Source organism: Haliotis rufescens, unplaced genomic scaffold (assembly GCF_023055435.1).
Source record: "Haliotis rufescens isolate VD_foot unplaced genomic scaffold, xgHalRufe1.0.p SCAF_75, whole genome shotgun sequence".
NCBI classification, from domain to species: domain Eukaryota; kingdom Metazoa; phylum Mollusca; class Gastropoda; order Lepetellida; family Haliotidae; genus Haliotis; species Haliotis rufescens.
The window spans coordinates 1,140,614-1,277,622 of NW_025964367.1; the positions used below are offsets into that span (position 1 = coordinate 1,140,614).

The window sequence follows — 137,009 nt, forward strand, 5'->3', positions numbered from 1 at the left end:
AAAGCCAAAACACACTGATTTCTTGTCAACCCATTTCAGGTATTTGACCAGAAAAACTAATCGTTTGTTTGTTGTTTAACACCACACTCAGCAATATTCCAGCTATATGATGGCGGTCTGAAAATAATCGAGTGTGTACCAGACAATTTAATCCAGTGATTGACATTATGAGCATTGATCTACGCAATTGGGACACGATGACATACATCAATCAAAGTCAGCAAGCCTGACCAACGAATCCTGTTAGTCGCCTCTTATGACAACGATAGTCGCCTTTCACAGCAAGCATGGGTTGCTGATGACCTAATCCAAATCGGATCTTCACGGGATGACACGCCTATCGAGGTAAATAATCTTTAAGTTTTCATCGTTTTGGTTTTTTTGTAATATTTCAGCATTTGTACAAACTCCTGTATATCCCCTCATCCATTCATCTTTGGGAAGTGCTACTCCTAGGGTTTAGGGACGTGGCTCTAACTGAAATTGTGCACTACTCGTCTTTCAGTTAGCGTGAACGACGTCTATATGTACCTACTTCAGCACGTTAAATAAAGTTCTCCTGCGATGAGGCCCTGACTTATAGTAAATTATACTGTATAAACATTTCTAACAGCCTTACCATGTTATTTTTTGTAGTTTGTTTTTGTTTTTCCAACTTCTTTTCCGGTCTTTGGTATAGTTGTATGTCTTATTTCTGCTCTGTTTTCGTATTTTCGTCATGGTTCTGTCACAGAGTATTTCTTCAAGCAAAACATCAACACGTGCTCAAGGACGCGACTATGGGTATGACAAAATATGGAATGACTTCCGAAACAGATAAACACACTAAGTGTTTTATTGAGGCTAAACAAATTACGACTGTTACATCATACTGCTTACATTTTAACAAGGATAGCGCTATCTAACTGTAACATACTTTTATTCTCAAAAGAAATATATCCATAACAATCAAATACCGCTATGATCCCTTTTACTATTTTCCAACCGGATGTTTCCGATGATCTTACAATATCAAAATGTGAGATCAGTACAGCGGTGGAAACAAATGTAATACTTGATGGTATAAACATTGGTGTATGTTTATTACACTTTGAATCAATTTTTGTCCAAAAATACCATAAAGCAATGTCACAATGCTATCGCAAGCCGATAGATGCCGGTTTTGTGAAATCATAACTGGATAACTTTCGGATCCTTATTCCTGTGCAGCTTCTTTGTATTCTAAAATGGCGACCTCTACAGAGTCTGAGATAGAACAGAAGCCTCCACCTCAAGAATATGCATATTTACCACCACCAAGAGAAGAACTTGGCTATTACCAAGAGGGTTTGAAAGAGAAGTTTATCAGGAAAACGAAGGACAATCCATTTGTTCCTATAGGTACATTGCATTAGTGGGCACTACCATTCAAAGCGTACAGTTGCTGTGTCCACTTCACTCTACACGGTGTCGTGTATCATTTCGTATCCCGTTTGATTCGTATCTCGGCACTTCCCTCGCCTCTAGTTCCTTTTGTATCCCTTCAGTTTCATATCCGCATTATACAGGACACCTATCCGCTATTTGTCTTGATGCTACTAATAAAGCCGCACGCGACAGCATCACTATTTGATATATTTAGAGCTATAAAGCTCAAAATAAGCATAATAAAATGACCCAACTTGCATTTGTATGGTATAATTGAATATCACATCAATGTCCAAACGTTAAAAATTGGACATCAACATTGAAAAAGTAATCGAGAATAGAAGTTCCATAATTACGTGCGACAATCTCATCAGTGACATCCATCCGGTTGAGCCACATTTCAGCGAACACATATTTTGTATCTACTTTGGTAATTCAACATTACATTTACACCGAAACAGTTAAATTAAAGCCATTTTGTCGGGGGCAGGTCCCCCCCAAATCCCCAGTTATTCTAGCGAGGCGACAAAAATGGCATCTGAAAAACGTAGAAAACGTGACTAAGGAATAAGCTTATGCACATCCCTTACCAAAATGACAGAAGGTGTCCGGTATACTGCATTCTTGCCTCAAATCCCTTCATCAGTGTTGTACCCTGTTATATGTTTGAGTAATTGTTATACAAACACAAATTCACTTGTCAATTAAACCATCATTCACTTTGTGACACCAATGATTAAGGAAGACATGCTGATAGTTGACAAAGTTCAGTATGTAAGATAAAGTTTAATATGTAAATGCCTGCAGTGTTTTGCTTCAGTAAGTCTTTTTACAATATGTGCTGGTGATATTTCCTCCTCTGAGCCTTTGTTGGATTGCCCCCTCCTGTGACATCCAATCCATGTGAAACGAGGGTCATCGCCTCTACCATGGCCCTGCACAGCAATTGTACTCTGTTCACCATTATGGAGGGTGTTTTTTTTAAGTCTGATACTGTCTTTGCTTCCCACTTTCTACATGGGTTGTAGCGAAAACGGCACTGGGCGAAAATGGCACCGGGCGAAAACGGCACCTCGACTCGAGCGAAAACGGCACCTTATTTATTTTTACCTTGGTCAAATAAATGATTTTAAACTTACATTGTAACTTGCAAAGGCCAATAATTGTGAGATGTTAAAACAAGTTTACATTAGAAATTAGCCTCTGCTCCAACTATAATCCAACTTAGCTTAACTTATTGTGAAAACACTATACGCTTTGAAGTTTTAAGTACCTTTACTCAATTTAAGCTGAAACTGTATTTAAGAGGCCTAACATGGTGCTGTCAGATCACAATTATTCACAATGGCCTTTCAATGTGTTGCATGCGAGAAGAATGTCAGAAAAAATCAACATGCTGTATCCTGTGATAACTGTGACCAGTGGACCCATTGTGTATGTGGAACCGGACTTTCTGTGGCCCGTTAAAGAGAAATTGTGCTGTGTGAAATGCGTTGCTCCCGTCATTGAAGAGGTGATCGGTAACTTTGATGTCAGTTTCCAGTCAGAATATGCTGAAGAAATGAGAGTACCAAACCTATCAGAAATTCACATTACGGCTTCAGATGTACTCTATACATCAAATACCATGTAAATAAACCATAAATATTACCACAAAAATCGTTGTTATCGTTATTAAAAATAGAGGTGCCATTTTTGCCCGACACAGAGTAGCCGTTTTCTCCAAATGCGGTGCCGTTTTCGCCTGCACCCTTCTACATGATGTCTCAAAAACCGATGTTCAGGATCTACACAAGTTCAATCCCTTGGTCCTGGCATCACGGTTGACGGCAGATAGACGATACCTGCAGCCCAGTACTCTGTATTCTGTACATATAGAATAGTCATTTGAATGTCCTTCCTTTGTTTATTGTCATTATTCGGGTTCCCAGACTCAGTACCCAGTAAAGGGTGAAGTAACTCATCTGTAGACATGGTAGAGACTCCGGTCTTCAACATCAAAGTCATCTAAAGGCACAGATGTTTTGATGGTATCTAGACCCTTTTACCTGCACACCACTGCTTTGGGCATGTGCTGCCTGGTATAAGCTTGAAGATCCTCTTGTGGATATTGTCAGTCATTCCTCTTCTCGTCTTAGCCTGATTCAAGCCAACAGGCATGACTGACAGCTTTGATGAAGTGTTAAAAGAGATGCCAAGCTGGCTCACCCTATTGTCTGTGGGAGATAGTGATTTGTTTTTAGAAGCTGGAAACCTTGTTCAAGCATGTTTTCCAAATAGGATGAAAGATGAAGGAAGAAATGCATAGTGTGAGATAGGATAAATATATAAATATACAATTCAATGTCCCAGAAAACAATTGATTTCTCACAAGTCTTTTTAGGGAGATCTATCTTTCAATAGTTATCAAAATCCCCCATAATCATTGCTGATTATGTTAGATATTTTTTATGAATTTGTCATTTTTTGAACAGACATTGTTCATGTTCTTCTAAATCTTTCCATGGTACCAATACTGAGAAAAGCATCTTACATACATCTTGCCAGTTTCTATCTGGAGACATCCCAGCTACGATAATGCCGAGGACACAAAGGCACACATGTTTTAAAGGCCTTGTGACACTCTCATGTCTAAAGTTATATTCATATCAAAAGAATTATATTCATTATATGTATGGAATCAAAATTCATGATTGATATAGGTCCCAATTATCACTTAGGAATGATAGTGCTACCATTGGAGCACAGTTGGCGTTAGCGCTTTTAAAATTCGCTTGGGTTGTCACAAATAAAGACCTCAAAATATGTACTTTTAATTGAGCGCAAGAGTGCAAAGTTTATGTTTTCACAAAATAAATCCTCGACCATCGTATTGTACATCATACTGGCTACATAATGGTGTTAAAAAAGTATTACCATTTTTTATGATACTTGGACATTAACAACACTTGTAGATATTTAATGAAGGCAAATGTTTTCAGGTGTTGCCATGACAACCCTTGCCCTAACATATGGTCTGTGGCAAATGAGGACCGGGAACACACGTCGATCACAGACCATGATGCGAATGAGGATTGGTGCCCAAGGGTTCACTTTGTGTGCCGTGTTGGGCGGGGTTTTCTACAGCGCCATGAAGGCCAAGAAGAAGCCTGCGAACTGATGTACATGATATTCAAGACTGTTCACAGTGTGTAGATGTGCGGTTGTAATCATTGCACCTCTCAAACACATGGAATATTGGCATTGAAGAGGGGCTTGTAATTGTAATTTATAGACTTGGTATTATAACAAGCCATAACTTTGAGAATATATATTACAAAAAGAAAGTGTGTGTTCATGCAGAGAGTGGTGTGTAAGCATGTAAGTAAGGATTAGAAATTATGGATGAACAACTTCCTTATTACAATTAAGAGCGACGTTTCAGTGTAGGTTCTAACACCATTATCAAGCAAGTGATGAAAAACTTCTTTATTACAATTAAGAGCGACATTTCGGTGTAGATTCTAACACTGTTATCAAGCAAGTGATCACTTGCTTGATAACGGTGTTAGAATCTACACCGTTATCAACACCGTGATCACTTGCTTGATAACGGTGTTAGAATCTACACCATTACGTCGCTCTTAATTGTAATAAAGAAGTTGTTCATCCATAAATAATTATCCTTACTTAGTACTCCGGCTTCTAAATGCCTATCAAAGAAGTGTAACTGTGTAAGCATGTAACATTGTGTGAAGGGATCTGACAGCTCTAAACATTATGCTGGATCAGATTAGTTTTGCACTTCTATCATGTTGTCCAGCTCAGAAATAAGAACATTAATTTTTAAACTGTACAACACAATATCTTTTCCAATAATACTGGTACCTATCAAATACTTCACATTGAAGTATGAATCAAATAAAACGAAATATTTTTATGCATTTAACTGTCTTAAATCAGGAAGTCCTGTGATGTGGATTTATTAGGGCTTACACCAGTACTGAACAAATACTTCAAATATTGAAATGTGTTGAATATTGAAATAGTATATTGAGACTTTTGACGGTCCTAAATCAAGAAATGGTGTCATGTTGATTTATTAAAGATACCTCATCATGCTCATGTCTTATGTTTGTGATACCTTTGTTCAGATAACCTTAACAAACACTGTTCCTGTTTTAATACTGTTAATATAGCCTTGTAGTGGTAACATGCTATTACCATGGTTACAGTGGCCTGTCAATATCTCAAAGATTGATTTACCGTAAAGGTCTACGTTTTTGTGTGCCCTGGATATAAGTTCACATTTTGAAATAATGTATATAATTTGGTAGTCCAATCTTTGTAAATAAATTACTGAGTACAAATCTTCAGAAGAGGTACCACATGCTGTTTCATCCTCCACTGATAAACTGTTTCTGCCTCTAGTCCGTGTCAGTAAAATGATAAGGGTAATACATGTATTGATTGTCTTACACAAGTTCAACATGGTATCTACAAGGCACTTTACGGACTAATAGATGAGGGAACAATTTACTGCGTAAGTCAAACCATTGCAACCATGTAGTGTTTTTCAAATGTGTGCTGTGATAGTCAAACATGTATATACATTGTTAAAAAGGGATGTTTTGTTAAACATCATTATGAGAATCATTGTACCAACTGCTCCACGTTGACCTGAATGAAATGTCAGGGCACTGTTGTCTCGAGATGAGAAACTTACCAATCACACCAATATGAAAAGGAAATAGGTCATGGATTACTGTCCTTCTCAGTAAATCATCTATAACAAGTATAACAGTGTGATTGTTTCTGAGTGTGAAGTAATGGTATTTATAACCCAGATAAAGGTTAAATAACTTCGTAACCTGCTGTATTATGTTTACAAAATGTCAATAAACTGTTCAATATCATCTTGTGTTTCCTTGTGACATATACCAATGAATTATTTATTAGTGATTGATAGGGAGAACATAGATAACCTGAGACAAACTGCCCTTGGTTGATTCTGGAGCAGCAAGCCATCTTATCTGGGATAGGCTACCACTGGATGGTAGTGGGAGTGTGTGAGTAGCTTTTTGAGCTTGATTTTATGCCGCTTTGAACAGTATTCCATTTATATCACGGCGTGTCAGCTTTACCTTTACCACTTTGGCGAATCTCAGGTTTTGTGCCGACAAACTTGGAAGTCAGGGTGAACCATGATTCAAGCCCACAATCTTTGGTCTTTGTGAACCCAAGGGACACAACTCTGCACAGCAAATTGCGGGACCTTAGAAATCTAGACCACCCTTGCCCCAGGTGGTTGTGGGATGTGATCCTGGACAGCCTACCGGGGGTGATAGCTGGAGCATCATGCTACGGGCTAAGTGGATGGTTGTGAGAGGCAATCAGTGGTAGACAAGCTGTATAAGGTGTTACAGATCTCTGTGCCATGTGTTGTATCATTCATGCCTGCCACAAATCTATGACCTTGGGTTTGAATCCCAGATTTGCCCTGATTATGTTCCCTGGTTTGTCAGCGACATATTTGTGCTTGTTTGTTTCCCTAAAGTGGTACACATCAAAGTCCTGCATCACTTCTGGCTTTGCTCCCACATCACGCTGACACACCGTGATGTAACTGGAATACTGTTCAAACATCTCAAAGCCACATTAAACCAAACTCACAAACCCCAGACTGTTGGCAAATCTAAGACCAACTTGACCTGCAGTCCTAATATTCCTGTTTGAAAAATATAAATAAACGTAGTAAACTTTCAACAAATATCTTTATTTTCAGCTTATCATCATGCCAGTGATGACGTGTAGACTGCATTAATTGATGCATTTGAGCTTTTCAAATGTTTCTACATAATGGCAATTGGCATATACATTTTCTTAAAACAAATGTTCAAACAATATGTTCCAGATGGGTAAAAGGTTTACTTACAGACAAGGAAACAAACATACACTTATAACAGCAGAACAACGCCGTGATATGACTGGAATACTGGCGTTAGACACAACTCACGAACAGCAGAACAATACTGCAGTAAATCAAAATCATCAAGGTTTTGATAAATATAAAGAAAGTGGTGAACTTACTGACCTTTAACAATGATACCCAAACAAATGCCTATTCATACATGTTGAAATACTATTACATTATATGCTACAAGTCCTAGTGGAGCGACGTCCACCTTTGGACAGAATCACAGTGTAACAAACTGGTGACATTCACAACTGACGCTGATGCAATAACAGTGTATAAACAGGATACATGCTGCTCGTCTAACAAACTGGCATAAACTAGTAACAATGAGGTGGGAAATGGGGTTTAGCGACTCATTCAAGATTATCGCATTTACGGTATAAAGCAACAGCCATACACTTATGTGTATGTGAACCATATTTTAACATCTTTCGGAATGACGAGGCTGGTGATTGAACCACCAACCTACCAGGTACAAGCTTTACCCACAAGGCCATGGATGCGGTAACAACACCATAGGATGATTGTCTGATCATTGATTTTCACAGGACAATGCTTCTGTTGTGTATACAGAATAATTATGTAAGACATAAGGGAACGACAAGCATGTGTTTGACAGAGTGCAAACCTGATACAAATAAGGGTGCGAGGTATTACCGATATATCGGAATATTGAGGTTCACTTTTTCCAAGATACATATCACAATAATATGTTTTAATGCTCGGTATATAGGGTTATTTCACATAGGTCTTATATTGTGAAACACTTCAAACCTCTAATACCCATCTCTCGATACTAATGTTTCACTGTGACTGATATTCACATTACTAACAACTGTAAATCTTTTTCAGTTCTGATGTTCCCTTCTTTCTTTTCTCCTGATAAAGTCAGGAAACACTGTAATACAGTTTGTTAAGTACACAAGCTGACTATGATATGGTTCATATAAAACTGACAAATGTACCTCAACAATGTATTGCCCGGTACTATGGGGAGCGGTTTTGGTATATTTATCGTGGCATAAGGTTTGATCATTTACCACACTCTTGCATACACTTCACAAACACCCAGATCCATCTGCTTCACTTATACTTACACAAACACCACACACAGCAAGATCTGGACCATGTAGATCCCTTGTCCCATTACAAATGGGGGGTGTCTGGACCATGTAGATCCCCTCTATCACTAGATATAGGGAGGGACCTGGACCATGTAGATCCTATCTTTTACTAGATATTGGGAGGGATCTGGACAACATAGGTCCCCTCTTTCACTACATATAGGGAGGATCTGGACCATGTAGATCACCTCTTTCACTAGATATAGGGAGGGATCTGGACCATGTAGATCCCCTCTATCACTAGATATAGGGAGGGACCTGGACCATGTAGATCCCCTCTTTTACTAGATATTGGGAGGGATCTGGACAACATAGGTCCCCTCTTTCACTACATATAGGGAGGATCTGGACCATGTAGATCACCTCTTTCACTAGATATAGGGAGGGATCTGGACCATGTAGATCACCTCTATCACTAGATATAGGGAGGGACCTGGACCATGTAGATCCCCTCTTTCACTAGATATAGGGAGGTACCTGGACCATGTAGATCCCCTCTTTCACTAGATATAGGGAGGGACCTGGACCATGTAGATCCCCTCTTTCACTAGATATAGGGAGGGATCTGGACCATGAAGATCCCCTCTTTCACTAGATATAGGGAGGGATCTGGACCATGTAGATCCCCTCTTTGACTAGATATAGGGAGGGACCTGGACCATGTAGATCACCTCTTTCACTACATATAGGGAGGGATCTGGACAACATAGGTCCCCTCTTTCACTACATATAGGGAGGGACCTGGACCATGTAGATCCCCTCTTTCACTGCATATAGGGAGGGACCTGGACCATGTAGATCCCCTCTTTCACTAGATATAGGGAGGGATCTGGACAACATAGGTCCCCTCTTTCACTGCATATAGGGAGGGACCTGGACCATGTAGATCCCCTCTTTCACTAGATATAGGGAGGGATCTGGACAACATAGGTCCCCTCTTTCACTAGATATAGGGAGGGACCTGGACCATGTAGATCCCCCTTTTCACTAGATATAGGGAGGGACCTGGACCATGTAGATCCCCCTTTTCACTACATATAGGGAGGGACTTGAACCATTTAGATCCCCTCTTCCACTAGATATAGGGAGGGACCTGGACCATGTAGATCACCTCTTTCACTAGATATAGGGAGGGACCTGGACCATGAAGATCCCCTCTTTCAGTAGATATAGGGAAGGATCTGGACCATGTAGATCCCCTCTTTCACTAGATATAGGGAGGGACCTGGACCATGTAGATCACCTCTTTCACTAGATATAGGGAGGGACCTGGACCATGTAGATCACCTCTATCACTAGATATAGGGAGGTACCTGGACCATGTAGATCACCTCTATCACTAGATATAGGGAAGGATCTGGACCATGTAGATCCCCTCTTTCACTAGATATAGGGAGGGACCTGGACCATGTAGATCCCCTCTTTCACTAGATATAGGGAGGGACCTGGACCATGTAGATCCCCTCTTTCACTAGATATAGGGAGGGACCTGGACCATGTAGATCCCCTCTTTCACTACACATGAGGAGGGACCCGGTTTAAGTGCAAATTGTGATTGAACAATTCATGTTCATTTATAATCATGTAATTTTGTTGAAATTATTTCACGAATGAGTTTGTGATAGCATTGTTACATGTTTACATTTTGTACAACCGATCTTTCATAAAATTCCTGAATGTACAAATGTTTAAGTATGCATCACAAGTTGGCGTGAGCACCCCTGAACTTTCTCTCTGGATCTGCAAGAGGTTTTTTCCAACAAAAGGGAATAAAAGGCAAGAAACATAACAAAACATAAAAATAATAAAACACAGCACATGAAATATGTGTAAACAATGTTGTACAACAAATACTGTTTGTAGACTACAGCACTGAGTTTCTGTATGACTGGATAGCAAATATTGACCAGGCTGTATGTGTAAACACACGTTTCAGATGTATGTGTAAACATGTCAAAAGCTCCATGTTATATCACAACCAATATGTAGATTAAAAACATCTTTGAAAATATGATATGTATTCCAATAAATAATTGCTAAATACATTGACGTGACTTGCAGCGGTGCAAAACCATAAATATTGCAAATTATCCACATAAAAGGATTCGTAAATATTTTTGTAAATATTATCTAAAATGTAAAATGTTAATACTATCATAAAGACTGTGTCTTATAAAGATAAACAGGATATAAATTTAAATGTATACTAAACATACTAAATAAAAGCACCATGCTTACAAGACAACAGGAGATAAACTGTTCATGGTGTCAAAGAGCTATGAGATAAACTGTATATGCTTGTTTTTGTCAAAGCGATACGATCAATCTGACTTATGTCTCCGCCTCTTCTGAAGACTCTCAAAGATGCGATATGTTTCCATGAATCCCTTGCGCTGGCCACGGTCTGGTGCTTGGACTGAGACAAGATGGATTGGACGGGTCTTGGCAAAGTTGTCAACTTGCATGTAGCTGTACACCAAGTCGGGCGTGATTGATAGTGGCTTGTCCTGCAACGAGAACAGACTATTGTGAGTCTATGGATGGGGCTTGACACTGAGTGAGTGAGTGAGTGAGTGAGTGAGTGAGTGAGTGAGTGGGATGACACTGAGGTCAACATGAACACAGGTGTGCACCAAGTCTGGCTTGATTGATAGTGGCTTGTCCTGAAAGGAGAACAGACTGTGAGTGAGTGAGTGAGTGAGTGAGTGAGTGAGTGAGTGAGTGAGTGAGTGAGTGAGTGAGTGAGTGAGGCTTCACACTGTAGTCAACATGAACACAGTGAGTGAGTGAGTGGGGCTTCACACCGTAGTCAACATGAACACAGAGTGAGTGAGTGGGGCTTCACATTGTAGTCAACATGAACACAAAGTGAGTGAGATGGGCTTCACACTGTAGTCAACATGAACAGAGTGAGTGAGTGAGTGAGTGAGTGAGTGAGTGGGGCTTCACACTGTAGTCAACATGAACACAGAGTGAGTGAGTGGGGCTTCATACTGTAGTCAACATGAACACAGTGAGTGAGTGGGTGGGGCTTCACACTGTAGTCAACATGAACACAGTGAGTGAGTGAGTGGGGCTTCACACTGTAGTTAACATGAACACAGAGTGAGTGAGTGGGGCTTCACACTGTAGTCAACATGAACACAGTGAGTGAGTGAGTGAGTGGGGCTTCACACTGTAGTCAACATGAACACAGAGTGAGTGGGTGGGGCTTCACACTGTAGTCAACATGAACACAGAGTGAGTGAGTGGGGCTTCATACTGTAGTCAACATGAACACAGAGTGAGTGGGTGGGGCCTCACACTGTAGTCAACATGAACACAGTGAGTGAGTGAGTGAGTGGGGCTTCACACTGTAGTCAACATGAACACAGAGTGAGTTGGTGGGGCTTCACACTGTAGTCAACATGAACACAGCTTTACTGTGTCTTTTCATGTCTGGCCTGACTGACAGTGGCTTGTCCTCACAATCGAAAATACATGTAGCAAGGGAAGTAACCAAGGACCAATTTTGGAACACAGTATCTCATAGATAAGCATGCAAACTTTCATTCATGTAGCGTCAGTGCTTTCTGACAAAACTTGTCCCCATTGCAGACACAAGGCACAAAGTTGAAAAGCATGAAGCAAGGGCCATAACTCTGTAAAAAATAATTACAGGCACCAATTTTCAAACTCAGTCTAAGTATCTCTTAGATAAGCATGGAAAGTATCATTCATGTAACTTCAGAAGTTTCTGAGAAAACTTGTCCCAATTGCAGACACTACACACTTAGTTGAAAAGCATGGAGCAAGGGCTATAACTCTGTAAAAAATTGAACTCATTTAAGATCATGACCAGTAATATCAGTGTGTAAACTTCAATTCTCTAATTTAAATAGTTTTTGAGAAAACTTGTCCCCTTGGACAAGCAGACTGAAGGAAGGATGGATGGACAGAAGGATGTACAGACTAACGGAAGCGTGGACGAACTCCGCAGCTAGAGCTGAAAGGGGATGAGTATAGGCTGCTAGAGCTGAAAAGGGGATGAGTATAGGCTGCTACAGCTGAAAGGGGATGAGTACAGGCTGCTAGAGCTGAAAAGGGGATGAGTAAGGCTGCTAGAGCTGAGAAGGGGATGAGTATAGGCTGCTAGAGCTGAAAGGGGATGAGTATAGGCTGCTAGAGCTGAAAAGGGGATGAGTATAGGCTGCTAGAGCTGAGAAGGGGATGAGTATAGGCTGCTGGAGCTGTGAAGGGGATGAGTATAGGCTGCTAGAGCTGAAAAGGGGATGAGTATAGGCTGCTAGAGCTGAGAAGGGGATGAGTATAGGCTGCTAGAGCTGTGAAGGGGATGAGTATAGGCTGCTGGAGCTGTGAAGGGGATGAGTATAGGCTGCTAGAGCTGAGAAGGGGATGAGTATAGGCTGCTAGAGCTGAGAAGGGGATGAGTATAGGCTGCTAGAGCTGAGAAGGGGATGAGTATAGGCTGCTAGAGCTGAAAAGGGGATGACCATAGGCAGTTGGAGCTGAGAAGGGGATGAATACAGACTGCTAGAACTGTGAAGGGATTAATATCAATCTCATTAAAATCAGATCTTAGTTCTTGCTATCTCTAAACAAAGATCTGAACGACCTTTTATCCGACCAATCAGAGCATCGCTTACCAGATCATGAAAGTGACAGTCGGAATGTGTTTTCTAAGCATGCAACCTCGAAAACGTCAACACTGGGTTTTCCGAACGACAGTTACAACCCGTATGACTGATTCCGTCAAAATTATCGTCTATCTCTGGCTTCAGTGGGATAAACATTTGAAAGGAGTTGAACAGTAAGTGGGAAGCACTGCTATACAATCTCAACCATATATTAGACATTCCAGAATGATCGTTTGTACAGTTTGCAAAATTTTAATCGAGAACTGTGTCAACATATTTTTCAAGCGTAGTCTGTAGGTTGAAACAAGAGCCGTAAAGCTTGAGAAAGCTGCTTTCTAATTGGCTGATGTCGACTTCTTGTTAGTCATTTCAGTGGTCGGTCAAAGTTTGTGAAAGGTCATTCTGACGTGACCCGTAATGGGATGTCCCCAGATCTTTGTTTAGCGGCAGCGAGAACTCAGATCTGATTTTAATGAGATTGGGATTAATATAGGCTGCCTGAACTGAGAAGGGATGAATATAGGCTGCTATGAAAAAGGGATGAGAGTGACATGGGGGTGAATGTTTTATCAAATAAATGGTCTGGGGTCTGTAAGAGAGACCAGGCAATGAACAGAAACACTAAAAGATGTTAAATGTAATCTTGGGTAACTGAAACATAATTTCATTAATTTTAATAAAATCTTATAACATGTGTACTGATGGAAAGAGTTCTTAATGGCCAATATAATCTTTGGTATGAAATTTTAGCAATGTATCAAATACTTCAGATCCCTACCATGATAATATATCAAACTAAGTCACAATTGTTACTTTGAAGCTTTTTTGTGGACACATCACTGAACAAAACTCTACAATAGTTCCATGTGTTCCCTTAAATCATTTCCATCAGTACCAGACTGCACCAGACACCAGCCAGGAGACAACAGAGGAACATGTTCCCTGCTGGTGTGGGAGGAGGACAAACTACCTGTTTGGTGGCCACAATGATGAGTGGGATGTTCTCTGTTCCCTTCTGGGTGAGGAAGCCGTGCAGCTCCCGTCTCGACTCAACTAGCCGGGATGCATCGGACGAGTCCACAACGTAACAGATTCCATCCAAGTCCAGCAGGAACTCCTTCCAGTAGGTCCGGCACATCTCGGAACCTCCCACTGCAACAGGAGAAACCTCAGCATGGCATGATGATTGCACAATAGGGGTGACTATTGGTCTGGAAATCACTATTGCGATAACTATTGATATTGCAATCAACTGTTGCGATAAATTCCGATAGTTTTCAGTGTATCATTTTAGGTGGATTTTCGGCATCCAACACGTTTCTTGTCAAGCTTGTTTTTTTCTTTAACATAGCCAAAAGATTTCCAAACACTTGATTTTCCACCCAAGTTTGCCACAAACTCCACTTGAGTTTCACCCTCCGCCATTTTACTTTAAGAAAGACCGGTTTCTAAGCATCAAGGGCAGTTAACTCTAATCCTCACTCGGCTCAGTCGCGAGCGTGTTTCGGTGACTCAATCGCATGATATGGTAAATACAATCGAAACTATTGATATTCCTAACTGAAATTGATAATATTGATCAGAAACTGATTAAACAATCGATTTATTGACTTTAAGTGCTTACCAATAGCAATATATCAATATTTCGATTTATTGTGACATGCCTATTGCACAACTGTACACTCCATTCTGGATATACACTGTATATCAGTTGTTATGAAACAAAGGCTTATCCCTTAGCTGTATTTATCACTGTTATCATTCATTCAATTCAGGAGATAAAACAAATTGCATTTCCTGAAAGTTGGTGTTGGTTTTATCGATTACTCTCCTACCCAGAGTTCATATCTTACGCAGTCCATTCAAAATATTGAAAAGGTTTTTCATCTGTTTCATTTTTGACATGTCTACACATTCATATACAGATATGCCATGAAATTGAAAATTTTCTAATAATTTGTATATTTATACACTTATTGTATCTCACACAATGCATTTCTTCTTTCTTGTTCGATCCTATGTGGAAACGTGCTTCAACAGTTTCCATCCTCAAAAAAAGATATAGTCGAACACATCCCAGCATCATCATTGCCACCACCCAAACAAATGGGTCATGCACTGTAATCCTGAGTATAGTGACCTACACGATCTGATCACGTGATTACCCCTGCCACATCGTTCTCTTTCGTCAGAGCTAACAGGCTAGAGGAGCTGTGATGCTGGGATGGTGGGAGGGCACTTAACATGAGTTTGTTTGTTTGTTGTTTAACGCCACACTCAGCAATATTCCAGCTATATGACAGCTGTCTGTAAATAATGTCTGGACCAGACAATCTAGTGATTGATATCATGAGTATCGATCCACACATTAGGGATATGACGACATACATCTACCAAGTCAGTAGGCCTGACCACCTGATCCCGTTAGTCGCCTCTGAAGACAGTAACGTGTTGCAACGACAATAACTTGTGAGTGGGAAAACACACAAAAACTGGTGATACAATCCTGATACATTCGTCGGACGTAACCGCATGAAATCAGGAATAACATGAGGAACATGTTTTCACGTGTGACACGGTTACATGAACAACCACATCACTGTAAATGACAATTGATACAGCATACGACTTATAATCAATCCGGAAAGGGTCTCAAGTCAATCGATTTTACAAGACAGGACACAACATTAACTCCCATGGAAAATTAGAGTATGCCTGCCTGCTTGCCATCTCTTTTAATGCTTCATCAAAGCTATCAATCACGCCTGTGATTGAAACATGCCGATCAACAATATCCACAAGAGGCTCTTCAAGCCAGTGCCCGACAACAGATGCAGATGAGCGGAATAATGGGACGGGACACCATCGAGTGAGTGAGTGAGTGAGTGAGTGAGTGAGTATGGTTTTACGCCGCTTTTAGCAATATTCCAGCAATATCATGGCGGGGGACACCAGAAATGGGCTTCACACATTGTACCCATGTCGGGAATCGAACCCGGGTCTTCGGCGTGAAGAGCGAACGCTTTAACCACTAGGCTACCCGACCGCCCCGGGGACACCATCGAAACGGCCGCACCTTGCGGTGACTTCAACGTTGAAGACCTAAGTCTCTACAGAAGACGGAATCCACCCTCCAATTGGGAATTCAGTCTGTGAGTACCCAAGAAAGCTAAAGTTCCAAGATTTATTCTGTATATACATGATGCTTCATAAAGTAGCAGGACTGGGTACATGCATCGGTGTGCCAGAACCAAGGGACCGAACTGATGAAGGCCCTGGATGTTTGTAACACAGATGTCACAGGAAGTGAAGACCTATCTGACTTTCAAAGCACCCTTCCATAAAGGCCAACAGGGTGCAAATGCTGTGAGTGAGAGAGTGCAAATGCTGTGCAAGGCCGTGGAAGAGGCATTGGCTCAAGTCTCCTGAAGATTGGACATGATCGGGGCGCCAATCCAAACCTAGAGAATTTTTGTAATACATTTGTTGAGTGTATACCATTTGGTGGTTTCCCACTTAGTTCTTTTACGTACAGATTTCTGGGTTAACAATAACATATTATTTCAATTTAGGAATCAACACGAAACAGTGATAAAATTCCAGTGAAGGCCAAGAAAAACTTTCCAACTCCCTAACCATTCGATCAAAGGTTGGAGACGCCATCCATTGGTGATGGTCTGTCGAGTCAGAACAGGGAATCGGCTATCACGTTGGTGATCCAGGGAATGTGCCTCTTGTGCATTTGAATGTTGAGGGAGTAAATGAACCAGAAGAAGTTGATCGAGAGCAACAGGAGCAACAACACCGAGAGATTGTCTAACTGTAAGCTGAGGTGTGATGCATGAAGGAGCTCTGACCAATGGGACACCACCAGAATGACTGCCTTGAACTTGAGGTCGACCCCTTGAGTGCCAATCCTGAGAAGGTCGATCTTTAGAGCACTGATCCCGAGAGCAACCAGTCGAATTCAGTTTCGGAAACATCGACGGAGAGAACCTTGTGGACGTCCATAGAAACCGGCAGTGCCAATGTTCACATGGACCAGGGTTCTTTAACAACAGACTGTTGATGAGGCAAAGGAGCGATGTCTTCTGTCTGGAACCTGTCCGAAACACCATCATCAGTCACCAAGAGGGCATGCAGGGAAGATGCCGGAGGCCCTGCCACCTTAACAGTGGAGGGGACAGTCGGCTTGCTGGACTTCTTCAACATGTTGTTAGACGACAACCTGTGCTTGAAGGCGTCCATTAATTTCTTGTTGGAGTCCTCCACCTCACGTTGATGACACATTTGAAGATATACACTGAATGATTTGTCCATAACATGATTACATGAAGAGCACTTCTTGTCAGAACTACACTGGCCACGGCAATCGCAGCATAAACCATGAGATTCCAATATAGAAAAAGTGAGTGAGTGGGGGAGGTTTAACGCCGCTTTTAACATTATTCCAGTTATATCACGGCCTGTCAGCTTAATGTGGGAGGAAAGCCCGAAGTGATGCAGGTCTCAGACGTTTACCACTTCGGTGAAACCCACGAGCACGGGTATGGTGCTGACAAACCTAAAAACATAATCGGGGCGAACCGGGATTTGAACCCACAATCATAGGTTTCTGGCTTGCCCAAGGGACGCAACTCTGCACAGCGAATCGACTGGGCCTCCCGTGCCACAACGACTGGGCCTTCTGGCCCCCATATAGAAAAAGTAATGACTTTGTAAGGTGACATGTATTTCACTGATAACAGGACCAATGTAGAGAAAAATGCTTCGTACTTAGTTTATCATTATAGCATCAAATGCAATGCTAAAACTCAAAGTCAAAATATCTCTGAATATAGGAAAATAAGAAACTAAAAAAATCCCAGTTTTGAACAAATAATAATTTTTCCAAATTTGCCTGCCACAGGCACTGCCGGTAGTTTGCAATCCTCGACAATTCCCTGCATGTTCATTGTAGTGTATTACCCTTGTGAGTAGTGTTAGAGTAAGTAGTATCAGCTGGCTCGCTCTATGACTTAGTTAATGACGTCATCATTGACCATGACTAAGAATAAACGTGTGTAATAAGTCCCAATGTCTTCGTGGTTAAAGATCTATAAGGAGACAGCCCTCAATGTGAGATCACACAGAGAAACATTACATTCATCAAGGTCATAATGACAGTAGTCCAGAGAATCAACAATCGTAGACAAAAGGAAGGTCATAGATAAGCATAACTTTCATATCCAAAATCTGTGCTTTCATATTTGACCTTTCTGATTATGCTAAAAAAAAATAATAGTCTTGGTTCTCAGGCACCGCCCACATGATCATTAAGTTTGCCACATGTTTCGTTTTTATTTCTATTTTTAAAAAAAAAAAAAATATCCTTACATATTCCATGTCCAACGGTAGTCAAATACTGTATTCCAGTATTTTACTCATCAAGGAATACATTTATGTAGGGAGGCCCTCTCCCAGGCTGATTGTACACAATTGTTAATTGATCACACAACTGTTTAATGGTTACATACTAGTTCGAACAACAAACAAAAAAAAGACACCGCCCGCCCGACTTTATTTTAAAAAAACATTGCCTGAGAACCAATTCTTTTATTTTTTAAGCCTTTAATAGTGATAGGAATCCTTTTGTGAGGTCAGCATTGCAAGTTAAATGAAACAGTTGTCTTACCATCCCACATGTTGAGGTAGATTGATCCCAGCATCACAGAGTTGACATAGAAGCCAATCGTGGTCTCCTCTGTTGTGCTGAGGCGCCGCCGGCCCTTACAAAAACATCGAGCAAAGCGGGTTTTGCCTGCTCCATCAAGGCCGATGATCAATACTCGGCGCTCACTTTGGTCTTTCTGGATATAGAAACAGATCAGTCAAAACATGTCTTTGCATCATACTTTCTGTATCGTAGGGACACACTGTCACTGTCAGGAGCTATGGTGACTTAGTCAAGTGCATTTGTTATCACGATGTTCATTGGCCAGATCATATACACATCCAATCATAAACTGTATTGCATTGATTTATTGTTATGGTTCATCCTCCATTTTTGTTGATTTGACTTATTGACATTTGCGATTGACTTATCAAATTTGGGGGGTTTAAGTCATTGACATATATATACAACTTTTTGTATCAAAATCACTGTACACCTAAAGATAAGCTATTTTAAGTATATGATAAGATACACCTTCTAAAATAACTTAAATTTGTCACATATCATACAATTTTACAAAGCTATGATACTTATCATAACTATTAAATTATGTTGAAGACAACGTTGGGTGTTTCCAAATGACATCGCAGGGATTTCCTAGCCGCAGGCAAAAACATGGACAAGAAATCAAAATGCAGGATCTAACATGGAAATTAGTGATCGGCTTATGATTGTCAGCAGGTCAATGTTTAATACGCATCTATTTGACTGACTTTCCACACAATTCTATATAGATCACAATCCAGACCAACAGTAAATTTTAATCATGGCTTACAAAGACAGGGTTAGAAACTAACAGTTTTTGTCAACTAGTCCTTATAATGATAACATATAGCAAAACCCTTAAAATGGGCCAATTTCTAACGCTGCAAAGATCTTGATTCCGGTCAGGTCTGACTAAAAACATCCCTTTGGGTGACAAGTACTTGGATTTCTGGTGTGAATGGACATGAATGTTCAACCTGTCGCTGAAGTGAAGGATTAAAAGTTCAATCAAATGAACTAAAGCTTGGCAGTTCATTCGATAGAGTGAGAAGCAATCCAGTGTATCAAGACAAAGAACTGGTTTTCTTATGACTCAGCGTTAGAAATTGGCACTTGTCCCGTAGTCCTTTCTAACCTGCCCAATAGTTACGGTATCATAAGGACTAGTAGAAATTTGTCATTTTTAAGGGTTTTGCTATATATGTTTTCATAATTAGGACTAGTGGACTAAAAATATTTGTTTCTACTGCTGTGAATCCATCCTTATTAAATATATATGTGACAAAGTATGACACAATCTTGGGAAAAGATTACATAGAAATGTAAACCTATTACGACAGGTATGGATCCTTCTAAGATTTATGCATTTTTACAATATCTTAAGACTACAATAGTTTCAAAGATAGGGAGACTTCCTTAATATGATAGATTTACAATAATCTTAGCTCCAAGATCGTTTTAGAAATCTATAGTCAGATGTATGGATTGTCTCAGACTCTAATTTGTGGCCAAATGTCTGATTCATGAAAGAGATGATGTACAATCCAATTGTCAAATGACATCATACGCAAGATGACAATTAAGCTCGTTCTCATTCCTGCTATGAATTAATCTTAAACCAATAGGAGATGCAACTTCTTTATCGTGTTTCTAACATCCTAACTAAGCATCAGTACAATCTACGATAGAAAGGAAATACATGAAATACATGATGTATGCACAAATCGAGCCCCTTGTAAGCTGCATATTTACATAAAACGTGCAAAATATATCACCATCACTCATTTAATTTTGTGTTTCTTGCATACAAATACCCATGAAGGAACCTGATAGTGATACTCAATAGTATAACAACACTGTGCGTAATTATGCAATGTCGCCTTTCCAGCTCACAAACACGTCTTTACAAATTTAATTTAGACTGGATGCAGGCATCACATACATACATGAACTCTATTGGCGTGAAATAGGCCTAGATGTTCAACATCTCGCTTATCTCAGTATGTAGCCTATGATATTGCTTCTTGTAATGGTTGCTATGCAATTTGACAGTTCTGCAACCGTCAACATCATTTCGTGTCAAATGTACTCACACTCGTGTGTAATTTCTCAAAATATTCATCTTCTTCGCTCATATACAGACATAACTTATAAAGACCATATGCTGCAGCTAGCGTAGCTGTTCCACCAATAACATATGCAGCCGGTTTTGAAGTCAGCGCGCTTTTCAGTACTCCAGCGAACTCCATGTTGACAACTCTAATGTTATAATTAGAACACAAACGGGTCATGTGACTTCACTAACACAATATTCATAAACATTCATTAATACTTAATCCCATTGATTCATTCGATAGTTTATTTCGTTAAGTATCTACATCAATATTTAAGCAAAATATATTTGTTTTAAAATAAATAATGACGCAATATTATAAACTGGTTCAACTGTTTGCTCGCGCCGCAGGTGTAGTAAGCTCCCCACAGCGATACCAACAGTCAAAGCTCCCAACAGGGCTAAGCATAATGCATCTATGCATGGAGTTGAACTCGCAATCAAGCGATGACTGTCGTGAGGCCGAATGCTCTGGTTTGGGGTCGGGTATGAAATTTAAAGACACATGGAATGGCCGCTTGCACACTTGTGACAGCGATGATACCGAAAGTGTACAGCCTTGGTAGACAAGAGCCCAGTCATAATATTGGTTTGTGAAAAACAAACACTAACCTACTATACATTTATATATTATATTTGGGGATCAAACTTTCTAAGTACACTAGATATATACGTCTTCAGTACAGGAGAATAGAGACCATATGCCGATATATGGTCTCTGAGTACAAATTCTATTACTATTTTGGATGGAGTTTCGAACCAACGTTCTAGCTCTTAATCGCCAGCATTTAAATTCAACGACATAACCCACTCTGCTACCGAGGCTTCCACAACATGGAAGTCCGACAACTGGTTGTCAGTTTATTTCAAAACTCAAGTGAACCCGTGTTCCAATGTTAGCCCATGTGTTAACTGAATTACGTCATACTTCGGTTGACCTAAATAAGTTGCCCATACCTACTGAACCCCTAGGGCGCTGTCCTCTGGTGAACAGCTTCCAAGTGTCGTCATCGGTACAGAACTTTAGCTTCATTTATCAGGGATGTGAAATCTCCGCGGAAACGCGGAAAATCGCGTTTTTTAAAACAGTAGTCCTCGGAAAAAATCATCTTCCGCGTAAAATTTTACTAATTTTTTTTAAAAAAAAAACACTCCGAAAAATATGATCGAAAACCGGACAATTTGCGGGGATTGTCCTGTTTTCGATCAAGGCTTTCACCAGCATAGGTTTTCGGACATCATACGTTTTCTGTCAGGAATACTTGCACTATAACGTGGGGTGTGGCGTCACACAGAAATTGTAAATACTCAGAGTCAGCTGATGGCTTGTTTTTAAGATAAAGTTGTCTTTTAGTCTGTAAGTGAATGAGGTGTTTTACAGTTGTTCATGTGATAAGCGAGAAATTTATGAATGTTTCCTCAGCGTCCAAAACCCCATGTCATGGGGATATATGTTGTATTAATGACTTATGTTTGCAATGGAGTTTTGTTTTTTTCATCAAAAGGTAGGTACAAGGTAAGTTTTTTCAGTATGCTTCAACATGGGGAAAGGGTCAGACATTGCACGCTTGTGACAGTTGTCCTTGTGTCTGGGGGATGGGGGTTGAAGTTTATGGCAGTATTGCTCCCAGACCTGGCGGGTAGCCAGGTGCGCGAAAGCTATGCCCGATTTTTTAAAAGTACTGATTAAACTTCGAAATTTTACAGCATCTGCCAACTTGTTTATTTGACTTATTGACTTTTGCCATTGACTTATTACATTTCTTGGAGTGAATGTTGTCCAAACTGCACGAAATTGCTTAAAATGCAATCAAATGTTTTAAAAATTTCTGGGGGGGCGCTACACTCAGCAATATTCAAGCTATATGACGGCAATCTGTAAATAATCGAGTCTGGACCAGACTATCCAGTGATTGAAATCATGAGCATCGAACCACATCATTGGGATCGATGACATGCATCAACCAAGTCAGTGATCCTGACCACCCGATCCCGTTAGTCGCCTCTTACGACAAGCATAGCCGCCTTTTAGGGCAAGCATAGGTTGCTGAAGACCTTTTCTACCCCGGATCTTCACGGGCAGATTCAATCATGAATAAAAGTATTTCGATTGTTGACATAAATACTTTTTTAAATATTAATTTTATCTAAAATAGTGGAAACTGGGCCTTTACAGTCAGTTAACTCGCTTGCCTTGGGAAGATGATATTACTAATTACTAATGCAATTTTGATGATGATTTTGCATGTCGTTTGATGTTATAAGCGTTATTTTTTTTAAGTTACCTGTTTTTTATGCATTAAATAGAAATGGTACGATGGCAGTTTTGTCAAGCAATAAACAACTTGTTAACCTTTCATAGATGTGTGTTACAGCAAATGTTTGTTGTGTTTCTCCGTCTCCTGGTAGCCGTCATTATAGCTAAGATTGCAGTTTATGCTTTTTGTTTCAGATACTGACCAAACTAAGTTATCCTTGATCCTGGTTGCCAGAAATGGTGTAACATACACCATAAAAAAAATCATTTTATGGTGTCTGGTGCCAAATTGGTGATAACCTGGGTTGACTCGGGTCCCTCAAATTATAATCAATACTCGAACGCACGTTATATATATCACACATGCAGAGAACATTGTTCTTCAGCTGGGCCCCGTCTTGACTGGTTTCCGTTCGTTCCTGACCGGAACTTTGCTAGGAAGACAGTAAGCTGGGCCCCGTCTCTCATATCACAATATAGAGCTTGGCGAGAGCTGGGATTCAGCTTATATTACTGTTAGCTTAGACTGGTTCCTTAGACAGACTACTGTTAGTTGGGCCCCGTCACCGCTAGAGACGGAGTCCAGCTTGGTCAATACGCAAACGCTTTTATAGGAAGTCGCAGATGTTTTTCACACTTCAATCCAGTTTATTCCAAGACTGTTCTCATCTTTCTTACGACGGAAGATCCTTGTTCCGTCCAGTCAGCAACACCTTGTATCCGGCATCTTGACTTTTTTGTGTGGTGAGTGTTATGAGAGTTTTCTTGTAGAATCTACAGAGGTAGATCTATCTAGATCTATATATAACGGTATAACAAGAAATAAGGTTCCCGATACGACATGACATCTCAGCTGTTTCTGATATTGTCAGTAGCACTACAAAATTCCTCAGTGTGGCTGAGCAAGCTGTACCCAAATAGGCATATTTTTGTCATGTTTATTTAACCATGTATCCTTCGGCCTCAGGAAACACGAGTTAATAAAAAAATATGTGTATTTGTTTACAGCAGAGACCATATAATAGATCTATTATGTGGTCTCTGTTTACAGCTACTAATTCCTGTGGTCAGAGAAACAAGGAATGTTCCATATTGTCGCCATATTGACATGATGACATACTCTAGGAGCTTAATATATTTATTATAGATCTTAGCTAAATGCAGGAAAAGAAATGTGTTCTTTTTCATGTGTTCCACCAATAGATCTAGTCCCTCCCTCGAAGTTTAAAAAATATCATAACCCCAAGCTACAAGTATTAAAAAAATCCTACTGCATGGCTAGGATTTGTTGATTGTAGCGAAATGGCCTCATGTCAGAACGTCCTCAAAACTCAAAAGTCAAGACGGACACAAAGAAGTCAAAATGGCCACAAACCCATTGTCAAAACGGCCACAAGAAAGTCATAATGGCTACAGTTATGAAGTCGGAATGGCCACGATAAAAGAAATAATAATGTTGACTTTACTGCATTTTAGGGTGATATTATATCTGTACAAAGGCATCATTAAATCCAAACAACAGAAAAACAGTCACCAACATGTTTGGTGGTTTGTTATCTAAAAAAGTAGAGAGGGTTTTCAGCAACCCATGCTTGCCATTAAAGGCAACTATGCTTGTTGTAAGAGGTGTATCAGGTGGTCAGGCACGCTGACTTAGTTGATGCATGTCATAATTGTATCCCATTTGCATGGATTGATGCTCATGATGTCAATCACTGGATTTTCTGGTCCAGAATCGATTATTTACAGACCGCCGTCATTTAGCTGGAATATGGCTAAGTGCGGCGTTAAATAACAAGCTAAAACAAAACAAAAATAGAGCAGTTGCGGCAGTCCCCGGAGAGCGGTAGTAGCCGGACATCACCAGACATGTCTAATATGGGTGATTAGGTGAACTGCTCATACCCAAAATTCACAGTCAAACATAATCTTCCTTCCGCATAGGCCATTTAAAAATATGTCTGCCAGAGATAAGTCTCTAAACAAACTGTAACTCACATACTTTAACACAGACTTATGACAGTCGCAGCGCTACCATCACTGTGGAACTGGGCCCTGGAACCACCTCTCCAACATAACTGCCACGCCCCTACGTTGTCTTACATTATCGCTTAGCAATGTTGTTTCATGTTTTAAGCTTGTGTATTTCACACGACTCAATTTTAACAAACTTTGTGTATGTGACAAAAGTGAATGTAACAGCATTCCATGAAAGATGTTGACTTGAAAAAATAGTAAATATTACTATTGAAGTCTTGTCCAGATACTCCCTCGATAAAAAAAAGTTGTAAGGGAGTATTTGGACAATTGTTATAAAATAATCAATAAAAGATCTCCTTCTCATTTTAACATATAAAGTTTTATTGTACATATCTATATTGAAATTAATATATGAGGGGTGGTCAATAAGTTTTGCAACTTCAATATAAGACCAAGTCGCAGAATATTTTTTGCACTTTTATTTTACAATATAATGTCCATTCACCTCAATACACTTATTCCATTTGTCCTTCAAGCTTTTAATACCACTTTTATAGAAATCCGCAGATTGGCCCTCTAACCACGCCTCTGTGGCAGCCTTTATGTCCTCGTCATCCTGGAAGCGTCTTCCACGTAGGGCAGATTTCTTTTGCCGGAACAGGAAATAGTAACTGGGGGCTCAGTCTGGGCTGTACAGTTAAATCACCCACCCTACAGCCCAGTGACTAATACATATTAGGATCCAGGAAAAATGCAGATACAAAATATTGGTAGTTTCAGTTATAGCTTTTAGGTAGATAGTAGCCTAACGTAACAAGAATGCATCTCTGAGACATACTTTTCAATAAAACAAAAGTTATGCGTAGATAGTTTTATAGATTGCCTTGAACTATTTTATTAAAGTAAATCTGTCATCACCTATATTAGAATAACATTCAGCAAATACTTCAATTTAGACTCATTAAGGTTTAGCCCCACACAAGCTTGTCTATTGTGATATCATTATCTCTTTCCAAGCACCCAGTAAATATGTCAACAAGATTAGTGACAGTCTAACAGGAATATGTATTCCCCTCTGCCTAGCCATTCATTAACCCAAGGGCACACCCATTGTGTATCAACAACTAATGATATTCCTTTTTTTTCTTCTAAATTTTAGTTATATACATAGAGAAGCAAGATGTTAGGCCAGAGGGTTTTGACGCTCAAACCAAGCAGACCTCTCACCCATAGCCAGAGGGTTGTACCGACTCTCTGTGTCACCCTCAGCTATACTTAAGATATTGTTCAGTGTTCTTGTATTAGTAGTAAATAAAATTGTTATTGGTCTCTTGTGACTCCGGCTCTTTGCTGACTAATTCTCCACGAAAACCCGCTCGCCATTTGGAAGGTTTTGAACATCAGACACAGAACCATAATAGAGCTAAGGTGAGCATTAACCTTTGTATGACCTTGAGATACTAAAAAGGGCAGTTGAAGCAGTCACTGCTCGTACAATGTCCATAACAAAAGCTACAGTATGTTATGTTTTTCAGCATGCGTACAACAGAGCTAATTTCCGAAACACAATTACGAGCTAATTTTCTTTCCGAGTCAAGCCTATATTTAGAACCCTTATATGCATCTAAAACATTATTAAAAAAAATGTTAATCTCAAAATGTTTACTCATTTGGGAAAAAACCAATAGAGTGATATTGGTTACCCAATGTAAAATACAATAAACCAATTAAAACAGAAACCGTCAAATAAAAACTCAATTGCTCGAAAAATTTATCTGGATCTCTGCAATATTAAGTAAAAGTGTCCAGCTCGTGGATCGGGAAGAAACACTCGCACAGACTGTTGTGACCCTGATACATGAACAGACGACAACACCTGAAACTCAATTGCTCAAAAAGTTCTCTGGAGCTCCGTGATAAAATAAAACAATGCCGATGGTATATAAAAAAGATGAAGAGGATCAACTAGCCCAGTGGGTTATTTACATTTCAGAGATTGGGTATGTTCGTGCCAAAATAAAAGCATTATGGTGTGTCTATAATTTATAGATAACTGATATAAAATTGCATCTTAGGCTTAAAAAAATTAAAAGAATTGGTTCTCAGGTAATGGTTTTTGAAAATATAGTGCGGGCTGGCGGGCAGTGTCTTTTTTTGGGTGGGGTGGGGTGGGGGGTATTGTTGAATCCCACGACCATTGGTATGGTGCTGACTCCTGGTGGGACGATAAACCTATACATCAGTGGATTGCGATTATTTACTTCTAGATGCAAGAATCAATCACAGTCACACACTAAGTAAAAAGTATCGATTCTTACCTTAAATGAGTGTTCACCAAACACTAATTACTAGTGAAAATGAGTTGTGAAAACGTAAATATTTTCATCCATAGTGTGCCAGGTATTTGGCAATCCTGTCTATGAAAAGGATGGCTTACGCACCACCGATAAGTGCACATGCAAGTATCGCGATACGTATCGGATCTTGAGCAAGGTATCATGGTACATATCGGATCGTACAGTTGGTGTATCGTCACAACCCTAGTGCTGACAAACACAGAAACATAACTGGGGCGAACCGGAATTGGAAACCCACAGTCAAAAGTTTATGGCTTGTTCAAGGGACACAACTCGTCACAGCAAATTGCAACACCTTTGATGACGAGGCCATCCATGCCCTCAATGTTATCAAACATCATACTGTGGTAACATGCAAGGTCTATATGGAACTTTCTCATCACATCAAAATCTATTTGAAGACTTAGAGAATATTACCATGCTTTCAGCAGGGTTTTATCTGTTATTCCAAACAAGTTCTTTTGGCAGGCACATTGGAAAAACAATGATATTTTTTTCAAAATTGGCATTACTTTGAAGTTTCTATTTTCTCAAAATCAGAAATATATTAACATTGTATTCAATACAATTATGTAAAACTAAGTATTAAAGACACTTTCTCCTTGTTGGTCCTGTTATCAATAAACTAGAAGTCACCTCTTCAAAGCTGTAAATATAACATAAGTACTGGAAAATTTCTTATTCACATTATGGAATTTTTACTGATCTCTGCTGACAATCAGCCTCTGAACTGGTCTATATAAATCTCAACTTTAGATAGCAATGACCATGTTCAGCTCATCCTCATTGATGCATGTGTACTTGCTTCTAATATTCTTCTTTTCCTCTTCCTCAATTAGGGTTATGAGACTTGTATCTATAGGGGGGCACAGGTGGCCCAGTCGTCTAAGGCGCCGCGTTTTGCTGTGCAGAGTTGCATCCCTTGGGCAGACCAGAAACCTATAATTGTTAGTTCGAATCCTGGTTAGGTCGGATTATGTTTCTAGGTTTGTCCGTTCCATACCCGTGCTTGTGTGTCTCACCGAAGTGGTTAACGTCTGAGACTCGCATCACTTCGGGCTTTCCTCCCACATTAAGCTGACATGCCGCGATATAACCTGTATACACTCACTCACTCGTATCTTTAGCATTTCTCTATGAAACTTCTTGCCAGGTTTTTCAACGTCATATTTTATTATCTTTTTAAAGTGTAAAGCAACAATTGTGACAATGTTCAGTAACCCTGAGGTCCTTCAGAGGGACATACGCATTCAGGGTTCCCCTTGACTGAGAAAGGCTGGGGTCCAGGGCTCAGTCTGCACTTGGTATTTGTAGTTATCGGAAAACTAAATATGCTGCAAAATAACAGACATTTCCAGCTGTGCATTACAGACTGAATTTATAAATGTAATTCAAGTCTGTTGTAAATTAGTGAAGATTGTTCCAAAGAAACAACAACAAAGACTCTTAACAATGTCAAAGATTCGTTCATCTTCCCTTTACAAGGGCGTTAAATAAGAGTCCACTTTCCACACTTGCTGGAATTTCCAGCCTTGATCGTAGTGGTTATTATGAGTTATGTCCCTTGTATGTCCATCCTTTTGGTCAATCAGATTCCATCTCTCATATCACTTGCATTTGCTTCAAACAAAATTGGTGGCGCCCAGTCAAGAAGATCTATATTGTAATAAAATGGGCCTTACCTTTGCAAAATTCATCAGTTCACTTGAGCACCTTAATTAAAAACATGAAAAGATTTTGAAAATATCTGTCAACGCCCAGTTGACGGTACACATGCTTTGCAAATCCTGCAGTCGACTGAAATCTGCATGTTGAAATCAATGTTTATGAACCGGATGTCTAGTTTGTAACGTGATTTTGATTGGACTATGCATAGTCTCCGATAGACTATGCATGGAATGCCAGAGTAGTTTGGCAAGGGTGGAAAGTGGACTTTTATAGTACGTTAACGTCCTTGCCTCGAGAAGATGTGATTCATTGTTGGTACAATGAATATCATTGTGGTTCCACCAGGATGCATTTATTTTTTCTGCATGCGTGCTGGACGCTCATTTGTGCATCGTGTGAAACAGTTTTCTGTCAGATTCAATTCCGAGGTTTGCATCTTCATAAATCTGATATGTAATCATCTTTTTGCAGAGTTTAGCTCCCCAACTACAGCTACAATCAAGATCAGGCAAATGACAACAAGAATATGCTCAGCAATACATCCAGGCGACTGTAGAGGGATGGGCTCTGGGGAGTACTTGCTCGCAAGGGTCTTATGACGCATGCAGAAATAGTCTGTCACAATGAGTAACAACAGGTGCCTGCCGTCTGGTGACCAATCAACTGGCAGCGTTTTCAACATTTGTCGGGGAGGTGATCGGTACAGCCAGTTCGAGGATGATGATATACTTGCACATTCTCCTCCGCCACACGAATTCCCAGTACCAATCAAGTTTGAGCCAAGAAAAAGCAAATTTCATAGTCTGCAGGAGAAAGAAAAAATAAAAGGTATGTGATAAACGAAAAAGGGATTATATGTTTTCTTGTCAAATAACAGCCTTGTCTCATCGAGTGACCTGACTGAAACTGAACTGTGTCAAGTCACAAAAGGAAATAAATGTGTCATTACCGAGCTACAGATAAGCAGCATATTTGCGTAAAATACCCCTAACAAATATTCAAAACCCAATAACTTTTATTTAACTTGCATACAGAAACGCATGCATTAAATGAAAAACAAATGTATAAAAACAGTACGAGTAAATACCCAATTTAGCTTTTTCAGCATGTATACAAAGGAGCTAATTTCCGAAACACAATTATGAGCTAATTTACTTTCTGAGTCATGTCTATATATATTAGAACAGTTATCATGGTTATGTTCTTCTAAAACATTATTTCATTTTTTTTAAATCTGGGAAATGCCTAATAGAATGATGAATAGATGAGTGAAAAAATATTGGTTACCCAATGAAAAATGTAATAACCCAATCAAAATAGAAGCCCTAGAGTAAAAACTCAATTGCTCAAAAAGTTATCTGGAGCTCTGCATTAAGGCAGCATGACAGTAGTGCTGACTCAGACTTTATGATAAAGTGTTATTTCACTAGAGTGATATATCAATATATTTTGGAAACAAGGATAAATACATATCTGATTACTAAACACATATATAAACCTGTGACTAATAAATAAATACAATTTTTAACTTATCCTATCTCACACTATGCACTGTGCATTTCTCTTTCTTCTTTCTATCCAAAGTGAAAACGTGCTTAAACAAAGGTTTCCAGCTTCTTAAAAAACAATTCACCCAAACACACCTAGCATCACCATGGTCATCTCCCTACAATCTGGGTCATGCATGCTTTTCTCGATGACCTACACGCACTGAATACGTGGTCTCCCCAGCCTACTCATTCTCTTTCTAATGACCATGTTGTGGTGATGTGTTTATACACAAAGGGGATCTGTATGGTTTTTTCCCTTTTTTTCCAATTTTCCCACTTCAATTTGCCAGTTTTCGATTTCTTCTTAGTCGTTTTTCATCATGGATGGACGGTCCTGCGTATCTCTCTTTTAGACAGATATTTTCTCCATTCGACCCACACAATGTTTGTTCAGACTGTTGTGTTCTGACTGTCATAGGTGTTGTGGTACATCGGTGCATTGTGCTCAATGTGATGATTTGCCTAATGAATCCTTCAGTATTTACCTGTGTAAATGTCGGAGCCGAGAGCAGAATATGCTGCTGACTAAACGACAAAAACTAAGAGAACTCTGGTGAAAAAGTAAAAAAGATCTGCAAAATTATCAACATTCTCGACAATTGAGGGTTCGTAGAACCACGCTCTTTCCATATTATCTGTCGATGATGATGTTGTTTCCGATGGTTTTTGACAGAGGACGTTGCCATCTTGACCACTCAACCTAGTTCAAAGAATCTACCTTCGTCAGCTTCGGAGAATCAGCCTATGGGCTTAGATGTACGGAAGGTGCTTTCAGCGAATTTGGATCCGACCGAACCTGTTTTTTCTTCACAGTCAACCACGACCTCTCTTACTGTTACATAGCCTACCGGGGCGGTCGGGTAGCCTAGTGGTTGAAGCGTTCGCTCGTCACGCCGAAGACCCGGGTTCTATTCCCGACATGGATACAATGAGTGAAGCCCATTTCTGGTGTCCCCCGCCGTGATATTGCTGGAATATTGCTAAACCATACTCAGTCAGTTACATAGCCTACCAGATATTGTATTGTTTGTTCGTGACCTTCGTCTTTGGCCACTGAGAATGTCAAGCTTCAACCTGAAGACATCCCCAAGAATGCGACCTTCCAGAACCCTGATTTGTCGCATTCCTGGGGAGTGGTCGTCAAAGGATCCCCGAACAGATTTGTTGGACTGTTCTCTCGACAAAGATTCGCGAAGATCTCACTCTCAAGAGTATTCTCATGTGGATCATTGATCCCCTGATAGGGATCGACTTGTGAAGTCTTGGCATTCGGGGGATTAAGTGGCTTCCACAGGTAGATCGCTCAACTCTAATCCAAGATTGTCTGAGGATCGGCGCTCCTGAGATTGGGACCGACACTCTAGCGTTCGCTGATCAGACTTGACATACATCTAAGGATCAGGACTCCTCCCCAGATGACCATACTTCAAAGGTTCGATCAAACAACCTTCAAGATTCAAGATATGGTCCTAATCTGGATCCCCGATTCATTCACCTCTGCTTTGGGCATGTGTTGTTGGGTTGTGGGTATCATCGATTGTTCCTCTTCTCATCTTAACCTATCAATTCAATCACCGAGACAGTGATTGAGGGTTCCGACGAAGCATTAACAGAGATGCTAAGTTGATTGGTTCTATCGTCCATGAGAGATAGTGATACACCTGTCTTGTAGAATTGATAGGCTGGATACATTCTGAATCGATAATAAGTCAAACATTGTTAAAAATCTTTTGTTTGGCTTTACAATAACACTCACGTACGAATATATTACAGATATTGTTTCGACTTAAGGTGTTGTGCTCTGTTCATGTATCAGGGTCACAACACTCTGTCCGAGTGTTTCTTCCCGATCCACGAGCTGGACAGTGTTACTTAATATTGCAGAGCTCCAGATAAATTTTTCGAGCAATTGAGTTTTTACTCAAGGTTTCTATTTTAATTGTGTTTTTACATTTTTCATTGGGTAACTATATTTTTTCAATCATCTATTCATCACTCTATTGGGTTTTTCCCAAAATGAGTACACATTTTGAGATTTAAAAAAAAATTAAATAATGTTATAGATATATATGATTGTTCTAAATATAGGCTTGACTTGGAAAGTAAATTAGCTCATAATTGTGTTTTGAAAATTAGCTCTGTTGAATGCATGCTGAAAAAGCTTCATTTGGTATTTACGTGTACTGTTTTTATACATTTGAGTTTTTCATTTAATGCATGTGTTTCTGTACGCAAGTTAATTGAATGTTATTGGTTTTTGAATATTCGTTAGGGGTATTTTACGAAAATACCCAGATTATCTGTAGCTCGGATATTATTAGCTCCAGCTTCCTTGTGCATATCCTACGGTTGTTCTCTTTATAGAAAAGGCAGTTGTGCCCCATCTTCCAACCGTGGCATAAATACATATTGTGAGATAGGATAAGTTTGTAAATTTTAAGATTTTACAATAAATTGTAAATTTATCACAGTTATCCGATCTCACACACTATATGCCTGCCTGTCAATCCCCTCATCACAATTCCTCTAGCCTATTGGCTCCAGAAAGAGAATGTGTTGACTGGGGAGACTATGTGTTCAGTGTGTGCGGGTCAACTGGCAAGAAAAGCATGTGTGACCCAGATTGCTGGGAGGTGACCATGGTGATGCACGGTGTCCAGGTGAATTTTTTTTTAAGAAGCTGGAATCCTTTGTGTAAGCATGTTTCCACTTAGGATAGAAAGAAGATTAGTTGATTGGTTGGCAATATTCCAGCTATATGTCGGCGGTCTGTAAATAATCGAGTCTGGACCAGACAATCAAGTGATTGACATCATGAGCATCGATCCACACAATTGGGATCAGGATAGAAAGAAGAAAGAGTGCTTAGTGTGAGATAGGATAAGGCTAAAAATTGTATTTATTTATTATTCACAAGTTTATATATGTGTTTAGTAATCAGATACAGTATTTGTCATTGTTTATCTGAAAATCATAATATTGATATGTCACTCTAGTGAAATAACTGTCTGAGCCTGCACTACTGCCTAAATGTATTATAGATATACAATTTATTAAGGAAGAGAATGTATGGATGTCAACTTCTTTATTATGAGGAACACAACGTTTTGGAGTATATGCTTACTCCTTCATCATGTGAATGTATGCTGTTGTTGTTGTTGTTGCATTAAGTGTTTAAGAAGTCGCCTTCTGCCTAAGCAATTTCGGCTGACCTGTCCCTCTTTGGGACTCGTGTGTGAGTAGGGTACACATATCTATTGTGAATTTGGTATAATTTCTGTTTTTGTATTGATATGATTTCTATTTTTGTATATTGATATAATTTCATTTTTATTCTTGGCTGCTCTGTTTATATACATTCGGGTAGCTGTCCATCTCTCAGAAATAGAGTTAGTTTGGCCTTCGCTATTGCATCTCTTGGCTTTAGGAGATCTATGACAGATAGCGAATCTAACTGCAGTTCTTGTTTTAACCGAGCCCGGGCTGTGGCATGGACTTGACATTCTAGTAACACATGAGCAATGGATTCAGCCTGATTGCAAAGTGCTTTTTGTGACCGAGTCTGAGGCGTGAGATGGCAATTTCAATTTTCCTTTCATTTGACTACAGAGCTCCAGATAACTTTTTGAGCAATTGAGTTTTTACTCTAGGGTTTCTATTCTAATTGGGTTATAACATTTTTCGTTGGGTAACCAATATTATTTCACTCATCCATTTATCACTCTATTGGGTTTTTCCCCAAATTAGTGAACATTTTAAGATTTAAAAAAAATAATATAGTTTTTTAGATGTATATAACTGTTCTAAACATATAGGCTTGACTCAGAAAGTAAATTAGCTCATAATTGTGTTTCGGAAATTAGCTCTGTTGTATGCATGATGCAAAAGCTTCATTGGGTATTTACGCGTGCTGTTTTTATACATTGGAGTTTTTCATTTAATGCAAGTGTTTATGTACACAAGATGATTGAAAGAAATTGAGTTTAGAATATTTTTGGGGAGTATTTTACGCAAATATGCAGCTTATCTGTAGCTCTGGAGTATGAGTTTGGCTTTTGTTGGATCTTGGGTTGAATTTTGTATAGCCATCTGCAGATCTTATACTTGCGTCCCATTGGGCTTGCCATCTTTGGGCTATAGAGGCTTTGATTTTGATTTTATCTGAAGGGAATAGGCTGTATCTCCGCTTTGTCTAGAGCTAGCTTCATCAGTGAGTCTGCTTTTTCATTTCCATGAATGTCTATGTGAGAGGGGATCCAACACAGCCCGACCTGTTGCCCTCGGTCCGATAGTTTTGTATATTCGTATAGAATATTGTTGAGTGTGTTTGGCCTGGAGTTTGAGTTTCTGCCGCTGATGGCTTGAAGTGCACTTAGCGAGTCTGATAGGACTGCTGCCTTTGCTTCTGGAAGTTTTGGTATGAGTTTGAGTGCATGATGAATTGCCTCCAATTCAGCCGTGAATACTGACTGACCATCAGGCAGGCGAACTGAATGTGCTTGGGGTGAATGTATGCTATGAGGCAAGGAGCTTATATATGTACCTGTAAGAACAACAAAAGTATTAAGATAACAAAGGACGGAAACTTAACAAGGGAAGCCAACAGATAATTGGTGCTGATAGGTGATTAGCAATAGACAATGGAAGCCAACACTTTACAGTAATTAGCATGATTAGCACTGATAGTTATGGACAACTGAAAGCCAAGACTTACATTATCACTGATTGTGCTTGCTTCCATTTAAGTGGATTGATTGGTCAGCTCGGTGACTTGTTCAATGCATGTCATCATACCCTGAAAGCATGGATCATTGATCACAATAATGATCACTGGATTGTCTGGTCCACCCTCATATTTACAGGCCGTCTTCATATGGGATGTTGCGGAGTGCCGCGTCGAAATAACAATTTGTTACATGTTGTTGGAGTTAAACTGGGAATCCATGCTGACTGCTAATTAATCAGTGATGCAGATTTCCTAATTCCTATCATCTTGCCTTGGCCATGGTGTCATAAATCCATCTCCCAGACCCCAGAGAATACATTAAAAAATGAATCCAACTGAAGCCTAGACTGATTCAGCAAGTCTAGATAACATCGGCCCCATTGTCTCAGAAACATAGCTTTGTTCTGGGCTCAATTCAGATTTTATTGATACATATTTTTAGGTAGAGATAACTTTATTTCTGGGGCTAAATGTTAGCCAGGGTCGAGATCTACACAGCACATTCACCCAGGCACAAATATTACTTCATTCAGTGAGTTGGGGAGCCATGTAAATAGATTACGCTTGTGACTTGCCAATCAGATTCTCATTACCTCTGAAGCAAGCACAGCTTGACAAGATGTGACATCGCATGATGCAAGTAGGCCTACCTTATGCAACATGGTTGCCTAAAAATTGGCCATGCATGCCTGGGAAGAGGTCAAACCAGTTGCTCAAGGGTTGATCTGTACAAAGAACTAGTGGAAATCAAGAAGTCCACACAAGCTCATTTGGGATGGAGAGAAATTACATTGGACAGTCAGTGATGATCAAGATTCAGATTCATGAGAACAAGTGACTTCATTTGTCTAACTGAAGCGTGATTCCTTGGAGCACAGACAGGAGTGCAGTATTAATGCACATTTACTGAGGTTGGTGTTGAGGAATTGGATATTTACTATTATACCTCGACCTAATATGGCGGGGGATATATAGTTATACTAAGGAATTCCGTCCATCGTCCGTCCTTCCCTGGACATTTTTGTGTGTGACCTATAACTTGAAAACTACTATGTAGATTCTTTTCAAACTTGGTGAACATTTTTATTCTATAGGAGAGGTGCAGTCCAAAGTTTGATTTCAATATTTGTTTGTTTTTCTGAAAAAAATACAGCTATTTTTATCTTTTAACTTAATTTTGTTTTCCTGACACATTTGTGCGACCTATAACTAGACAACTACTTGATGGATTCTTTTCAAATTTAGGGAACTTTTTCCATGCTAACAGAAGAGGTGCAGTGCAAAGTTTAATTACGATGGAATTTTCTGAAAAACGAAAGATTTTTTTCATGTTTTGGACGTAGAATATTTTTTTACTTCAACATTTGTGTGACCTATAACTTCAAAACTACTTTGTGGATTTTTTCGAATGGAGGGTACAGTTTCTTTACCAATAGGAGAGGTGCAGTGCAAAGTTTGATTTTGATAAGTTGATTTTCTGAGAAAATATTGCTTTTTTCATGTTTTAAACTTAGAAATATGTTGGAGTCGAAGTCTGGGGTATTAGTGAGTCCTGCTCACTTTTTGTCTTGTTTCAACATGCGTTATCTCAGTGAGCAAACTACTTTGGGTGCCATGGTTCACATGCCTCAAAATGAGACTGACCAATTAGAGAGCAGAGCTACTGACCCCACATGAGCCCGTATACCGTCAGTTAAAATCCAAGATGGTTGTTACTGACCTAATATGAGACCGTATACCATCAGTAACAGCCATCTTGGATTTTCCAACACCCACCTCACATATTTCACATGAAAATTCTGGTTCCAAAATTTGTTATTTGATACTGTTTTGTGTTTTACTATCATTAATGTGCAAGGACATTAATCTGTTTTTTATTGATAAATATTATAGTTAAAATTGTCAACAAGGTTTGGCCTCTAAGGTTTGAAGAGTAGTCTCCCTTCCACCCTTAACATCAATATTTTTCTGCTAACCTATATTCTGGAAGGTAAGTTAAGGTACCGACGTTTACTACAATATCTGAAAAACTATCGGACCTACTCCAGTCAAAGTTGGTATGAGATTATTAAAAAGTCATACATAACTGGATATTACATTTAAAGACAATCTGTGCATGAAATAAAAAATCTGTCTATTTAGCTATCACTATATTTCATCAACAACCAGACCTGTTAGTCACGGGTGGAACAAGCATTCATTGTAACAGCCATCTGCATAATGCTACCCCTGCGTCACAGGGCCATATGACACAGTTGAACCAATCAACTCAACTCGAAAGGGTGCACGGGAATCACGCACGTAATGAGACGCCCAACGCTAACACCGTATTCGTGTGTACGTGATTCCCGTGCACCCTTTCGGGTTGAGTTGATTGGTTCAACAGATCGGGTTGTTGATGAATATAGTGATAGCTATAGGAAATCAGAAACTTTAAAAAAAAATTCTTTTAGAGGAGAGAAGCGTATTGTGTAATATAAGATTTCATTGACTATATTTTAGTCTAGTCAATCCTGGACAGTCCAGTGATTTTTTTTCCATTCCCACTTTTGGGTAATGTCACATTCTTGAGTTCTTTGGGAAAACAACTAGTCCTGCTAGGTTTTCACTTGTCTCGGACCAACAGTGTAGGGACAGTGTTTAACCATGAACTTTGCATAGGATTTCTCTTGCACATGGATGTTATGTGATTGGACAGCTGTTTTTAGCTTCATTTGAATTGGAATCAGACAAAGCTATTTGAGCAAGTGGGTACAGGGTATTTGCACCAATAGAAGTGAAATATAATACCAGAGAATTATGTAGACTTGCTAAGAGGCTGATGTTCATCCCCAAGCAAATGACAGTAAATATTCCCAATTTAATCTAAACATTTATTTCGCCAGAATTTTCGAAAATATGAACACTTGAAATATCCAATTTGGAACAGAATCACGATTCTTATATCTCAAAGTACTTGCCAAAGACACTTACTTTGAATGCTGGATAAATCCCTGGCTAATTAGGGACGAGCCTGGTAAATCTGCTACAGTTGAAGCCTGGGGTCACGATCTACACAGCTACTTGCAATGCCTCAGATCACTTGGTTGCTCAATATGTGTCTTCATGGTTTTGTGTGTATTTGAAGGTAAAACGTTTGTCTTGCAATACAATCATTTGGTCGTTCAAACCGTAGAACTTTATACGAAATATCTATCCATTCTTGGAAAGAGGATATCTTTGAACGTACACCAGCGGACATTCTTCTGTTTCCCCTTTACTGGACATGATAACCAAAGCATATTCCAGGAATGCAGAATTAGAAATTAGCACTAGTCCTGTAGTCCTTGGCACGGGTCGTCTAAGGCGCCGCGATCCGCTGTGCAGAGTTGCATCCTTTGGGCACGCCAGAAACCTATGATTGTGGGTTCGAATCACGGTTCGCCCCGATTATGTTTCTAGGTTTGTCAGCACCATACCAATGCTCGTGGGTTTCACCGAAGTGGTAAACATCTGAGACCTGCATCACTTCGGGCTTTCCTCCCACATTAAGCTGACACGCCGTGATATAACTGGAATACTGTTAAAAGCGGCATTAAACCCAACTCACTCACTCACTAGAATAACATCTGATGGTCATCTTAAGGCTTAATGGATGGTCAGATTGGGTAACTTGGTTGATAACGCGTCATCGTTCCCAGATCTTTGCTCATGTACAGACACATGTACAGACACATGCACACACATGTACGGACACACATGCACACACACAGACACACATGTACAGACACATGCACACACATGTACAGACACACATGCACACACACAGACAGACACACACACATGTACAGACACATGCACACACAGACAGACAGACACACACTATAGATACACACAGACACGCATGTACAGACACATGCACACACATGTACAGACACACATGCACACACACAGACACAGACAGACACACACACACGTACAGACACATGCACACACAGACAGACACACACACACACACACACACACACACACACACTTGACATTTTTAACCAAGTTATGTCAAATTGCGCTAACTATTGCTATGGTTATATGATAACTATCTTATTGTTTTTCTTTTGTTTCTGAAGATGTTGGCCAACCATCGTATCAGCTGCAGTCGACAGAATGTGGTGCACCAAAAATAATCCTGAGAAAGCCCTGCAAGATCAGGGGCGAGAAACTGAAGCAACAGCTTGCAACATCGACTGATTCCAAGAGAGTTGGTATTGATGGGAGTTCCCCTCATGGGAGCATTGAAGTACACCCCTCGTCTGTAGAAACTGTCCAGCTATTTCAAAAAGCTCATCAAGCTCAGGTGAACAGATACCTGTCTCTGCCAAACGCAAGAATGTTTCGCAGCAGCTCTGAATCATCGCTGTTCCAGTCAGTAGCAAGTGCACTGCAGCTGAAGGGAGATAACTCCGTTGTCGAGCCAAACAACAGTGGTACAATGACCAGGACATCTGCAGAGAAAATGTCTGATCAGATGGGGAAAAAATCTGTGACATTAACAACTGAACATGAGTATGATGAAGGGAATTTGTCCAGAGTTTCAATGACATCGGAATTCAATAAGTGGTTATTTGGTGGCAAAAAAAAAATGGATGTGCAAAATAAGGATGTCAATGTGTTCAGTCCAACATCATTCTGAAAGTTGTACTGTTAAATTGTCATAGAACAATGATACTCATTACCACTTGAAAGGATAAACAACTCTCCATTTGAGATTTGATTGAATTAGCAGCACAAAATACATATTAGTCTAGTGTCAGTGGTTTTGGTCCTGTCATAATTCTGGGTAACTAGAATTTGACCCCAGAGCTTTAAATTTCTGTATTTCAATCAATGCCAAATATTTTGAGATTATTTTTGCACCATAATGATTTTTATTCTTGGCAACATTATTCCCCCCTTCCAGTATTTAGATTATTTTGTTCTCCAGTTTTCAATTTCTAAGGTCTGTAAAATAAAAAAAACAACTATAATTCTTTTAAGGCTTATTGATTTACAGTAAACTACGGTTATAAGGAACTCAAAGGGACTACTAATTTGAGTTCGTTATAACCGTAATTCGTTATAAGCATATAAACAGCATAACTACAGCAAATGGTCGGGACTAAAAAGTCAGTTCGTTATATCCGTCAGTTCGTTATAAGCGTGTTCGTTATAACCATAGTTTACAGTATTTGTTCCTCAAGTATTCAGCAATCAGTTTGAGACCGGTGTACTTATACCTATTGTGTTTGTCAGCGTAGATTAAATTAGCTTTTAGTTCAACTGGGATGTGTTTGTACAATGTATCACTTATTCTTCACTGTGAACAAACATGAAGTACATGTACTTGTATTCCACTGTGAAGCATTGTGCGGTCCATGCCCTTTACCTGTTTACCACAGGCTTCCATGGCAGATATAGCACTTGGTCTCCTAGGAGATACTTCTTAGGGGGACTGCCTCCGTGGTCTAATGGTAGAGCGTCCGCCCGGAGAGCGGAAGGTCCAGGGTTCGATCCCGGGCCGCGTCATACAAAAAGACGTTAAAAGATTGTACTTGTTGTTACCCTGTCTGGCGCTCGGCATTAAGAGGCTAAAACAAGGACTGGTCGGCTCGGAGTCAGTATACTGTGTCTGAGTGGGGTATTCATGTTAAACTGCGGCATGGTATCTCAGTGAGCTAGCACTATAAATCGGCATCAGTCCGGACTAGTACAAGCAGCCACACACACACATACACGTGCATGCACGTCGCTATATAAGTGCAATAATCTTGGACGCGACGTTAAACCCAATTTCACCTCACCTTCTTCACTGTGAACAAACATGAAGTACATGTACTTGTATTCCACTGTGAAGCATTGTGCGGTCCATGCCCTTTACCTGTTTACCACAGGCTTCCATGGGAGATAAAGCACTTGGTCTCCTAGGAGATACTTCTTAGGGGGACTGCCTCCGTGGTCTAATGGTAGAGCGTCCGACAGGAGAGCGGAAGTTCGATCCCTGACCGCGTCATACCAACGTTAAACATCAGACGTTAAAAGATGGTACTTGTTGTTACCATGTCTGGCGCTCGGCATTAAGGGGCTAAAACAAGGACTGTTCAGCTCGGAGTCAGTATACTGTGTCTGAGTGGGGTATTCATGTTAAACTGCGGCATGGTATCTCAGTGAGCTAGCACTATAAATCGGCATCAGTCCGGCCTAGTACAAGCAGCCACACACATACATACACGTGCATGCACATCGCTATATAAGTGCAATAATCTTGGACGCGACGTTAAACCCCATTTCGCCTCACCTCACCTCACTTCTTTGGGATGGGTATTGGAGGTTTAAAGAGTATCACAATATTTTACAATGCACAAGGCTGCATTGCGGTACGTATCACAATATTTTGTATAATTCAAAATGTTTAATTCAGAAGCAATCTGATACATTAAGGTACTAACTGAAGTTTATAAATCGAACAAAATAAGATAATTGTACAACATAATATTTACTCATTCAATAAATGCTCGCTCCTGGACTTCGAAGGCATTTGGCAAGTTTATAACATTAAACACAGGTTGAAAAACCCAATTTGAAATCACCCAGTATATTGAGCATGAAAAAGTGATATTGTGATACGTATCCTCGAATGAATGAACTTCAATTTACTGATATATCGGTGATATCAAATTTGACATTTTACATGTTATGGGAACATATGCATCAGGGAAATGAATAGCAGCACAACTGGATTCAGTGAGTCCTTTAATAACGTTGACTTGGTACCTATTGTACATACAGGCTGAAAATAGTATTTTACAATTTGTGTTCTTTAGTGATGTCGTGTTTCACCAGTACACCAGTGCTTCTTCGGGAACCCATATAATTTGGCATGGATTCACATTTAACCCCAAATCGATTGTCCATGCTGATATCGCTTCGCTATCAATAACTAAAACAATTTATTTTTATACTCCTCATAACTTTCTTGGTCGTCTTTCAGACATGAAACCGGCCCAATAACTAGACTGACCAGCTTTTTCAATGATGCCTTTCATATACATAAATTTGATTGTATATTTCTCATCATTTTCTTTCAGTGTCATTAGTCAGTTGTCTGTTGACCTTTACCTTTATGAGTGAATCTCTAGACAAAATTCTCAGTCTAATGGCTGTGTTTTCGGCGCAAAATGTTGTATATGTGTGAAATATTTATCGTATCGTGTGACAGCTGCATCGTGACATCCCTAATATTCTTTTCATTTTTACATATCACCCAGTATATATATGTTTGTAATCACAAATTGTTCTCCTACATGTTTCAGTTTTATCTCCAGGGAGACGTGATTACCACTTTGTCTTTAGGGAGAAGTCATTACTAAGATAAAATGGTTCTCTCAAAGATAAAATGGTTATCACTTCTCCCTGAAGATAAAATTGAAACACGTAAGAGAGCAGTTTGTGTCGTGAGATTATTTTGTGAGTTTCTTTATGGGTGTGCAACTTTACACAAGTGAATTTCACCTCTCTATGTATATATATGTATAGAACTGTATTGTAGCAAAACACAACCTACGATACGATATTCATATTGCGGACATGGTGTTGCAATGCGCTGAATTTTTTGTGAACCCTTACACCTTTCCACCCCTAATCAGCTTGCTGAGGTACTGGGAGTTGGGAGAAAGGATTGTTTTCCTCCCATGTTAACATCTGTAGGGGGCATGGGTGGCCCAGTCGTCTAAGGTGCTGTGATTCTCTGTGCAGAGTTGCGTCCCTTGGGCACGCCAGAAACCTATGATTGTTTGTTCGAATACTGGTTCGCCCTGATTATGTTTCTAGGTTTGTCAGCATCATACCCGTGCTCATGGGTTTCACTGAAGTGGTAAACGTCTGAGACCTGCATCACTTCGGGCTTTCCTCACACATTAAGCTGACACGCCGCAATATAACTGGAATACTGTTAAAAGCGGTGTTTAACCCAACTCACTCACTCACTCAGTAACACATATGACACCTCCCCTCAAGATGGGCAGATTTTCTGTTGGGAAGAAAATATCACTGTGCAGCTGTTCTTAATTGATTGTTTCCTTTGCAAGACACGATTATTACCAGCATTTGTATTACCTACAGCATTAACGTACCGGTGGAAATAATTGGTTTAATATCATTACTTTGTTGTTTGTGTATTTTTTAGTGTGGAAATTATTTGTTCCAAACTTGAGAACTTCTACACAGAGAATATCATTCTTCATCATTCGCATTTTCCGTAACATACAAGGCTTGTCCCAAAATGGGACGAGTTGGTCATGAAGAGAGAATATCCCATCTATATATTGTAATCTCATTTTAGGTGAGCAGTGAATTTATCTAGTCTGTTCAGTATCAAGATGTTATGTAGAGAACTGATGCACAAAATTATTAATAAATCCTGTGAAAAACGTGTGTTGTAAACGAGTTGGATCACACTGGGATGAGGTTGGATCACACTGAGAAGAGGTTGGATCACACTGAGAAGAGGTGGGATCACACTGGGATGAGGTTGGATCACACTGGGATGAGGTTGGATCACACTGAGAAGAGGTGGGATCACACTGGGATGAGGTTGGATCACACTGGGATGAGGTTGGATCACACTGAGAAGAGGTTGGATCACACTGAGAAGAGGTGGGATCACACTGGGATGATGTGGGATCACACAGGGATGAGGTTGGATCACATTGAGAAGAGGTGGGATCACACTGGGATGAGGTTGGATCACACTGGGATGAGGTTGGATCACACTGAGAAGAGGTGGGATCACACTTGGATGAGGTTGGATCACACTGAGAAGAGGTTGGATCACACTGGGATGAGGTTGGATCACACTGAGAAGAGGTTGGATCACACTGAGAAGAGGTGGGATCACACTGGGATGAGGTTGGATCACACTGGGATGAGGTTGGATCACACTGAGAAGAGGTGGGATCACACTGGGATGAGGTTGGATCACACTGGGATGAGGTTGGATCACACTGAGAAGAGGTTGGATCACACTGAGAAGAGGTGGGATCACACTGGGATGAGGTTGGATCACACTGGGATGAGGTTGGATCACACTGAGAAGAGGTGGGATCACACTGGGATGAGGTTGGATCACACTGGGATGAGGTTGGATCACACTGGGATGAGGTTGGATCACACTGGGATGAGGTTGGATCACACTGAGAAGAGGTTGGATCACACAGGGATGAGGTTGGATCACACTGAGAAGAGGTTGGATCACGCTGAGATGAGGTTGGATCACTTGTTTGAGGTGGGTTCAAACTGATATGAGGTAGGATCACTTGTTTGAGGTGGGTTCACATCAGGATAATGCCTGATCACACCAGGATGAGGTGAGTTCACACCAGGATGAGGTGGGTTCACACCAGAATGAGGTGGGTTCACACCAGAATGAGGTGGCTTCACACCAGGATGAGGTGGCTTCACACCAGAATGAGGTGAGTTCACACCAGAATGAGGTGGGTTCATACCAGGATGAGGTGAGTTCACACCGGCATGATGTGGGTTCACACCAGTATGAGGTGGGTTGTCACTGGGATGAGGTGGGTTCGCATTGGGATGAGCTGGGTTCACACTGGGATAAGGTGGGTTCACACTGGGATGAGTTGGGTTCACATTGTGATGGGGTTTAATCACACTGGCATAAGAAGGGATGATGGTGGGTTCAAACCAGGATGAGGTGGGTTCACACCAGGTGGGTTCACATCCGGATGAGCTGAGTTCACACCAGGATGAGGTGGGTTCACACCAGGATGAGGTGGGTTCACACCAGGATGAGGTGGGTTCACACCAGGATGAGGTGGGTTCACAACAGGATGAGGTGGGTCCACACCAGGATGAGGTGGGATCATGGTGGGTTCACACCAGGATGAGGTGGGACCATGGTGGGTTCACACCAGGATGAGGTTTGCACTATAACAAAACCAATCTTCAATAGGCCTGCATCAATAAAGGCGGCAATTCCATTTCCGTAAACATATGAATTTGTTAGTTGAACGATTCTGACAACATCATAAGCATGTATTTCTGTAACACTATCAAACAGTTAGGGGGCCCAGGCCAACTTGCACAAAGCCATCTTAGCGCTGAGATTACCGTAAGCCTATGTTAAAGTATGGGAGTTACGATGATCTCAGCGCTAAGATCGCTTTGTGCAGGTGGGCCCAGGAGTTCACGAAGAGGTGATCGCATCCTGCCCAATCGGGGCACCCGTCACAAACACATGCAAAGTCAGTTATTCACCTAAACATATGGTACGAGGCAAAATAAGGAATTGCATTGGACATCATTTTTGTCACATCTACGTCACATGTGGAAGAAATTCGCCAGCAATTGAAGAATATTAAAAAAAATAATTCAAGTTTGAAGCAAGGATTGTCGATCTACCCACAGTCAGGCGTTGAATAAACAAATTCAAGAGTGCAGGATGGTGTTTTAATACCCTAAGGTACGGTGGCCCGTAAGGGACATGGAGTCTGTTTTTCAATATTTTGATATTTCACTTACTGTTATCGTAACCTTTTGCAAATTAACACGATTTGTCATACAACTATGTGATAAATCAGGTTACGATAAAAGTAAGTGAAATATCAAAATATTGAAAAACAGACTCCATGTCCCTTATGGGCCACCGTACTAAGGTTACCGCGTACAATGTAAGATTCATTTGGGGATTAAAGAAGTTCGTGGAATGAGCGTTCAGTGATAACCTTTAAGCCAATCATTTTCACAGTCATCTTTGGGGACGAAATCAGTTTTCACTGTAACTGCACTTCTAAAAGTAATTTTAAAAATATTTACTTGGGTGTTACTTGGTTGTGGGATTAGTTATACGTATAGGAAGACATTCAGATATTGTGAAATATTTGAGAATCTGCACCTTGTGTAAACTGGAGCCCTTAACAACGAATACTGTTCTTTTTTTATCATTAAATGCCCGGTATATATTGGTGCTAGATATTTCATAAATATTTTCATGTTTTGATGTCGTGTGATAAAAGTAGTACTGTATATTTGAAGAAATTGCAGTTAGATAACAAAGCACTCTAGTTAAGAGCACCTCTTCAGCCGCCAGCACAGACACGGCAACCTGCTTCATCATTGTGTGTAGGTGTTCATGTGTATAATCAATCTCGCAGTATTGTTAGTAATAAATTAAACTGCATGCCATGTATATCGAGCCCTTGTCTTCATACACTACAGGATAACTGAATGTAGCCGCTACTTGTAAGTTCAAGAATAATGCCCTTGTTTTTGCCCCGGCTGTTTGTCGATCTATATGGGGCGAACATGCCGAGGTACGGGACACTGGAACGTTAAGCATCAAGAGGACTAGACACGATGGCGGCAAACTTCCACTCAAAGTCGCCGTTAATTCAAGATCTGTATTCCATGGAACTTCGGTAAGAGCACTTTATAATAATTATCAGTTTTCAGAATGATAAATAATAGAACGCACTGACACTGTCAGTCAAAGCAGTTCAATATGACACCGCACATTGGCAATTGCAATAAGTTCAAATTAGCATACTGCACGTCAAGAATAATATAACATCGTACCCATATATTATAGTCAGTTGGCCACCAGCGGAAAAGAGGCTCAGTTTAGATTTTCGTTCCCACATTTTCCTGTATACTTTAAACCTTTTCTTTTGCATAAAGGAGGTATTTGTACACAATTTTCATTGGGTAGTAAGTTTGCAAGTGTGTGTTACATCAACAAAATCTACCACCATATCTCAATAAGCAATTTTCGTCAAAATTGTTTTTTTGGGGGCGGGGTAACATTGTATACAATATCTCAGCCCCTATGTAATATATTTTCATTTTGTTTTCTGTATAGGATAGTACAATGGTTCAGGCAGATTTTAATACCCAGTTATAGTGGTTTTATTTTCACAGTTCAATGGAATTAGTGTTTTACCTACTCACAAGATTTGAAAATGAGGTAAAAAACATAATTTTTATCAATGTTTCCACTGAGAATTAGAATAAGAGTTAAATTAAACAAAATGTTTGCCAAATTCAGATAACCGAACATATTACCTGTAATCAAAGACATAATTTGGATAGTTTAATGACTTAATAAAAATGTTACAGCCAATATTGTCAAATTATGCATTTTTCCTTCAATTTATGCAATTTTGACTCCCTGAAAATTCACGCACACCTTGCAAGCTTACTACCCAATGAAAACTGTGTACAGATACCTCCTTTATGCAATAGAAAAGGTTTAAGGTATACAGGAATATGTGGGAACGATAATCTTGTTTTTCACCCCTGGCCAAATGACTATTACCTAACAAACCTGATACTTTGAACATTAGATAAATTACACATTACTCTTTAGGTTATATATCGTTAATTAAATTAATGAAACGGACAAAATCATCAGTACAGGCCAATGGAAAAAATCGTTAGTACAGGACAACGGACAAAATCGCCAGTGTAGGAGAACGAACAATATTGATGGACTGCTTTGTTATTAACAATCTTTGGGAACAATCTTTGATTATGTAGCGTAGACCCTTCAGATCCACGCACGCACAGATGTTTGTGCAAACTGCCTGTTGATTTTACAACACACTATTGCCTAGAGCAACGCGCACCTACGACTCAGCCTACCCGCTGTTGCCACTGGGAATCAATGACAACTGCAGAGTTCTCTTCTCAGTTGCCTCAGATCAATGTTTCTGACTGAGGTGAACGATACTATGTGCACCGACAACTGCAACGCGGCACTGCGCCAACAGGTAAACTTGCCATGAAATTGAACGATGAGGTAATGGAAGGAGATGAAGTTTCAAAGGCTGTTTTGTACAGCCACCGTGTCTAGATGTTGCTGCAGGCTCTGGGTCTATCATGATATTGTTCAGGTAAGAACACGTTCTGTTAGAGGGTTTAAAGGAATATACAGCTATGTAGGTGTGGGGTTTGTCTCGTGGTGTTATGATTCTTGGCGCCTGGCGCTATATAATAGGCACCTACTATGGTGTTAAAACAGGTACACCTTGCTTGTGTCTTCATGCGTAATATAACGATATTATGGAACGTGTTCTGGTAGGAAATACGACTGTTTAGAGTGTTCTGGTGTAATACACAACCTGTTACAGATGTTTAAACGAAGTGTTGTATCAGTACACGTGTGAGGGTCTCTCATTTAGGGCTAGTTTTTTATTGGTATACGTCTGCTGGTCTGCCATTAAGTATCAGTGTTTTATTGGTATACATACGTGTGTTGGTATGTCAATTAGGACTTGTGTTTTATTGGTATACGTGTGTGGGTATGTCATTTGGAATCAGTGTTTTTTTGGTATACGTGTGTGGGACTGTCATTTAGGATCGGGACCCGTGAAGATTTCAGGGTAGAACCCATACTTGCCGTAAAAGGCGACTATGCTTGTCGTAAAAGGCGACTAACGGGATAGGGTGGTCAGGCTCGCTGACTTGGTTGATGCTTGTCATCGATCCTAATTGCGTGGATCGATGCTCATGATGTCAATCACGGGATTGTCTGGTCCAGACTCGATTATTTTACAGACCGACTTCATATAGCTGTGCGGCGTTAAACAACAAACATTTAGGATCGATGTTTTATTGGTATATCTTTGTGAGTCTCTCATTTGGGGTCAGTGTTTTAATAGTATGCGTTTGTGGGTCTGCCATTTAGAATCAATGTTTTATTGGTATACGTGTGTGGGTATGCCATTTAGAATCAGTGTTGTATTTGTATGCGTGTATGGGTCTGCTATTAAGGATCAGTGTTTTATTGGTATACGTGTGTGGGTCTGCCATTGAGAATTAGTGTTTTATTGATTTACGTGTATGGGTCTGTCATTAAGGATCAATGTTTTATTGATTTACGTGTGTGGGTCTGTCATTAAGGATCAGTGTTTTATTGATTTACGTGTATGGGTCTGTCATTAAGGATCAATGTTTTATTGGTATCATATATGGGCCTATCATTCAGAGTATATATGTGAATGGGATATACTAGGATATTTCTATGTTCGACATCATCTGACAACTTAGGTACAGAACATATGAGACACACAAGGATGGTGGTATAGTCGACATCTTATACTAACTCGGGTAAATATCATATGAGATATACTAGGATGACGGAATAGTCGACATCATATACTAACGCGGGTATAGAACATAGGAGACACACAGCTAGGGATGATGGTATAATCGACATAATATACTAACGCGGGTATAGAACATATGAGACACACAGGGACGGTGGTATAATCGACATCATATACTAACTCAGGTGTGGAACATATGAGACGCACAGGGATGGTGGTATAATCGACATCATATACTAACTCAGGTGTGGAACATATGATACACACAGGGATGGTGGTATAATCGACATCATATACTAACTCAGGTGTGGAACATATGATACACACAGGGATGGTGGTATAATCGACATCATATACTAACTCAGGTGTGGAACATATGATACACACAGGGATGGTGGTATAATCGACATCATATACTAACTCAGGTGTGGAACATATGATACACACAGGGATGGTGGTATAATCGACATCATATACTAACTCAGGTGTGGAACATATGATACACACAGGGATGGTGGTATAATCGACATCATATACTAACTCAGGTGTGGAACATATGATACACACAGGGATGGTGGTATAATCGACATCATATACTAACTTAGGTGTGGAACATATGATACACACAGGGATGGTGGTATAATCGACATCATATACTAACTCAGGTGTGGAACATATGATACACACAGGGATGGTGGTATAATCGACATCATATACTAACTCAGGTGTGGAACATATGATACACACAGGGATGGTGGTATAATCGACATCATATACTAACGCGGGTATAGAACATATGAGACACACAGGGATGGTGGTATAATCGACATCATATACTAACGCGGGTATATAGAACATAGGAGACACACAAGGATGGTGGTATAATCGACATCATATACTAACGCGGGTATATAGAACATAGGAGACACACAGCTAGGCATGATGGTATAGTCGACATCATATACCAGCTCAGGTAGATAATATATAATTTGCATGTTATTACCAGAAAATATGTTACAATGGTCCTCATCGTGTGTCAGCTCAGATTAGGAACACAAGGACGTTGCTTTTATATGTGACCAGCTGATACACCCACACGCATGGCATTTGTATTCCGGTCATACTATCAATTTCAACGATTGATCGATCGATGGACTTAGTAGACTTTTGTTTTCATCCCTTTTCAGATTACGGAGGCGACGACTACGGACGTTGTTGCTGTACGTCGTCAGTATCAGCCTCATCATCGCCGTGCTCATGCGCATGAAGAGGAGTGAAAAGGGTGCCCAATCAAAAACTCATATTGAACCACCAATCGCTAACGAAGTCATGAATGACGTCACGGTACCGGAAGTCCATCACGTGGTGTTCTTGAAAGTTCACAAAGCAGCAAGCTCTACCCTTATGAACATATTCATGAGATTTGGAATCTCACGTAACTTGAACGTCATGGTTCCGAAAACATTAAATGTATTTAGCCAATCTACGTACCTTCATCAAAATCAGTTTCTTCACTACTCCCCCAGCGGACTGTATGACATCCTCTGCTGCCATGTTGTATACCGGAAGGCGTCCATTGCGCCATATTTCCCGGCCGACACGCGTTATATCGGGATAGTGAGGGAACCATTCCAACAATTCCTATCAGCGTTTCTTTATTACAGACATTTATCATATCTGAAAAAGATTTCAGGGGATAATCCCGTGTCAACATACCTGCAAGATCCATTAAGATATGAGCCTGGCCACGCCCTTTCTTCGTACACAAACAATCGGATGACCTTCGATTTCGGTTACCCGTTCAAAGAATATGACAACACTTCCTACATGTATGACTACGTTGATCAATTAGTGTCAGAACTGGACTTTGTAATAGTCGTAGAATACTTTGACGAATCTATGTTGATGCTGAAACAGCTACTTGGGTGGACTTTAAAAGATATGTTGTATATCCCGCGCAAGTACGGGGAAAGACGGAACACACTGACATTTACAAGAGAAGACAGGGAGCGGCACAAACAGTGGGCAAGGCTGGACCATATTCTGTATAAACGGTTTTTAAACATTCTTCTAAAAAAGCTAGATCAAAAGAACAAATTATTTTACGAGGAACTGGACACCTTTAAAGATTTGAGAGCGAAAATGGAACATTTCTGTACAGCGACAAAGAAAGAAGAACTGTTTCTACCTAAGTCAACGTGGAACGAAAATTTTACTGTCAGCAGAAAAGATTGCGACCTCATGCAAATGAATGCAATTCCCCTCATTAACTTAGTGAGAGGGAGGTATATTGTAAAGTGAGTTGCATTTAACGCTCATTTGACCGATATATCAGCTATATCACCTTCTCGGCGTGGTGTGGTGAGAAGCCCGGTCGCAAGGGTTCAGCACGAAAATGGTATTTTACAGATCAAGATTCATAACCGGATCTAATCTGAGATTCGGGCACCTAATCCCTGCGAACTGGTCAACTCCTGCCCTCGGTATGTTAAAGAAAAAGAGGACAATTAATTTGAGATCTACGTGCATGTAATTTCGTTTATCTGCCATTTCGTTGTCCTTTCAACGATTCGAAGCAACCGATTCTTACTTTTTTATGTAACCACGTGCTGTCCGTGTGTTGACATTGTGCCATGCCTTGCATTTGCCTTTGACGACGAAATAACAAACTGCCAGTAAATGGTTTTGAATGACTACCGGAGACTTCTTCGTCCTCTTTTTATTATGGCACCTATATCACGTGTATGTATATATACGACGAGTCCTAGGAGGACTGAACATGCTCATCTGGTTCGAAACACATGTTGTCCTGAATGTTACGTAACAGCGTCGCACAGAATATGATGACACCCCAGACGCTGTTTATCAATGTTCGCACACCGTGTGTGCTTTACTTGTGTATTTTGCCGAAAAATAAGCGCTCGGCTGTAGCGATTGCCTTTTAATCTATTGTGACGCGAGAATCTCCCCTTCTAATATTACGTAATGAGGTATGTACCTTTCCAGCAAGACTCGCATGGTTTGAGGTGAGGTGAAATGGGGTTTAACGTCGCGTCCAAGATTATTGCACTTATATAGCGACGTGCATGTACGTGTGTGTGTTTGTGTGGCTGCTTGTACTAGTCCGGACTGATGCCGATTTATAGTGCTAGCTCACTGAGATACCATGCCGCAGTTTAACATGAATACCCCACTCAGACACAGTATACTGACTCCGAGCCGACCAGTCCTTGTTTTATCCCCTTAATGCCGAGCGTCAGACAGGGTAACAACAATTACCATCTTTTAACGTATTTTGGTATGACGCGGTCGGGGATCGAACCCCGGACCTTCCGCTCTCCGGGCGGACGCTCTACCACTAGACCACGGAGACGGTCCGCATGGTTTTATCACGAGGGCCTGTACAATAAATGCTATTATAACAGTATCTCTCTTTGTCATATATTTCTTGTTTGACGTCTTGAAGCTCCATATGACCCTTTGGGAGGAGTTAATACTTCCACTTGAGCGTCGTCAATGACACGATTTAGGTGGTAACACTGAGGTAGCAGCAAAATACATTTCATGGGCATTTGTGTTACAATTTATTTTACAAATGTCACATTTTCAATGGTAAGGGCAGGATACTATTACACCAAACATTCTACAGTTCTAAAGCTGGGTGAGAATGAACGCTTATTTCAAGAGCAGAAACCTTTGATGACACACATAATGACGTCACTAATACCCCGAATACGTGGATCGTTCCTACATGCAACCTTTGCTATGTCTGGAAGAGACTAGATTATTTAAGAAATAGACGGAGTCGTTTATCGTACCATTAACACGGGGAAAATGGAAAAAGTTTTACAAATATTTCATCACGTAAATGCGACTTATTAAGAATTAGAAATGATCAAATAAGGGAATATTACAACTAATAGACGAGGTTGCAGTATCTTTGACCAGCCAAGAGTCACACCGATAACGCACATCGGACAGGACCAGTATCTCTCATTGTGCGGGTCAGATAGAGTTAGGCAAAAAACGTAAGATGTCAAAACATCTGTCTGCATCTACAGCTGTTTTATCATTCACTCTTATCAAGTCGCATGTAGCACCTATACATTCGTGGCATACTAGCAACTGGTAAGCTATTATTCTTACATGACAGTGTCCTGATTTCAAAGGCACTATCAATTTCCTTGAAGGTGGTTCCCTATCACAAGATGTCAACCAGTGGAAAGGGATCCAAAATACTGCTCATGAGTATGAAAATGTAATGGTAAATACTTTACCATTTCTATCAGCCTCTTGCTCGCAAGATGGAGGCAACTGATGAACCGTGAGCGATTTCCAAGAGCTCCCGAAGTGATGCTCTTCTCTTATACCATGATTCTCAAGCAGGCGGTAGTCACCAGGGCGCTGACAGAGTATATGGTGCTCTCAGACTAAAGTGGTATTGGCCTGGGGTGGACAGCAAGATGGCCTGAAAGATGACAGGACCACGTCACAATCAGAGGAACAGCTCTGAAACAACGGTCAACAATCCCACACTTCCTCGGACCACGGAGCAACAGATACCCAAAGTAGTTGACCAGTACTACCCAGTTGAAAAGCTGCTGCGTCAACGAATGCAACAGGGTAAACGTTACTATTTAGTGAAGTGGGTTGGTTACTGAGTTTCTAGGTTTGTCAGCACCATACCCGTGCTCGTGGGTTTCACCGAAGTGGTAAACGTCTGAGACCTGCATCACTTCGGGCTTTCCTCCCACATAAAGCTGACACGCCGTGATTTAACTGGAATAATGTTAAAAGCGGCGTTAACCCAACTCACTCACTCCCTGTACCATTTAATTGTAAACAACAAATAGTCCAAGATGTTTTGTTGTTTTCTTTCATTTCAATCGCCCAACTTACTTATTGTATCCCTCAGTACAAGATACAAGCACCAGTGAACCTCGCAAATCACAAATCACCAAATAGTTGGTTGTATTCTTGCTCAGTAATATGTCGGTATGCCAGGATTAAACATCACCTATGTAACTCAAGGTAAGGCACTTTACGGTTGTCGTATTCCTTACCACGATGTACAGCTTGGTGGGGACACGGGTGGCCCAGTCGTTTAAGGCGCCGCGATTCGCTGTGCAGAGTTGCGTCCCTTTGGGACGCCAGAAACCTATGATTGTGGGTTCGAATACCGGTTCGCCCCGATTATGTTTCTAGGTTTGTCAGCACCATACCCGTGCTCGTGGGTTTCACCGAAGTGGTAAACGTCGAAGACCTGCATCACTTCGAGCTTTCCTCCCACATTAAGCTGACGCGCCGCGATATAACTGGAATACTCTTAAAAGCGTCGTTAAACCCAACTCACTCACTCACTCACTCACTGTACAGCTTGGTGTGTGAACCCTCTTTTAAAGAGAGTCACGCTGAAGACCCGGGTTCGATTCCCGACATGGGTACAATGTGTGAAGCCCATTTCTGGTGTCCCCCGCCGTGATATTGCTGGAATATTGCTAAAAGCGGCGTAAAACCATACTCACTCACTTTTAAAGAGACCATTTCGTGCATATGTTCTCATCAACCGTCATGGTATATGTTGCCAGATGTCTCTGTGAAACCTGTAGAGACACTGCCAGCAATTTCACTTTACTTATGGATTTTTGGGACGAAATTTTAAATGAACATTGGGATACTATTAACATGGGGAAAATGGACAAAGTTTCACAAATATTTCACATACCACATATTAAGAATCGGAATTTGTCAAATAAGGAAGTATTACAACTAGTAGACCATGACCCACTTGCGCAACGCGATCTTAGCTCTAAGATGATCATAACTCCCATACTTTAACATAGGCTTACGATAGTCTTAGCGCTAAGATCGCTTTGTGCAAGTAGGCCCAGGTTGCAGTATCTCTAACCTGAATAGGCTCAAACCGATCACGCACATCATGCAGGACCAGTATCACTTATTGTGCAGGTCAGACAGAGTTAGGCAAGCAAACGTAAGGTGTCTATAGTAATACCTTTATCTGTATCTACAGATGTTTATCGTCAACCCTTATCAAATCACATGTACCGTCTATACATTCGCGGCATACTTGCAACTGGTAAGCTATTATTCTTACTAAACCTAACTCATAAACAACTTGATCCGCAAGGCCTCGGTCAAACTAACTTATATAATTGTGTCGTGACAGCGCCACTTAAGTCCACAATAACAACTTTATCGTCAGCTTAATCAGTAAAAGCTAGAGTATGTATAAATAATGACGACAGACAGTCACAAATCGTTCTGTGGCTGTCTAATACACTGATTGTTTTATTCACACAGCTCGTGTGTTGTTGTGTGCGTTTGTCGTGTACCTGGTATCTCTTCTAGGCGAGTGATATGCCTCACTCGTTGTAATGGTAAAATATAGTACTGCAGGGAGAACAAACATGGGCGCAATGTTTTATTGTACGATAAACAACGACCACGGGTCGTTTATTTCTTATATGTAATATCAACATAATGTACAGCCTCTTTGAGAATGTTAGTAAAAAGTAATACAAAGTTATACAAGTCCGTGATTTGACAAAAAATAATAGCAGAACAACTAAAACATTTTTAATTAGTATTAGATTAGGTCCGTGTTGAGTCACTCAACCAAAAGTATAAATAAATAAATAAATAAATAAATAAATAAATAAATAAATAAATAAATAAATAAATAAATAAATAAATAAATAAATAAATAAATAAATAAATAAATAAATAAATAAATAAATAAATAAATAAATCGAATGAATAACATATTGTCTTTAAATCAACTAAATATCTTAATTATTCATTTGACTGATTTGAAGGTAAGAAAAAACAGCCAGGAATTAAGATTTAATACGTTTTAATTGCTTCAACGGACATAATTACCTGGTAAATATAGAACACGGTTGTAAAATAATACTAAACTCGGTTCTTAAATATAAGCTTTGTGGTAGCCTAGCTAACTGTTTGTGTAGTTAAACACTAAAATTGAATAAAATATTTTTTCAGGCTGAGCTAACTTGCAGAATGCAGACACATGCAGCTCATTTACTAAGCATGGGTGTTTCAAATTTCTGACACAGTTTTTACCCACCGTGGGCGTCTGGAAGAAAGGTGTGATCAGTCACCACCACACAAAACCGCTCTCACACACAGGCGCTCGTATCGTATCTCAATGGTAATGGCAGTTATACACGCACGCGCGCACGCACCACATACATACACCTTAGAGATCTAATGACAGCACATATACAAACATATAACCATAGAAGTCTGGGGTTACACATGGCAAGTGCTTTCATTTACCGTTGAGCAACGATGCCAGCGCCTGTGAAGTGACCAACATTCCTTGGGAAACACCTATGTTGCTATTTTTAGATTACTATTTTTAGTAACATATTCGCGTCGGTTATATATATAAATCGCAGTTCAGCGCATGCCTCAAGCAGACAAGCACAGCACCTGTCAACTTCCGGCTAACAGTAAGTTCGGTAAGTGTACCTTAACATTCAATAAAAAGGGACAAAGCTGTCGTTCGATTGACTTTGGAACAATATATGAACAGGAAAACGTTTGGAAAATCGTTTCACCGTTGTCTCTATGTTTAAGCTGTTCCATTCCTGAGCATCTTGTATCGGTACGTAGGCAGGTTAGCCATGTTTACAGCTGTAACTTGACGAGTTGAAACTGAATAGGTCCTGCTGAAGGCGATATGTGTAGTCGGTGTCACAGTGACATACGACAATTTAGACATGCTAGACCCTACGTCATTGTCAAGGAATGAAATCGTGTAAATGGGATAACAGTTTGTGCCTCACCTCATTTACATATGGAATCGTTCCAAAATGTGTATCCCTTGGTCAGCAATTTTCAGGTTATTCTCCAGCTAGGCCAAGTACAGCCTTTTTTCATGAATGACCAACATGCCTTTCTCATCACTTTCTCAGCCCTCGACTGAAATTAAGACACTTGAGTGTTCCTTTATAGAATTACTTCTATTTCAGCGATTTATATGTTTGTCTATTTCAAGGTAAAGGGCCTAATGAACATATTGTGCAATATGTATGTATATTAGGGCTGGGACAGGTAACTCCGCAACTTGGGTCGGGTGGGTCCTGAGTAGGACCCGGGTACCCACAGGACTACTCAGACCCGAGGTTAGTTATGTGATATATTGTTTAATGACAAAAATTATATCAAACTCTATGGTCACACTACAAGACACTAATGTTCCATTTCTTTCTGACAATGCACCCATTCCTTCTGACTTTTATATGTTTGAAAAAAGATAAAACTTTGTGAAGTAAACTTCAGTGTATGCATGACCAGATCGTTTTACACGTGCATCTAAATACATTTTGCTCGGGATACGGACAAATGCTTCCAAATTGGACAGTTTGTACCTATTTCTAAATATCTACAACGGGTACCCGGGTAGGTTCGGGTGTTAAGGGTGGTTGGTACCCAGGTAGTAAATTTGGACTCGTCCCAGCCCTAGTATATATATTTCAGGAAAGTGACAGGTAAATTTATATTAAAATTGGGATACCGTATTCGACAGAATAAGCGCCCTGCTCTCATAAGCGCCCACGTCAATATTTGCTAATATATTGGCTAGTGAACAATACCAATTAGCACCCCTTCCGATTGGTCAATGTACAAAAGACTTATTTATTCGTGTTTCATATGCACTCGTGTGTTATATGCACCCTTAATTATTGGCATTTAAATTCTGGAAAAATATATCTGTCGTATATAAACATTTCAGGCTGTCAGCATGGTCAGCATAAACCACGAAATCTTTCTACTCTGTTTTTTTCACCAAAATAATATTCTAATAAGAGCCCCTATTTCTAATTTTGAGAGCGCCCTGGGCGCTTATTACGTCGATTACGGTATTGAAAGTGAAACTGAATCTACTACATCAGATGACAGGCCATGTGAATCTCTTTCATGAAGAAATGGGTTAGAAATGGTCCTCAGACAGCCATGCTTGTTGTAAGAGTCGACTAACAGACGTCATATAGCTGCATGGAATATTGCTGTGTATGGTGTTAAACAACAGACAAACAATTACAAGGAAGTCCAGCCAGATTGTTTTGTGTTGTTATTTGCTCTCAATATATGCAGAGACATTCTAGCAGGGGAGAACTACGTAGGAATATGCTGCACTCCATGTTTACCCCATGGGGTTTCTGAGATTCGAATCCGTCCCCTATTAGACTGACATTTAGTCCAAGAAATAAAGTTTACTTATTTAAAAATATATATTAAAAATAAAAAATCCAAATGAAGCCCAGAACAATCCTTAATTTCCTAGAACTTAGGTAATCTAGACTTGCCAAATCATTCTAGACTTGAGTGGGATCCTTTTTCAGTTTATTCTCTAAGGTCCGGGAGACAGTAGTCCCCTATGTCAGAGTGATGGTGGTTGTGTAAATCAAATCACAAAGTAACCAACTTCCATGTTTCACCACTTGTAGATCAGTTAAACCTGAAACAGATATCTTCTAAATAAGGAACATATACACCAGTTAAATAAATTAAACAAGGAAAATGTTTCCTCAGACCATAACACTACTGGTTTGTGTTTATGTGATGCCAGGGCTAGGATGAAAAGAGAAATATGAAAAATAATTTGGAACATTAATGAAGGAAATTAAACTTAGCTTTGTCTTGCTATTAATATTAAAGGTATGCTTTTTTGCATGTTTGTATTGGTTTTGATAAGCAATTCACAACAGTGTGAGGTATCTGCAATTTGACCAAGGTAGAACTGATCCACAGTAACATAGCACTGCAACAGTTTGCTGCGATATGCTATGTGACAACTGATACCGGTACATGCCATGCTGGGAGTCCCCGCGTAGCTACGCAAAAGTTTTACAAACATTCTGTGGAAATTTTACTTTGTTAACCAAAATATAATAAAATCCTAAAATCGAAAAGTTAGTGCCGGCTACATTTTTAAAAATCGTTATTTGAAGCCTATTTCATATGGAACTATAAGGTAAGCTGTGCCTAGTCCATATATGCACAGTCAAATATCTTGCATGGGACTACTTTAAGTTGTTATGACACTGACAGTATGTTATATTTGCAAACCTAGATTTATCCAGTTTCAGGAAAGAGATTTGATTATCTGGGTTTTATTATCTTTTCTGTTGTTCGTTAACACAAAAAATAATTTTCAACCATGTATCTGGTCTCATACATAATATGGAAAGCATCAGCTGGAAAGGCATGTAATATCCTGCCAACTTGCTCCTGCGACCCGTGAAGATCCGGGGTGGAAAAGGTCTTCAGCAACCCATGCTTGCCGTAAAGGGCGACTATGCTTATCATAAAAGGCGACTAACGGGATCGGGTGGTCAGGCTCGCTGACTTGGATGATGCATGTCATCGATCCCAATTGCGTGGATCGATGCTCATGATATCAATCACTGGATTGTCTGGTCCAGACTCGATTATTTACAGACCGCCGTCATGTAGCTGGAATATCGCTGAGTGCGGCGTTAAACAACAAACAAACAAACCAACATGCTGCTGCTGTTTTAGAAGACTTGTTAATTTTCATTCGTTTTCCCGTTTTTAGAAACGTCCAAACATTCCACTCAGTGCAGTCATGCTGGACACGATGAGGATACATCCATGCATTGCAATGGAAGGCGGCAGCAGCCTGTAGCACATGGACTGTGAAAATGGTGAAGGCGCTAAAGGACATGTGCCTCCACTGTGTCCAGCACAGCCTGGAACACATCCCAAACTTGCAGCACAACTTACCCACTTTGTACAAAGAGATCCTCATTGAACGACTGGCCAACCATGACATGTTTTATCAGCATTACCGACCATTCATTGCCAGTAATTTGTTTTGTGAGAACTTACGTTACATCAAGCTATACAAGTGTAGTCAGATAGACAACGAGTGCCTTATATCACTGTCTCGCGCCCGGTGTCAACTGGAGGTCATCACCATCCACAGATGTGAGAATGTCTCAGGTAAGTCCTGCCAGGTTACCATGGTAACAGGCAGAGAAATGTTTATTGTTGAGCTCATGACACAATGGACGGAAATCTCGACTAGTTAGTTACCTGAGCTGCGGCAATAGTAGCATGTTTGTCACTTTTTTTGAAAGTATAAGGCTGTCACATTGATCAACAAAATGAAACACAGTATTGTCTTGGAAATAATAAGGAAATGTAGGAATCTTTTGGGGTAGCATTGGTAATGGTGACGAAGTCATTTGCTTGGTATTGGGCGAGTTTTGTTTACACTATTTTGACTTGTAACGGAACTAAACATTTCCCCAGCTCATTTTATCATGTGTATATGTTATCATGGTTATTGTCAAAGTGTAAAACGACTGAAATGTTACCTGAGGCAATTTATTAAACCCCTGAATATTCAGTTATTTTTCAAATTGACTTTCGTCATATTTTATTATGATTACTAATACCAAACTTTTTTATGTTTCATTTCATCACCCAGTGACTGAAATGATAGGATAAAAGAAAATGAAAGTCAAAACATATTTCTATAATTTTTGGCTTCTAATCCATGCTTCTTAGTCTAATGTGATGATTTATGCCCTTTTGAATGTCTTAATATTTTTTTGGTCAGTCTGTTAAGTAAATGGTCAGATTTTCAGTCTCTTTTTAAAATGATTGAAATATGTAGACATTTTACATATTTTAAACATTTAATGTAACAATGTAATCAAAATGCAGATATCATAAATTACAACCAAATAATATGTATAATATCAATATGTATAAAAATTAGCAATCAATCAACGTATTATCGGCTTATCCTTTGAACAAAGTATGTTGTTTTTACACTTCACACCCAGATTTGCGAGTATTATATCTGCCAATGTGCAAGATAACAGTGATTAATCATCTACACCTGCCAGTGTGCAAGACAATAGTGATTAATCAATCAAGGTATTAACGGTTTATCCTTTGATCCATGTTTTTTTGTTACTCAACTGACAATTCCTCTCTTGCTGTGCTGCCATGTGCATACCGTATTCGACATAATAAGCGGCCCTGGCGATATTTGCTAACATATTGGCTAGTGAACAATCCCAATTAGCACCCCTTCCGATTGATCAATGTACACAAATCTTATTTATTCGAGTATAATACGCATTCGTGTGTTATATACACCCTTAATAATGGGCAATTAAATTCTGCAAAAATGTATCCGTCGTATATAAACATTTCAGGCTGTCAGCATAAACCACGAAATTTATCCTTTAACTCTGTTTTATTTCACCAAAATAATATTCTAATAAGAGCTCCCTATTTCTAATTTTGAGAGCGCCCTGGGTGCTTATTACGTCGAATACGGTCCTGCAAATTGTGAAATTAATGCATCTCCAAAAGAATGCGACCATTGGTCCCTAGCCAGAAATGCGACTTAATGTGAATGCGACACCCCCTCCTCTCAAGCATCAGTGGATTTATGTCTAAAGAAAACGTCCTCTGTCAGGATTACAGGAGAATTCTCACCTTAATCCAAGCTTACATTAATCCAATCACACACAATAGCACCGCTTTTAGCGCTGAGTAGAGCACTTCTGATGAAACAGTGATGGCATAAGTGAGTAGAACTCTTGTCTTGACCCAAGCAGTGACAATTCACAGGATGTAATTAGTGTTTGAATGACATTGTTTATATTCTTGTTACAAGTGCTGCTCAATAATCAGTGATGTGGAATACATAGTTGTTTGTTTTCAGCTTATGTCTAAGTTGGTATTTTTGCTGTCCAAAATGTCTTATTGCTGATATAAGTGCGATGTTTAATAATGCGAGCTAAGACCACTTGCACTTTTAGCATTTAATTCACGCTGGCGTTAATTTCAAGATATACAGCATCACATGACATGTTATACATTCAAAACATCAGACCTGGATATATAAACCAATCTCAGATTGAATAACTACCGATTTCTGTATATCCTTGACATCTTCAGAGGGAGCGGTGAACTTTATGGAGATATTTTGCATAGTCTTTGTCACGTCATCTGAGTGGTTCTACCACTAATTATACCTGTAATAAAGTGATTAACTGAGCACCTCGGGAATGATGACAAATACACAGGTGTAGGGTTATACCATTAAACATGGATGACCACACGGGACTAGTAATTGTTGTATTATATGCAATTTGCCTGAAAAGTAAGGGTTGTTACTGTTTTGAGAACTGTAAATCTTGAAATTAATGCGTCTCCAAATTAATATGACTGCTGACCCCTAGCCAAAAATGTTTAACTAACAATTCAGTTAGTTAGACCACGGTCAAATACAAAGAGGCCATGGTTTCAGGTAGATTAAACTATTGTGACTGATTCGCATGATGGACACCAGAGTTACCATGGCAACGGGTCATGATTTCTTAAATATTTTTCTTTCTTGTTTCAGATGCTGGAATACTTGCATTGACGTCAGCCCAAACATCGTTACGGAAGCTGGAACTTCAGGCGTTGCCACATCTGACAGGCCAGGGACTGTCTCAGATTACCTCCCCTTGTTTGTGGAAGGCTGACTTCCGTGGCTGCCATGCTTTATTGAACAATGGTAGGGCAATATTACAATTTGTTTTTGGTTTGCAAAGTACATACCACACAACTGAGGTATAAATACAATGATGTTTTCTTATAGCTGAATGTTATATCCATATTTGCTTAAAATATATCAAACAGTTAGATACCAGTCATTATCCTATTTTTTACAAAACTGTCAACTCAGATTTGTCCGTAGGTCCTATGCATTTGTGTTAATTAGTTATGTTAACAAGCTTGACTAGTGCAAATAATTGTTGTATTATATGCAATTTGCCTAATAAAAAAGGGGTTTTGCTGTTTTTGAGTATATGAACTGAACTTCATTGTTGCAAAAACAATACGTACACATATTTGCTTTATTCTTAAGTACATAACTGTACATACAGACTTATACAGGCAGGCAGAGTTTGTAAGGTGAAAGGTTATAGTAAGCAATAAATCCAAGCAATAAAATGTAAGGATTCAAGGGGATTCCCCCTCACTGTCAATGAGGTCCCCCAGTTTCCCCCTCGCTGGTCCGAAGCCTAGTTTGTTGGGTAGTAACAGTTTGTTGGGTCCTATGCTTTTATGATAAGTGTGAATTAGGTGTGTTAACAAGTAGGACCAGTGCTAATAAGATGCATGCTTACTCCCTTCTTTTTTCGTATAGACAGTTGGTGATGTTAGAAATAGTCAACATGTTAAATGTAAAATACTCCCAATACAGGCCAGGTTCATCCTTACTGTTTGGTTGTTCAATCTCATTAAAATCAGATCTTAGTTCTCACTACAGCTAAACAAACATCCGAGGACATTGCGGGTCATGTCAAAACGACCTTTCATCTGACCAATCAGAGCGTCGCTTATCAGATCATGAAAGTGACAGTTGGAATGTGATTTCTGATCGTGTAACCTCGAAAACAAAAGACATCGGGTAATCTGAACGACAGTTATTGGCTTTTTGACTGTATTCATACAATCTAGACCATCTATTAGCCATTCCAATATGTTCTTTTGTTCAGTTTTTAATTTTTAATCAAGTATATGTCAAAAAATGTTTCGAAGCGTAATCGCCAGTTTGAAACTCGTGCCGTAAAGCTTGATTATGCTGCCTTCTGATTGGATAATGTCGACATCTTGTCAGTCCTTCCTTCATCAAGGTTTGGGAAAGGTTGGTCTGACGTGACACTAATGGAATGTCCTCAGATCTTTTGTTTAGCGGTAGCGAGAAATAAGATCTGATTTTAATGAGATTCTTGGTTGTCATGCCAGGTATTGCAACACTTGTGCAGAAGAATCCGTCCCTTCAACATCTGGTGCTGGTGGACTGTCCGAAGATAGATGAGAAGATATTCTCTATAGTAGCTGTCTCTCTTCAAGCTTCTCTGGTGAGATCTACTTGTTTTGTGGACGGTTATAGGAAAATATTATCAGAGATAGAATTATGCATGGTTCTTTTGGCAGAAAAATAACCAATTTTGTCCATTCTCATCAACAGAGAATACCTGTTCAGTTTGATGCCTGCAGAAATATGGTGCCTGGTTGTGCATTTGGTTTAAATGCAGCATGTACGCATGGACAGTATTCACTGGACAAAATATCATCCATTCCAAACAATCCAAAACTTGGAAATACCACCATTCCAAATGGAAATACGACCATTCCAAAATTTGTCAAGGTCATATTTCCAAGCTTGGATTTGTTTGGATTTGTTTGGATATGTTTGGATATGTTTGGATATGTTTGGATACAACATGTCATTATCATATCTGTTAAACGTTGTACAACTTTTGACCTTATGTGAGATTAGTAATGACATGAAAGTAAATAATTAAGAGTATTTTGGCACTATTTACCACGAAAAGACCAAATCATGAGCAAATTTAACTTAAAGAATTTCTGTCATTTAAAGTGGCTACTCTTTATATTTAATTTCTTATCTTCCTTGTCTATAATCATATGACATTGACTATGAACTTTTGAACAATTAAACAAATATTTTGTTTTCCCATACCGACTTACGGTTGTCGTAGAACAAAGACCGTTTAGAGAATAGAGGGCCTCATTATTATAATTTGAACTAATTTACATATGTACATAAGAGTACTAGGTATAAATGAATTTTGATAAGTGTTCGTACAAGAATATCGGATTTATGTGCAACACATAGGACTGGAAATTTTATAATTGTTCTGGAACTATCTGACGGTTATTCAAAACAGGGAACAAGATTTCGTCAAATGAATCATTGAGCCAGGAATGCAACGATTGAAATGCTGACAAAATGAATAAACATATCTGACAGAGTAGACTGTTCATGTGGACAATTATATGCTACGTCTATTGCCAATGAATTGTATCACCCCATATTATAGCATTTGTTTCACATAAAAGATAGAAGCCAAATAAATGGGACATTTAGTTGTTATGAATTAGCTTTACCTCTGTGACATATTACGCAACTAAAGGTGAATACATTTATCAAATAATCAATTACAGTAATTAACCTAGTGTCCTTATTTATACACAATTTAATTAAGTATTGGGGTACAATATATAATACACATATACACAGAATGATTTCTTTTTTGTCAATTTAATCATAACCCAAATCATACAAATCGAACATGTGAAAATAAAAGTAGTGACTAACTTTATGATGAAGGGTATAAATACTCAATTGTATCTATTTATCCTAATAGTATAACAATAAATCCTGTGTATTTACTGAGCATATTTAGATACATCCGGATCTACGACCGCAGTCATATAATCAATCAAGGAAAGTATATTAGATTGAATTAAAAATGTGCTATCGCTAAAACAAAATTTTCCGTTATCCACGTAAGCCTAAACCTGGGAGAAATAAAGTTCTGTTCTGTTCTGAAGACGCCGTCATGATTAGTTGGCGTCAGTCTAGACTGTCCAATCAACGTGAATATACAAACCGTGATGTTACTTGACCAGTTGATGACACCTGTCAAACTCAAAGTGCCCCTGGTCCTCCACCCACCATGTGTAATACTTTAGCGTACTTGATTGTTTTATTTGCAGTTATATCACTGTTAGGCTGAGTGATGAGAGAATACATTTTGTTGTTTTTGTTAACGATCGTTTCCACTTTCAACGTGGTAACCTTATAAGTGACTAACTTTTTTATCATGATGAAATGAAACATATTGAAATAAACAGAGGGACTGACGATCGCATTTTTCGCATAAATGTCATGCTCGCATTAATTTCATGATTTACTGAAGATAGATTTGAACATTTCTGAGCAACGATCATGTTTGGGTAAGGGAAGTAAATCTTGATTCCGCTTGCAATTGGATTCAATCGGGCGAGCAGTTCCGAGATTGCAGCTTGACTTTTCGGTACGGCCGAGAGGCGGCATCCATGTTGTTCACGCTCAGCTGATCACGGGGCCTCATTTTTCTGTATTCTGCTTATGAGCCGGGATGCGCATGAAACTTGGGTGTCAAAACGAATATGTTTACCAATTATATGTACGGTCAATTAGGGGATTGCCTAAAAGTCGGGCCGGGCCAGCGGGTAATACTAACCTTTTCACTCAACATAGTCTCTATCAGAAGTGTTTGGTTTGTGTTTGGTCAGACTTGGCCGGGGCTGTCAAAATCAACTTTAAACACACAGATGTATCATCAAATGTGTTTACATCTGTAGCTTAATATTTTATCTACCTGTATACCACTTTATAATGTCACAGTACATCGTATTTAAAGAAAACAAGGTGCTCAAAGTGAAGCACTTTTCCCTCTACATTCTCAACATAGTCTCTCTATCAAAAATGTTTGGTTTGTGTTGGTTCCGACTTGGCCCGGGCTGTCAAAATCAACTTAAACAGCACAGATATAACATCAAATGTGTTTACATCTATAGACAAGTATTATGTCTACCTAAATACCACTTTATAGTGTCTCAGATCGCGGTATTTAAAGAAAACAAGGAGCTCAAAGTGAAGCTCCTGTGTGTAATAGGTTTAATTGTATGGTATACATTGTAGACAGACAATAATTTATTAATGTCTCACTTCTGTACATACATAAAACGGCAACAATGCAGTTTACCGGGCGAAACCCGATTTCTACCATCCGCTCAATTACCGCGCTATAGTGCCACCGCTGTCTCGTTATACCGTTACAGTGCCTCACACTCTGGTGACTCTTGCTTCACGATCCAACACCCGTTCTCGGTCTTAGAGAAATTTCATATTTGTATCCATGATATTAAATATATCGACTATATTAGGTTCAATAAATTTACTAACAAATCTACCTATTGCGCATTGAGAGATTATCTCCTTTAGCTGTATGCGTAGTATAGAGCTTTATCACGCGCGACCTTGCAAAGCTGTACATCGTATCTTATTCAAGCTGTATCACTGAGAATGAGTGATAATCTCCCTTACCCGAATAGCTCTTTTGCGCACTACCTTTGCAATGTATCGTATGTTATTCAGGCAGAGAGCGAGAATGGTTCCAGGAATGAATTAAGGTCAAGGATGTAACACGCACTCAGTCGTTCTCCCTTCACACTGCTATTGCAACTTATTGTTCAACACGATTAAATCCCAGGTTTTTATGAAGCATGACCTTGTTCAATAAACAACACATGTAAAACAACGGGTTTGATATCAAATATTTGTAATAAGTTGTCTTCACAATCACATGTATCGTGCTTGCTGTGCAGATTTGAGCACAGTTTCAAGTCGTTCACTGTTTGTAAAATATGATTCATACCGTTTCATACGGCGGTTTATGGTTCTGCATGGTTTATTGTATTGACAGTTGTTTTAACTTCCTGCAGAGATTTATACACCCGTATAAGTTCTTTGCTTCTGGATACATGAGAAATCAATATGTTGGCCCTTAGTTTGCAATTATTCTCCTGATAAATAATTCGGTTGCATGATATATTCACGATGTTTGGCTTGAACATAGTAACATTCTTCTGAACATACTTCAAATTTAAGCTGGAAGTAATCACAACACAAACCCAGTTAACCAAACATAACCGTACACAAGAGTAGTGAGTGAGTGAGTTGGGTTTAACGCCGCTTTGAATAGTATAATTCCAGCTATATCACGGCATGTCAGCTTGATGTGGAAGGAAAGCCCGAAGTGATGCAGGTATTAGACGTTCACCACTTTGGTGAGACCCATGAGCACGGGTATAGTGCTGACAACATAATCGGGGCGAACCGGGATTCGAACACACTGTCATAGGTTTCTGGCGTGCCCAAGGGACACCACTCTGCATAGCAAATTGCAGCGCATTAGGCGACTTTGGCCAACCGTGCCTCCGTACACAACTGTAACAAACTATCATACAACAAAGATGTCGAAGATGAGGTATGTATTGCGTAACATTCCATGAAGAAACAGTGGCAATATTACACTATAACAAACTACAAAATATATGCACAATAAGTGCAAAACACATAAGTACATTCAACATACAGAGAAGGCACATTATAACAAGTTTATTTTAAAACAAGTGTATTATAATGATGTGGAAACAATATGAGAACTGAGCCAAACACTTCTGATAGATGTAGAGGGAAAAGGACTTCACTTTGAGCTCCTTACTCTCTTTAAATACCGCGATCTGTGACATAAAGTAGTATAAAGGCAGATATAATACAAATTTATAGATGTAAACACATTTGATGATACATCTGTGTGTTTAAAGTTGATTTTGACAGCCCGGACCAAGTCGGACCCAACACAAGCCAAACACTTTTGATGGAGACTATGTTGAGAATGGAGAGGGAAAAGGGCTTCACTTTGAGCACCTTGTTTCCTTTAAATACCGCGACCTGAGACATTAGAAAGTGGTATATAGGTAGAGTTAATACTAATCTACAGATGAAAACACATTTGATGTTACATCTGTGTGTTTAAAGTTGATTTTGACAGCCCAGGTCAAGTCGGAACGAACACCTCTGACAAAGATTTTCTTAAGAAAATACAGTAAAGTGTTTGACTTTAACGGATCAGTTTTCTTTCAATGTGATGTACTGTGCCATTATAAAGTGGTATATAGGTAGATATAATACCAGTCTATAGATGTAAACACATTTGATGATACATCTGTGTGTTTAAAGTTGATTTTGACAGCCCGGGCCAAGTCGGACCGAACACTTGTGAGACTGTTGAGAGTATGGGGAGAAGAGGTCTACTTTAACCAATGTGTCTGCTTTAAATACGATGAACAGTGACATTATTAAGTGGTAGTTACTTAGATATAGTACTGTCCTATAAATGTTAACGCTATGCCGACAGATGGAAATTTGTATCACGATAGCTAGAAGTATTTGATACGTTTCAAATCCTATTTCGTTTAACGATTGCCCTTTTACATGTTACCTAGATCAGCGAAGCTTACACACAGCTCCACTTTCTGGTTTTCAAGCGATTTACTCCGAATCACTTAATTATGGTGCACGTTCATGGTTGATGATTGTTCATTTATGTCATGTGTGTGTGTTGCATCAATGATATATAGGTATGGTCGCCGATAATGGAGTAATTAGCAGATTAATTACAAAACTCCAAACAGGACACACGAACCTAAATAACCACTTAAAAAAACTTAAAAGACACACCACAGGCAACTGCCCCCACTGCAAACAACCCGAAACCACAGAACACGCACTCATCCACTGCACCCACTACCAAACACACAGAACCACACTACAAACCACCCTCAATCTAAATAAGGTTCCTACTCTAGATGAAATACTAAACCCTCAAAATAAACTAGAAAACTTCAAGGCCCTAGGCGTATTCCTAATCAAAACAGACCTAATTAAGCGCATCTAAAAACTAATTAATCTACCAATCCAAAATCCAATAAACATACAAACACCCACCTCACCCGGCTCCCTTAGTTCCCTCCTCCACCCACCTCGGCATTTATTCCAAATTTAAAAATTCCAAAAATTCAATATAAGCAACCCCTAATAGCCCCCTCTTGGGTTGCACACACCACTTTCACCCTTCTCGGAATACACTAAATGGTCCGGCCAGGCCCGTGTGCAAAATACGCTACAGTCGGAAAGTGCACGTTAAATCTCCTATATCAGTCAGTCAGTTTGACGGAATCAGTCAATAATTATTGACACAGTGGTGTAATTAAAATTTGTCACTATTCACAACTCCTATTTTGTTTTTTCTATTGTTCAGCTCTATTTTCGATCAGTTTTATATGTATAAAAAATCTTCTCTAGTATTTATAAACCAAACCTAAAAACATTATATGAGAACAATTGTGTTTTTAAAACGTAAGTTTTCTATTAAAACAACCATGCAAGTAAGATTTCAGCCGTAATATTACTTTAGTTACTCCACAGATTACACATCTTATATGCTGCAAACGCAGCGAATATAATGCTAATACGTCACAGCTGCCTCGGTAATTAAGGGCTGGAATGTTTTTGTGAAGGCAGTTAGAGCAGACGAATTTCCCCCCTCGCTGTATAAAGGCGGTCGCTAACCATATATGTGTATTTTTACTGTTTTTTGCTTGATTTGATTGTCCTTTGGTGAAAACAAATGTTCAATTGTGAAAGCAAACCCTTTTCCCCTGAACGTTAAAAGACAGGAGACTTGTTTTTGTCTGAAATATCAACGTTGAAGTCGTTTATATATTCGGAAATCCATATTATGGTAAATATTTAATAAATGCATATCCTGTTTTGTATATATGTATATATTATTAATCAATATGGACAATGATAAAAGTTTAAGTGCTATTCGAAAATGTATGTAAATCTGCTTCGTGATGAATGAAGCATGGCAATAAATGTATGCATCTGATTCTTCATTTGTTCTGTATTCTTTGATGAGAATGAGTATCGTTAATGATGATCACTCTCACAGATTATTATTTGATAAGAGGATAGGACTTTAACTGGAGAATAGTTATGAAAAATATATATATAAGTATAGGCGGTCTGTGCACATGTGGTGAAACTGATACCTCATTGATTTGATAATCGGGACTTGGAAATCATAGTCTGTCATTAGATTGATTTTAAAATATATGGTTTTGACTGTAGTACATCCTGACATGATAATATTATGTTGTAAACAACTTATCTTATCTTATCTTAAGTAAAACAATTATTGATAACTTCCTGAATTCCAATTGTTCAATGAACAGAATTATTCAAAGCTCTGGCGTGAGACAACAATAAATTAGATGTTACCAAAGATTGTCCATTTTATGATCTTAGGCACATGTCGGCGCACTTACATGTGAGCCGTCTAGACGACTGTCTGTTTTATAATTAAATGGCAGCTGCCATCCAGCCGAATACTTAATCTTGAGACCTATTATTGTCTTGTCGAGTCAAGTGCGGGTCTCTCTCTCACCTTAGGGAGAATGCGACTGTAAAAGCCCCTCTCTAGACAGACAAGTTGTGAATGTTTGAGATAAGTTTATTATTTATTATATATAGTTTAAACTCAATAGATAATTCATAGTCTTTTTATTGTTCAAATTACTAATAAAACACATATTTTTACTTGTTCCTTCTAAACATACTTCCAAACAATTCCAAACCATTCCAAACCATTCCAAACATTTCCTGTGTTGGAAATATGTTTGGAAATGTTGCCAATCCAATTTTGGATTTTCCATAAAGATCGATCCTTCCAAGCTTTGGAAAGGTTGGAATGAGCGATCTTTCCAAAGCAATCCAACGTTCATTCCAAATTGGAATGGACGCTCCTTGGTCTTGTGTATTGTATATACTGCTTAATACATGCAAATTGTTAAATGCATGTGTACTTTGACCTTGATCTGACCATGAATACTTGCACAAACTGGACGTCATCTTGAACTACTAGTTGTAGCATTTAACAGATCAGCAAACCGACAGAAAGACAATTCAACTGGTTCACACAGACATTTTTCAATAAGGCCTCTTGGCTATCGTTAGTGTTTTGTGGGTTAGTCAGTTTGAAAAGTAGCCATGTGTACTAGCTAGATAATTGTTTTATCTTATGTCTGCCTTAAAATATTATCGTGATGAGAGAGTTAGGCACATCATTTGCTGATTTAGTGGCAGGATATATCTCAAGATCCCATGCTTGTCAGAAAGAGCAGCTGAATTGAAAACCCGGTGGTTGTTATGTGCAACATGGCCGACGGTGTCTCCGTCTTCTGACGACCTGAATTAGTGCTCATCCTGTGAGCTACTGGGTCCGACCTGAGGTACAGAACCGACTCAAAACATTGTTTTCTTGTTTTATTTTGGAACTGGGCGCTGTAGCAGGAGGTTTTAATTGTATGAATATGAGGTAAGAGGTACAGTGGTCCTATTTTGAAACACAGTAGATTTATCTCCTAATTCCCTCAGTTAGCATGCCTCCTACTGAGACTGAGGTGTTGTGATTTCCCCCCCCCCCCCCCCCCACTGAGATTGACGTGGTTTGTTGTTGCAGGAGGAGGTGGAGACCAGTCTGCACACCGTCACCGACGACAGCCTCCTGCAGCTGGCAACCCACTGTCCAAACCTCCAACGGTAAGTGACTGAAGTGCAGTAAAATCACTTGCCTTTCTTGAGCTGGGTTGTAATCAGTTGGACATTCTTCAGTTATTAAAATTAGTTTGTTTTAACAATTCAGTGAATAAATAATTTGGGTTACTAATGTTTTTGTCGATTTTTCAGATGTTACATATCAAACACAGTTTTGTGAATATTCCTGGTCTGTAGGTGGGAAAAAATTAAATAAGAAAGACTTTGTATTTGTTTCGGCCATGTTGTGAATGTAGATTTATTGCTGTTTCAGGTTGGACTTGAATGGGTGTACCAGGGTGGGCAAAGATGCACTGATAAAGGTGGGTGCCCCACACACATGATTTGTCAAGTACCTCAGAGCAGGTTCACACACTTATATAACTTGCCTGCTGCACTTTGTTTGTTTGTTTGTTTAACGCCACACTCAGCAATATTCCAGCTATATCATGGCAGTTTGTAAATAATAGAGTCTGGACCAGACAATCCAGTGATAGACATCATGAGGATCGATCTATGCAATTTTGGATACGGTTGACATTCATCAAGCAAGTCAGCAAGCCTGACCACCTGATCCCGTTAGTCGCCTCTTATGGCAAACATGGATTGCTGAAGGCATATTCTAACCTGGATCTTCACGGGTATGCTGCACTTCTAATCATAGCTGAGGCTAATGTGTTTGGGGCTCAGTTTGACTTCCTGAAAGTGAGTTGATATCATTGGTCTTTGTCCATCTGTCTGTCTCAGTTGTTTCTCCTTCTCAGTTGTTTCTCCTTCTCAGTTGTTTCCCATTCTCAGTTGTTTCCCCTTGTCAGTTGTTTCTCCTTCTCAGTTGTTTCTCCTTCTCAGTTGTTTCCCATTCTCAGTTGTTTCCCCTTCTCAGTTGTTTCCCATCTCAGTTGTTTCCCCTTGTCAGTTGTTTCTCCTTCTCAGTTGTTTCTCCTTCTCAGTTGTTTCCCATTCTCAGTTGTTTCCCCTTCTCAGTTGTTTCCCATCTCAGTTGTTTCCCCTTCTCAGTTGTTTCCCCTTGTCAGTTGTTCCCCTTGTCAGTTGTTTCTCCCTCTCAGTTGATTCCCCTTCTCAGTTGTTTCAGGGATGTCCTCATCTGGAGAAGCTGGACCTGTCATACTGCAACCGTCTCCGCCAACACCCAGAGAGTGAGGTGCTGTGGACGTTGCCGCAGTCGCTGCGAGAGCTCTCTCTGTGCGGCATTCTCTTGGAAGACGAAGGCATATTTGTGGAGTGTCTGCAACGTCTCCGTAACATCAACTCCATCAGACTTTGTGGGGTCTCTGCCTTAAATGATGACACTCTCACAAAGGTAATTGGGTTCAAGTTGGTACTGTACTGACTGACTGAGTTTGGAACAGTATTCTACATGTGTACGCATGCTGTAGGCCCTTCTCAATGTTGGGTTACCTGGATGGTAAGGTGAACACAAAATTCTACCAGGCACCTTATTTCTCCAAACCATAAACATAGCTGCCCAACGTTTAACAGTGAAATAGCTAGGGCACTTATCCCAATACACTTGTTACATGTGTCATGAATCTCTATGGGAATAGTTTTCTTTAAAGTCAAAAAGTACTTTCCTTTTCCATTTCGGTGTGCGTTTTGACCCCTATCACATTCAACTGGCTGTCACTAATATACAAACAGCCTCAACAGACCAAATACACTTGCAATGAACTACTCAAACAATGTACTACATTGACTGGGCCACTTTGTTATAGCCCATAGTTGAAATTTAGTCAGGCTTAGAACTCTTTGACCAGCTGTTGTATTAGCCAACCAAAATGAAGAGTGATTAAATCTATGTGTTGTTGCTGATCATATTAACCACTGGTTAGCCTGTCTGAAACTGGAATATTGACAGAACTCTGTAAGTATATTATTGCTGGCTGCAGTGTAAAACAACTCCCTGACAATGCTTGCAGGTGTTGCTGTCTGCAATGTAAAACTCCCTGACAATGCTTGCAGGTGTTGATGGCTGCAATGTAAACCTCCCTGACAATGCTTGCAGGTGTTGATGTCTGCAGTGTAAAACTCCCTGACAGTCCTTGCATGTGTTGATGTCTGCAATGTAAAACTCCCTGACAATGCTTGCAGGTGTTGATGGCTGCAATGTAAAACTCCCTGACAATGCTTGCAGGTGTTGCTGTCTGCAATGTAAAACTCCCTGACAATCCTTGCAGGTGTTGATGTCTGCAATGTAAAACTCCCTGACAATGCTTGCAGGTGTTGATGGCTGCAATGTAAAACTCCCTGACAATGCTTGCAGGTGTTGATGTCTGCAATGTAAAACTCCCTGACAATGCTTGCAGGTGTTGCTGGCTGCAATGTAAAACACCCTGACAATGCTTGCAGGTGTTGATGTCTGCAATGTAAAACACCCTGACAATGCTTGCAGGTGTTGATGGCTGCAATGTAAAACACCCTGACAATGCTTGCAGGTGTTGCTGGCTGCAATGTAAAACACCCTGACAGTGCTTGCAGGTGTTGCTGGCTGCAATGTAAAACACCCTGACAATGCTTGCAGGTGTTGATGTCTGCAATGTAAAACACCCTGACAATGCTTGCAGGTGTTGCTGGCTGCAATGTAAAACTCCCTGATAATCCTTGCAGGTGTTGTTGTCTGCAATGTAAAACACCCTGACAATGCTTGCAGGTGTTGCTGGCTGCAATGTAAAACTCCCTGATAATCCTTGCAGGTGTTGTTGTCTGCAATGTAAAACACCCTGACAATCCTTGCAGGTGTTGTTGTCTGCAATGTAAAACACCCTGACAATGCTTGCAGGTGTTGCTGGCTGCAATGTAAAACAACTCCCTGATAATCCTTGCAGGTGTTGTTGTCTGCAATGTAAAACACCCTGACAATGCTTGCAGGTGTTACTGGTTGCAATGTAAAACTCCCTGACAATGCTTGCAGGTGTTACTGGCTGCAATGTAAAACACCCTGACAATGCTTGCAGGTGTTGATGGCTGCAATGTAAAACTCCCTGACAATGCTTGCAGGTGTTGATGGCTGCAATGTAAAACTCCCTGACAATGCTTTCAGGTGTTGGAGCACATCGGGGGCAAGTTGTCCCTGCTGGACCTGAGTGGAGGCATCACAAGGAAGCTGACGGACCGGGGGTTGGCGGCGGTGGCCCGGTACTGCACCAGCCTGGAGTCCCTCTCCATCAGCCTCCTCCACATGCCCACGGGGATCACCCTCATGCCCCTCTTCAAGGACCGGGACAGGGCACTCCAGCTCAAGAAGCTCTACCTCAGCTGCAACATGGTAAGTACGGTGCTTCAGACTGATACCAAGCTAAGGGATCAGGTGGCCCATTGAATGTTTAAACAATGAGCGACATATCCTAAATGTATGCCGCTGAGGGTCCTATGTTTTGTTCTGGTGTAAATGGCCTATTTACCATGAAACTTGAAGGAGTACCGTATATGGTTTGAAGGGTATCACAAATGTGATATGTAATACAACTGAGGCTAAATGTAATGCAACTGTTGTGAAATGTAATACAACTGCAGTGAAATGTCATACAACTGCAGTAAAATGTCATACAACTGTTGTGAAATCTAATACAACTGCAGTGAAATGTCATACAATGGCAGTGAAATGTCTAAGTGTACAACTTGTAAATAAATGCTGATATACAACTATTCATTTGAAAGTGTACGAGGAAACATACATGATCTTCAAAATGTGCTTGTAAAATATTTTGACATGCAACACTGATCCCTTATCCTATTTAGTTGTTAACCATAAAATTGACATGTTTGTGGTATTCTAGATCTTACATGGCCCCCACCACTGTGGCCATGCTAATGTCTCCATGCTTCCCTCAGATAGACCTGGAACTGTTACACAAGATAGCTCCACCACTGTGGCCATGCTAATGTGTCCATGCTTCCCTCAGATAGACCTGGAACTGTTACACAAGATAGCTCCACCACTGTGGCCATGCTAATGTGTCCATGCTTCCCTCAGAAAGACCTGGAACTGTTACACAAGATAGCTCCACCACTGTGGCCATGCTAATGTCTCCATGCTTCCCTCAGATAGACCTGGAACTGTTACACAAGATAGCTCCACCACTGTGGCCATGCTAATGTGTCCATGCTTCCCTCAGATAGACCTGGAACTGTTACACAAGATAGCTCCACCACTGTGGCCATGCTAATGTCTCCATGCTTCCCTCAGATAGACCTGGAACTGTTACACAAGATAGCTCCACCACTGTGGCCATTGTCATATCTCCATGCTTCCCTCAGATAGACCTGGAACTGTTACACAAGATAGTTCCACCACTGTGGCCATGCTAATGTCTCCATGCTTCCCTCAGATAGACCTGGAACTGTTACACAAGATAGCTGCCTCCTGCCACCACCTTGACCAACTGGACCTGTCTGGACTGGTGTGCGTCACGGACGACCTGCTGTCACAGCTGGCCCACAACTGCCGGCACATCTCCCACCTCAGCATCAAAGGCTGCAGACAGGTACATATACTACTCAAGAGAAGTTAAGAAACATGGCATAACATGTAAACTATCGTGATATGAAAGAATAGGGTGTCCTTTAAATTCTTTTTTGTAGTATACATAGACTTTTCTGATTCTATTTTTAAGAAAGAAAATTCATGTAGGATTAGATCTGTCCAAAGATTCGGTGCATTGTGATAATTTATTGATAAGTTTGTGACAGTTAGGTCACATTACGAAACTCATTGTGACGTTACTGTCAAAATATAAATATATATATATTGTTTCAAGGTGTATGTTGCTATGGTTACAACTGGGATAGATCTTGCAAGAAACATTTACAAAATCATTGAGCTTAAAAAAATTAAACAATTGATTCTCGGGCAATGGCTTTTGAAAATATAGTGAGGACGGGCATTTGTTTTTGTTGTTGTTCCAACTAGTATTTAAGCAAATAAACAGATGTGTAACTAAATGGACAGATGTGTACAATCAACCTGGGAAAGTGCCTCCCTACATAAATGTATTCCTTGATGAGTAAAAGTCAAGAATACAGTATTTGAATACCATTGGACTTGGGATAGTAAAGGGTTTTTTAATATTTTTTAAAAATGGAAATAAAAATGAAACGTGAGGCAGACTTTATAATGATACGTTCGGTGCCTGAGAACCAAGACTATTATTTTTTAACCTGACATAATGAAAAATAAGAAACCAATTGCAAGGCCGTAGTTAACTTTTTTTGACAAGGGGGGCAAATATGTGTACAAGTATCACTTGTCCCCAACTTGATTCAAATAAAACGGTTTTCTATAAAAAATCTAGGGGGGCAACTGCCCCCCCCCCTGCTCCCCGGCTGACTACGGAACTGAATCGGGTGGTTGTTTGGATTTGAGTTGTGATTGGACATATCTTTAGTTAAGTGTATTCATGGTTCTGTGAAGTTAATCTAATATGACTTACTGATGTTTGTGTGGATGATTTTCAGGTGACGGACTATGGCGTGTGTGAGGTGGTGCGGTGTTGTCCTCTTCGCCGTCTGGTTGTGTCCGGCATCAACAACCTGACTGACAAGTCCCTCTTTGCCCTGGCCAACAGCAACCCCTACCTTGAAGAGATCTATCTCAATGGCTGCTCGAAGACAACTCCCATGGCCATTAAATATCTCATGGTAAGAACTAAATCTGTGAATGTGTCACAGTTGGCTGGTCTGAGGCATTTCACCTACATTGCAGAGTTGTCTCCCTTGGCTCCCAGGATCTGCTGGGCAGAGATTCAGATCCAAGATTTACCTTGATTGTGGTTCTTGGATTATCAGAACCACAGTATGATTGTTGGTTTACGAAGAGGTGTAAATTTCCAAAGCCTCTATCATGTCCTTCCCACATTAGCTGACAAGCTGTGGCAAAACTCAGATACTGGTCTGTGTGGGCACTATGGGGGCACAGATGGCCCAGTCATCTTAGGTGGCACAATTCACTGTGCAGAGATGCATCCCTTGGGCAAGCTAGAACTCTTTCACCGTGGGTTTAAATTTCCATTCAATCTGATTATGTTTCTTGGTGTGTCAGCACGAAACTCGTGCTCGTGTGTTTCACCAAAGTGGTAAACGTCTGAGACCTGCTTCACTTCAGGCTTTCTCCCTAACCATGATATAACTGGTTACTTATCAAAGCGGCGTTAAAACCAAACTCCCAAACTGGTGTGCTCTGTAGACATATATCATCTGCGTTGTGTCAAACGAAACACTCACAACAGAAATAGTGTAGCAAGCTCATCCCCCCCATATACTGATATATCCAAAGTTGTCACCTGAGAAGGAATTGATATTTATTTGAAAATATATTGTGCATTTTGACACTTACTGGCCTGATTTGGAATAAAATGTAATAAAAATTGTGACAAGCTCTTTATTTTGATCTGGAAGAAGTTTGACTGGTGCAAATGTAACATAAATAGTCAGTGAAACCTAGTTGATTCAAACTCAAATATCGATCATCATTTTCTCGGCAGAATCACTATTTATGAAATGGTCTTGTATCGACAGTCCTCTTGATTTGGAGTACAGATAACTTGATATATTCAATGGTCTACAGCTTCAAGGCTTAACAGTATAATTTATTCATGTTAGTTGAAAGAACTATTATCTATCAATTCATATATCACTACACAGGGAGCTGCTGTTGTTAGTCGACTGTGTCTGTTTGGCAGGACTGTAAGTTAACTGTGACTGTTTGACAGGACTGTAAGTTGACTGTGTCTTTTTGGCAGGACTGTATGTTGACTGTGTCTGTTTGGCAGGACTGTAAGTTGACTGCTTCTATTTGGCAGGACTGTAAGTCGACTGTGACTGTTTGGCAGGACTGTAAGTCGCCTGTGACTGTTTGGCAGGACTGTAAGTCTACTGTGACCGTTTGGCAGGACTGTAAGTCAACTGCATCTGTTTGGCAGGACTGTAAGTTGACTGTGACCGTTTGGCAGGACTGTAAGTTGACTGACTGTTTGGCAGGACTGTAAGTCCACTGTGTCTGTTTGGCAGGACTGTAAGTTGACTGTGACCGTTTGGCAGGACTGTAAGTTGACTGTGTCTGTTTGGCAGGACTGTAAGTCGACTGTGACTATGGCAGGACTGTAAGTTGACTGTGACTGTTTGGCAGGACTGTTAGTTGACTGACTGTTTGGCAGGACTGTAAGTCCACTGTGTCTGTTTGGCAGGACTGTAAGTCGACTGCATCTGTTTGGCAGGACTCTAAGTTGACTGCTGTTGTTAGTTGACTGCTGTTGTTAGTTGACTGCTGCTGTTAGTTGACTGACTGTTTGGCAGGACTGCTGTTGTTAGTTGACTGCTGCTGTTAGTTGACTGACTGTTTGGCAGGACTGCTGTTGTTAGTTGACTGCTGTTGTTAGTTGACTGTGTCTGTTTTGCAGGACTGCTGTGTGCCCCGGCTGTACGTCCAACACTGTGTTCCCAACGCTGTCCCCGACCAGCTGATGGCCAAGAACCTGGACACCGGCGAGTTCTGTCGAGCTGACCTCCTCCATACATCCTAACAGAGTCCTGTACAACGCTGTGCAAGATGAACTGCTTGCAGGAACATGTACTGGACAACTTTGTTGCAGGATGATCACATTGCGAGCTGACCTCCATACATCCTAGCAGCGCCTGTCCAATGCTGTGGTAGATGAAATGCTTGCAGGAACATGTACTGGACAACATTGTTGCAGGATGATCACCTTGCGAGCTGACCTCCTCCATACATCCTAGCAGTGTCCTGTACAACGCTGTGCAAGATAAAATGCTTGCAGGAACATGTACTGGACAACTTTGTTGCAGGATGATCACATTGCGAGCTGACCTCCATACATCCTAGCAGCGCCTGTCCAATGCTGTGGAAGATGAAATGCTTGCAGGAACATGTACTGGACAACATTGTTGCAGGATGATCACCTTGCGAGCGGACCTCCATACATCCTAGCAGTGTCCTGTCCAATTCTGTGGAAGATGAAATGCTTGCAGGAACATGTACTGGACAACATTGTTGCAGGATGATCACCTTGCGAGCGGACCTCCATACATCCTAGCAGCGCCTGTCCAATGCTGTGGAAGATGAGATGCTTGCAGGAACATGTACTGGACAACTTTGTTGCAGGATGATCACCTTGCGAGCTGACCTCTATACATCCTAGCAGTGTCCTGTCCAATTCTGTGGAAGATGAGATGCTTGCAGGAACATGTACTGGACAACATTGTTGAAGGATGATCACCTTGCGAGCTGACCTCTATACATCCTAGCAGTGTCCTGTCCAATTCTGTGGAAGATGAGATGCTTGCAGGAACATGTACTGGACAACATTGTTGCAGGATGATCACCTTGCGAGCGGACCTCCATACATCCTAGCAGTGTCCTGTCCAATTCTGTGGAAGATGAAGATGTCCAATGCTGTTGCAGGATCAGCATGTACCATGATTAACACCTTTCAGGAAATTTGTTGTACAATATGGTTGCTGGATCAGCACTTAACAGGAACTAGCATCTCTTAGAATATGATGAAATACCTCAGATGGTACACTAGATCATTTTAATCAAAATTTTATCAGCAAATGACCGTTGATATGGTTGATGCGACTTTGAGTGGATGAGTGAGAGAATGGATGAAATGTTATCTTGTATACTGGGTGCCTGTATTCTTTTCTGGCAGGGTGAATCCTGCATTTGTTGTGATATATATATGTAATTTGTAATATATTATATTTCATCAGAAAGTTATGACATCATTACTCACCAACGATAATGTGACCTTCATGTCCGATCTACCATGCATTAGCTGTGCGGGGGCACAGGTGGCCCAGTCGTCTAAGGCGCCACAATTCGCTGTGCAGAGTTGCGTCCCTTAGGCACGCCAGAAACCTATGATTGTGGATTCGAATCCTGGTTCGCCCCGATTATGTTTCTAGGTTAGTCAGCACCATAGCCGTGCTCGTGGGTTTCACTGGAGTGGTAAACGTCTGAGACCTGGATCACTTCGGGCTTTCCTCCCACATTAAGCTGACACGCCATGATATAACTGGAACACTGTTAAAAGCAGCGCTAAACCCAACTCACTAACTCACAGTATTAGCTGTGCAACCATAAAGAGGTGGTCAGGGCGTTCGTTGTATGACACCCAAGGCCATGTTTCCATTCTCCATATATGTAAACTTGTGAAGCATCTTCTATGTTTTAGATTGTTTGATAGGCATTACTTAGAAGTTGACAGGTGACAAGGTAGACACAATTTTATTAATAACAACTTCTTTAATACTGGTCCTGCTTGACAACGGTGTAAGGATCTATACCGAAACATTGTTTTTTACAGTATTAAAGTTGTTATCCATAAAGTTGTGTCTACCTTATCTTCTATGTTGCTCCTTCTAGAATTTGCTACAAAGCTATAAAGCAACAATAAACTAGACATCCTCACCAATGACAAGATTGGCTCTGAAAGAAACGTGACAAAGAATCCGTGCATGGTAAGATGTTTTATGATTTGTTTTGAAGCATGACTGTTTGATTCCCGAGTGCCTAATGCCATTCTTCCAGTGAAGAATGTATCACAGGAACCACTTATTGTGAAACCACTGCTGTAAAGCATGTTATGTATGTCATTCGATCAAAGTCCTCAAAAGAAGCATTCCAGGTTGTCTGTTGTCTTCTTTATTCAAAACTGGCTCCCACAGGGTGCTTATCAGACCATTGTGATGTCATGAAGTCACAATGAAATAATATCACTGATCTCACACCCACTTAAGCTCATTAGCTGTACTTTTTACACAAAACACAGCTCATCACTGATTACAAACTTAAAAAGTAGAATCTCACCCAAGTTTCTTTGATATGGGGGAGATTCTCTATGTCAGGAACCATCAGTGAACAAACCACCTAGTCCTACGGTAGTATCCAGAGTTAAATGTCGCCAGCAGGGGCACAGGTGGCCCAGTCGTCTAAGGTGCCGCTAATTGCTATGAAGAGTTTGTCAGCGCCATACCCTTACTTGTGGATTTCACTGTGGTGGTAAACGTCTGGGACCTGCGTCACTTTGGGCTTTCCTCCCACATCAAACTGACACACTGTGATATAACTAGAATACTGTTGATAGTGGCATTAAACTCAACTCACTCACTCACTCACTCTGTTGCCAGCTGTGATGAAGTGTCACATCAGTACATGTGGGTACTATGGTCAATGTCACTGAGGAAATAAACATCATGTGTTTGTGAATGATGCCTTGGAATTTCATTTAAAACAAACAATATTGGCCAGGGGTGTTAAATGTTCAGATTCTTTGATATGAATAACTCAATAGCACCCTTGGACTTGAAAAATAAAAATGCCTAGGTTTATTGATGATATTGTTGTGGAATGCTGTGATTAAACAAGATTCCCCCAGCTCTTGAATGCCATCTCTTCACACAATGCAGATTGCAGCACAAATTCCATGTGTTTTACGGGGGGCACGGGTGGCCCAGTCATCTAAGGCGCCGCGATTCGCTGTGCAGAGTTGCGTCCCTTGGGCACGCCAGAAACCTATGATTGTGGGTTCGAATCCAGGTTCGCCCCGATTATGTTTCTAGGTTTGTCAGCACCATACCTGTGCTCATGGGTTTCACCGAAGTGGTAAACGTCTGAGACCTGCATCACTTCGGGCTTTCCTCCCACATTAAGCTGACACGCCATGATATAACTGGAATACTATTAAAAGCAGCGTAAAACCCAACTCACTCACTCACTCACCATGTGTTTTACAATTCATCCTACATCCGATGTGGTTTTACACCATCATTCCATTATATCTTTAGTAATGTAAACACATAAAAGAAATCTAAAATATGCTACTTTGGGGTGGGCGCTGGCATCAATATTTGCTGTGTAGAGTTGTGTCCCTTAGGCCCCCCAGAAATGTATGATCGTGGGTTTGAATCCCGGTTTGCCCAATTATGGTTCTAGGTTAGTCAGTACTGTACCCATGCTCGTGAGTTTCATCAAAGTTGTAAATATCCAAGACCTGCATCACTTCAGGTTTCCTCCCAAATGTGATAATACTGGAATACCAAAAGCAGTTTTAAACCATACTCACTCCTTCACTCCCCCAAGGAACTACGAGCGTATTATGTGTTGTCTATTCTTAGCAAAGTTTCATTATATGGACACATAGAAGATTATATGAGTGTTCATGTCATACTATGTTTACAACACGAGTGTTTAAACTTAGGCACGAGTGTCATAAACATAGTATGACATGAACACAAACATGATGTTCTATTTATTACCGAAGAAAATGTCTACATGCAGACAGATTTTGATTTTTTTTCCGATAAGGACAGCAAGTCACAACAGCAGCGTAACAACAAATTGTTGAATGACATCAACAATCTTCAGCCATGACGTCGTTTCTTGTGTGGCGTCATTCCGACCTCATGTCGCAATAACGCCAATAATGCTGTCTGAATGACAGAAACAATACACTGTTGTCTAGTGATGTGATATGACCCTAGGGCACATATGATTTTAATGAACCCCGATATGTTTGCCCTCGTAGGTCATAAAATGTGCTTATTAAACCCAGCCAGAAACATGTAAATCATACTTTTTGAAAAAAATCTACCTTCTCAAGAGACTTAATGTCTCTAACTTTTATTAGCATTTGTTCAATAAGCAGTGGGGAGCACGGGTGGCCCAGTCAACTAAGGTGCCGCGATTTGCTGTGCAGAATGGCGTCCCTAGGGCACGCCAGAAACCTATGATTGTTGGTTTGAATCCCTGACCGCCCTGATTATGTTTCTAGGTTTGTCAGCACCATACCTGTGCTCGTGGGTTTCATCGAAGTGGTAAATGTCTGAGACCTGCATCACTTCGGGCTTTCCTCCTACATTAAGCTGACAAGCCATGATATAACTGGAATAATGTTTAAAGCGGTGATTAACCCAACTCACTCACTCAGTAAGCAGTGCTGTATATTTCACACAAGGGTGGTGGGGTAGTGTAGTGGTTAAAGCGTTCACTTCTCATGCTTAAGACCTGACTTGGATCACCCACATTGGTACAATGTATAAAGCTTTAGGGGGTGCCCCACTGTGATATTGTTGGAGTATTCCAAAATGGGGGGCAAAACCCAACTCAATTACATTTCATTGTTCATTGATGATTATTAATAAAAGTGATTACTGTTACCAAGACTGGAATGCTTTTCATTGCTTCTAACACCAGCCATTGGAGCAGTGTAACAGTTGGATAAAACATCTCCTTAAGTTTTAAGACATACCCTACACTCCCTTCACCATGTTCCAAACTTAATTTTAGAATGTTGACATGCTCAGAGAGATTTACAGAAATTTTCGTCCCAACATCCAAGTTTTTAACTTCTAGGACTCGGGGGCATGGGTCATCTAAGGTGCCATTAAGCTGACACAACGTGATATAACTGGAATACTGCTAAAAGTGGTGTTAAACCCAACTCACTCACTCACTCTCCTAGTTCTGTGTATACTCAGTGATGAATTATATTTAGAGCAGCTGGCTGTGTGTGTGTGTGTGATATTGTTTGTTGATGACTGATAACCAAAGCATTTCATTATCGGTTTTAATACTATCATGCTTCAAGCAGTCTGAAATATTTGCTAGTCCTGTCTGCTAAATTTTGCAACATATGTTTATTTGACGAATTCCATTTTATTTGTCATGTAGATGGAACATGATATATATATGTTTTATTTTGCTCATTGCTGTGGACGAATTCATTTATGAGTCTGATCAGTGTTATTCATTCATTAATATGTATGAAATAAGAGGGGGTATGGGTGTCTCAGTCTGCAAGACACTACAATATGCTGGGCAGAGTTGCCTCCTTGGACGCGCCAGGAACCTATGATCGTGGGTTCGAATCCAGATTTGCCCCAATTATGTTTCTAAGTTTGACAGCACCACACCCGTGCTTGTGGGTTTCACCAAAGTGGTTAAGTTTCTGACACCTGCATCACTTCAGGTTTTTCTCCCACATTAAGCTGAGACACTGTGATATAACTGGAATACTGTTAAAAGAGGATTAAGCCCAACTCACTCACTATGAAATAAGAATGAAATAACACCAGTGATGCTGAGGAAACTGGTTTCAGATACCACCTGCGTACCCATGTGATCTTAATATTCAAATAATTATGGTAAACAAAACCAATTTCTCTTGTTGGTGTTGATGGTCACAACACAATGTCCCTGGGTTAGAATTGGTCCCCCGCAAACTATGCTGGTCGCTAGAGGTGACTTAATGGGTGGTCAGACTTGGTGACTTGGTTGATCACTGGATTGTCTGGTCTGGGCTTGATTTTGTACAGGCTGCTGTTACCTACACTCAAGACTTGGAAGTTTTGACCAAGACTCTGATCACCCTAATCCTAATAGGCAGACTTGGAGATTTTGATCAAGATTCTGATCACCCTAATCCTGATAGGTAGGCTTGGTGGTTTTGATCAAGATTCTGATCACCCTAATCCTAATAGGTAGGCTTGGTGGTTCTGATCAAGATTCGGATCACCCTAATCCTAATAGGTAGGCTTGGTGGTTTTGATCAAGATTCTGATCACCCTAATCCTAATAGGTAGGCTTGGTGGTTTTGATCAAGATTCGGATCACCCTAATCCTAATAGGTAGGCTTGGTGGTTTTGATCAAGATTCTGATCACCCTAATCCTAATAGGTAGGCTTGGTGGTTTTGATCAAGATTCTGATCACCCTAATCCTAATAGGTAGGCTTGGTGGTTTTGATCAAGATTCTGATCACCCTAATCCTAATAGGTAGGCTTGGTGGTTTTGATCAAGATTCTGATCACCCTAATCCTAATAGGTAGACTTGGAGGTTTTGACCAAGATTCTGATCACCCTAATCCTAATAGGTAGGCTTGGTGGTTTTGACCAAGATTCTGATCACCCTAATCCTAATAGGTAGACTTGGAGGTTTTGATCAAGATTCTGATCACCCTAATCCTAATAGGTAGGCTTGGTGGTTTTTACCAAGATTCTGATCACCCTAATCCTAATAGGTAGACTTGGAGATTTTGATCAAGATTCTGATCACCCTAATCCTAATAGGTAGACTTAGGGGTTATTATCCAAATCCCAACAGGTACGCTTTGAGGTTTTTGAGGCAATTTGTTTTGCTGAGTTGTTTCCCCTAGGTATGCAAAGATCCAATGATCATGGAATCACACAGCCTGGATAACGATCCTTGGTTTGAAAACCATACCTGTGATTGGGGGTTTCATAAAGTCAGACATGCATCACGCTTTCCCCCCCTCTTTAAGCTGACATGCAGGGATATGTAATGCAGCATGAAGCATCTCACCAACTTCTGATTGTAAGATATGATGTTCATGATTTGAGTATATTTTGCGCATGTAAATGTATGATGATAAGCCTTAGATGGAGACTGCTAGACAGGAGGTGCTACCAACTTTCACATACAAATCTGCCCATCCTCTTACATTACCTGTATGAATGGGGTCAGGAGTACTGGTTCTCTAGAACTGACACGAAGTCCTTTGCCTGATTCTGTGCTGGTCACAGCAGCACTCATTCTTAACCACACAGAAGCCAGACTTCTCTTTGTTATGTGTATAGTGACAGAGGCATATTGAACAAATCAATCTTCAGATTAAATCATGAATATTGCAGTGAATGCTTGACCATTGAAATATGCATTGTTTGTTATATATCACATTTTTACACTGTCTCTGTTATTTAATAACACTTATGAACAAATCTATGATGACACCTGTTGTCAGGGTTACCAGATTTCATGGACTTTTTCTCGCTATTGCTTCATTGTTAACCAGTCACAAATACGAACCAACACTGTTGCATAATGATTACCATTTGTTGATCATGTCAACTTGCTCTGAAACTAATAAACAGATCAAATAAATATATTGTTGTTTTGTTCTCCTATACACAGCTGTGTTTAAGATGTGACATATTTGCCTTAGGGACCGGTCATTTATTATGGGGGAGGGGAGGGTGGGCAGAGGTATTTGATGCACTCATGTACTGTAAATAATTACCCCTCCCCTCCTCTCAATGTCATATTTTTTGGTTGACCCACCCCATGCCCATGTACATTTTTTTCATGACCCCTGCCAAATTTGTGTATTATTTTTAAAAATATAATTTACATAATTTATAGTGACCCTCCCCTGATTCCCTCTGACCCATCCCACCTGTAATAATGACCTGTCCCTAATTCAATTTATTGAAGGTTAATAGCACAACAGACTGGTAATTATGTATTCTGACATAAATGATGAAAATGTGGGTTGAGTTTCATGTGTAACCCACAATTTGAGTACTTACTGTTGCACCTATAGAGATAGTCCTGCACCATGACCATGGAATATATTTATTTTATTAAAAAAAAATAATCTAGAAATGCATACAAAAGCAAGTCTAGCTAGCTCAGGGAATTTTTGTAATTATTTTTAGAGTCAAGAAGGATATTGTGTAATATAAGATTTCAGAGACTAAATGTTAGTCTACTATAGAGACTGTGTGGCCGAACGTTATCCTAACTAGGGCAGATGTAAATGTTATGCGCTCTCATGGGACACCAGCTTGATAAATACAGAGACACGGCCTAGTTTACAGGATAACGTGATGTATATATAGCGAGGGACGAGTGGTGTTGGAAATATCGATGCTCTGCTAGTTGTCACGCCCCTTTCTCAGCGTGGTCAGACAGACATGGCGGGGGTAGCGCCGACACTCACCCTCAACACCGGGCACCACATGCCGGTGCTGGGGCTAGGGACATTCAATATGTTCAAAGTAAGTACTAAATACTAACTAAGTTTTAGTGGAGGTTCATCAAGATGAGCTAGGGCTATTAATAGTATACAGGATAATAATACCCATGCAACTAATGCATATACGTTAAGACCTTAGTGCGTATTTTGGTCAGGTGGAGTATATTTATATGCTGATAGTAACTGTTAAGTTTACAGTTTGCAGAGGTGTGAAACTCCCGTATCGTGAAACATGGGGGCGGTGGGGTAGTCTAGTGGTTAAAGCGTTCGCTCGTCTCGCCGAAGGCCCGGGTTCGATTCCGTACATGGGTACAATGTGTGAAGCCCATTTTTGGTGTCCCCCCTCCGTGATATTGCTGGTTTATTGCTAAAATCGGCGTAAAAACCAAACCTACTTACACGTGAAACTGGCCTCACACAACAAACACGTGACTACGAACCGTACAGTATATGAGGTGGGTTGTTGAAGACCTATTCTACCCCGGATCTTCACGGGTCGTACAGTATATGAAATCGTGCAATCTGCTCCGGATACAAACGTACTGTGGGCTCATCCTTTGTTCACAGTACTAGACAACCTCCGTATGTTATGTTACATATATACACTTGTACTGTGGCACAGATGCTACCTTGACCTGGTGCCCTGTTTATACTCTCACATCTCCAAGGACGTTTGTCAGACCTGCTCACATGATAGACATACGCTGCATGGTGTTAAAAGGCACAGTTATCACGTATTGTAGACAAGGCCGCAGCTAACTTTTTTTTGACAGGGGGGGGGGCAAATATTTGTCCAAATGTTACTTGTCCCAAACTTTTCATTTTCATGACTCCCTGCAGCCCCGGCTGGCTACGGCACTGGTAGACCGCATACCATTAAATGAAAAATGATTTCGTGTCTTTGTATCACGTTATCATCCTAATCCTGTGTCCTACCATTGTGTGCCATCCGCCGTGGCTGGTATTCCACAGGGATCGGTCCTTGGCCCATTATCATTTTTGATTTTTATAAATGACCTGGCTGATGATATGAACAGCATATAAGTCTCTTTTAAGACGATACGTTAATTAATATTATTGTCGATGATCCAAACACAGCAGCGAGTAATTTAAATGCTGACCTGGAAAGAATCTCCGTATGGATGCATGAATGGCAAGTAACGTTTAAGCCAGACGAAACTGAAACCATAATATTTTCTAGAAAAATTAACCCAAATCAAAAACCTGTTCTTAAAATGAAAGGTACTCCAACCACAGAGGTCTCATCGCACAAACCCCTAGGTGTAATTTTACAGCAAGGTGGCTACTGGTCAAATCATATAGATAATGTAGTAAATAAAGTTAGCGAAGTGATTAACTGCTTTGGAACTTCCAAATACCGCCTGTGCAGTAAACAAACGTTAGAGAATATATATTTATTATTTATTTTACCAATATTCGACTTTTGTGACCAAATATGGGAAATTCTTCTCAAGAACAAGTGTTGGTATTAGAAAGGCTAAATTTATACCGTTCACAATTTATATGCGTTCACATGAAAAGCATCTTAGATGTGTAAATATAGAATGTAAATTGTGTAAGGCACACATATTCGTCAGTCTGTATACGACTTTCAACACGAAACAGGTTGTTTTCCAGTCAAAGCTGAATGAGAAGAGTTACTTCACCGAAAATCTTCGCGTGAACCAACGTGTGTTTGATTTAATTTGTACACAAAGTTTTGACTCCTTGAAACCAAAAAGAAAAAGCCGTCCGCTCAACTACGTATATACGTATAAAAGTTGGCAACTGTTGACGCATTGTTTTTGGTGTTGGCAACAGAACAGATATTAATTAGATCATCCTCTTACGTCAACATAAACGTTCACATTGCAACATATACACAGTGCAAATTTACATTTACATTTGCACCTGCTCCAGACATGCAAATTTGCTCCTGGTGTAAATATACACACATGAGTAAACGCGTTCACATGACAAGTATACTCACGTAGGTATTTCTACACACGTATGCACATGTACACACATATGCATAGAGGCGCATGCGAACGGGGTATTAGACGCACTGATAACAATATGTGGAACCTTACACCCTTATCCAAAAGACGGCAATCTCATAAATTAAGAACATTTTACAAAATACTATATATTTTTTCACTAAAGTATCACCACAACAGAAAATCCTGAAATATTTGGCTTTAACTAAGACTATGGGGCCCGTTTTTGTAAAATTATCCATTCCCGCCTAAGGTTAGGATACAGTGATTTAAATCCACGCAAATATCCTAGACATGTTCTTGAGTCTACTACCTGCTCCCGTGAATACCATTATGAGGATCCCTGCATTCAGTATTATATGGAAATGCTACATCTACTGATACTAACCTTGCTATTATATAACCTGTTTATTTGTTCATTGTAAAATCAGATTTAAAATTTAGACATGTGTCTTCTTTACAATTACATCAATCAAATAGTTCAATCTCATTAAAATCAGATCTTAGTTTTCGCTACCGCTCAACAAATATCTGAGGACATCCCATTAGGGGTCACATCAGAACGACCTTTCGTTAATATTTACCGACTAATGAAATGACTGACAAGAAATCGTCATTAGCCAATCAGAAGGCAGCTTTCTCGAGCTTTACGACACGAGTTTCAAACTGGCGACTACGTTTCGAAACGTATTTTGACGTATTCTCGATTAAAATCTTAAAACTGATAAGAAGAACATTCTGGAATGGCTTTTTGATGGCCTAGATTGTATGGATATAACCATAAAACCGTAACTGTCGTTCGGAATACCCTCTGTTATATATTTCGTGGTTGCATGATCAGAAAACACATTCCGACTGTCACTTTCATGATCTGGTAAGCGACGCTCTGATTGGTTGGATGAAAGGTCGTTCTGACGTGACCCGTAATGGGATGTCCTCAGCTCTTTGTTTAGCGATAGCGAGAACTAAGATCTGATTTTAATGAGATTGTCAAATAGTTGTTTGTATGAGTGATATGCTGGTATGTAGGGGTATATGTGTACAAGCATATATGTGTATACGTATTGATTCACCGATTTGGTTATATAAAGAAATATACAAGTCACACACAAATACACACATATGTATGTATGTGTGTATTTGTGTGTGACTTGGATATTCGCACCATGATATTTGCAACATTAGGTATACAGTTGATTTAAATTTATTATTTTATGACCAGTTTACTCTTATTAATTGTTAAATGTCCCTTGTAGAGAGGGTGTTTAAATATGCTTTGCCTGTTCACCAGTCCCATTCCTTTTTGGACATATACTCAACAACAAAAGTTCCTGTGACACCAACATTTTATTGTATTTTTCAAACAAGTAATGTTTGGTTTTCAATTTTGTAGTACATGTATGGAATCAATTCACAAACACGCAACTGCTACAGAAAAGCATGCATTCCATGCAAACGTTGACTTTAATGCAAGCCCCATGCATTTCACTTCTCAAGAATGGGTATAAAAACATGTGCGTATATGCATTGTTTAGCATCGTGCTGACAACAACCACTCAGAAAAACAACAAAATTACGCAATTATTCAACATTACGAAATGCCACGCCTGTCCGAAAATGAGCGTCTGCGAGCCATTGGTATGCTTGAAGCAGGATCGAGTCAACGTGATGTTGCAAGACAATTTAACGTCCACAGAAACACCATTTGGTGTTTATGGCAACGTTGGCAACAGACGAATGCAGTCAGAGACCATCCTCGGAGTGGCAGGCCACGAGTAACCAATAATCGACAACACACCTACGAAATCGATTCCAGCCAGCAACAGTGACTGCAAGAAGCATCCCTGGCCTTCGACGAATATCTTCACAAACCGTACGTCGTCGCCTCAGATCTGCGGGGATGGTCACCAGAAGACCCGCCAGGCGTCCCATTTTGACAGGAAACCACCGTCAAGCACGTCTACAGTGGTGCAGACAGCGTCTATTCTATTCACTGACGAGTCTCGTTTTCACCTCAGCCACAGCAATGGACGGATTCAAGTGTACCGACGTCGAGGTGAACGTTACGTCAATCATTGTATCATGGAAGAAGATCGGTTCGGGGGCGGCAGCGTTATGGTATGGGGTAGGATTACAGCAAGACAGAGGACTCATTTGATAGTGGTAGAGGGAAATCTCAATGGACAGCGCTACTGCGACGAGATCATCGGCCCTGTTGTTCTACCGTTTTTGCGTCGTCATGGCCCATGCATTACCTTTCAACATGACAACGCCCGGCCAATATTGCCCGACTTGTTCAGGAATCTCTTCAACAAAACAACGTGAATGTCATCCCCTGGCCGGCTCGCTCCCCTGATCTCTCACCAATCGAGCACATGTGGGATGAGATGGATCAGCGACTTCGACGTCAACCACGTGTTCCACAGACACTCCAGGAACTTCGAAACATGCTCCAGCAGATATGGACAGATATCCCACAGGACTTTGTGCGACGCCTGGTCCATTCCATGAGACGAAGATGTTTTGCTTGCATCGCAACCAGAGGTGGACACACAAGCTATTGATTTGTAAATTGGCATTTTGGCGTGTTCATATTTTTTATGAAATCACCCATTTTCTGAAGTCAGTATGGCAAATTAAACCATTTGAACTCTTACAGGAGTCTTTTATCTGTTGCAAACCGAAATTTTTTACGATTTGGTAAAAAAACTTAACTGCATTAAATCTTATTTAATGTCACAGGAACTTTTGTTGTTCAGTATAAATATTGTTTAAATCCTGGCGAGAGGAAGGCACGGTAGGGACAGCACTGCCACCTATCTTTGAGTCCCACCCGCCATGGTGAGAGGACAGCACGGTAGGGGGTAGATCTGCCACCTATCTTTGTCTCCACCCGCCATGGTGAGAGGACAGCACGGTAGGGGGTAGGTCTGCCACCTATCTTTGTCTCCACCCCCCATAGTGAGAGGACAGCACTGTAGGGGGGTAGATCTGCCTCTTACCTTTGGGTCCACCCCGCCATGGTGAGAGGACAGCACGCTAGGGGGATAGATCTGCCACCTATCTTTGTCTCCACCCGCCATGGTGAGAGGACAGCACGGTAGGGGGTAGATCTGCCACCTATCTTTGTCTCCACCCCGCCATGATCAGAGGACAGCACGCTAGAGGGTAGATCTCCCTCCTACCTTTGTCTCCACCCCGCCATGGTGAGAGGACAGCACGGTAGGGGGTAGATCTGCCACCTATCTTTGTCTCCACCCGCCATGGTGAGATGACAGCACGGTAGGGGGTAGATCTGCCACCTATCTTTGTCTCCACCCCGCGGTAGGGGGGGGGGGGGGGGGGGGGGGCGGTCAGGTAGGTTATCTACACGATACCCGAGTTCAGATGACGTGTACGTATTTAGAAGACTTGTGATTTTGTTATTTTATGACTATGATCAATGTAAGAGCTATATTTATATTGTATATCACAGTATTGCCACAGTATTGACGTCACATTCCGTTGTGAAATGTTGGCTTCGAATCAGGAATTCGACCTGTTCATGATATGTGGTTTGTCAGCACCGTGCTCGTGTCTCGTGACCTACGTCCATTGGCATTTCCTTCCACACTGAGCACAGAGGCGGTTATATAACGTACATGTTGTTCCCTTTGCCAGCAAGGAGAGGTGTACGAGGCGGTAAAATCTGCCATCAGCTGTGGGTACCGCCTGATTGACACCGCCTGGGTTTACCGGTCGGAGGAGGAGATAGGGAATGCCATCACGGAGGTCGTCAACAGCGGTATAGTGAAGAGGGAAGACCTCTTTATAACATCGAAGGTAATACTCGTGTGTGATATATACTACTCAAAACATGTTAAAGAACACCCGCAAATGGAAGGTTTTGTTACAATACCCACCCCAACAGCCATAACAGATTAACTATAGTCACAGGCAAAAATCGGGTGTTCTTTACTTCTTTTGAGTAGTATATCTCATTTTTTATTTGTTTTATTTAACGCCGGACACATCAATATTCAAGCTATATTCCGGTCTGTATATAATCGAGTCTGGACCAGTCAGTCAAGTGATTGATATCATGAGCATCGATCATCGCTGTTGGGATACGATGGCATGAATCAACCAAGTCAGCGAGCCCGACCACCCGATCCCGTTAGTCTCCTCTTACGACAAGTATGGGTTGCTAAAGACCTATTCTCATCCGGAATCTTCACGGGAATGTTGTCCGGGGTAATAAAGTCAGGTGCGCCGCTGTGTTGGGGAGTCTGTGTATTTATCATACTTCAGTCGAAGCATTTTTTGTTGCTCTAATTCAGTTTCTAATGTTTTGCAAGCGTGACACATTGGCTCATGGCAACTAGGTATATGGCCGAATGTAAGACCCTTTTATGAACAATTATTTTGGTATGCAATGCAATCTCCCCCTCTCACAATTTATTATTATTATTATTATTGTTGCTGTTGTTGTCACCACCACCACCACCATCACCATCATCATCATCATCATCATCATCACCACCACCACCACCACCACCACAACCACCATCATCATCATCATCACCATCATCATCATCATCATCATCATCATCATCATCATCATCATCATCATCATTATTATTATTATTATTATTATTATTATTATGAATTAGTATTGTTCTCCTGTCAGTTATGGAGCATCTTCCACGCCCCGGACCGTGTTGAGGTCGGCCTCAGAGACTCTCTCAAGGACCTGAAAGTGGACTATGTGGACTTGTATCTCATGCACTGGCCAATGGCGTGGCAGGTATATGTATTTGGATTCAGACGTTGTTTGTGATTGGTCGGCACATGCGGACGTCAGAGGAAACATTATAGGTTTTTCTTCATTGTTTATATTTCTGTAGTCATGTTTGACTCATTAGATAACATCTTGAAGCAGGTGAGGTGAGGTGAGGTGAGGTGAGGTGAGGTGAGGTGAGGTGAGGTGAGGTGAAATGGGGTTTAACGTCGCGTTCAAAATTATTGCACTTATATAGCGACGTGCATGCCCGTGTGTGTGTGTGTGTGTGTGTGTGTGTGTGTGTGTGTGTGTGTGTGTGTGCTAGTACGGACTAATGCCGAATTTATAATGCCAGCCCACTGAGATACCATGCCGCAGTTTAACATGGATAACCTCCTCAGACACAGTATACGACTCCGAGCCGACCACTCCTTGTTTAAGCCCTTAATGCCGTGCGCAGGGTAGCAACAAGTACCATCTTTAAAGGGGGATCGAACCCCGGACCTTCCGCCCTCCGAGCAGAGGCTCTACCCACTAGACCACGGAGGCGGTCCCATCTTGAAGCAGTTATGTTATATTCTATAGAAAGGGTATGCTGAATCACAATTAAACTTACATGTCCTACTTTTGTTGCTTAGTTCCACGATTTAAACGTGGTAGTGTATACCAGTTGGACCTCTTATGATTCCTACTATTCTGTTTCGTCAACACTATGGTAGGAGCCAGCAGACCGCACAGCGTGGATCATGAATACAGACTTCAAACCTGCTGACGTAGACTACATTGACACTTGGCGAGTGAGTCCTGTCTTCCATCGCGGTAGCATACAAACACTGGAGATTCAAATATTTAACAACGGAACAATAATTAAATGTGTTTATTTTACACTCCACCATATATCCTATCACTTTAGGTAGGATAGCCTATTGCCTCATCACGAGGTATTCTATTCATGAGTACCATTGACTTTTATTACATTAGAAAGTATTGGTTGTTCATTGGTGCGCTCAGCCGTGTGCTGGAATCACGCACTCACGCACGCACACACACATACATACACACACCCACACACGCTATGAGCAATCTTTTAGTGGAATTAGCCTTATACAAATGTACATATTACTATTTGAATCAGGCCATGGAACGTCTTGTCGACAAGGGTCTCGTGAAGGCGATAGGCATCTCCAACTTCAACATGGCACAGCTCAAGCGTCTACTGTCTGCAGACAATCTCAAGTATAAGCCGGCCAACCTGCAGGTGCGTGGTGTAGAGTCAGAGTTGTATGGAGGACGGGGGTCAGTGTTGTATGGAGGCCGGGGGGTCAGTGTTAATGAAGACTTGGGGTCAGTGTTGTATTGACGCTTGGGGTCAGTGTTGTTGTATTGATGCTTGGGGTCAGTGTTGTTGTATTGATGCTTGGGGTCAGTGTTGTTGTATTGATGCTTGGGTCAGTGTTGTTGTATTGATGCTTGGGGTCAGTGTTGTATTGATGCTTGGGGTCAGTGTTGTATTGATGCTTGGGGTCAGTGTTGTTGTATTGATGCTTTGGGTCAATGTTGTATTGATGCTTGGGGTCAGTGTTGTTGTATTGATGCTTGGGGTCAGTTTTGTTGTATTGATGCTTGGGGTCAGTGTTGTATTGATGCTTGGGTCAGTGTTGTTGCATTGATGCTTGGGGTCAGTGTTGTTGTATTGATGCTTGGGGTCAGTGTTGTATTGACGCTTGGGGTCAGTGTTGTTGTATTGATGCTTGGGGTCAGTGTTGTTGTATTGATCCTTGGGGTCAGTGTTGTATTGATGCTTGGGTCAGTGTTGTTGCATTGATGCTTGGGGTCAGTGTTGTTGTATTGATGCTTGGGGTCAGTGTTGTTGTATTGATGCTTGGGTCAGTGTTGTTGTATTGATGCTTGGGGTCAGTGTTGTTGTATTGATGCTTGGGTCAGTGTTGTTGCATTGATGCTTGGGGTCAGTGTTGTTGTATTGATGCTTGGGGTCAGTGTTGTTGTATTGATGCTTGGGTCAGTGTTGTTGTATTGATGCTTGGGGTCAGTGTTGTTGTATTGATGCTTGGGTCAGTGTTGTTGTATTGATGCTTGGGGTCAGTGTTGTTGTATTGATGCTTGGGTCAGTGTTGTTGTATTGATGCTTGGGGTCAGTGTTGTATTGATGCTTGGGGTCAGTGTTGTATTGATGCTTGGGGTCAGTGTTGTTGTATTGATGCTTTGGGTCAGTGTTGTATTGATGCTTGGGGTCAGTGTTGTTGTATTGATGCTTGGGGTCAGTTTTGTTGTATTGATGCTTGGGGTCAGTGTTGTATTGATGCTTGGGTCAGTGTTGTTGCATTGATGCTTGGGGTCAGTGTTGTTGTATTGATGCTTGGGGTCAGTGTTGTATTGATGCTTGGGGTCAGTTTTGTTGTATTGATGCTTGGGGTCAGTGTTGTATTGATGCTTGGGTCAGTGTTGTTGTATGGAGGCTTGGGGTCAGTGTTGTTGTATTGATGCTTGGGGTCAGTGTTGTTGTATTGATGCTTGGGGTCAGTGTTGTTGTATTGATGCTTGGGGTCAGTGTTGTTGTATTGATGCTTGGGGTCAGTGTTGTATTGATGCTTTGGGTCAGTGTTGTTGTATGGAGGCTTGGGGTCAGTGTTGTTGTATTGAGTCTTGGGGTCAGTGTTGTTGTATTGATGCTTTGGGTCAGTGTTGTTGTACGGAGGCTTGGGGTCAGTGTTGTTGTATTGAGTCTTGGGGTCAGTGTTGTTGTATTGATGCTTTGGGTCAGTGTTGTTGTACGGAGGCTTGGGGTCAGTGTTGTTGTACGGAGGCTTGGGGTCAGTGTTGTTGTATTGAGTCCTGGGGTCAGTGTTGTTGTATGGAGGCTTGGGGTCAGTGTTGTTGTATGGAGGCTTGGGGTCAGTGTTGTTGTATTGAGTCTTGGGGTCAGTGTTGTTGTATTGATGCTTTGGGTCAGTGTTGTTGTACGGAGGCTTGGGGTCAGTGTTGTTGTATTGAGTCTTGGGGTCAGTGTTGTTGTATTGATGCTTTGGGTCAGTGTTGTTGTACGGAGGCTTGGGGTCAGTGTTGTTGTACGGAGGCTTGGGGTCAGTGTTGTTGTATTGAGTCCTGGGGTCAGTGTTGTTGTATGGAGGCTTGGGGTCAGTGTTGTTGTATGGAGGCTTGGGGTCAGTGTTGTTGTATGGAGGCTTGGGGTCAGTGTTGTTGTATGGAGGCTTGGGGTCAGTGTTGTTGTATGGAGGCTTGGGGTCAGTGTTGTTGTATGAAAGTTTGGGGTCAGTGTTGTTGTATTGATGCTTTGGGTCAGTGTTGTTGTATTGATGCTTGGGGTCAGTGTTGTTGTATGGAGGCCTGGGGTCAGTGTTGTATGAAGGCCTTGGGGTCAGTGTTGTTGTATGGAGGCTTGGGGTCAGTGTTGTTGTATTGATCCTTGGGGTCAGTGTTGTATTGATGCTTGGGGTCAGTGTTGTTGTATTGATGCTTGGGGTCAGTGTTGTTGTATTGATGCTTGGGGTCAGTGTTGTTGTATTGATCCTTGGGGTCAGTGTTGTTGTATTGATGCTTGTGGTCAGTGTTGTTGTATTGATGCTTGGGGTCAGTGTTGTTGTATTGATGCTTGGGGTCAGTGTTGTATGGAGGCTTGGGGTCAGTGTTGTATTGATGCTTGGGGTCAGTGTTGTTGTATGGAGGCCTGGGGTCAGTGTTGTATGGAGGCCTGGGGTCAGTGTTGTTGTATTGATGCTTGGGGTCAGTGTTGTTGTATTGATCCTTGGGGTCAGTGTTGTTGTATGGAGGCTTGGTGTCAGTGTTGTATGGAGGCCTGGGGTCAGTGTTGTTGTATGGGGGCTTGGGGTCAGTGTTGTTGTATGGAGGCTTGGGGTCAGTGTTGTTGTATGGAGGTTTGGGGTCAGGGTTGTATGAAGGTTTGGGGTCAGTGTTGTTGTATGAAGGTTTGGGGTCAGGGTTGTATGAAGGTTTGGGGTCAGTGTTGTTGTATGAAGGCTTGGGTCAGAGTTGTTGTATGGAGGCTTGGGGTCAGTGTTGTTGTATGGAGGCTTGTGGTCAGTGTTGTTGTATGGAGGCTTGGTGTCAGTGTTGTATGGAGGCTTGGTGTCAGTGTTGTATGAAGGTTTGGGGTCAGTGTTGTTGTATGGAGGCTTGGGGTCAGTGTTGTATGGAGGCTTGGTGTCAGTGTTGTATGGAGGCTTGGGGTCAGTGTTGTATGAAAGTTTGGGGTCAATGTTGTTGTATTGATGCTTGGGGTCAGTGTTGTTGTATGGAGGCCTGTGGTCAGTGTTGTATGGAGGCTTGGGGTCAGTGTTGTATGGAGGCTTGGTGTCAGTGTTGTATGGAGGCTTGGGGTCAGTGTTGTTGTATGGAGGTTTGGGGTCAGTGTTGTTGTATGGAGGCTTGGGGTCAGTGTTGTTGTATGGAGGCTTGGGGTCAGTGTTGTTGTATGAAGGCTTGGGGTCAGTGTTGTTGTACGGAGGTTTGGGGTCAGTGTTGTTGTATGGGGGCTTGTGGTCAGTGTTGTTGTATGGAGGCTTTGGGTCAGTGTTGTATGGAGGCTTGGGGTCAGTGTTGTATGGAGGCTTGTGGTCAGTGTTGTTGTATGGAGGCTTGTGGTCAGTGTTGTTGTATGGAGGCTTGGGGTCAGTGTTGTTGTATGGAGGCTTGGGGTCAGTGTTGTTGTATGGAGGCTTGGGGTCAGTGTTGTTGTATGGAGGCTTGGGGTCAGTGTTGTATGGAGGCTTGGGGTCAGTGTTGTATGGAGGCCTGGGTCAGTGTTGTATGGAGGCTTGGGGTCAGTGTTGTTGTATGGAGGCTTGGGGTCAGTGTTGTATGGAGGCTTGGGGTCAGTGTTGTTGTATGGAGGTTTGGGGTCAGTGTTGTTGTATGGAGGCTTGGGGTCAGTGTTGTTGTATGGAGGCTTGGGGTCAGTGTTGTTGTATGGAGGCTTGGGGTCAGTGTTGTTGTATGGAGGCTTGTGGTCAGTGTTGTTGTATGGAGGCTTGTGGTCAGTGTTGTATGAAGGCTTGGGGTCAGTGTTGTATGGAGGCCTGGGGTCAGTGTTGTTGTATGGAGGCTTGGGGTCAGTGTTGTTGTATGGAGGCTTGTGGTCAGTGTTGTATGGAGGCTTGGGGTCAGTGTTGTATGGAGGCTTGGGGTCAGTGTTGTATGGAGGCCTGGGGTCAGTGTTGTATGGAGGCTTGGGGTCAGTGTTGTATGGAGGCCTGGGGTCAGTGTTGTATGGAGGCTTGTGGTCAGTGTTGTATGAAGGCTTTGGTCAGTGTTGTATGGAGGCCTGGGGTCAGTGTTGTTGTATGGAGGCTTGGGGTCAGTGTTGTTGTATGGAGGCTTGGGGTCAGTGTTGTTGTATGGAGGCTTGGGGTCAGTGTTGTTGTATGGAGGCTTGTGGTCAGTGTTGTATGAAGGCTTGGGGTCAGTGTTGTATGAAGGCTTGTGTATGGGGGCTTGGGGTCAGTGTTGTTGTATGAACGTTTGTGGTCAGTGTTGTTGTATGGAGGCTTGGGGTCAGTGTTGTTGTATGGAGGCTTGTGGTCAGTGTTGTTGTATGGAGGCCGGGGGTCAGTGTTGTATGGAGGCTTGGGGTCAGTGTTGTATGGAGGTTTGGGGTCAGTGTTGTTGTATGGAGGCTTGGTGTCAGTGTTGTTGTATGGAGGCTTGGTGTCAGTGTTGTTGTATGGAGGCTTGGGGTCAGTGTTGTATGGAGGCTTGGGGTCAGTGTTGTTGTATTGATGCTTGGGGTCAGTGTTGTTGTATGGAGGCTTGGTGTCAGTGTTGTTGTATGGAGGCTTGGGGTCAGTGTTGTTGTATGGAGGCTTGGGGTCAGTGTTGTTGTATGGAGGCTTGGGGTCAGTGTTGTATGGAGGCTTGGGGTCAGTGTTGTTGTACGGAGGTTTGGGGTCAGTGTTGTTGTATGGAGGCTTGTGGTCAGTGTTGTTGTATGGAGGCTTGGGGTCAGTGTTGTTGTATGGAGGCCTGGGGTCAGTGTTGTTGTATGGAGGCTTGGGGTCAGTGTTGTTGTATGGAGGCTTGTGGTCAGTGTTGTATGGAGGCTTGGGATCAGTGTTGTATGAAGGTTTGGGGTCAGTGTTGTATGGAGGCTTGGGGTCAGTGTTGTATGGAGGCTTGGGGTCAGTGTTGTTGTATGGATGCTTGGGGTCAGTGTTGTTGTATTGATGCTTGGGGTCAGTGTTGTTGTATGGAGGCTTGGGGTGAGTGTTGTATGGAGGCTTGTGGTCAGTGTTGTTGTATGGAGGCTTGGGGTGAGTGTTGTATGGAGGCTTGTGGTCAGTGTTGTATGGAGGCTTGGGATCAGTGTTGTATGAAGGTTTGGGGTCAGTGTTGTATGGAGGCTTGGGGTCAGTGTTGTATGGAGGCTTGGGGTCAGTGTTGTTGTATGGAGGCTTGGGGTCAGTGTTGTTGTATGGATGCTTGGGGTCAGTGTTGTTGTATGGAGGCTTGGGGTCAGTGTTGTTGTATGGAGGCTTGGGGTCAGTGTTGTTGTATGGAGGCTTGGGGTCAGTGTTGTATGAAGGCTTGGGGTCAGTGTTGTATGGAGGCTTGGGTCAGTGTTGTTGTATTGAGGCTTGGGGTCAGTGTTGTATGGAGGCTTGGGGTCAGTGTTGTTGTATGGAGGCTTGGGGTCAGTGTTGTTGTATGGAGGCTTGGGGTCAGTGTTGTTGTATGGAGGCCTGGGGTCAGTGGTGTTGTATTGAGCCTTCACATCTCTACTGAAGCCCCAAGGGCCTGCTGTTGCTTATTTCCTCCACAGTGTTTAATGTACCGTTAACTATTTGTTCCAGAGTTTGATTGTTTAAATAAAATTATATATAAACATAAACAATTTTAATGTTCATCAAATTCACGAACACGTCTTATTACTTTCCTTTCGTCATAAAGTTATTACATAAGTCATGTTCAATGTCACCAATACAACCCTGTCTTTTACAGATTGAAATCAGCCCCTACATGGACAACAGCGACCTCGTCAACTTCTGTCTGGAAAACGACATCACCGTTACGGCGTACACCCCCCTCGCTAAAGGAGGAAATGAATAGTCAGTAAATATTGTTATAGGTCTTCAGTTTTCCCGAAATAGACTTCACAGTTCAATAAAGTCTTATTACAACGAGTTCCTTACAGTTAGTGCGCGGGGGTCATTGCTTCATGGTCGCACTCTCCTGGGAGATGTATTTACCAGCAATGAAATACATTTTTGATACATTTAACAAATAAAACTATATGAACGTGGAATATGCGTCAATGCAGAAGAAAACTATATATGAAACTTTAATGATTAACAGCGACATATTGATAGATAGTGTGAGTGAGTTTGATTTTACGCCTCTTTTAACAATATGCCAGCACTACTGCGGTGGGGGACACCGGAAATGAGCTTCACACTTTGTACACATGTCGGGAATCGAACCCGCGTCTTCGGCGTGACGAGCGAACGCTTTAACCACTAGGCTACCTGACCGCCCCCTTGCCAAGATATATAAGTAGCTCCACCTATTGCATCCACAAGTGGCGGAACTCATCGAAACAACCGGGAAAACATATTCAGTGTCCTATCAAGCTCTTATAACATAGGACCCGTGAAGATTCCGGGGAAGAATAGGTCCTCAGCAACCCATGCTTGCCGTAAAAGGTGACTATGCTTGTCGTAAAAGGCGACTAACGGGATCGGGTGGTCAGGCTCACTGACTTGGTTGATGCATGTCATCGATCCCAAATGCGTGGATCGATGCTCATGATATTAATCACTGGATTGTCTGGTCCAGGCTCGATTATTTACAGAACGCCCTTATATAGCTGTAATATTGCTGAGTGCGGCGTTAAACAACAAACCAACCAACTTAAAACACTTGCAATAATTATAGAATTTGTTTTGGGGATATATTCGAGACAGATTATTCCCTGGCGTTGACGATTTTTAAAGCTTTTCTTTAGCTTACATTGATCGATAAGTCGAGTGTGACAAATAGAGGATTTTTTCTTGTCAAATCACATGTCTATCTCATCGACACACCCGCAACATGTCTATTTTCATGAATGGCGCAGCGACGAGTGATAATGTCAACTGTGCAGGTCACGAAATGAGACAAACATGTTATTTGGCAAGAAACAGAGAACGTCGACTGTAAAAATATTTTCAGAATCAAATCTCTTAACTTAAAAACATAAAAACCAAGAGTGGAGTGGCATTTACAATCTTGTTGTTTTAGCACATCCTCACGACTCAAGTTTCGTAATATGTTATTGTGTAATACCGTAATCGACTGAATAAGCGCCTAGGGTGCTCTCAAAATTAGAATTAGGGGGCTCTTATTAGAATATTATTATGGTGAAAAACAACAGGGTTAAAAGATCGTAAATTTCGTGGTTTATGCTGACAGCCTGAAATGTTTATTTTCGACAGATATATTTTTCCAGAATCTAATTTCCCACAATTAAGGATGCATATAACACACGTATTATACACAAATAAATAAGTCTTGTGTACATTGATCAATCGGTAGGGGTGCTAATTGGGATTGTTCACTAGCCAATATATTAGCAAATATCGCCGTGGTCTCTCGTTAGAGCGGAGCGCTTATTACGTCGAATATGGTACATTGAATAAATGTGAATTTTTTTACCTCTCGTACCCTGGATGTTAACACACTTTTTGTTTTGACATTTTGAAGCATGATGTTATACAAAGTCTGTTAACTCGCCAACAGTGCCGGGAAGCCGACCCCCAGTCTCATGGAGGAGAGCGTTCTCAAGGACATTGCCCTGAATTACGACAAGACACCAGCACAGGTAGGAGGTCAGTCAGCTGGAGGAAGTACATTGGTGGCAATGTTTGTTTGTTGTTTAACGCAACACTCAGCAATATTCCAGCTGTATGACTGCAATCATTGATTGTTCGTGAGCGTTATGAAATACATTCACAGGGTACAAATGTGATATATAACAAACAATGCATATTTCAATGGTCAAGCAGTCACTGCAATATTCATGATTTCATCTGAAGATTGATTTGTTCAATATGCCTCTATCACTATATACATAACAAAGAGAAGTCTGGTTTCTGTGTGGTTAAGAATGAGTGCGTGCTGTGACCAGCACAGAATCAGGCAAATGACTTAGTGTCAGTTCTAGAGAACCAGTAACCCTGACCGCATTCATACAGGTAATGTAAGAGTGAGTGAGTGAGTATGGTTTTACGCCGCTTTTAGCAATATTCCAGCAATATCACGGCGGGGGACACCAGAAATGGGCTTCACACATTGTCCCCATGTCGGGAATCGAACCCGGGTCTTCGGCGTGACGAGCGAACGCTTTAACCACTAGGCTACCCGACCGCCCAGGTAATGTAAGAGGGTGGGCAGATGTGTATGTGAAAGTTGGTAGCACCTCCTGTCTAGCAGTCTCCATCTAAGGCTTATCATCATACATTAACATGCGCACAATATACTCAAATTATGATTTGTTTGTTTGTTGTTTAATGCAATATTCCAGCTATATGACTGGTCTGTAAATAATCGAGTCTGGACCAGACAATCAAGTGATTGATTTCATGAGCATCGATCCACCAATTAGGATACAATGACATGTATCAACCAAGTCAGCGAGCCTGACCACCCGACCCCGTTAGTCGCCTCTTACGACAAGCATAGTCGCCTTTACGGCAAGCATGGGTTGTTGAAGACCTGTTCTACTCCGGATCTTCACGGCAAGCATTGGTTGCTGAAGACCTATTCTACCCCGGAAACTTGAATGCTTGAGATTACTGACAAACGTTAAGTAGGACCTTCCATTGTTTAGGAATGTGTATCTGGGCGTACATATTTTATTTATGAAACCTTTCATTCATAGCAAGGGAACCTGGCGTATTCACATCAATCAATTAAGGGAGATATTTACCTGGACCAGATCCACAAAGCAATCGTAGCGCTACGTCAGTCTCAGTTCTGTGTTAAAGTGGGGTAGTTGTGATCGCTTCAATGCTATGGTACCTTTGATCCCTGTAGTTCAATGCCCTTTGCTACACCTGGAACATGATGAGGGTTGTCTCCCTTTACAACCTTCCCTAAGATCAGCGATCTCTTATCCGTTTGGCCTTGAAGTTTATTAGCGCTTAAGATGAGATTTTTATTCTATGGTTTTGAAGTGTAGATGGTGTTTAATTTCAGGGTAAATGATACGTTTTAAGTAAATTACATCTTTGTATGACAACTTCACGTTATTTGTTATTTCCGTGGATTAAAATTTGTAAATGACTAACTCTCTTTACGACTATATAACGTAGTTTCAATTGACAACCCAAGCTATGTTAACACGCAGGTTGCTCTGAGATGGGCGTACCAGAGGGGATATGCCACCGTTCCTAAAAGCGTCACAGCTCACAGAATCCAGGAGAACATCAAGGTAAGACCATATAGATCTAGTACCAGGTCAGAGGTCAGTTCCAGCAGTGCGTTCAATCACCACTATGTTTGATTTCTCCAATTCTATGTTTGATACTACTAGTAATAGGCAAGTTATATTGCGCATATTTCCAAACCACACAGTGGCATGCTCAAAACGTCATTATAACCCACTGGATCAGTGTTCACTCTAGAATCATTCTCAGCTCTTTATGCTGCTCTCTCTCTCTCTCTCTCTCTCTCTCTCTCTCTCTCTCTCTCTCTCACACACACACACACATTCGCGCACACACACACGACACACGCACACACACACCGAACACACACACACTCGCGCGGGTACACACGCACACGCTCGCGCGCACGTACGCACGCGCGCGCGCGCACACACACACACACACACACACACACACACACACACACACACACACACACACACACACACACACACACACACACACAAAAAATTTACTCCGTGCTTTTCAACCTGGTGCACAGCGTGTGCAAGGTGTTTTTTTTCCAGAACCCAATGAAGTTGCATGAATGAAAGTGTGCATGCTTATCTCAGGGATACATGGCGAAAGCGAGTTCGAAAATTGGTCCCGTAATTTGTTTTTTTCAGAGTTATGGCCCTTGATCCATGTTATAATGTGTGCAGTGGGGGGTCACGTTTTCTATGAAACTACTGCAGTTAGCTTATCTAAGAGATACTTATCAAGCCTTTGTTATTTTTCCAGACAGGGGACCTTTTCTGAGTATTAATTTCACCTTTAATCATTTCTTCTAATAACATAAAGCGGCTCAAGTGCCTATCTCTGTTTAAGGCTTTATAGGACAACTATATGAACAAACAAAATTCTAATGTACCCCGTGGCGGGGGATAGTGATAACACTGTGTTCTTATTATAGATGATGCTAATGTCACCCGTTGAATATCACACCTCTCACACTACGACGTTATTGTCGTAATGAAGATGTTATATGTGATCACATTTCATGTTTGACGTGACACTCTCTCCTTCTTAGTTTGGGACGGTCGGGTAGCCTAGTGGTTAAAGCGTTCGTCCGTCACGCCAAACACCCGGGTTCGATTCCGGAAATAGGTACAATGTGTGAAGCCATTTCTGCTGTCCCCTGTCGTGATATTGCTGGAATATTGCTGAAAGCGGCGTAAAACCATTATCACTCACTCACTTTCTCCTTCCTAGTTGTTTGACTTCGAGCTGTCTGCAGATGAGATGAAGTCCATCGCCACCCTGAACAAAGACATGCGGCTGGTCTGGCTGGATAAGTGAGTGTTTATTTCATCTGTGAAGGATGTGTATTTAGAGGATCCAGACGCTTTTTTTGCAACCTGCCCAAAAAGTAATTATTGAAATTAATAACCGAAACATCCTTCCGTTGACGTTTTCCTAAAGAAGCTGCAATCATCAAATATGTCTTGTGATCTGCATCAGGTATAAACATATTGAGGCTTTATTTCAGGAAAGGACTTGTTAGAGTGCATGATTTCTCAATCACAATGTTCACGGATCCGTAGCACAGAAACACACCGAAAGCACGAAACGTTTTTGAATATTTATTTTATCCCAATTATAGCTTCCTCATTCTCCATCTCTCTGACGTTCGTCGACCCGTGAAGATTCGGGGTAAAATAGGCCTTCAGCAACCCATGCTTGTCGTAAAAGGCGATTGTGCTTGTCGTAAGAGGCAACTAACGGGATCGGGTGGTCAGACTCGCTGACTTGGTTGATGTAGGTAATTGTATCCCAACTGCGCGGATCGATGCTCATGATGTCAATCACTGGATTGGCTGGTCCAAACTCGATTATTTACAGACCGTCGTCAAACAAACATCTGTTCGTCGCTATATGGCTGAGATAATGTCGACGCGACGTTACATATTAACTCACTCACTCTCTCTGACGCTGTATCTACCTCTCCACCTAAAGGATATTTGATTAGTATTTGTTTTGATAACGCCGTGACGTCAGGTTTATGACTCCTTTCCTTGGTGCATTTTTGTGACAGCATTTATTCGCATAAACATATCAAGTATTTCCACTGTCCAAAACTCAACTCACATTCTCAATGTCTCAAGCACTGTCTAAACTCAGCTATGTTCATGATCGGCCATTTTACTTTACAGCTTCAAATCCTTCCCAGAGTACCCTTTCGAGTACCCGAGTGAGTAGCCGAGTGAATACCCGAGTGAATACCCGAGTGAATAGCCAGCAGTTAAGGTACTGGACAGGATGAAACAGGGGCGATGGCGGACCTGTTGGAGTCGATGCATCTACAACAGAACCTGTCGTCCTCTCTGTGCAGATGCGTGCATAATGCACCGTTCTGGCTCGTGTAACGCATATGCTGTACAATGTACTTGTTTTATTCAGTTTTTAGAAATAAATGAAACATGCAGTTCTTAGCATCTCGTGTGTTGTCAGATGACTCGTACGTTGGATTGTCACTGAATTAATGACCCATTTGTTGAAAGGTAAATTCCGACCTACGCGATAGGTGGCCTAACACAAATAACACTCCCATTCTCCCATATATCTTTGTACTATCTTATCACGTAACAGGTACTTATATACCACATTTGAATATCAGCAGAGGGCTAGATAGCCAGAACCTATTTAACCTAATCAGTACGATGTGGGACGATGGGGTGGTCCAGTAGTTAGAGCGTTCGCTCGTTGCGTGGAAGGCCAGGGTTTGATTCTAACATGGGAAAATTATGAAGCCTATGTCCGGCGTCCTTCGCGTTATATTGCTGAAAGTGACTCATCCACCCACTCAGTACGATGGGGACAAAAGGTTTGATAAGCATCTGAGGATATAGAACATTCGTAAACATACCACAAGATGTATTTGATTAGCCCTGACAGAAGTAAGCGTGCAATGTTTCGAATAGAACTGTGTCAGCGCCCGCTAACTGTCCAGCCATATATCCTTACATTATCTTTCAGTATGAACAAAGTTTGACTTCGTCAGATTTATACTCTTTGAGTATGACGGTTTGACTAGTAAAACAAGAAGTCGAAATCCATAGGTCATTTTTGCATTCATTGTGAATGGCACTCAAAGACATCATAGGAATGACGTCCTGAATGGTACTCAAAGACATCATAGGAATGACGTCCTGAATGGTACTCAAAGACATAATAGGAATGACGTCCTGAATGGCACTCAAAGACATCATAGGAATGACGTACTGAATGGTACTCAAAAACATCATAGGAATGACGTCCTGAATGGTACTCAAAGACATCATAGGAATGACGTACTGAATGGCACTCAAAGACATCATAGGAATGACGTACTGAATTGTACTCAAAGACATCATAGGAATGACGTACTGAATGGTACTCAAAGACATCATAGGAATGACGTACTGAATGACACTCAAAGACATCATAGGAATGACGTACTGAATGGTACTCAAAGACATAATAGGAATGACGTCCTGAATGGTACTCAAAGACATCATAGGAATGACGTACTGAATGGTACTCAAAGACATCATAGGAATGACGTACTGAATGGTACTCAAAGACATCATAGGAATGGCGTCCTGAATGGCACTCAAAGACATCATAGGAATGACGTACTGAATGGTACTCAAAGACATAATAGGAATGACGTCCTGAATGGTACTCAAAGACATCATAGGAATGACGTACTGAATGGTACTCAAAGACATCATAGGAATGACGTACTGAATGGCACTCAAAGACATCATAGGAATGACGTACTGAATGGTACTCAAAGACATCATAGGAATGACGTACTGAATGGTACTCAAAGACATCATAGGAATGACGTACTGAATGGTACTCAAAGACATCATAGGAATGACGTACTGAATGGTACTCAAAGACATCATAGGAATGACGTACTGAATGGTACTCAAAGACATAATAGGAATGGCGTCCTGAATGGTACTCAAAGACATAATAGGAATGACGTCCTGAATGGCACTCAAAGACATCATAGGAATGACGTACTGAATGGTACTCAAAGACATCATAGGAATGACGTACTGAATGGTACTCAAAGACATAATAGGAATGGCGTCCTGAATGGTACTCAAAGACATAATAGGAATGACGTCCTGAATGGCACTCAAAGACATCATAGGAATGACGTACTGAATGGTACTCAAAGACATAATAGGAATGACGTCCTGAATGGTACTCAAAGACATCATAGGAATGACGTACTGAATGGTACTCAAAGACATAATAGGAATGGCGTCCTGAATGGTACTCAAAGACATAATAGGAATGACGTCCTGAATGGCACTCAAAGACATCATAGGAATGACGTCCTGAATGGTACTCAAAGACATCATAGGAATGACGTACTGAATGGTACTCAAAGACATCATAGGAATGGCGTCCTGAATGGCTCTCAAAGACATCATAGGAATGACGTACTGAATGGCACTCAAAGACATAATAGGAATGACGTACTGAATGGTACTCAAAGACATCATAGAAATGACGTACTGAATGGTACTCAAAGACATAATAGGAATGACGTACTGAATGGTACTCAAAGACATCATAGGAATGACGTACTGAATGGTACTCAAAGACATCATAGGAATGACGTACTGAATGGCACTCAAAGACATCATAGGTATGACGTACTGAATGGTACTCAAAGACATCATAGGAATGACGTACTGAATAGTACTCAAAGACATAATAGGAATGGTGTCCTGAATGGTACTCAAAGACATCATGGGAATGACGTACTGAATGGTACGCAAAGACATCATAGGAATGACGTACTGAATGGTACTCAAAGACATCATAGGAATGACGTACTGAATGGCACTCAAAGACATCATAGGTATGACGTACTGAATGGTACTCAAAGACATCATAGGAATGACGTACTGAATGGTACTCAAAGACATCATAGGAATGACGTCCTGAATGGCTCTCAAAGACATAATAGGAATGACGTCCTGAATGGCTCTCAAAGACATAATAGGAATGACGTCCTGAATGGCACTCAAAGACATAATAGGAATGACGTCCTGAATGGCTCTCAAAGACATAATAGGAATGACGTCCTGAATGGTACTCAAAGACATAATAGGAATGACGTCCTGAATGGCTCTCAAAGACATAATAGGAATGACGTCCTGAATGGTACTCAAAGACATAATAGGAATGACGTCCTGAATGGTACTCAAAGACATAATAGGAATGGCGTCCTGAATGGTACTCAAAGACATAATAGAAATGACGTCCTGAATGGCACTCAAAGACATAATAGGAATGACGTCCCGATAAACCAGGCATCACCATTGAAAGAAGCGGCAGTAAAAGGATATACATATTGGTGTGTACTTGCGGTATATGCAGCGATTTGACGACATACATTCATTCAGATCACTGCAAATACAACAGCAAGGTCGTTCTGGCGTAACAAGCTGTTCTGTGAAATAAAAGCGATGCAACCAGTGCAAGAATCACAAGAAATCTCAACAAGACTCTAGCGAAATCCTCCGGATCAACAGACATTCCAGGATAACGATCCAAGGTTCTGAGTCATGTCCCTTTGAGCGTGTGCGCGCGCATACATACACACACACACATATACACATAAACACACACACACGTACACACGCATAACACACATACAGAGAGACACACACACACGCACATACACACACACACACACACGCATACACATACACACACACATATACACATAAACACACACACACACGTACACACTCATAACACATACAGAGACACACACACGCACACACACGCACACACACGCACGCACACACACGCACACGCACACACACACACACACACAATGAGCATTATTAAACGCCTGATTTAAAATCCAATTCCGAAAAATAATGACAAACTAGGATCGGGAAGAAATTGAGCACCTTTGGGATTATCATGGCCGCACACATACACACACACACACATGCTCACACACACACGCGTACATACTCATAACACACATACACAGAGACACACACATGCTAACACACACACACATACACATACACACGTACACATTCATAACACACATAACACAGACACACACATGCACACACACATACTCATAACAGATACACAGACACACACATGCACACATAAACACACGTACACACTCATAACACATACACAGACACACATGCACACACACAAACACACACACATGTACACACTCATAACACATACACAGACACACATGCACACACACAAACACACACACATGTACACACTCATAACACATACACGCGCACGCGCGCACACACACACACACACACACACACACACACACACACACACACACACACACACACACACACACACACACACACACACACTGAACAAAATTAAACACCTCCTGATTTAAAATGCAATTCCGAAAAATAATGACAAACCAGGATCAGGAAGAAATTGAGCACCTTTGGGATTATCATGGCCGCCAAGCGAGAGCTTGAGGCCCTCCAGTTAATAACCTGAATGGAACCAGGCACTGCAACACGAATAGCAGAGGATAGCGAGAAGCGAGTGATTTTCGCTTAAAGCTTAAAGCCACATTAGCAATTTTGCAACTATTCACAGCGAGAAACAATTACAAAGAAAATGACGTTGAAAACCAATAAAATCTCAGGCAAATATCACCTTCAGGACTAAAAAAACCCGATTGGTCACATTAAGATCTGTATTTTAGAACAAACCCATGTTGTAAAATACAGATCTTAATGTGACCAATCGGGTGATATTTGTTTTAAAATATGCTAAAATCAGGTTGTTTAAAAAACAGTTCTTAAAAAGTTCAGACAAGGCATTAACATCAAGCGTTGTCTAACGTGCAACATGTTCACATTCAAGCATTATATATATTACATAAACCTCAAGTTCGGAATGAGAGATGTACTTGTTAAAAGTGGCCAAGGGGTTCTACCCCTGTCAGGGATAGTATGTCCGGATTAGCACGGTCTTGATTACGGAGTCTGGATTAGCACGGTCTGGATTAGCGGGATCCGGATTATCAGGGTCTGGATTTCATTTTCATGACTGTGATGACTCCATCCCGTCTCCTGGACATGAGTTAAACACTGCTTACTGACCACAGAGTTATTTACGCGTCGGGAGACTCGGGCTTGTCATCTAAAGTGGGATTACTGTCTATAACGTAGGTAACATCGTTATTGATTGGGTGATCTTTTCGTCCGGCACGCACGCTATGCACACATATATTTGGAGAGCAAAACGAACATGGGGAAACTTTCCAAACTTTATCCATTCCGTGCGTCATCACCAGGACTATAGTTGTCAGTTATGTTCATGTTATAGCATATGACATTGTTACATTAGGACTTAATATACCGCTAACGTGGACAGTACGATGAAGTGATATTGCCTGTCATTTGTCTCTGCATTCTTGGAGGTATAAGTCTAGTGTTATTTGCTACGCGCTGCAATCTGGACAACATGATCCTAGGGTTAGAGGAGAGGGAGCAGACTTATATCATGAATCACGGATACAGTGACATAGAGAAACATATGTAATAAATACGTCGACACAATTTCAGCTTTTAAGCCCCTTAACATTGTGATAAATACAGCGACGAAACCATTTCCAGAGCAACATGCACAGTATGAGAGAGCATTACACACATATACATTTAATACAAGAAATTGCATCACGATTAATGATCTTGTGTAGTTGCGAGTCGGCATAGGAGTCAACATGTCCCTACAATGTTTTATATGATGAGTGACTTAATTTTGTATTTAGACCAGATATTTAATTCAGTTAACGCTGCAAAACCAGATATGTTTAAAAAAAATACTATGAGCCAAAATATTTATTTCTGAAAAAAAATAATAATAAAAAATTCAGCAATGTAATTTTTGTGGCAGACAATTTCTTTTCCCTTACAACATGGGGCATAATTATTTTTTCATGGCAGCCCCTATTGACCGCAGCCACAGAACAGCTCAGAAATCGAGTTATCTGACGTCAGCCTACCTTCACCTGAGTTGTTACCTTAGTCCATTTCACAGGGCTTGTAACCCCATGAAAACATTCACCTTTGATCTGTGTAGGTCGATGCATGACAGACCATGGACTGTGGTCTTGTGTTGACGTACACCCATCTCATGGGATGCACAGCGATAACAACTGATCGAATACTGCCTTCATCAGTTACAGTTCTTTATTGAAAAATCCTTTCAACTTTCAGAACTCACGAGTCGATAATCAATAATCTCGAGTCCCATATAAAGGAAGTGGTACAAAAAGGGTTTGATCATCACACGAGAATAAAGGTGTTTTCAACCTTTCAGCTATTTAATCGACTGTGATTAATGCTTTGGACGTTAAACGTGAAATCCGTGTAATCAAAGAATACAAACCTAAAATATCAGCAAATGTCAACAAAGGTATAGTAAAAAATCAATTTCGAAACCTTTTGAAGTTGTATGCTATATATTAACTGCTCTAGCCTGCCTGATAAGAAGTTGATGTGAGTTCTAATCCTTCGTTAAGAGTGCTGTTTGTCTTAAATTAGTTTTCAGTCGTGGATGTCTGAGCAATGGTGTTTCCACTGTGATGTTTGTCGCGCAACATCCGACGCCATTGCCAGTCAGACTACGACGGCTCCTCCTATGGAGTTATGGCTGTTGACGACGATGTCGCGGAAGTCGACACAGGGAAGTGGAGTGTGTCCTGTCAGACGTGCTAGTAATTTGAAGGGACATTAACCAAAGGTCCAGGAAGCAGAGAAGCTTGAAATGAGAACAACTGGGACTTTCCACTGAACAACGGAGACTCACCACTGATACAAGAGTTACTATTCCTGGACGTTGATATGAAGATGCCGCATATTGTTAAGAGATACTGGCGGAGAATTAGGAACTGCATTATAGTAGTATCTTTAGAAATAGAGAAGAAAGGGTCGTGGCCAATTAATATGCTTTTCCTTTGCTTGGCTTGATACCGAAAGCTGGCTATTATGCGAAACATTCGTTTCCTATGGAAATGAACGTAGGGTCTTCAATAAAACGATATGGGTATCACCGTCTCTGGGGAACCCCGTAAATTGAAGAATGACCTGAAACATCAGAAACAGGGCCCCATTGGCCTCAGAAATGTCTTTGAGAAGATCTCTTTGTATTGAGGCATTGATTGGGATTACACTAGTTCAGAACGGGTGCGCACTTTTTGATTCACACAAATATGTGAGACATGTGTACTTACTTGACCACTTAACCGGTAACGATGCATAGCGCCAAGAAATGATGTATGAATTATTGCCCAATATGGACTTTTACATCACGATAAAACATTGTTCTGTCATGATGTCATTTCTGGGGATTCGAAAATACGCTCGCAACACTGATGACGTCGTAAATTGGAAGACGTTTATTTTTAGGGAAGTGTCTTGTGAGTTGTTCCCCATAGATTTAGCTGGGAAACGCAGCTAAACGCAATGGCCGAACGATCGCATCCAAAGTTGGAGAGATGTGACAATCGGTATTGGGAGAAAAGGTACAGATAATATCCTTGAAAATTGTGAGAATATGCAGGAAATACCACACTTAACTCCCCTGTTCATAAAATGGACATTGCCGAGGTCGAATTGTATTCAGGGAGTCATCATTATTTTTTAAAGAAAAAACCGACGAGCTGGGGTTGTTTATCGTACAGTAAAACACTGCAGGGAGAATTAGCCAGGAGGGGCTGCGCTGCGTTTATTTCTCACTTATACTGAACAACAAAAGTTCCTGTGACATTGAATAAAATTTAATGCAAAGTTATGTTTTTTACCAAATCGGAAAGAAATTCGGTTTGCAACAGATATAAGTGTTCAAATGGTTTAATTTGCCATACTGACAGAAAATGCGTGATTTCATAAAAAAACACATGAACATGCCAAAATGTCAATTTACAAATCAATAGCATCTGTGTCCACCTCTGGTTGCGATGCAAGCAACACATCTTCGTCTCGTAGAATGGACCAGGCGTCGCACAAAGTCCTGTGGGATATCTGTCCATATCTGCTGGAGCATGTTTCAAAGTTCTTGGAGTGTCTGTGGAACACGTTGTTGACGTCGAAGTCGCCGATCCATCTCATCCCACATGTGCTCGATTGGTGAGAGATCAGAGGAGCGAGCCGACCAGGGGATGACATTCACGTTGTTTTGTTGAAGGGAATGCTGAACAAGTCGAGCAATAATAGGCCGGGCGTTGTCATTTTGAAAGGTAATGCCTGGGCCATGACGACGCAAAAACGGTAGAACAACAGGGCCGATGATCTCGTCGCGGTCGCACTGTCCATTAAGATTTCCCTCTACCACTGTAATCCCACCCCATACCATAATGCTGCCGCCCCCGAACCGATCTTCTTCCATGAAACAATGATTGACGTAACGTTCACCTCGTCGTCGGTACACTTGAATCCGTCAATCGCTGTGGCTGAGGTGAAAACGAGACTCGTCAGTGAATAGAACTTGTCCCCACTCCATGGCCGTCCAGCGTAGACGCTATCTGCACCATGTAGACGTACTTGACCGTGGTTTCCTGTCAAAATGGAACGTCTGGCGGGTCTTCTGGCGACCATCCCTGCACATCTGAGGCGGCGACGTACGGTTTGTGAAGATATTCGTCGAAGGCCAGGGATGCTTCTTGCAGTCACTGTTGCTGACTGGAATCGATTTCGTAGGTGTGTTGTTCGAATCCAGTTGTCTTGTCGACTATTGGTTACGCGTGGCCTGCCACTCCGAGGATGGTCTCTGACTGCATTCGTCTGTTGCCAACGTTGCCATGAACACCAAATGGTGTTTCTGTGGACGTTAAATTGTCTTGCAACATCATGTTGACTCCATCCTGCTTCAAGCATACCAATAGTTCGCAGACTCTCATTTTCGGACAGGCGTGGCATTTCGTGATGTTGAATAATTACGTAATTTTGTTGTTTTTCTGAGTGGTTGTTGTCAACACGATGCTAAACAATGCATATGGAATCCCGTTAACGCGCATGTTTTCATACCCGTTCTTGGGTAGTGAAATGCATGGGGCTTGCATAAAAGTCAACTTTTGCATGGGATGAATGCTTTTCTGTAGCAGTTGCGTTTTTGTGACTTGATTCCATACATGTACTGCAATACTGGAAAACAAACTTTACTTGTTTGAAAAATACGCTAAAATATTGGTGTCACAGGAACTTTTGTTGTTAATTATATGTGAAATCAACATTATGTACAGCGTCTTTAAGGAGGAGGTTAAGCTTTAAGCATATTTACAAGTATTTTATTTATGCAGGCTCAATGAATAGAATACGACCTCGGCAATGGGATATAACTGGAATAACACGGCAGGTGATATCGTCGTTAATGAGGCTTTGAAAGTATTGGACAGGAATCGAGTTTATATATATACTATATATATACTAGGTACCCGCTGACAATCTGGACAACATGATCCTAGGGTTAGAGGAGAGGGAGAAGACTTATATCAGGAATCACTGATACAGCGACATAGATAAACATATGTAATAATTACGTCCACACAATTTCAGCTTTTGAGTGAGTGAGTGAGTGAGTTAGGTTTGACGCCGCTTTTAACAGTATTCCAGGTTTATCACGGCGTGTCAGCTTCATGTGGGAGGGAAGCCCGAAGTAAGAAAGGTCTCAGTCGTTTTTAAAGAAACCCAGAAGCCTTGGGTATTGTGCTGACAAACCACGTCATATTATTGGAGCGAACCGGGATTCGAACCCGAGAACATCGGTTTCTGGCACAGTGATTTGCGGCGGCTCAGACGGCTGGGCCACCAGTGCCCCCGTGAGTTTGTTGAGATTAAAAATCCCTTGAAAAATACGTTCTTCTTCCAAGAACAATAGCTTTCCCGCTTCTAACTTAGAACCTGCAACCATAATGTACCTGTAGAGACAGGCCGCTGGTTTGATATACCCAGAGCAGAAACAACCTGCACCCTTTGTCACTCGACAGTTATTGCTGCCGAGTTCCACTATGTATTTAAATGTCAAGCCTTCGATACAATCCGTATTAGACATACACCAGAAAAATGCTATTTATTGCCTAATCTTTATAAACTCAAAGAACTACTGTGCACAACGAAACTAGAAGAATTGAGGAATTTGGCAAAGTTTATTTCCAAATACCTTAGACATAATATTTGAGAGAACACCGATATTGAGAGTTCATTCTCGTGTGTCTGTTGTAATTGAATGCAACTGTAGCAATAACCTTGAAGTGTTCTGAAACACTGGTGCATCAACAGAAGGCCTTATGGTCAATTATCTCCTATCTCCAAAATAGGGTATTTCTACTGCGTATGTGTTAAATTTCGAAAAAAGTCTCAGTGGATGTCAGCAGCTGGATGAGAATAATGCCAAAGGTAAAACATGATATTTCCTTCATCAGGAAAGATGCTCCCTCAGAGCAATGAACGCGCACTTTGTGGTCTGAACTTTGACACGGTGTCACAAGTAATTAGGATGGTTCGGTGCTGAATAAACTCATCATTGTAATTAAAGTCTTATGTGAAAACAAGTACCCATCCGTAAGGAATTAATCACATCTCGATTACCGTGATCAGTATCACCTTGCATACCATGTTGGGTTGAACCACAAGTCTAACTGAAAATGGTTAAAAGAAATAATTAATATGTGACATGATTTTAAGTTTAAAGGCCCATTTACAATCCACAAACGAGTTTGTGTCCAACCCTCGAACAAGTGCAGTAATTGGACTTATTGGAGGGGATGCGCGGATGGCCCTGCCATCTTAGCGACGCAATTAGCTGTACAGAGTTGCGCCCCTTGGGTACGCCAGAAACCTATGATTGTAGGTTCGAATCCCGTTTATGCCTCTACGTTTGTTAGCGCCATACTCCTGTTCGGGGGTTTCGTGCGACAAGTTCGCCAGATGCAGTCTATTCTCTCAGATTGGAAATATATATCCAGAGCAAAACTCATGTTCGGGAGGTGCATTCTGTCCTTTCAGACGGGTTCGGCTGAAAAAAATATCAGTGATACAGTCGCTGCAGTCTTACACGTTAAAAGTGAGTTTAAAGACCTGAGCATGGTCAATGTATCAATCCCTTACAGGCCTCATAATGACTTTATCTTACAATACCACCCCCTTGTCCAGGGTCCAGGAGCACATTTGCATCATGTCTGGAGCAGGTGCAAATGTAAATTCACACAAATGCAAATTTGCACTGTATGTATGTGTTGTCATGTGAACGTTCAGTAAAACTTACACTTGTGTATTTAGCTGTGAATAACGGTCTACGTGCAGACACATTTTTACACAATTGTCCATTTCACAGGAAACTGTCTACGCAAGAATTTCATCATTTCTAATTACAGCCCAGACATTGGCAGACGACCTCTTTGCATTTTGATATCTCACTGTACTTTGTAGCTTACTCAAGATGCCGAGGCAATACGCTAAAAGAAGAGGTACAGCCTGAAAAGACCATGCAACTGTGTCTCACACGTATAAGAAAATCTTGTTGATCCTAAAAAGAGCAATTCAGCAATTAACTTAACTATTACTGCAGCATTGGAAGATTGCGGGTTTGAAAAAAACCCTGAAGACCAAAATGCACACTTTGAAATGTTACTGTCGAAGTTGAAAAAGTAAGCTTAGCAAACATGGGCCTGGACATACAAACTGCAAATATTTTGATAAAATGCGTGAAATCTTTGGGAATCGACCATCTTCGTCTCCAGTTAGAGTTATCGAGACTCTCACAAGACAGAGACGACGCAATGAAGAAAATGACGATGGCAGTGAACAGGTAAATGAAAGTGGTGATGATAGTAACATGAACAAAGAGAGTGGCGATATGATGTGTGAAAGTTGAGATGTTTGGGAAACCAGAGACCTGGATTCTAATTCATATATCTGGTGAGGTAGATTCCATGGGGGGTTGAAGGCAAGGTCTCTATAAACATGAATCCCTGGACAACCAGTGTTGACATCAGGTGTTCGCAAAGAGGGTCAGCATGTCCTGCTCTACTGGTAGCACCGGGCATACGAAAAATAGTCATGTTTAACTCAGAACATGAGCTTGAACGTTGAAATAACTGATAATAACTGAAAATAAAGTTTAATCAAAAACAGTTCAGGCCCAAGACACTTCAGTTGGAGACATTATACACAAACAACATGTTTATCTTTAACATTAGTTTACTTCGATATCTCAGTGATAGTAACAACATGCTGTAAGATCATCTGATACTCATAGTAGAACATTTGCAACATGTCAGATTCAGCACATGCTTTAGTAACATGTTCACGAATGATTTGCCCAGAGTTGTCTGTAGCGTCTTGTCCTGCATGTCTCCACAAGCAGTCTCTCCTTCACCCCAGCTGTTATCGTACCGCAGAATGTGTAACTAACACACGTTATGGAGAACAACATATTCTGCAGCAACGATACACGAAAAGTAAACACCAACACCCTCAAATTCTGTGTTTTGTTACATGCGAGGGGTATTGTTTGTTTGCTTGTTCAAGGTTATTTGAGCCTATATTTATGGAATAAAATAATAAACTGTTACAGTTTCCGTGGACACACACACGTGCACACACACACACCATACACATACGCACGCACGCACGCACGCACACACACACACACGACACACACTCACCACGCACACACACGCACACACACACGCACACGCGCGGACACGCACGCACGCGCGCACACACACACACACACACACACACACACACACACACACACCATACACATACGTACAATGTATACCTGAACGCGAAGGAGTAGATCTTCAATTGGGTTTAGATGTAGTGTTGTGTGCAGTATTGTGCGGCAACAAGAACTGACGGACAGAGAATCGAACCCTGAACGCTCCATTTCATACTTTCATACTTGAAAAATTAATTTAGTTACTGCTGTGTCTCACATTGCGGTGAACATTTTAGACACCTGAGAACTAGGGTAAGTTTAGTTCTAAGATTACTTATGGATTGTGCGTCATTGCTCCCCGACATCGAGGGTCATGCTATCAACCACTAGTTTGCTAAGACGAAACATCAATTATTTATTGCCTACCGTGATATCGATCTTGTATTACTGACTGTGGTGTGAAAATATTAAAGTGTCTGTTTTTTCATATGTTCTTGTTTTTTTATATGTGATATCAACACTATTTATAGCATTTTTGAGGATGTTAATAAAGTTTACAAAACTTAAAACCATTTCACCGCATTTACATGACTCCCTGGCTATAATCCGACCTCGACAATGTCGGACAAGTCCATTATGGTTTCATTTTTGTATTTCCTGAATATTCTCACGGCGATCATCTATTCCTTTTCGCCCATAGAGATTGCCATATCTCGCCCACTTTTGGATGCGACCGATCGGCCATTGCGTTTACCTGCGTTGCCCAGCTACATTTAAGGGTAACAACTCACTACCCTCTTAAAATATCGGCGTCCAGATATCGATGTCATCAAGTTGCGAGCGTATATTCAAATCTCCAGAAATGACATCATTATATAGAACAATGTTTTATCGTGAAATAAACCGTGCCTCTTTCTTTATTGTTCTTTGCGATTGATCGCGTAGCTTTTCTTATAGATAGGTTTACATGAAATCTGCATAATCGCATTCGACAACCCATTGACATCACTCTATTGTTGCTGTTTTTGTATGCATTAACAAAACAAAGCGTCGTCTTTTGGTTAAACTGATCTACAATTTGCTTATAAATTGCATGCCAGAAAACACATTGTTAATAAAAAAGAAACTGTTGTTTGTCGATGCAGTTTGACATGTTAATGCTTTTAAGCGAACACTTAGGACAGGTCTTAATTGACAGAGACGTTTATGCAATAATACGGAGTAAGGAATTGAGAGCAAATTGCACAAAAACTGAAGCACTGACAGATAAGAAGACAGGTGACAACTGATGGTCAGGTTTATGCAACGGAGGGACAGGTTGAACAAGGTTGATTTGAGGAAGCGCTCCAGGTCTATTCATATCAATCTGTGATCAATACTAACATAACGGAAGGCACTGTTTAGAATTAAAGAAATGAGACTAAACGAAATGATATTCGTATTAAAGTTCAACAAGGATTTTCTACTATGTATTTCCGATAAGGTATTGGATTTCATGCATTCGAATCAGACTTCAAACACACTATGATAGCAATTGCAACATGGATTAAAGTTATGAATCTTACATTTCAGAGTTTGACAACAATATGAGTTAAAGTTACGAATCTTGTATTTCAGAGAGACATATCAACATGGCTTAAGGTTGCGGATCTTGTATTTCAGAGAGACATATCAACATGGATTAAAGTTATGAATCTTACATTTCAGAGTTTGACAACAATAAGAGTTAAAGTTACGAATCTTGTATTTCAGTGAGACATATAAACATGGGTTAAAGTTACGAATCTTGTGTTGCAGAGAGACATATCAACATGGGTTAAAGTTATGAATCTTGTATTTCAGAGAGACATATTAATATGGGTTACAATTGTGAATCTTGTATTTCACATCGATATATCAACATTGGTTAAAGTTTTGAATCTTGTATTTCAGAGAGACATATCAACATGGGTTAAAGTTATGAATCTTGTATTTCAGAGAGACATATTAATATGGGTTACAATTGTGAATCTTGTATTTCACATCGATATATCAACATGGGTTAAAGTTATGAATCTTGTATTTCAGTGAGACATATTAATATGGGTTACAATTGTGAATCTTGTATTTCACATCGATATATCAACATTGGTTAAAGTTTTGAATCTTGTATTTCAGAGAGACATATTAATATGGGTTACAATTGTGAATCTTGTATTTCACATCGATATATCAACATTGGTTAAAGTTTTGAATCTTGTATTTTAGAGAGACATATCAACATGGGTTAAAGTTGCGAATCTTGTATTTCAGAGAGACAAATTAATATGGGTTACAATTATGAATCTTGTATTTCACAGAGATATATCAACATTGGTTAAAGCTTTGAATCTTGTATTTCAGAATCATTTTAAAACATAGGTTAAAGTTATGAATCTTGTATTTCATAGAGATATATTAATATTGGTTTAAGTTGCGAATCTTGTATTTCAGAGAGACATATTGACATGGGTTAAAGTTATGAATCTTAAATTTCCGAGTCATTTGAAAACATGGGTTTAAGTTACGAATATTGCATTTCAGAGAGACATATAAACATTGGTTAAAGTTATGAATCTTGTTTTTCAGAATCATTTGAAAACATAGGTTGAAGTTATGAATCTTGTATTTCAGAGTCATTTGAAAACATTCTTTAAAGTTGTTAATCTTGTGTTTCAGTAAGACATATTAACATGGGTTAAGGTTATGAATCTTAAATTTCCGAGTCATTTGAAAACATGGGTTAAAGTTACGAATATTGCATTTCAGAGAGACATATAAACATTGGTTAAAGTTACGAATCTTGTTTTTCAGAGAGACATATTAATATGGGTGACAATTATGAATCTTGTGTTTCAGAGAGACATATCAACATTGGTTAAAGTTTTGAATCTTGTATTTCAGAGAGACATATTAATATGGGTTACAATTATGAATCTTGTATTTCACATCGATATATCAACATTGGTTAAAGTTTTGAATCTTGTATTTCAGAGAGACATATCAACATGGGTTAAAGTTACGAATCTTGTATTTCAGAGAGACATATCAACATGGGTTAAAGTTATGAATCTTGTGTTTCAGTGAGACATATAAACATGGGTTAAAGTTATGAATCTTGTATTTCACAGAGATATATTAACATGGGTTAAAGTTACGAATGTTGTATTTCAGAGTGAAATATTAAAATGGGTTAAAGTTATGAATCTTGTGTTTCAGAGAGACATATTAACGTGGGTTAAAGTTATGAATCTTGTGTTTCAGTGAGACATATTAACATGGGTTAAAGTTATGAATCTTGTATTTCAGAGTGAAATATTCAAATGGGTTAAAGTTATGAATCTTGTATTTCACAGAGATATATAAACATCGGTTAAAGTTTTGAATCTTGTATTTCAGAATCATTTGAAAACATAGGTTAAAGTTATGAATCTTGTATTTCAGAGTCATTTGAAAACATTCTTTAAAGTTGTGAATCTTGGATTTCAGTGAGACATATTAACATGGGTTAAAGTTATGAATGTTGTATTTCAGAATCATTTGAAAACATGGGGTAAAACGTTATGAATCTTGTATTGTACAGGTTTCTGGGGGCAACACGTAAGTCAACTGTTTAATAAAGAAGATTTAAGAATGTCCATACCAAAATTTATGCACGCTCTTAGTTTGGAACCTGTACGACAACATGCATCTCGTTTACCAACCAGACAAGCGTTCACCAGCGTAAACCAGTTCCCCTCATTATAGGCTGTTTTAAGGAATCACGCACAGCTGCTAGGAACGACAAACCCTATCCATATTCATTCCATATTTAAAAACTTTGTTTAAAGTTATGTATCTTGCATTTCAGAGTTACATGAATAAACAAAAACCTTTCTATAGTCATAAAAAGTCTCTGCCAAAACATAAGTCGATTGTACGATTCCGACTACATCATGAGCATGTGTTCCGAATCATATGCAAACTTGGGTAAAACATGAATTAATCTACATTTAGATCATACGTCGGTTCATATTACCATTTGTAAAGCGCTTTTTATTGATACCCAGCAAGTGTTTAATGTAGATCCTCAACACCCAAAAGGAATTGCCAAAATGCTGCAATCACAGAAAGTTCAATTCTGTCCAAAGATTTGATATTTTGACTTTGAACACCACTATCTCCATGAAGAACAAATGCAAGGTGCTCACAAAAAGATGAGCATATCCTGCCCCATCTGTGGCATCCGTCATACACACGTGCAAAGGCAAGTCAAGTGTTGACCTGAACAAACCTGGGAACAAAGATATGGTACAAGTCAAAATAAAGAATTTTATCGGACATAATTTTGGTCACTGATGCGTCAAATTTGGAAATGTCCTCCACATGTCTACCATAAATTTAAAGAAATTACTGTTAACTTGTCATACGATCTTATGGAAGTTTTGATCCAAATATGAAAAAGATGAGACAACTTCTTTAAACTACAACGACACAACGTTAATGTTGGAATATTGTTCCTGAGTCAAATCCTTATTACAAGGACAAGGACATACTTTCGTCTCAACACAATATTTATACTAAGTTGTGTTATTTCTTCACATGGTCAGCTTTTCCTCTCATTGAATCACGCTTGACAATCCTGCAATGTGCTAATGCATACATTATCTTTTCCCAGACACGCAACTGTCTGGCTTAGCCTACTTGTCACACAGATGAGGTTAAACACAGCTTACAGCTCACCAGACTTGGAAGTCGTTTAGTGTGGCAGGGCTTTGTCACTAAATGTGTACTCCCCTGCTTTAAAGTTACTGACAAAAAGCGTATTTAAGTACTTTATCTTCGCCCGTCAGGTTATGACGATAAACACTGTCAATAAATCTTTCAAACATTGACAAGTCATGTTATGCGAAATGCATTTGGTTTGTGGCATTTGGATCAAGAAGGTTTTAATCATTATTCACAATAAAACCTTATGTTCAATCTTCATCTTAATCTTCAGCTCTCATTCTGTGCAATGCGATTTACTGAAAGCTGTTGCATGTATGAAGTGCCATCTATTGAAACTGTGGAAAAAACAACATTTATTCCAAGGAGACACAGTACACTGTAAGATGATTTAAAATGTCAAACAAGTTTGGCTTCATTGATCTCCGAGCGTTATTGAAGAAACCTTTTCCTTGCAGTGATATTTAATAAAATATGATTATGGTTCATTCTACCATGAATTTGGAATTTACTCGATTCTGATTGGTCAATCAGAGGCTATTAAATCAAAATAGAACCCCTCTCATTGAAACAGCTGGTTTGACGGCCGCATCACCGCGGAAGCTAATATTCATAGAATAGTACTATTTTCAGTCATTGTCGGTAGGCATATTTAAATAATTATATCTACAATTACAGGTTACAAAATGCACAGATGCGGTTACTACAATATTCAAAGGATGTGTGGCAATACATTTCGTGCAGAAAAACACGACAGAAACCAACAAAGGGAATGTATTTACGTTTTGGAGACAACAGAGAGCTTGGAATATTGGCGCTTTTCTATATACGACTGTGACGTCATATCTTTTGCGTCACAATAAGCGATATGACGTCATAATGGTGACGCGCGATGTAGAGCGAAAGCCTTGCAAAGTTTGCTTTGTTTTCTTTAGGGATGCCCACCTCATGTTAGCTTACCAAGTTGCCGTGAGTATATACGGCAACATATTTTGTTATGTGATTCAGTAATTCAGATCGATAACCCACTCAAATTTTTTATTTAGTCATGGTAGAATGGAGATAAACATACTGTGTTTTCAATGTAGAGCTAGGTTACCTGTAGATTTAAGCGCGCTAAATTTAACATTTGAAACCTCACACTGCGCGTTCGGTTCCAAATTCAATTTAGCGTACCAAGTGGTACCAGATGTATCACGGACCTCATCATCAAGTGGCACCAGATGTATCTCGGACACTATCACCAAGTGGCACCAGATGTATCTCGGACACTATCACCAAGTGGCAACAGATGTATCTCGGACACTATCACAAAGTGGCACCAGATGTATCTCGGACACCATCACCAAGTGGCACCAGATGTATCTCGGACACTATCACCAAGTGGCACCAGATGTATCTCGGACACTATCACCAAGTGGCACCAGATGTATCTCGGACACTATCACCAAGTGGCACCAGATGTATCTCGGACACCATCACCAAGTGGCACCAGATGTATCTCGGACACTATCACCAAGTGGCACCAGATGTATCTCGGACACCATCACCAAGTGGCACCAGATGTATCTCGGACACTATCACCAAGTGGTACCAGATGTATCACGGAACCATCACCAAGTGGCACCAGATGTATCACGGAACCATCACCAAGTGGCACCAGATGTATCTCGGACACTATCACCAAGTGGTACCAGATGTATCACTGACACCATCACCAAGTGGCACCAGATGTATCTCGGACACTATCACCAAGTGGCACCAGATGTATCTCGGACACCATCACCAAGTGGCACCAGATGTATCTCGGACACCATCACCAAGTGACACCAGATGTATCACGGACACCATCACCAAGTGGCACCAGATGTATCTCGGACACTATCACCAAGTGGCACCAGATGTATCTCGGACCCATCACCAAGTGGCACCAGATGTATCTCGGACACTATCACCAAGTGGCACCAGATGTATCACGGACACCATCACCAAGTGGCACCAGATGTATCTCGGAATCATCACCAAGTGGCACCAGATGTATCTCGGACGCCATCACCAAGTGGCACCAGATGTATCTCGGAATCATCACCAAGTGGCACCAGATGTATCACGGACACCATCACCAAGTGGCACCAGATGTATCTCGGACACCATCACCAAGTGGCACCAGATGTATCACGGAACCATCACCAAGTGGCACCAGATGTATCTCGGACACCATCACCAAGTGGCACCAGATGTATCTCGGACACCATCACCAAGTGGCACCAGATGTATCACGGACACCATCACCAAGTGGCACCAGATGTATCTCGGAATCATCACCAAGTGGCACCAGATGTATCTCGGACACCATCACCAAGTGGCACCAGATGTATCTCGGACACCATCACCAAGTGGCACCAGATGTATCACGGACACCATCACCAAGTGGCACCAGATGTATCTCGGACACCATCACCAAGTGGCACCAGATGTATCACTGACACCATCACCAAGTGGCACCAGATGTATCTCGGACACCATCTGATCACCAAGTGGCACCAGATGTACCGCCATTAGTCTTGTTTATTTTCATTATCAACAGTACCTCTCTATTCTTGCTTTAATTCAGTATGAGTGATCAGATTGAGAATGCAGACTTTTGGAAAGGTTTCTACACACACAAACTGTTAATGATCGACCCCGCACATGGCGCCATAGGTCAGGAACACAAATCAAGGATCGATCTATCAGAAAATGGCTTAAAGGAATCGAATCCAAAGAGCCAGTTAAATCGCTTTACACTTGCGGCAGACCACCAGAGTTCAAGTTGCTGGCCAGACGATTAGAAATCGTCTACATGCACCTAGTCCGCATGCTGGCCGACCAAGTGTTGTTACCACAATTAACAAATGGACACATTCTAGCCAGACGCCATTGATGTTGTAGACGTAGAAACAGGGGGAATCACTAATGGTCTCGTGTAATATTTTCAGATGAGCCCAGACTCCCCCTGGACTTTATTGATAGGCGTGGACGTGGTTAGAGGCGTCCTCAACAACGTCATGCGAACGTCAACGTAAGGTAAATTGACAAGTTTGGCGGTGGGTCTGTGATGACATGAGGCGGGATCACCATGACTATCAGGACGTCACTGCATATTGTCCATGGAAAGGTCACTGAGCAGTATTGCCGAGACAATTTACTGGCGCCATTAGTTTGCGCGCCATGATAGTGCAGCTTTTGTCTTTCAAGACGATAACGATCGTGCCCACCGAACACATATCGTAAAAGACTACCTCCTGCAGCAAAACATCACCAGAATGCAATTACCAGCTATGAGACCTGACATCCCCCCATAGTCAGGAACATGATCGACAGACATGCACGCCGAATTCAAAGACCACCCGCTACTTTATCCGAAATGGGCCAGGCACTGCAACAGCAGTGGACAAGACTTCCTCAAATTGTCATTGGGTGATTGATTCTGACCATGCCGCGCCTAAGTCTAAGGGGCATGTACCATTATTGATCAGGTCATCTCAAACGTTCATTTCTTAACAATACATCCCTGTCGATCTTCTTGGTTGTTTGCACCCTTTTTCATGTCCATCCATTTACATCACTAGATACATTTTCTATTTCTGAAAATATCCGTTATTTTCGAATATCCCTTTCGTTTTTTGATAGATAATTAAACTATTTTAGTCTGCTTCGACGGATAATCGAGACTGATTATTCTCTGGCGTTTGACGTTATACACTGTATATATTTGTCTATGTCTTAAAACAAAATAAATATTTAAATACATATACGTGTTGTGTTTATTAAACATACACTCTACACGGGTAGAGTTTTAGTAACTTTACTGTACCTAATAAAGTCGATATATTTAATTTAATATCATAGATACAAATATGAAATTTAGTCCCAGTTGTCATTGTACAAATGCATTGAAAACTGTTAATTGTCATGTCACATACGGCCACGACGTTGCGCTGAACTCAGTATCTCGTGTGACCGCCCCGGGCACTGACTGGATAAGTGTACGAATACTGTCCTGCGGAATTCTGCGCCATTCTGCATGTAACGCGTTGGCCAGTTGTGGGAGTGTCTGCGACGTGTTCTGACGTTGACCTACACGTCAATCGAGTTCATCCTAGAAAGTTCGATTGGGTTGAGATCTGGAGATCGGGGCAAGACGTTGATGTTGGCATCATGAAGGTAGTCTACCGTGACACGAGCTGTGTGCGGTGGAGCGTTGTCCTTTTGAAACAGCTCCCTCTGGCGGTCAACGATTGGTAGAAAGTGAGGTTGAAGAATTTGATTCATGTAGCGATTTGCTGTCAAATTTCCCTGAACCACAACCAAGTCATATCTCGTGGTGTAGGATATGGCCCACCCCACACCATGACACTACTGCCACCGAAATTGTCGAATTGACGTACACAATGTGGTGCAGAACGCTTATTTCGACGACGATAAACACGTTGTTTTCCATCTCGCCGGTGAAGAAGAAATCGTGATTCATCGCTTAACCACACTCGTCTCCAGTTTCTCAAATTCCAAGGCTGTAAGGTATGGCACCAACGCAAGCGTCGCTGTCGATGGATCTGTTGCACAACAGGGACGATAACTGGTCTTCTGGGTCGGATTCCAGTCTCGCGAAGATGGTTTCTGACAGTCTGGTCCGATACTCTTCTCAAACCAGGGATGCGTCCTGCAAATGTTGCTGTGGTGGACGTTGAAGTGGCGTTCAATAGAAGACTGCGATTCCGCTCTTCGGGTACGTCCTATGGCGATGTTCCGATCGGCAGCGCTAAGTCTCGGCATTTTCGAACTTGAAAAATGTTGACAATTGAATGACAAATTATTGGCTTATGCTTGCCTTTATATAGCCTCTACCACGAGTTACGAATGCCATAACTTGTACGTGCATTTTGCTTTACTGTTTTCCTCCATGACATTTTTGAACAAGTGTGAAAACAATGCCCTTTAAGCCATTGCAAATGGACAATGGCTGCGTTTTGACGCACCGTTTGTCGAATATTAGGCCACCAACATTTTCCAATAACACATATCCAATTGCTATACCGGAATTTTTGTGTAGTCAGGTTCAAGGAATTACATACTACCTGTGCTTTCCTTTTTTGAAGAGTGTATGTGTGTTGTGCGTGAACGTAAACACTTATTATTCACACAGAATAACATTATTCATAGCAAAGGCTATCAGTAAATCGTTATTTTTATTTCTATAAGAAACTTGAAAAAGTTGTGTTTTTTCCTTATGGATCATTCATAGGTTAACAGCTATTTCACATGTATAGTATTATATCTTGTACTTGTTTTCCCGCACGGAGCGTATATAGAAAAGGGGAATTATCACTTATATATAAGTCGTTTATCATTTAAATACCTTTTTGTTTCTAAAACATATGAAACGATCTGGTGCATGAGGAATGGGATATTGGTCCCTTTGTGAAGAAACACACAAGATCAGGGGACAGGATGTGTGCTGTGACGCCGAAAAATATCACACATGTTGTCACAATTTTAAACTTAATCAATAAAATAAATGGAGTTTGGAATCATATCAAAGAGTTACACATGAAAATTATTCTCACCCGAGGGAGCTTAATCATATCGCAATTACTGTCATATTACTTTGCTACCTAAAGGCCATAATTTATCTTCCCACGTGGCACAATTTGAAATGGTTCAGGACCAATAAGAATGGTCTCCGAAGGAGGAGACAAATGTTGTGAGTTTGTAGCGCCCAAAAGCCTTTTTGCTTATTAGTTTGAGTTGACACGTCTCACACGTGCATGTCAGTTCCAATCTAAGTATTCAAACTGAAGGTTAGGCTTCATACACGCTTACAGACAGCTATGTGTTTGTTGTTTAACGACGAACGCAGCAATATTCCAGCTATATGACGGCTGTCGGTACATAATCGAGTCTGGATAATCCAGTGATTGACATCATGAGCATCGATCTGCACAACTGAGATCCTGACCACCCGATCCTGTTAGTCGCCTCTTACGACAAGCATGTGTTGCTGAAGAACATTCTAACAGGATGTTCACGGGGGAGACAAGCACGGGTTGCTGAAGACCAATTCTAACCCGAATCTTCTCAGGGCGAAAAGTGAGGTTTTACTAAACGTGTCGAACTGATTACTATGATACACATGGGTGTGCTGTGTACATGTATTCGTGTGTCAAGGTTCTTGACTTGGAGATTGGTCAGTCTGACATCAAACTGATATAATTTTTTAATTTGACGTTTACACGATATACGGCTTTTCCATTGGACGAGAGCTCGGTCACATGACCGTGAAATTGACGTTCCTAAGTGTATGAACGACACAATTTGAAGTTAATCCGTTTTTAACGAGACTATGTTCTTGAAATGACGTTAATACTGACGGACTACTTTCACATTTCTGGGGAAAACCCTGGTGAGGTGAGGTGAAATTGGGTTTAACGTCGCGTCCAAGATTATTGAACTTATATAGCGACGTGCATGCACGTGTGTGTGGCTGCTTGCAGTAGTCCGGACAGATGCCGATTTATAGTGCTAGCTCACTGAGATACCATGCCGCAGTTTAACATGAATACCCCACTCAGACACAGTATACTGAGTCCGAGCCGACCAATCCTTGTTTTAGCACCTTAATGCCCAGCGCCAGACATGGTAACAACAAGTCTTTTTAATCTTTTAACGTCTTTTGGTATGACGCGGCCGGGAATCAAACCCCGAACCTTCCGCTCTCCGGGGTAAACCCCTGGGAATTCCCAAGCACGAAAACATACATAAGCGTTCTTTCTGAACATTTAGAACCTTTAATCTTGGTCTCAGCGTTTCAGTATACATTGAGAAAAGTCAGAGAGCGTTACTGCATAATTGTCCACGAATATCCTCGCTACGGCCCATCCTTATGAACAAACGAAGAAATGCATATCCAAACTATCGTAGTATCGACTCGATCCGTGTCTAGGCTGACAGTGACCGTCTCCAGCAATCTATGAATTTACCTTAGTGTCTGTTTGACGCATCTTTAATTACCTTTCAATGATAGGCCAGTTGATCAATGATGACTAACACATGTTACCGCCACAGGTTCATTAACAACTTCTCTCCCGTCACGTTTATCGTGTCGGCCATTTTGACGTCTTGTACTTGATGTAAATGTATTACGACGCGCTGTCATTGTGACCGACTTACAGAGGTAGTTCTTTACAAACCTCTCTCATCTAATGGTGATATTATTTGAACACATGTGTTGCGTAAGATGTTTCGGACGAGCAAGTTGTGCATCCATACGCTCATGTCACCTCTCTGTTTGAGGAACTATTTTCTTCCGCATTATAGCTGGTTGTTGTATGGCTGTCAGTGTTAACATGAAGTCACACGTACTAAATAAAATTGTGTTTAGATCTACATCCTTTGAGGTAAGAAATTGTGATAATTTTTTATAAGAATTGACCTTCACTTTGTATGAGTTTATTGGATACTTCAAATGAACTCACACAAAGTGAAAGTCAATTCTAATTAAGTTGTCATATAATGCTAGTTTAAACATACTCAATTAGGTCCAGTGGATATTGACAGTAATCTTGTCGGGTATGTTGTCGTCTAGTCTTTGTCTTCATCAAACCAATTTACGGGAGACATGTTGGGGACATTTCCAAATTTGACGCATCAGTAATAAAAATGATGCAATTCCTTATTTTGACTTGTACCATACGTTCTCGTGTTTTTTTCCGGTAAACAATTGACTTGCCTTCGCATGTGTTATGACGGGAGCCTCCGGAGGGGCAAGATACGCTCTCCATTTTCGCGGACACTTAGTATCATCACTATTTGATAGTGATTTATAAACACATATCCATGTTTTGGTCGGTATCGTACAATCGACTCTGCTTTTGGATGTTTCTTATGAACATGGAAAGTGTTTTGTTGCTTTATTCATATAACTCTGAAATACAAAACACATAACTTTAAATCATGTTTTTAAATACGGAAAGGGTTTTGTTCACATTTATCTGCAGTGCGTGATTCCTTTATACTGTCCATAATGAGGGGAACTGGTTTACCCTGGTGAACACATGTGCTTGATACAGGCGATGTATGCCGTCATACAGATTCAACACTAAGAGCATGCATTAATTTTGTATGAACATGCTTGAATCTTCTTTATCAAACCCCGTTGACTTACGCATTGCCTACAGAAACCAGTAAATGGATCGATAATTTCAGAAGTCAGTTCTAATTTTCTGCATTATTCTCATGAATTTGTTGGAACATCTCCTTGAACTCAGGACAACGATGCCGAGATAAGAGAATGCATTACTTCATGACACAGGCAATTTACTGGGTAAATGATCACACCAGTAAGATTATTTCATATCGCAAAGGAGACTTAGACAATTACATGGTAACGCTCTTGACACAGGAAGCTGACAATCTGGATTCTATGCCATGGCTCCAAGTAAATAATCACCGTTGGGCTTCAACCGATCCCGAACAAGTACACCATGTTCCGCCATCATTAAACCACGACTGAACCTATAATAGAGGAACTAGTATCATTCCCTTAGCACCTTCCTTAGATGCGTCCCTTGGGCACACCACAGAATATGATCGTGGCTTCGAATCCCGATTCGTCCCGATTTTGTTTCTGGGTTTGTCATCACTATATCCGTGCTCGTGGGTTTCACAAACTGGTAAACGTCTGAGACTTGCATCACGTTGGGCTTTCCTCCCACATTAAGCTGACATGCTTGTAACTGGAATACTGTTCAAAGTGGTGTTAAACCCAACTCACTCACCCTTAAGATGCGTTTTGCCTGTTCTTTGACTAGGCACTAGTTAGAGATTGGGCAAGTTTTTATACTGGTATGTTATATACTATGTTCAGCTTCAGTGGAACATAATCGCTCGACTAACTGGTGACTATGTTGGGTGAATGGCACATGGGTTAAATCACAGCATAACAGCTTACCATAACACGGTATAAACAGCTTACCATAACACGGTATAAACAGCTTACCATAACACGGTATACACAGCTTACCATAACACGGTATACACAGCTTACCATAACACGGTTTACACAGCTTACCATAACACGGTATAAACAGCTTACCATAACACGGTATAAACAGCTTACCATAACATGGTATAACAGCTAACCATAACACGGTATAACAGGGACACAAGCTCAAAGTGGGTGAGTGAGTATGGTTTTACGCCGCTTTTAGCAATATTCCAGGAATATCACGGCGGGGGACACCGGAAAATGGGCTTCACACATTGTACCCATGTCGGGAATCGAACCCGGGTCTTCGGCGTGACGAGCGAACGCTTTAACCACTAGGCTACCCGACCGCCCCATTTCAAAGTGAAGCACGCCTCATACGTTTAACCCACATAGTGTTAACATACAAGGCCTCGTTCAACAGAGCGATCTTCGTGCTTAGATGATCGTACCTCCCATATACTCACATACATTTAAAATAGTCAAAGCGCTACGAAAGAGGCCCCAGGGGGCATAGTCGGACGGTGTATCGAATTCGATCCCGAGGTCAGTGGATCGGGGTATCTCTGTACACACTCTGCTGCTGAGGTTTCGGCCACTCGTTCCTCCGTTAAAATAATAACATGTAGGTTATGTTCTGGGAATCCTTAACGATATCAGCTGATCTGCGCTGAAGACGGTACTCGTAGGTGGAGAAAAGTAATGTATCTGTCAAAATGGAAACAGTAAGCGGTTAGTGTGTATCCTATTGACCTAAAGTAAAACGCTACTAAATTCGCCTCTTGTGTGATACATGACGTGGTACCGTTATGATTTGACGCTCAGAGCTCGATTCTGATACATTTAACACCAAAATATCTGTTCTGCAGTTAGACTATCTCAAATATTAAAACAGAATATGTTTATCTATTAATCACTAAAAACACATTTAGGCAGCAAATGGGTTATTTAAAAAAAATAAAATGTTGTGCAGCTATGCCCCAACGAATCCGTCGAGAAACATATGGATTCAATAACACTGTATAAAATCCTGAGTAGCAACACTCGCGTCGCTTATAACTGACACACGAGGCGTAAATCGACAGCATGTTGTCAATTTCATGCGACCAAGTGACAATCTTTTTGGGAAAGTAAGACAAGGCCATGTTACCGCGACAATCAATAATGTTGTGAATGAAATGGGTTGTTTTTTAAATTCGTTAGATTTCAAGATTGAGCAAAGTGCTCTTCATGCTCGAGTTTCAACCAAGAAACCTGCCATATTTCTCCTCCAGTTGTTTCCAACACTTACTTTGAGATATGTAATGACCTTACATTTACACGCAATAACATCATCAGTATTGATTTTGGAAATCGTATTTGTCATTGTCTTAGAATAATTTGCCAAGGGTGTGTTTAAAAAAACAGAATCATTTTAGGGTACTAATGCCTCTTTTTAGTGCATCTTGTATCACGAAATTCGTAAGGTAAAATACTTCTACCAACGCATATAAGATGATACTATAAACAAATAAGGATACCATGTCTACCACCGACGGCATATCCGGCATCTTACAAGAGTTCTGTCTAATCTGAGACTTACTATACAACTGCTGATATACCAGGCTAAGCGACGTACCACGCTCCCAGCGTGTCGTCAGCATTCCAGTTGTTTAGAGGGAAGTAGTACCTGAGTTGTGAAGGTCGCAATGTCTGAGCACGACTGTATGGTGACCTCAACCTTCGCATATTGATGATGCTACTGCGAGTTTACGAAGTTTGTGAACACCTGGTGTCATCAGTGTGACGATACAATGATGCTACTGGCATGTTTACGCAGTTTGTGAACACCTGGCGTCATCAGTGTAGCGATACAATGATGCTACTGGCATGTTTACGCAGTTTGTGAACACCTGGCGTCATCAGTGTAGCGATACAATGATGCTACTGGCATGTTTACGCAGTTTGTGAACACCTGGCGTCATCAGTGTAGCGATACAATGATGCTACTGGCATGTTTACGCAGTTTGTGAACACCTGGTGTCATCAGTGTGACGATACAATGATTCTACTGGCATGTTTACGCAGTTTGTGTACGCCAGGTGTCATCAGTGTGACGATACAATGATGCTACTGGCATGTTTACGCAGTTTGTGAACACCTGGTGTCGTCAGTGTGACGATACAATGATGCTACTGGCATGTTTACGCAGTTTGTGAACACCTGGCGTCATCAGTGTGACGATACAATGATGCTACTGGCATGTTTACGCAGTTTGTGAACACCTGGTGTCATTAGTGTAACGATACAATGAAGGTATGGAGATTCCCAAATACAAAGGGTTAATTTGATGTGACTATAATTTCTTAATGTCTGAAAACTTATGTGTGAAATTACCTCGGTTGCTTTTAAAATGTAATGCTGCGTATTAACACGTATCACTTATGGAAGAACGTCAAACAAAAACGACGAAGGAAGTCCTCAAATGTCCATCCCTGATCCCCTACCATGGACAATCATAAAACAAAAGTGAAATAACGGATTGCACACAGGGGTATGTAAGCCTAAACAATCCTGCAACCACTACCTGAAGTTAAAAAAGTTTTAGTCTTTCTGTACTTAGAGATTCTGAAAAATATACAGTTGTTTCCAAAGCGTGTTTGATGGAATGATGTGATCGGAAATGCATGTACATGTAAACGTACTGAATGTCTGTCAGCTCACCTAATTCAATCATCAGCTAGCATTTCCTCCTAAACACATCGATGTCCAGAATGAATCTTGACAGTTCCCCAGATTAGGTTAAAACTTCAGCTTACAGCTCACGAAGCTCTACTGAC

General features: G+C 40.8%; 8 protein-coding genes across 12 annotated transcripts in view; 5 read left to right on the forward strand and 3 right to left on the reverse strand.

Moving 5' to 3' along the window:
- LOC124150607 (nucleolar protein 16-like) overlaps positions 1-883 on the reverse strand; it is a 37,296-nt gene extending 36,413 nt beyond the window's left edge. Inside the window, exon 1 of one of the 3 annotated variants that reach the window (XM_046522558.2) lies at positions 620-883. In XM_046522558.2, coding sequence (XP_046378514.1) covers positions 620-720 — 101 coding nt within the window. In that variant the 5' untranslated portion in view covers positions 721-883. The remainder of the gene's footprint in view (positions 1-619) is intronic. The other 2 variants (XM_046522559.2, XM_046522560.2) reach the window with 2 other exon arrangements.
- Positions 884-1,024: 141 nt separating this feature from the next.
- LOC124150610 (HIG1 domain family member 2A, mitochondrial-like) lies at positions 1,025-4,733 on the forward strand. The gene is made up of 2 exons (XM_046522567.2): positions 1,025-1,380; positions 4,389-4,733. The coding sequence occupies exons 1-2, from the start codon at positions 1,227-1,229 to the stop codon at positions 4,565-4,567; spliced, it is 333 nt and encodes a 110-aa protein (XP_046378523.1). The 5' UTR covers positions 1,025-1,226; the 3' UTR covers positions 4,568-4,733.
- A 3,977-nt stretch (positions 4,734-8,710) lies between these two features.
- LOC124150606 (ADP-ribosylation factor 6-like) lies at positions 8,711-21,077 on the reverse strand. The gene is made up of 4 exons (XM_046522556.2): positions 20,916-21,077; positions 18,799-18,973; positions 14,095-14,276; positions 8,711-10,994 (listed from the first exon to the last, which is right to left on the reverse strand). The coding sequence occupies exons 1-4, from the start codon at positions 21,069-21,071 to the stop codon at positions 10,809-10,811; spliced, it is 699 nt and encodes a 232-aa protein (XP_046378512.2). The 5' UTR covers positions 21,072-21,077; the 3' UTR covers positions 8,711-10,808.
- A 2,661-nt stretch (positions 21,078-23,738) lies between these two features.
- LOC124150605 lies at positions 23,739-40,158 on the forward strand. Its single transcript, XM_046522555.2, has 3 exons — positions 23,739-23,936; positions 29,669-30,025; positions 39,580-40,158. The coding sequence occupies exons 2-3, from the start codon at positions 29,821-29,823 to the stop codon at positions 40,140-40,142; spliced, it is 768 nt and encodes a 255-aa protein (XP_046378511.2). The 5' UTR covers positions 23,739-23,936; positions 29,669-29,820; the 3' UTR covers positions 40,143-40,158.
- Positions 40,159-43,866: 3,708 nt separating this feature from the next.
- Positions 43,867-45,369, reverse strand: LOC125376768 (uncharacterized serine-rich protein C215.13-like). Its single transcript, XM_048388637.1, has 2 exons — positions 45,223-45,369; positions 43,867-44,718 (listed from the first exon to the last, which is right to left on the reverse strand). The coding sequence occupies exons 1-2, from the start codon at positions 45,367-45,369 to the stop codon at positions 43,867-43,869; spliced, it is 999 nt and encodes a 332-aa protein (XP_048244594.1).
- Positions 45,370-46,699: 1,330 nt separating this feature from the next.
- Positions 46,700-52,304, forward strand: LOC124150603 (galactosylceramide sulfotransferase-like). Of its 2 annotated transcripts, none has more exons than XM_046522553.2 (2): positions 46,700-46,920; positions 50,796-52,304. In XM_046522553.2, the coding sequence occupies exons 1-2, from the start codon at positions 46,859-46,861 to the stop codon at positions 51,907-51,909; spliced, it is 1,176 nt and encodes a 391-aa protein (XP_046378509.2). In that variant the 5' UTR covers positions 46,700-46,858; the 3' UTR covers positions 51,910-52,304. The 2 variants fall into 2 exon arrangements, with proteins under 2 accessions (XP_046378509.2, XP_046378510.2); XM_046522554.2 differs by lacking the exon at positions 46,700-46,920 and adding an exon at positions 48,189-48,393.
- Positions 52,305-57,005: 4,701 nt separating this feature from the next.
- Positions 57,006-81,571, forward strand: LOC124150602 (F-box/LRR-repeat protein 7-like). Of its 2 annotated transcripts, none has more exons than XM_048388657.1 (11): positions 57,006-57,113; positions 60,218-60,624; positions 63,053-63,208; positions 64,447-64,562; positions 72,648-72,727; positions 72,996-73,044; positions 73,806-74,042; positions 75,780-76,004; positions 77,068-77,223; positions 78,194-78,376; positions 80,134-81,571. In XM_048388657.1, the coding sequence occupies exons 2-11, from the start codon at positions 60,324-60,326 to the stop codon at positions 80,254-80,256; spliced, it is 1,626 nt and encodes a 541-aa protein (XP_048244614.1). In that variant the 5' UTR covers positions 57,006-57,113; positions 60,218-60,323; the 3' UTR covers positions 80,257-81,571. The 2 variants fall into 2 exon arrangements, with proteins under 2 accessions (XP_048244614.1, XP_048244615.1); XM_048388658.1 differs by lacking the exon at positions 57,006-57,113 and adding an exon at positions 57,125-57,259.
- A 6,798-nt stretch (positions 81,572-88,369) lies between these two features.
- On the forward strand, positions 88,370-108,174 carry LOC124150601 (aldo-keto reductase family 1 member B1-like). The gene is made up of 10 exons (XM_046522550.2): positions 88,370-88,552; positions 94,188-94,349; positions 95,197-95,313; positions 96,009-96,086; positions 96,425-96,547; positions 102,283-102,389; positions 104,059-104,140; positions 105,668-105,751; positions 106,959-107,041; positions 107,900-108,174. The coding sequence occupies exons 1-10, from the start codon at positions 88,469-88,471 to the stop codon at positions 107,943-107,945; spliced, it is 966 nt and encodes a 321-aa protein (XP_046378506.2). The 5' UTR covers positions 88,370-88,468; the 3' UTR covers positions 107,946-108,174.
- Positions 108,175-137,009: the final 28,835 nt, after the last annotated feature.

Bases quoted from the DNA above. Each gene is read 5' to 3' on its own strand.
- LOC124150610 (XM_046522567.2), top strand. From the start codon at position 1,227: ATGGCGACCTCTACAGAGTCTGAGATAGAACAGAAGCCTCCACCTCAA. The intron at 1,381-4,388 runs GTACATTGCATT...AAATGTTTTCAG, and splicing joins CAATCCATTTGTTCCTATAG to GTGTTGCCATGACAACCCTT.
- LOC124150606 (XM_046522556.2), bottom strand. From the start codon at position 21,071: ATGGAGTTCGCTGGAGTACTGAAAAGCGCGCTGACTTCAAAACCGGCT. The intron at 18,974-20,915 runs GTGAGTACATTT...TTCTATATCCAG, and splicing joins TTGAGAAATTACACACGAGT to AAAGACCAAAGTGAGCGCCG. The intron at 10,995-14,094 runs GTAGTTTGTCCT...TTCTCGTTGCAG, and splicing joins TCATTGTGGCCACCAAACAG to GACAAGCCACTATCAATCAC.
- LOC124150605 (XM_046522555.2), top strand. From the start codon at position 29,821: ATGAGTAACAACAGGTGCCTGCCGTCTGGTGACCAATCAACTGGCAGC. The intron at 30,026-39,579 runs GTATGTGATAAA...TTGTTTCTGAAG, and splicing joins GGAGAAAGAAAAAATAAAAG to ATGTTGGCCAACCATCGTAT.
- LOC125376768 (XM_048388637.1), bottom strand. From the start codon at position 45,369: ATGATCCCACCTCATCCTGGTGTGGACCCACCTCATCCTGTTGTGAAC. The intron at 44,719-45,222 runs GTGAACCCACCT...ACCTCTTCTCAG, and splicing joins TGAACTCAGCTCATCCGGAT to TGTGATCCAACCTCATCCCT.
- LOC124150603 (XM_046522553.2), top strand. From the start codon at position 46,859: ATGGCGGCAAACTTCCACTCAAAGTCGCCGTTAATTCAAGATCTGTAT. The intron at 46,921-50,795 runs GTAAGAGCACTT...ATCCCTTTTCAG, and splicing joins CTGTATTCCATGGAACTTCG to ATTACGGAGGCGACGACTAC.
- LOC124150602 (XM_048388657.1), top strand. From the start codon at position 60,324: ATGGTGAAGGCGCTAAAGGACATGTGCCTCCACTGTGTCCAGCACAGC. The intron at 76,005-77,067 runs GTAAGTACGGTG...TGCTTCCCTCAG, and splicing joins TCTACCTCAGCTGCAACATG to ATAGACCTGGAACTGTTACA. The intron at 77,224-78,193 runs GTACATATACTA...GATGATTTTCAG, and splicing joins GCATCAAAGGCTGCAGACAG to GTGACGGACTATGGCGTGTG.
- LOC124150601 (XM_046522550.2), top strand. From the start codon at position 88,469: ATGGCGGGGGTAGCGCCGACACTCACCCTCAACACCGGGCACCACATG. The intron at 96,087-96,424 runs GTGAGTCCTGTC...TATTTGAATCAG, and splicing joins ACTACATTGACACTTGGCGA to GCCATGGAACGTCTTGTCGA. The intron at 105,752-106,958 runs GTAAGACCATAT...TCTCCTTCCTAG, and splicing joins GAATCCAGGAGAACATCAAG to TTGTTTGACTTCGAGCTGTC.